Genomic DNA, 144,179 nt, shown 5'->3' on the forward strand with positions numbered 1-144,179 from the left:
GAGGGAGGGTGGTTCAGGGTACCAACTATTCTTCTTGGTCTCCTCTCTCAACCTTGGAAACTCCTAATATTCGTGTTTTTCATACGGGAAATCTTGTATTAGGCTAAAGAAAGTCAATTTTCTAGCGTTTATGATTAGGCTGGCCTACCCGCATTTTTGTCGTTGAAAATTGCAGGCGTAAGGGTAGGATTGTCTATGGACTCTATGTCTCCGACAACATAACCAACCTGTATAGCATTCAGTACATTGTCGCCAACTCAAATTGACTTACTTATTTGGAAATAATATGGTTCCTTAGTTTGAAAGATGACAAAATGAAAATTCACCGAAAACTGCCAAAACATTAGCGCTGACAGTTTTAAGCACCCAAAGCCCTATTGTTGTACAATATAACTTGCTGTCTGTCACTGCCCTTTCAGGTAGCGTAAGACAATGTCAAAAGTGATTGTTCGCATTGCATATGAACAGGCACGTACATCAATATCGATATCGTTGATTCGGAGAGCCAAACATTGGGCTTAGAATCACGAAAGGGATTTTACACATGACTCCAGGGGGCGCCCTGATTGATATATCAACTACTGGTGCGCGATTTATCTTTACTTGAACTGCATGAACTAAATAAATGAAATAAAAAAAGATACAGAATGATCTTGACAGATGAATATTCTCCATTGACAATATCCTTTTGAACCCGGCTCGGAAAAAATGTCCGTATAATGTCATAGGTCACCAGGAGTTCAGAGTGCAAAGGGATATATTATTATTACTTGAATACTGACTGCTACTTTACACGCTTTGCAGAAAAGCATTTCATGATTCATTTATTTTTGGACTCAAGATACGGACGCCAACGAAAGATATGGCTACAGGTTCACCTGACTACGGTCCACCCATGTACATCAAGTGTGCAGACCGATTGAATGTACAAAAATAATCGCGTTTTCCTCGAATCTTAGTTTTCAACGTTTATTATTATTTCGTTGGGAGTCCATTACTTTGAGTTTTTGATCAGAAGAAAGTCACTCACCCTAGAGTACTTGTTTGTCTGAGCTAGACATACGTGTATTCGATCGATTCACATTGATAATATTATAATGTACAATTTGATAAGGAGCATTTGCATTTGGCTGTGGACTAATTTTAATCACAAAAAAGCCTGCTGTCAAGGGTTATGTTTGTTTGTTGAAGGGAGTGAGTAAATTGACATGATGACCAAGATATATACATTCGGCAAATAGAGGAATTCAATGTAATAGAGTGCATTTCGTAATTAAGACGATTGGAACTAATTTGGGATAATTGGATTTTCATATTTTTCAAATTTCTCAAAAGTGTTAGGCGCCATGTAGTTGAATGTTGCAATATCGCAAATTACTCATAAAAACAGGTGTGTAATATATAAAGAGTAGATGAGATAAACATTTTGTAGATTAAATCGACATTACTTCACCATCCAATTATCCCAAATTAGTTCCAATCGTGTTAATTCCTAAACCGAAAGCTAAGGGGGAGGGGGGGGGGGGGGGAGGAATCCGTGGCATTATTAGGCCAACCATATTTCGATGTGGAAATCAGAGAAAGACATGATAAATTATGTCTAAATTGCATTTTGTCACAGATTTCAGACCCAAGGAAATGACGTTTACAAGCTAATTTTACATTAACCGCTGCGATTTTGTGAACGAATTCGAAAATTTAAATTGCGCGAGGTGCGCGATACATTTGGCGGCCAGGCATCTTTCTAGTTTTGAAAGAGAAAAACATTTGTGTGGAATCGGCTTTAAATTGATATTTACGAGTGTTGACTAGCAATATGAAGTAGTTGCTCTTGTGCGACGTGTTCTGTCTTATGCGTGAAACAAAATCGAATATTGCAATTTGATACACTGCTCCTTATTTCGGATATGCGATTTTCGATATTGGTTTGGACCCGACAATGTTACATTTTTAGTGATAATCCCGTCTCACTCAGACTGATACATTTTAGACAAAACATCCATCCGCGCCTATACTGTCGACGGTTTCCTAAATAGCTGGTGTCTACATGTTAAAAGCGTGCTCCTTCCTGCCCTTGTGATACTTTCTGATAAAACTGCAAAGTTAGTGTCTATGCTGAGCCGCTGTTTACTCAGCCTGAGGCTAATTTGAAGTCTGGCACAAGGACAGCTATGGATCTAGAACGGCTGTCAGTCGATGATAGTTACACAAAGGCACTTCTTCAAGTTGATTTACGGGAAAAATGAAAAAAGAAAGTAAGAAAAGATATCGAGCTGTAGAGAACTGCAAATTAATTACGTGTTTACAAACCCCCCTCAATTATTTTATTCTGAATAAGGAACGCATCTAGCCGAAAAGTAGGTACCCTGAAACTTTGTCCACTCTGGCAAACGCAACTCAATAACAGCTCTATTGGGATGGGGGAGGGGAGAGAGCATGGTGACCATGTGCCGTCTGTTTCGGAAACAAAGCAGAGTAACTCGTTTGTAATTATATATGCCTGACTGAAACTTTCATTTACTTTAAAACTTATGATGTTGGGCATAGCCGTCCGACTTGTGACGCCAGGTCAAGGTCAACATCAAAGCCGCAATTTTCAATTCCAGGTTCTTGCATTAGTGGAGTTCTCCTCCCAGTCAAATACTTGGCCAGTATGATGTTCGATTTCTATACCATTAATTACACAAATTGATCTCAACCTTTTGGCTTCTTTTGCTAATCCTTCAAACAGAGTGTACAAGGTTAACGTTTGATTGACAGTCCGTTCAAATCGCTAATGGTCATTGATTCCCCAACACCAATGTTCGAATTTCCTAAAAATCATCTTCCAGTCGCGTTAGAATTTGAATGTAAACACAAGAGTTCGATCGTCAGCAGCTTCGCGCTGACTGCTTGGCAGTTTTCTGCCCTGTAGCGGCCGGAAAAAACTAAAAAGTGGCAGTTTCTGGAGGTGTGCCCGCGTGTTGCCTATTTGGTGTCACTTACACAGTGAACGCAACCACGGCTTCCCGCCCTTTTAAAAGGAGGCTCCGCCTTTACAAAAGAAACAATGACAAACGAATTAACTTCCTGTTCTACACCAAATTTCGATATTCGATTTATTCCTAGCATATTGCAAAGCGATGGTCTTCACATCTTCTCACTTGTTTCGTGCGAACATTGCATATGTGCTGGATTTCGAGCTAATACGCGTTTCGTTCTCTAATATCATCATCATATATAAGCTGGCCGCGTAATGCACGGCGTTACATGTAAATCCGATGTTGGAAATGCCAACTCTATAACGACAATCACAGAAACAAATATAATCCGTGGCATTATTAGGCCAACCGAATTTGAATGTCGAAATCGAAGAAAGAATTCTGAAATATCGTCATATTTCTTTCTGTGATTGTTTTTAATAAAATAACAACGAAAAGCTGTTTTGTTAATATTTGTCAATAAAGAGCAGTTTATTTATTTATTTATTTGTTTGTTTGTTTGTTTGTTTGTTTGTTTGTTTATATGTATTTCCGATGGTTAGGGTGAGGGTTAGGCTTAAGTTAGGATTAGAGTTAGGGTATGGTTAGGCTTAAGTTAGGGTTACGATTAGAGTTTGAATATATAGAGGGAGTAAATAAGTCTAACCTTAACCCTAACTTAAGCCTAACCCTAACCCTAACCCTGACTTAAGCTTAAAGCCCCAGTGCTGCTAACTTTTGATGATAATTTCACCATTTTTATTTTGAATGTGAACCATAATTCCTTGTTCTTCTCCCAAAAGAATGTTGATATACACAGTATCCAGCTTGTCAACTCAGCCCCTATGGTTGTAAACTGCATTGTTATTGTTGAAAACTGACTTCTGGTCCGGACTAGAATTCAAATGTAAACAATAACCATGCATTTTACACATATAGACGCTAAGTTGACAAGCTAAATAGTGGGTGTTTCAACATTCTTTGGGGAGTAGAATAAGAAGTTGCAATGATTTGTAAAATAAAAATAATGAAAAAAACCATCGAAATTTAGCAGCACTGGGGCTTAACCCTAACCCTAACCATCGGAAATACATATCAACAAACAAACAAACAAACAAATTAATAAACTTCTCTTTGTTGACAAATATTAAGAAAACAGGTTTTCGCTGTTATTTTATTAAAAACAACAAATAAACAAACACAAACACATATACACAAACAAACACAGACACAAATAAACAAGGAGTAAGAGCCCCCCCTGTGGTGCAGCAAGCGACGTTGATACGCAGGTTCATCATGAATGTAAGCAAGCCCGTTAAAGTTGATATGGGATGGGGGAGGGGGTGCATAGTTAGGTCTGACAGTTCGTAAGAAAGTAGGCTCGTAAGTAGGGAGGTGCATAGACTTCAAGTATGCAAGTTTAGCCCGTAAGTTGATAGTGTATAGTTAATTCTGTAAGTGTGCAGAATGTAATTATGAACGCTTTTCGTTTTGACTGAAAGCTTGTGAAACTTTTGCATTCTGCATATCATTGTAGGCAACATAGACTGTCTGCCACTGTGTAGGTTTGCACTGATGTATACCACACAGCAACCGTCGTGTGTCTAACCTCAAGCGACTGTGGTTTTATTTAAAAGAAGAAAACTGAATTGTCCATCATTGCGTCAGGAAACAGCAATTACTATCCGAATATTCATGATTTCAACTTCACTAATCGCGTTCCAAAAGCGTTCAGCCTTTTTGTTGTTATCGCAAGTTAGATCAGGTCAACTCAGGACAAGAATCTGAAGTAGTGTACATTATGCTTTTACGCTATCTTGACAAAAAGAAAATGTTTTGAACAAAAAGAAAATAGGCTTTACGAAAAGAAAATGCTTTTTATACAAAACAAACACCTATTTTCGTTTTGTGAATATGCATTTTCTTTGTGTTATAACCTATTTTCTTTGCATGAAAACCTATTTTCTTTGTGTAAAATCCATTTTCTTTGTGTAAAAACCCACCTATTTTCTACATGCAAAAAAAAAATTTTCTTTTAAAAAAAAACATTTTCTTTTCGTACAAAACATTTTCTTTTTGTAAAAAGCATTTTCTTTTCGTAAAGCCTATTTTCTTTTTGTTCAAAACATTTTCTTTTTGTACAGACCTATTTTCTTTTTGTACAAACCTATTTCTTGTTGCACAGCCTTCATTCATGTTGCAAAACGTATTTTTTTGCTGCACAACCTTCATTCATGTTGCAGAGCCCATCCTAGTATTCCAAAGCGACCATTCGTATTGGTCTCGTGTCACATCTGTTTGTGCTTGTCCAACTCACGTTTCTCTCTAAAAATGTGTTATTTTTATTTGAAATATCTTCTTCTATATTAATAAAATAACATACGCAAGTTCGTAAAACTTTCATTCTTGTAAGTATAACCTATGCTTGTATTCCAAAACGGTCATTCGTATAGGGTCATGTAACCTTCGAACTATGGCGTTTTGGTCAAAGGTTATTTGCAGACGCCACCAGTTATGTGCTATCTGTGTTACCGCAGTGCTGGTCGGCTCTTCTATGCGCATCTTCGCTTGCCAAGGTCTCGTGTCAGGGCAACATGGTCCCTCCTCCTATGAACCGTGGCAGTGGACCGTGGCTTAAACGACACTGTCATTTAATGCTCTGACCTCGCGTAGCAGAGCCGCTAGACTTACCAAAAGTCAGTGGGCTTGATAATGGCGTAATAATATAAAATACATTCCAGCAAAATTTGTCTTGATTTAATTTTACGTGAGAAGTGCCATTGCGTAAAGCTGCGTTCACAAATAATGGGGGGGGGGGGGGGGGGGGGAGGAACCGCGATTGAAATCTTTTTCAGTCTCCTCAATATCCTCATAAAAAAATTTCAAGTCCCCTCATCTGCATGCATATGTCAGAATTTTTCAAGTCACCCTCAAATTATCATCTAGCCGTATATTTATTAGGGATGTACGCCCAGACAAAATAAACATTTGCGCAGTTCCGCTCGCTGATGCTCGACACCACCTGATATCAGCAGTTTGTAGAGCCATATTCCTATGGCAAGTGTAAATTGATTCATTTTGTGGACTTTTGGATTTATCAATCTAGGCTGACCTGAGTTACTCTAACACTGGCCAGGTCAATGACACCTGAAGAGCACACAAGAGAGAGTAGGCAAACTGTGAATTCCTGGCTACATTTTGCCAAATTATGAAAATACTGAGCACAGGGACCTACCCAGTGACCGATTTTTTTCAAAAGTACCAGACATGTATGACTGAGATGCTACTTAAAAAATTTGTATGAAATCGACAATACTGGAAGGTTAAAATAGTACATCAAATTAACGATTTCATCTCAGAAATTTTGGATGTGATAATGGCAAATTTGGTAAAAATTCCATTTAGTCACACATATTTTCATTTAAATTAAAGTCTTTACTTTTCAAAGTTTTACTTTTGTCATTGTACGATGAGAATGTGAAACTTTCATTCACAGCATGAACTTGCAATGAATGGTTTTATATATTGCTTTACGCGAATTCATGAAAAACAATTACTTTTCATCGTACATTTGTAAAAAGTCAAGCATGGTGACCCATCTTTTTCTTTGGTATTTTATTATTCTAGTATACCAGAATTCAAAAATCCTTGATAAATAAGGACCCAGTCAAAGTCGTCATAAAGTATCGTCCAGTTGGAATACTTAGACGATACTAGATGATAGTATCGGATAGTATCGATATTAATCATAAATCGTATTATGTAACGAGTTCTAAGCGGTCATATTAAACTATACTAGACTCTAAGATCGATATTTTCTAGCATCGATACTAGACGATACATATCAAATATCGCCATTAGATGTGCAATGTCGCACTGCCCTCGCGCTAGGTAGGCTGGCGCTTAGATCGTGGGGTGAAGCAAGTCTACTGTAGGTGGGAGTGACCGTACGCGTCATTCTCCAAAGCGGTGTCGCTCGATTATGTGACCTGGTAAAAACTATATCCGCAACGTAGATTAAAACACTTAATACGAATAGGGGACAATTAATTACTCAATAAGTTGAAAAATATTCATTTAAAAGTCAAAAACAAAGATTCTAAGCGACTGGTGGGCTAATCTACTCGTGGCATCTGCAAATAACCTTTGACCAGAGCACATTTCACTAGAGCGCCATCTTTATTCGAAGGTTATGTGAACAATACAACATGAATGAAGGTTGTGCAACAAGAATGGAGGTTTTGCAATAAGAAAATACGTTTTGCAACATGAATGAAGGTTGTGCAAAAAGAAAATAGGTTTGTACAAAAAGAAAATATGTTTGTACAAAAAGAAAATGTTTTGAACAAAAAGAAAATAGGTTTTACAAAAAGAAATGTTTTTTTACGAAAAGAAAATGTTTTTTTTTAGCAAAAAATGTTTTTTTACACAAAGAAAAATAAGTTTTTACACAATGAAAATGGATTTTTCAAAACGAAAATAGGTTTTTATGCAAGGAAAATAGATTTTTACACAAAGAAAATGGAACCATTACAAAAAGAAAATGGTCTTCTACACAAAGAAAATGTTTTATGCAAAAAGAAATAGGTTTTCAAGAATATTGCAACGTTTGGCTTGCCATAAATAGGTTACATAGTTTCTTCTGCTGCGGTGAATAACTTTTCACTTGCCAGAACACAGTCCCTCCACACACTGTGGCCAGAAGAACGCTGGGTTGGGTCACATATTGAAAAGGCGCTAAAATCTGCAATTGTATCATGCACCTGTAATATATTAGTCTCGGTTTACCCAGATTGCAGTGGGGCTCTACTTCCGCCCGCCCGCCCGCCCATCAGTCCTGCATCAGTCTATCTTCAGTGTGGGCGGGCGGAAGTAGAGCCCCACTGCAGTCTGGGTAAACCGAGACTAGTAATAGATATGCTTAAGTACTGACGGGGTACTCAATTGTCGATTTGTGAATAAAGCTGCTAAATTTATATGTGAACTGGGAAGACAAGCGTACGGCAACAAGCTAGCTTCTCCAGGCTAGGGTTGCTCTTTGTATAACAACCGGGAAGTCTTTTGGTTTGGTAGCTCCATGGTAACAACTAACATGGTGGGTGTGTTTGGAGTTCAAAGTACAAAGTAAATAATTGGAAATTTTATACTATATATTAGACTTGGTCAAAGTCTGTGAATAAAAACCAATTTGGTGAATGATTAAGCAATAAAGCACACCCAGCGATGGTATACCACGAGATTTTGCCCAGTTCATGAAATATATGCACGAGCGATAGCGAGTGCATATATGAAGTGAACTGGCTCAAAATCGAGTGGTATACCTTTGCTGGGTGTGATTTATTGCTATTGTATCATAACAGTATATTGAAATTCTGGCGTGAAATGTCATAAAAGGAAGTTTGCTCAAGCTGAGAGCTCGCGCGTATGCTAGCCGTGATATGTCGCCATATACCACGGTTCTTTTTGCGTCTAGACCAATCAGATCGCTGTATTTGCACCATCAATATACTGGTATGATATAATATTACATACAGCACGATAAATTGTTGAGTGAGCGTGACTAGAGAGTCACGAGCGTGACATAGTGGAGTTACATCGCGGCAGGATTTTATGATTGTCAGTGAAGCTTTGCCAATCTAGTGCAGATCCTGCCCCTTTTTACCGCTGGCTGCGCTATACTGGCCAGGGTGGTTGACAGTTTGTTTATAGGTATATATACCTTGCACAAACCCTAGGCAAATGTAATCATTTTCTGGGGATATGTACAATTTTCTATTTTGTCATGTTTTGTCAAAAGTCATCTCCTGCAGAATTGTTTATCCAACAGCCTTGAAGTTTGGTTTAGATGTTGGATGACGTGGTGTCGATTTGTAACAAAGATGGAATCTATAATTGTTTCAAAACTGCTCGTCCGACAGCTTTGAATTTTGTGCACTGCTTTTTAGGGATGACGTAGTTCAAATGTGAGCATATTGTCTTAAAATCTGTAGACTATTTTTGGAGACAATTTTTGTCGAATTTGGTCAAAAATTATCTTCATAGTTACTCATCGGATAGCTTTGAAATTTGATGTACTGGTTCTTCTAGGGATGACTAAGTTGTGATTTATGAAATTTAACATTTATTGATTTGATATCTTTGAAATATGGTGTAGGTTACCTGTGCCTGGGGATGGCGTAGTTGAAGTTTTTGCAAATTATAATGAGATCTGCAGTGTGGTATTTTCTTTGCAATTATTGTTATTTTCTCTAGGTGTCCAGAGAAAGGGATGATAAAGATACAGGCATGATTTTCATTTAAAATTTTAGACTTTCTTCGTTCGTCGCCTTTTATGTCAAATGTGGGGATATTTGCTTTGCTTTTGAAAACAAAAACTCTCGAAAAAGACAATGTATCTCATCTTCAAGTGCGTCTTTACAGAAATCGCATACTCTTTCGACCCCATCATAATTTGAAAATCTACCTGTTTCAATTTTTAAAGTAAGAATACCTAGTCTAAACTGAGCTAAAAGTGATCTTTTTCAATGTGACAAATTACATTTTAAGTAATTTGCAAGACCATAATTTTTTTAATGTAGTGTATGTTTTTTAACTTCGGTTTATCTTTCACCTTAATTTCCCAATACTATAGAAGTTTCTTAGTTTTTCTTTGACGAGTGCAACATTACATGTATCGATGTTATGAAAAACTCATGAGAAAGCCTTCTAGTTATCCTATCATGTGGCATTGATAATAGACGCTTCCATAGTCTGACCATATTCAACTGATGCCTTAAAAGACAACTGTACAAGCCAATGTCACCATTAATGGCAAGTATGGGAGCAAATTTATAAACACCGAGAAAATATCTGATAGCCCGATTTTGAATAGCGTCACATTTCGGATTTGACCTAAAGCCCCACATGGCAGAACAATAATCCAATATTGGGGCAACACATGGGTGAAAAAGAGTAGTTAAAGTATTCTAGCGGAAATCTTTAAACCTGTGTATTTTAGAAATTACAGAACCAAGAGCTCTCCCTGTAGCATTGAGAGCGTTTCGGCAGTAACATCAAAATCTAACAATCCGTCCAATGCTACACCTAAATACTTATGCTTAGATACAATATCTGGGTCTGCATTACCATATTTGAAAGAAATTTACAATTGTTTTCATAAAAGCTATTAAGCGCTTGAGTGAAAGATTTTTACGTTTAAAAGCTTATACTGAGATATGCAAAACATTAAATATAGAGCACTTTGAAGTAACGTACATTGAACATAGCGTTTATAAATTTTTCTTCTGACATAACTGATCGGTATAAATCTTGTTAACTTTCCTCGCATACAATATAATGAACTTTATGGATCATTTTTGTATCTCCCGCATTCTGACACATTATCCATACAGTTTCAGACAACATTGGACTAAATTTTCGAACTTTTCAACAGGGTATTCTGTGCAAGTGTACCACCCCCGTCCATGGAACGATGTGACACCAAGCTACTACACTAGTGCAAACTTGAAGATATCACCAGATGTTAATGACTAATCATGGCAGAGGCTGCAGAACCCGCAGTTCGGATTCGTCCATTGAATCAGCTCTTCTACAAGTTAGGACAGCAATTGAATGCTCGCGATCTCGAGACTTTGAAAAATTTGCTAATTGGAAAACAACTAACAAGAGAAGAGGCAGAACGTGTGAAAACTGCAGGGGATTTATTTAATCTCTTGACGGAAAAAGGTTTCATTTCTGAGAACGATTTAAATCTACTTGAAGAATTGTTTAAAACCATTAGGAAGTCGACTTTGAGAAAAAAAGTGAAGAAGTTCCAAAAGAACAAAGTTGCAAGAAAACGAAAATCTTGTAAGTTCTTGAAATTGTATATGTATTGGTGAATAATCTTGGTCCATAATGATGGTCTGGTACCTCGTTTTTCCATACTTGGCCCTGGGTGAATAATGGGGAAATGCAGTCTTCAACAGGTAGAAATCTAAGGACAAATAGTGACCCACTGCAATAATCGGCACAATGTGGAGCAGCACAATTTGGTGCTTCACACGACACGCTAAATTTGTGTTATTTTATACATGCTTTATTTATCATCAATCCTCTTCTAAAGGTCTTTTCTGAAAAAAAAAAAAAACATTTAAAAAATGCAAGGTGTCTAATGTACCACCAAAAGATTTAAATATGACACTAGAAATCTCAGAAACAGAGGTTACACAAGCCAAGGGTCCTTGAAAGCCTTTTAATGTATAAAGCCTTCTCCAAAATCCTAGAAAACTACTTGAAAATAAAACTTAATCCATTGATAGTCCTGGAAAATACACAAAATCCCATAATAATTGATTTCTACCCCTCTCGAGAAATAAAAGTCTGTCAATCCAAGCTCTTCATGCTTTCAAACACATACACACACCACACACACACACACACACACACACACACACACACACACACATATGCACACAAACATACACAAGTATACAACTACCTTTATAGTGACTTCTCAGAACAATTAGAAAAAAATATATATGTTTTAAAAATTAAAAGAGAGAAAAAACATGACTTGGTTTAGTTTTGCAAATATTGCAAAAAATCGCGCAATTGTCAGAGTTCACAGGGTATCTCAAGTGTCAATCACACATTACTTTTGGCTTTGGTATACAGCCAATTTGCGTTAGTTAATGCAATAGATGTGCCAATGAACTTGCACAGGACTGTCATCCCCTGTAGTTATTTTCCTCCTACAAAGATGCAATTTTGAACTCTTCAACTGTCTGTAACACCAATTTGGGAGCAACTATACATCTTTTATGCATTATACATTTGTTTTTTGCACCCAATTGAAATATAATATGTATACCGATTAGATGTGAATGTTTCTATAAAAATGCAATGTGGATGTCATTGAGAAAATATCAGGTGATGTTTTGCATGGCCCTTTAATAGAAAAACCCTGTATTTGTAAATATCGCTAAATAATGAAGAAAATGCTGAGTGATGAAAAAAGGCATCTATAGTTCATCACACTGATTGTAACATGGGGTCATGATCAGTCTCAAGATCATTCCCTGTTTTTCTCTCCTGAAAAAATATGATTACAATAGTTCCACACCAAACCTTCAGATGCCCCAGTCTGCGCTCGAATCGCCTGTAATGGCTTGAATATTTAATGTCAAAACTAAAACTCCAGCGAACGAAAATATCGAAAATTGGCGAATAAATTCCAACAAATTGTGCACTCAAAGAAGTCACTCCGATAGATTTGTCCGAAATAAAGAATTAATTAATAATAATATGTACCGGTAAAATATTATGGTTCCAAAACTTATCAAATGCTGCAATTTATCCTCTAACACGATTGGAACTAATTTTGGATAATTGGATGGTGAAGTAAGGTCTTATTAACATACAAATATAAGCTCATCTGCCTTTCTTTTTAAGTTACACACTTGTTTTTATGAGTAATTTGTAATATTGTAACATTCAGCTGTAAGGCACCTATGAGAAATTTGAAAAATATGAAGATCCAATTATCCCAAATTAGTTCCAATCGTATTCTCTGTTTACAGGTCAATTATCAATGAAGGCCACTGTGAAGAGATTCAAACTACTACCAAGAGATAAAATATCACCGATCGATGACGTTACATTCACATTAAATCATATTGCAAGAAGAGTCTATGATAGTGTAGATCTTAGCAAAGAAGGCGCTCTTAACATAGTTGAAGATCATTTACAAAAGATCGAGGGACTTCTCGTCAAGAGATTCTTAAAAAAAGTGTATAGAATGTGTGGTTGAGTGTAACACCATTGCTGCCCTTGAAATACTTTGGTCTCAGTACAAGAGTGTGTGCTACAAAAAAGTTTTCCAGAAAGCCATCATCACTGATGAACTGTTGAAGAGTCTTCATGCTGAATATATCACCATGGAAGTGACAATCTCAGAAGAGGAGTACAGGGACTGTACAGAAGAAGTGGAAGCCTTACAAATAGAGGGTAAGTTATTGGTCTTAAGCCAGTACAATGGTACAATGTCACATGGGTGTACTTTACATGATTTGATGAGTGTTTGTGAAATGCATATTTCATAAAATTTCTGTCAGCAACATTGTGAACCAGTGTATCATGTCCCTGTTCAATTACTAGGCGATACAAACCCATTGTAGGAAGATAAAAGGGTGGTGCTAGAACATTTATCATGCTGACAAGTTAAGATTAAATGGTCTGAAAGTTCAGGAATTTTTAGTGTTAGATAGTTGTCCCATATTATCCTTGTTTTGGAGATCTAATGTATACCATTCCATGTACCGGTATGTTTTTAACCAGTGGTCATCTCAACACAACAAATTAGCTAGTGCAGCCATACAAATTACCTGTGAAAAAATGTTCAAATGTGAATGTCCTATAAATTTGAACATTTCTCATTGGTGAGTTATGTGAGTCTATTGGTTACGTGCTTGCATCATTACTGTTTAATCCTAATATTCTATTTCAAAAATGCACACTATTATAGAAATAACGGGCGACGACCATTAACGTTTATTGTGGGCAAGGGTGAGAGGAAAACCAAAAATTAACGGGCGATGCTTACCGAGCCCGTTAATTTTCGCTTTCTTCTCGCCCGCGCCATTTAATGTACGTATATAGTCAAGGAGGAGCCTGTTATTTCCATTATGTTATCAACAAAGCCAAGAAAACCGTCAAAATTTACGAAAATTTCTCACGCGAACAACAACGGGGCCCTAGAACTTGTAAAATACGCGACACACTGTCACGCTATGAACAATTATGCAAATCTGGAGATTTTTTTGAAAAAAGTGTCTAAACTTGGACGACAAGTGCTTCTTTTTATTTTGTGATTGATAATGATCTTTGTAAACAAATCACAATTCACGTTTTAGCTGTAAAGTTATGATGTTAATAGTCGCGCCAGCGGCTTACTGACTACGCATGCGCTTATTCATAATATACTATGCGAGTAACCGGAAGTGTACCCTTCTTTCATGGGCGCCGCCATGTTTTTTTTTTGAGTACTCGTAAATAAACAAAAACGAAACAAATTACCATTATATAACATGCCTTTTATAAAATATACCTCTTTTATTAGCCAGTAAATGTTATTATGCACCTTGTCGCTGATACAAAATATCGTTAATATAGATAAAGGGAGAAAACTGTCGTGCATATGAACGGGGGCATACGCAAAGAATGCTGGGATTGAATTATAGAAGAGCGCCCCCTGTGTCAATAATTAGATTCAAAAATTGCCAGTTTTTAGACGGAACGCTATAGTTTTCAGCTTGCAAGTGGAAGGTGGGCAGTGCGGTTACCATTGCAATGATAACGATTGCATAATACGTCCCTTGTTTATCGCAATAGGCTGTTATCATTGTAAAAATTGCCAATTTTTGTCCAAAATTTTTACACGCTACAGAAAATCTATACCTGCCCTGCTGCAGGGTTTGACGTCGTGTACGTACGTGAACTGCTTTCATCAGAGGGAAACTGGGCATAGTTGTCATATAAACGTTTATGAAGTAACAATTACAGTTTATCATGAATCAATACAAATAACATTGCCAATCTTTAATAACCCCTGGCGCGACACCAAGGGCTGAGCCCTATATAATATTAGTCGCGCCAGCGGCTTACTGACTACGCATGCGCGTATTCATAATATACTATGCGAGTAACCGGAAGTGTACCCTTCTTTCGTGGGCGCCGCCATGTTTTTTTGAGTGCTCGTAAATAAACAAATCCAAAACGTGCTCTCTATTATTTTATAACATGCCATTGATAAAATATATCTTTTTATTAGCGAGTAATTATTATTATCCACCCTGTCGCTGATACAAAATTTCTTATCACGCCTAAAAATTAATAGAAGAGGGAAAACTGTCGTGCATATGAACGAGAACATTCGCAAAGAGTGCTGGGATTGAATCTTAGAACGGCGCCCTCTGTGTCAATAACTATGTGCAAAATTTACCCGTTTTTAGAAGTAACGCTGGTTTTCAGCTTACAATATCGGAAGTTTGGCGGTACAGTTACTATTGCAAAGTTAATGATGGCACAATACGTCCCTTGTTAAACAAAATAGATAGTAATCATGGTAAAAATTGCAAATTTATGTCAAACTTTTTTACACATAACAAAAAATCTATACCTACAGGGTCTGACATCGTGTACGTGAACTGTCATCATCATCAGGGGGTAAACCGGTCATACTTGTACAAACGTATATAGAAAGTAACAATTAATTCTATTTTATTCTTTATGATTACTAATCATGAATCGATACAAATAACATTTTTAATCTCAACACCTGGCGCGACACCAAGGGCTGAGCCCTATATAATATTATATATATTATTCATATTCAGGGCATATAAATAAATCATTACTTGGTTTTTGTGGTCAGTCACGTGGTTCAGCTTGACCAATTAAAATCTGATGGACAGGGCATGGTAATATAATTTCCATTTTAGTTCTGCTTACAGACCTGAACAACCATTTAGAAATTTTTTCAAAGCCAAAGTTTCTGCTCTATTATCATCTAAAATGTCTCAACTTGTTTATGAATATACCCCATTATAGGTACATTCCAGCAGCTTCTATTGCAATACTGTTTTAATGGATTGTTGCTCATAAGTAGCAATGCTTAAACATAATAATCAACTTTAGAGAAATTCAGATTATGTTGTATCTGCAGACACTTTCTTGATGAATTTACAGCTTGAATTGTAGGTCACATGTGTATGAAAGTTCATCTCAAAGACATGTTTCTGATATCAATATGTAGTTTCTTTCATAGTTTTAGCAACAAGCAGAAATGGTGATAGCAAAATTTCATATTATTGTCATTGAAAGCCTATTCAGGGTCTATAACCAAGCATTGTAAATATTTTAGCAAAATTTCACATTATTGTCATTGAAAGCCAATTCAGGGCCCGGAACCAAGCATTGTAAATATTTTGGATACTTTGCATTGTGCACCTACAACATAGAAAGTGAATCAGATGACATGGCAAAGCATATGTGCAACTGTTTCAGTAGCAAATATCAAAAAACATTTTCACAAGTTTACTGCAATGCGCTTTGAAGTCAGTCTATCAGAATTGATAGGATTGGCATCTTTGACAATCCCGATGCACTGTCACTGATGAAATTGTGTGCAGCAATCATTACAGAGCTCTAAATTAACTTTTACATGGTGGTCCATGTAGATCACTAAAAATATATTGTGGTCCAAAGAGAAAATATAGGGTTCACTTCAATAATACAATGTTTATGTTATTTTAATATCATATAAGGCTCAGTGTCACGCAAGAGGTTAAGACTAGAAATCCGAATGGAGAAGCACTGTCGACGCCTTAATGATGAAAATAGTAAAGATCCTTTAATTATAAGTAGTAAGACAGAACTGTTTTCATTCAAGCTCAACTTTCAAACTTCAGCTAATTCATAAATCTAGAACGCTATTTCAAGTAAAAGGCGATAATTATCGTTTTTATCCGATATATCCTTGGAAAACTTTTTCACTTGAGGCCCGGCTTTCTAAACTTTAGCTTATTTAAGAATTTAAAAGGTTATTATCCGGTATGACTGAAATTTTTTTCACTTCAGGCCCAAATTTCTAAACGTCAGCTAATTTATCATGAATTTAGAACGCTATTTAGAAAGCGATAACTGTCGTTTTTATCCGATATATCCTTGGAAATTTTCTTCATTTCAAGCCCGGCTTTCTCAATTTCAGCCAATTTATCATGAATTTAGAACGCTATTAAGAGGCGATAATTATCGTTTTTATCCGATATATCGTTGGAAAACTTGTTTTCACTTGAGGCCCGATTTTCTAAACTTAAGCTAATTCATAAATTTAGAATGCTATTTACAAAGCGATAATTATCGTTTTTAAACGATAACGCGTTGAAAATCCTTTTTCACCCGAGGCCCGGCTTTCTAAATGGTTCCATAGTTTACTTTTAGCACGCAGCTAGGAGATGGCAGCCTGGCTGGCGTCACGTATAATAATACTTTAAGCATTAATTGGCACCTCTACTTAAAAATCGGACAAGACAGTCGAAGAACGAGAATAATCTCAACACAGTTTGTTCATTTGAACTGTGGCAGTATGGTTACATTTATTTACATTTGTCTTCACGTCATTTACCAGTTTATTTGTCATAAACAGTAATAGAGGCTATTTGGTGGTCTTTGTTTCTGACGAACGGAAAACATTCAAAATTTTTGTTCATTACAAATTTGTAATGCTTATTCACTGCCACGTCGTAACATTCAACTTCTTGCCCGTTGCAATGGTCAAATATATACGAGGTACTATTCTTTTGGGTCTATATGACAAGTCACATTTGAGCTGTGGATTTAAAACTTTCCTCTAGGGGAACTGAAACTGGTATTATTTTCCTTGTTCTACAAGACTGCTCCTATACAAGCTAAAACTTTTTACTTTGAACTGGTTGGGTAAACACAGACGACAACAGAAATTTTGTACCATGGCATGGGTGAGAATTGTTTCTCGCTCGAGATACTGTCTCATGTCGAGGTTATATGATCAGTGTGCACATATACAGGTTGTATAAAATTTTCCCTTTGGACACCGATAACTTTTCGAAAACTTTCACTTTGATGCCATGGGAAACACAAGATGACGATGACAACAGTAGCACGTCTTTTCTAACCTCAATGATGGACGGCACGGTCACGTGTCCAAGGTGATGATGGTTATGAAAATGCTTACCCTAGCAAAGCGTTATTAATTTCCTGGTTCTACCACAATATTTCGTTTTTATCCACCGTATCGTCCGAACCCTTTTCTTCATTTAAGGCCCGACTCTAGACGTGGTTCAAGTCGGTGAATTTTCAAACAATAAAATCATTTATAATAGTTTCTCTTGAGTCTCTCCTATTCGTACAAAGCTATTCGGAATTTGGTAGCCCAGGCCAGGTTTCCCAGCGATTGAATGCGTTACCTTTGAGTCTGGGCATTATAGTGAGTTAGTTTCTGCCGGATTCACGGTGAAACTCCCCTGTACAGCGTTCACCCCACTCATCGCGTCCACTCACACTGCGCGTTTCACATGAAAGCAAAATACAAATCATTGCGTTCACTCTATTCAAACATTCACAAATCACAGACTTGAACCAAGTCTAGCCCGACTCTCTAAACTTCAACTAAATTTAGAAAGTAAGCCCTGAAGTGGAATTTTTTTTCCTTCGATATATCGGATTAAAACGATAATTGACGATTTCTATTTTTTTCTAAATTTATAAATAAGCCGAAGTTTAGAAAGTCGGAACAGAAGTGAAAAAAGTTTCCCAATAATATATGACATAAAAAACCGATAACTATCGCTTTCTACAAAGCGTTCTAATTAGCGGAAGTTTCGAAAGTCGCGCTTGAAGTGAAAAGGTTTTCCAAGGAGATATATATATATATATATATATATATTATATATATATATATATATATATATATATATATATAAGATAAATATCGTTTTCTAAAAATGTCTTTCTTAAACTGTCATTTTACAGCTTCAAGCAGTAAAGTTGACCATCGACATTCAGTTTAAACGATTGCTACATCATCTGAGAGCAAGAGTACGGTGAAATTGCACAAGGTAAGGTATGATTCGCTAAAAATGCGGCCCCGTGTGTGCCTTGAGCGTGTACTTCACATTTGTAGTGCTGTGTAACGTGGGCAAGGTATAGGGTGGAGTTGTAGCCTTGTTTGGGCATCGCACAAGCCGCACAACAGCAAGCCGCACGACCAAGTCCACCACGGCTATTAGCATTGCAGCTATGGCAGTAAGGTTACATTTATTTACATTTGTTATCACGTCACAAGGCCGATTTATTTGTCATAAACATTAGCAGAGCCTATTTGACAGTCTTTGTTTTTGACGATCACTAAATGCCTTCAAAATTTTTCTTCGTCACATATTTCTCTGCTTCGTGAAACTTAACTTATTGCCCGTTTGCAATGGTTAAATATACACGAGTAACGAGGTATATTCTTTGGGGTCAATAGGACATTTCACATTTAAGCTGGGATTTTAAAACTTTCCTGTCGAGAAAACTGGTATTATTTTCCTGGTTCTACAAGACTACTCCTGTACAAGCTAACACTTTTACTTGGAAACGGTTGGGTAAACACAGATGACAACAAAAATTTTGTACCATTGGTGAGAATTATGAATCGTTTCTCGCTCGAGATACGGTCACATGTCAAGGTTATATGATCAGTGTGCACGGGTTGTGTGAATTTTCCCTTTGGAGAGCGATATAATTCTGCTCTACCACAGCAGTCCTACAGACAAAAAACTTTCAATTTGTAATGCCACTGGAAACATAAAATGACGATGACAACAGTAGCGCGTCTTTTCTAACCTCAATGATGGACGGCACGGTCACGCGTCCTGTGTGATTTTGTTTATGAAAACTTTTCCCTCGCAAAGCTTATTAATTTCCTGGTTCTACCACTATATTTCTACATACTAGCAAAGTGATTGCAAAAACAATAGATATTAAGAAAGCGATAATTATCGTGTTATCCGATATATCCTTGGAAAACCTATTTTCAACTTCTTGGCCAGCTTTGTACAATACATCTCTATAGGGGGCGCTCTGACCTGTTATACCAACTATAGGTGCGCGATTATGTTTTAACTAAATGAAATAGATAAATGAAATAAAAAGATACAGAATTTTAGTCGATGAATATCCTTAATTGACAATATGCTATTAGTTATTTGTATACTGAATGCTACTTAACACGTTTTGCAGAAAGGCATTCATTTATTTTAGTAATCGAGAATCGAACGCCAACAAAGGATATGGCGACAGGATAAGCCCACCTAAGACAGTCTTCTGTCGAGATGTCTTTTCTCGACAGCTGAGACACTGGCTGGCCCAGGTATTCACCTTACGATTTACGCAACAGCCATTGGCGCGACAGTCTGCTAATGTTCAGTCCTTCGCTTTATAATGTTTTAATACCACACAGACTTGAAGCAGGTCTAGCCCACCTGACAACGGCCCACATCTGTCCATGTAATGTGCAAACTGATTGAATGTACCGTACACAAATAATCTCATTTTCCTTCTTATTTTCCAATGTTTATTATCATTGGGGACGGGGGATTTGAGTTTTTTAATCAGGAGAGAGTCACACGCCCTCGTAGCACTTGTTTGTCTAAGCTGTACATACGTTTATTCTATTGACTCAAAATGACAATATTATGGTTGCAAGAAATTTACACCGAAACTTACTCATTTGCCTGGGGGTTCATTTCGAATCACCCAAATAGCCCTTCGGTCAAAGGTTATGTTCGTTTTGCACAGGGAGTGAATACAATTGATATGATTTCCAAGATGCTTTCGGAAAATAAATGCCTTACGTAATGCCTCAAACGAGTGCACTGCCCTGTGATGGAGGGATTGTGTCCCGAGGTGACAACCACGACACACCGAATGATTAGAATAAGAAAGATGTGTGGGGGCGGTGTTCCTTTGACACATGTCATGGTAGAGTTTGGTCAGCGAGCAAACATCGTGCTGCAAGCCACAGTTGACCCGGAACATTGACAGCTGGATCAGTCACTAGAGAGACCGTGTGACATGACAGTCACAGAACCGTAATCAACGAAAAGTTGACTCTGATTAGGTAGCGCGAACAGTAATCGGAATACACTTTACAAAATGGCAACTGCAGGTAGGTCGATATTCTAATATGCGAGTCGTCTATGCACGAGAGAGAGAGAGAGAGAGAGAGAGACAGAGAGAGAGAGAGAGAGAGAGAGAGAGAGAGAGAGAGAGAGGAGAGAGAGAGAGAGAGAGAGAGTGTGTGTGTACATATGCAACTCGGCTGTAATCTCGCTAACTGTTTTGTACCTTCTCAATTATGAACGAAATATCTCTCGATCACTGGAGTAATTTTTTTTAATACTAAGAGCGTGTCAGCAGTGCATCGCTTGGTAAAACGGAAGATATGGGTCACGGTGAACGATCAGAGGCAAATCTGAGTTACCCGTAAGCCTCCCATCCATCAAAACACGATATGATTTACAATCATATTATAATCATACTGTAATCATTTATCAAATTATAATACAATTTATTATCTGTCCTTATCTCATGCCCGTAAGAACATCGACGACGAATATTGATGTAATGGTGTAATTCAAATATTATCGAGACCAAATCAAAATAAAATTGTAAAATAAATTCGTAATGAATGGTATACTGTAGCGCCAGTGCAATGCTTCATAATAATTAAGAAGATGTATGCTGTTGCTATTTTCAGTTGACTTGTTACGGACAAATGTCTTACGTAATAGTGCTGGTACTCGCCACGACCGCAGATCCTGTGTGTTAACGTAGCAAGCTGGTGCAACCGCGGTTTGTCAAATTCTATTCTCAGCAACTGAGATTGTGGTGGTCAAATTCTGGCTGTTTCCTTCAACAAAAGGTGCTCAGCTAACTAATGTATACCGTGACGAGCATTTTCTCGGGTTCTTTCAGTATTGCACGCAAGGAATCGATCGGTGGAGGAAAGCTCTTTGTTTGGAGTGTCAACAATACGAACAGAAATGTCAGTGTACAAGTACATTTAGCTCGACCCTACGTGTTGTTCCGACATGTATGCCGGTGATTGTCATGGCAACAAACAATGGCTGCGCACGCACGCAATCCAGGCGGTATCGTTTCAATAACTCTTGCTCATTAATCGGAGACATTTGGACTCTACAGCGAGAGATGGTTTAGAAATTCGTGTACACTCCCTTTACGGCAAAGGCCAAGTAAAGGTCTTGCCTTTAGCTTCAGAGTCTATCATGCATCGATGTGACGACGGGCGCTCTGACTGTCCCAGCATAGCCTACCTTTCTCTCAGACTCTGGGCAGCAAATGTGAACACGGTTCCTTGTGGAGGGGCTGTGATGGGAACAGGTTAAAAGGTCACCCGTCGATTATTACAAGATTTAGGTGTACAGCAACCATAACTGTCAATTTGAAGGAAATTAGAACAAGGATCGTCTAGCGACCACCTGTTGATTAACTGAACCTCGAGCGAGAGCCCGTTTAATGAATGGCGGCTGCAGCGTAAGCGAAATCTGCTGGGGTGACGTCCTATTCAAACTCCCTGAGCGGGATTTTGCATTAGTGGATGTGTGAAGGGTTGGTTAACATTTTGCCAATGCTGTTCTCGATTGAAATTTTGATCAAAAAATTCAAAATCATGTCGGGTGAACCTGATAATAAAGTTGGACTTTGAATAGCGACCAAATGCTATGCAAAAGTGTGGAGGTAAAAAAAAAACGGCTGGGCTTTTTTTGCGTTTCTTTTGTCTTTTTTTTGATAGATATCGCACTGATCATTTTTACAATATATGTTTCTTCAGTTGCTTTGGTGTGCGTCACGGTGAATGTTCTCGAGTGTGTCCATATACTTGTTAAACCATAGACCCTCGAGAAAAAGGTCTATGGTTAAACTTCACTGAGAAATAACGCGGTTTAGTCTTTTGTTTTGTATCGAAATTTTTATCATGTTGGTCAATTTGCTTTGTTTTATCAAGCTGAGAAATAACCCGAGTATCCCTTTAAATCACGTGACAATGACGTCGTAACTTCACTCATCTGGTAGAGCTAATCTCGTTTGGCTAAGACTGACACGTACTTACATGGAATCGTGCCCACGTCCGAATCGATCGACGCGAACTCTCGAAATTTATGGTGTAAGGCCTAACAAAAAAAATTGTGCTGTTCCGATAACCCAACCTAATCTATTTATTACCTGCCGGCCCTAATTTTTTTAGAGCTACGTAAACACGGAAGTAAAAAAAAGAAGGAAAAAAACCGTAAAATCACGCGTTCGTTACTTGGCATTCGATTTTTGCTTGAACGAGGATGTCTTTTATGTTTTGTTTTTTTTCTTTCACATGTATGATACGTTTTTCTGGAAATGTTGTGGCCAGTGTTTGACCGCCCTAAACTCCTGAAAAATGCATATTTAAAAGTAAAAATATTTTGGGAAAAAAGTTTCCTGTCGACCTACCTACCTACCCTATTTTTGAAAATCATGTTATCGGAACAGCACATTTTTTTTGGCCTAAACTGAAAACGAGAAAATTTAATGAAATAAGCCTGCTCGAGCACTTAAATTTTAACTATGCTAGCTAATGATAAGATGGAAATGACCTAAATTGTGCGGGAAAAGCTGGAATCAAAATGTCTAAGACGTGGAGGAGGGGAGTCCCGAGGAGTTGCCTGGTCTAGCGTGGTCTTCAGGTCATTTCTTCCAACGTCGATTCACCTTGAACTCTCTCTGCTTCTCTCAACCCCATATCCTTCTTTCACCAATTGTTTATAACATCATTTCAGTACGCTTGCACGATCAAGAGGATTTGTTACACTGCTCTATATTAATCACAGACAAAGATTAATTGGATATTTCTTCAGGCAATACCACGTAGCCTACTACCTTGAGGGCGGCCTTTGATCTAGGCCGTAATAACCCTACGAAAGCTCTCTCACAGCGCCCAGCTTATAAGGCGACAATGCTCACTTTAAAAACAAATGCAACCCATTCAGGCTGCAGCTATCGCGTAAGCCAACACTGTAGTGGTCAATAGACATGATGAATGACTCTCAAATAATTGTAGTATGTGCATGACCGACGCCTGTGAGCGACTTAACATAGTTCAGATCAAAGTCAGCGATTCAATGTGCGCCGAGTCAGAATTCAACAAAACACGTGTACAGTGTACGTTTTTTTCAAAGACCAAAGCTAGGCCACTCAACAATTGAACAGAGTGTCACCCCACGCACGATAGACCTTGACATACTAGGTCCGCCATTGTCAGGTGACTCGCTATACCATTGCAATTGAATTAACAGACTAGCAATTGACTAGCTCTCAAATATTGTTACCGACGATAACGCTCAGCATATTTCCTGGCGTCTGTCACATGTCACCTGTCAGAACGGTTCACTACAGCCATTGTTCCCCTTTCGCAATGCGCAGTCGCATGAGTATGTTGCCAGGCGTTTTTAAACAACAAACACTCCCTTAGACACAGCAAAGAGATGTTTTTTTTCGAAAGATCACCAGTTGCTAAACAGCAGTTAGATCTTAATAGATTGTCTTGATTAATTATAAGCGGCATATTCTGCAATTTTCACTTTCTGAATTCGAAACGGATGCCTTTGAGGAATATTTCAATTTTCCTCTCACTAGATTTGATCTTATGGTAGTTCACACCTCCAAAATTGAAAACTTCAACTTTTGCTCCAACTTTTAACTAGTAAATTGTTAACCGTTTTCTTTCAAAATCAAGACAGAAAGTCGGGGATCACCGTGAAAGCGTTGGTCCTAGAGAAACTACTTACCAAATATTTGAAATTAGAAATGGTCGCCATCCTTATGTTATTTCTACAGGGAAAATTCCTGATTTTCACAAAACTAAGCCGGTGAAAACTTAAATTTCTCCATAAGCTTCAAAATGAACGCAAACAAGTTGTAGACTAAAAGAGTATTGTAAAAGTTTGAGAGTTCCAATATCTGTCCCCATGGTGCATTCTATAATCAGGTACCGTCAACCGGTAAATTTCGTGAAATTTACAAAATCATCACAAAACATATTTCGAATGCTGATACCTTGATTTTACATGTATTTGACCTTGACATAAAATTTTGAGGGGAAGTAGAGCTGTTCGTAACTGCCCTCCCACTGGCATATGCGGAAGATATGCCCTCCTACTGAATTATGGTGCCCACTGCCCTCCAGTATCTATGGTCTGAACGCGTTAACGCTCCCCACTCCCCACGACTATCAGCTTCCCACTGCCGTCTTTCTGCCACTGAAATTCCCAATCGCAAAACTGTGCAAGCAAAAATCAACCTTTGGATATTTGCTCTCCTGTAAGTTAGGCGTTAAATATTCCACGAAATTCTATAGACCACGGCATTACTCTCCTTCCGTACCTATTTTCAATCCGGTATTCACCAGAAATTTTCTCCCCGCCCACTGAGAACTATAAAAACTTAAATTTCTTCCCCGTTCGCTATAAGTACCAATGTTTCTCCCCGCCCGCTAAATAACTACGTACGAACACATTTTTGCACGAACAGATTCGTTGGCGGCACTTTGTTAATGTCAACCAAGATGCTTTGATTGAAATATAGTACTTTTATAATATTTGTTAAGTAAATCAAGTTTTATGTAAGAACATTTTTATCACGTTGATTTAGTTTATAGTCGCTAAATCCCCACTTTTCTAGCGGTTCGACATTGCACTATTGATTTTCTCATGTTTTTTTATATTGTATTATTTATTGGACCTGATGATTTATTTGTCTTGAATGATAACGATTGCTGTAATCGATCTCATACCATATTTCAACACCAGTACAAGACAACGAAAGCTCGACTGGCCTATAGGTCGTTGATACCCAACCTTAGACTTTTTGGAATGTTTGGAAGCGCATTCGAGGTACGATCTTGCGTGCACAAGACAGCGATCCATATGTTTATTGCGATCAATCTTACCTAAAACCGGTGACAGTGTCCTTGGTCAAACCGTGCACTATATCATTTGTAATTTTGTCCCCTATTTGTAAAAATATTCAAATATGCATTAGTCTTTTCAGTATAAGGTGTATTTAGGGTAATATGCGACTTGAAAGTGAAAGGCTTGAACTTTTGCTCAAACTTTCCTAAACTTTAACCATAGTTCTCTCACCAAATCAACAATAAAAATCGGGGGTCACAGTGCAAACTTTGGAACTAGCGAAACAGCTTACCGAACATTTTGCGATATTTGAAATGCAAAATGGCCGCCATCATATGTTGACTCTATGGGTAAACATAAATTAGCGAAAAACTAAGATTGTGAAAGTTTCTCTTTCACCAAGAGCTTTAAAATGAGCCCCCACAAGTGGTGGATCAGAGGAGAATTTTAGAAAATTTGAATGTCCGACTATCTGTTCCCGAGGCACGTTCTACCTTAACAAGAATTAGCTCAGTGTTTCAGGTCCAGACATAAAGTTCCGTTGTCAAAAGCTTAACCTTTAACATCTACGTGGGGACACAGTGCAATTCTTGCCAATGGGTGGCGACATATCATTTCTGTGAGGATACTTAAATGGAGATTCATAAATCATGGCTCGCCTTGCACATTTTGGTAATTACCAAAGATTCTTTGTAGATATTTGAAATTCAAAATGGCCGCCATCCCGGTGCTATCGCCATGGGGAAAAATACATTTTCGCTTTTCGCAAAATTAAGATGTTTCTTACTCCAAGATCTTTAAAATGATCCCACAAGTGATGCATCAGAAAAGAATTGCAAAAGTTTGAGAGTCAAAATATCTGCCCCTAGCCAGAGGCGCATTCTACCTTAAGAACAAATGACGAAATATAAAACAGTTTCTGGTAATGGAACTTCTTAAGGTAGTATGCGCCTCCAAAGTGGAAGACTTAAACTTTTGCTCAAATTTTCCTCATTCAAGTAATCTTTCAACCATTCTCTTTCAAAATCAAGAATAAAAATCTGAGGTCACCCTGTAAATTATGGTACTAGAAAGACAGATTACCTCAGTAAGATTTACTAATTAATATTTGAAATTCAAAATGGCCGCCATCCCTGTGTTAACTCTACGTGGGAAAATAAAATTTTCAGTTTTCGAAAAACTGAGATGGTGAAAATTTTCTTCACCAAAAGCTTTAAAATGAACTCCCGCGAGTGGTAGGTTATAAAAGAATTAATAAAATTTGAAACCCCGAAGTTCTGTCCCCGAGGCGCGTTTTACCTTAACGAGTAGCGTTTAGAGTGTCCCTGGATATGGGCGAAGATGGGATTTTTTATTGCAACCATTCTAAGCACCATTGTAATATTTTATTTTCAGCCAATGATTATCAAGTTGGACAGCAAGTTCTTGTTTCTGTCAGTGGCACGTGGATTCTAGGATCTGTTACAGAGATTGGCGAGAATGCTTCATTCAAGGTAACGCTACATGCTGACTCCTTGTGATGCTTGGGAACAAAAAGAGAAATATTACGCATGTGCGTTTATCAAACACTTCAAAAAGCAAAATATATATCAACCATAATATATATATATATATATATATATATATATATATATATATAATATATATATATATATATATATATACACACACACACACACAACCATATAAACAGTTGAGCGGCAAATGACAGAACTTTCAAATTGATGATCCAATTTCGATGACAAATTTTAAATAGTCGACCTCAAAGTCATCAAATTTTCATTGATTATTTTTAATTAGGTACACTACGATGGCTGGAGTGACGGATACGATGAGGTTAAACCCTTGTCGGATTGCAAATACCCTAACAACAGTGCCATTACTGACCACCAGGAGGTAATTTAAAAGTTTATCACAAAATTGTTTGAAGAGAGAGAGAGAGAGAGAGAGAGAGAGAGAGAGAGAGAGAGAGAGAGAGAGAGAGAGAGAGAGAGAGAGAGAGAGAGTGTGTGTCTGTGTTCATGGTTATTTAATTTTCTATAAATTGGTGGAGGCGTTGAACCAGGTGAGGCTGTAATTTGTTTATGTTGAAATACAAAATTTTTGCAGGGGGCTCCCCTCTAAAATCAGTATTTTCTTTAAAACTGCTGTTATTTTCATTTCCTTTTTGTATAAGTTCATAGGGAATCATAGACTCTTAAACAGCTGTAAACTTTATATTTATTTATTTATTTATTTTTGATTTTGAATTTGTTTTATCAGGTCTGTGTTGGGACAAAACTGAAAGTGAACTGGCTCGGTTTCTGGTACAATGCCACCGTCTTGGAGGTCAGGTTATCACACGTCAAGGTCAAGTTCAGCGGGATGTCCCAGAAGGATGTGTGGATCCCAGACGACCAAATCAAACCCGCTGATAACGGTATGGACATTGTTGTCATCACAGAGCTACACTACCTCAGCATTATGTAGGCCTCATGTTTTTAGTCCCCACGGACACCGTCCGGGGGGACTTATAGGTTTGGTCATGTCCGTGCGTGTGTGCGTGCGTCCGTGCGTGTGTGCGTCCGTCCGTTCACGCAGATATCTCAGAGATGCCTGGAGCGATTTCATTCAAACTTGGTACAAGGATTACTTCATATGTCATACAGATGCACGTCGATTTGTTTTGTGATACGATCCAATATGGCTGCCAGGCGGCCATTTTATTACGATTTTTTCATCTACAGAGCCATAACTCAGGCATGTTTCAACTGATTTTATTCGAAGTTGGTACAAGGACATTGATCAATGTCATAGATATGCACATCAATTTGTTTTGTGATACGATCCAATATGGCCGCCAGGCGGCCATTTTATTACGATTTTTTCATGTACAGAGCCACAACTCAGACATAACTCAACCGATTTTATTCAAACTTGGTACAAGGACATTGACCTATGTCATGCACATGCACATCGATTTGTTTTGTGATACGATCCAATATGGCCGCCGTGTGGCCACTTTATTACATTTTTTCATGTCCAGAACCATAACTCAGACATGTTTCAAGCGAATTTATTCAAAGTTGGTACAAGGAGATTGACCAATGTCATACATATGCACATTAATTTGTTTTGTGATACAATCCAATATGGTTGCTGTGCGGCCATTTTTTATTATTTTTTCATGTACAAGCCATAATTCAGGCATATCTCAACCAATTTTAATCAAATTTGCTACAAGGACATTGACCTATGTCATACATATGCACATTTATTTGTTTTGTGATACGATCCAATATGGCCACCATGTGGCCATTTTATTACGATTTTTTCATGTCCTGAACTACAACTCAGGCATGTATCAAGCGAATTTATTCATAAGTATTTTTATCACAGACCTAATGAAGAGGACTCTATCCTCTCTGAGGACCTGTAATCAAAGTACCCATTAACAAGTGGGGACTGTGTCATCAACGATGTCTTGTTGTTAATTTTTGTGGTATAACAACTAGATACTGTGACAATCTTTGAAGTTCAAGTTTGAAATGTCTTAATGATAAGTAAGATGTGAGTCAACATTAAACTAATAAGTTGTGATGGCTATTTTGCTGGCCTAAAATGCTTTACAGTGAAGGCTTTATATCAGATATGTGTTATGAAAAATTAAAAATTAAAAATTAATGGTGAAATTTAAGATCTGATAATCGATCTTTGCAGTTCCAACAGCTAATGATGGTCCCCTGATGATCGGACAGAGAATCACCACCATACGCTACAAGCGAAAAATGGCCGGCACTGTACTGGAAAGTAGACGTCAATCGCTGTATCAGGTGAGAAGCGTTGATCGCGATTGCAGCTTTGTTTGCACGCAGTACCTCCGCTCTGGTAACGCACTTAGCGCGCTCGACATTGTAACATCTGCCGAAGAAAATTCTGACAAATTCTGCTTTGTGCCCCTGTCTTTTTTCCCCTGGTGTTTGATGTCAGATCCTATGACATTTGATTTTCATTGTTTCATTCAGAACATCGGTGTTATCAAAATACCAATATTGACGCCAGTCTCGCCACATTTTTTCAATCTAATATTTATTTATGCATATTAATGACGGAAATCTGACGTCATCACGATTAGGCGATAGTGGAACAAGTAGGGTCTAATTATGGTATCAATATAAAAATAAAGGTATAGTCTCTGCGTCTGGTATCGACAAATTATGGCCAATTGGAAGAGTTGCTTTAGTTAAAGCTTGTGATCTTCACAGTAAATATGAAATTCGCGTAATTTTGGTTCTATTTAAAAGTATGATAGGGAAAAACGTATTGCAAAAGCGTGATCTAACGTGCTCCTGAATTAAGATGTAGCTGCCGTCAACCTACTGCGCAAACTCAACAGTGAAATTTGTGCATCTTTGCTATAACTGTCTTGTTATAACTGTCTCATAAAATAATATTATTTACTGAAAAACCAGTTGAAATAACTTTACATTATGTTGATTCTTGAATTTTCTTTAATGCTGCGATGTAAGTGAATGCACACACGGAAACATAAGTAATTTCCGTATCACGCTCTACGCACCACAGTCATATCTGTTGGGTTCTGTTCTACCTCTCCGCTTTCAGTTTTTCTTAACTATTTAGCTCTCCCATCTGTCTCTTTCAATCCATCTCTCTCTCTCTCTCTCTCTCTCTGTCTCTCTCTCTCTCTCTCTCCTCTCTCTCTCTCTCTCTCTCTCTCTCTCTCACTCTCACACACTCACTCTCTCTCTCTCACACACACACACACACACGCATTTTGAAAACAATCACAACATATTTTGCAGGTGACCTACGACGGATGGGGAAATGTGTACGACGAAGGCGTACTACCTGACGTATGCAAGTACAGAGACGGCAGCAAAATCTCGGACCCCGATGAAGTAAGTCAGACGACACTCGTCTGCCATTCGTCCATCGTGAAGTAGACAGCAATTCCTTTGGTTTTCTCTTTCAGATCTGTACATAGGAATTTACTCGCGAAGCAAAGATACGCAAAAGTTGGGCAAGACGATTTAGTATGTTGAGATTGCTTTTAATTGAGACAAACAGTTTCATCGTGTGGTTCAAATAATCGCTTATCTGATGTTTGGTAGGTGTTTTTGAAGCTGTAATACATGACAGACTGCCAGACATTTGCGACTCGCCACAGATGAGTGCTGCGTAGCTGCAAACATTTTGGCTTCAAGTCTGCCCAAACGAGTATAATTAGCTCAGCAAAATTTCATTCAGGCTTTTTTGCTCAGCCAATTTACGCTCGTGTACTGGAGGCATTTATGTTTAGTTGTAGCTGTGTGTGTTACAGGCATACGTTTAAAGGAACAAAGTCGCCCATTTTTCATGAATTTTGTTTGACAAGAGATACTATTAATATTGTTTGACATGTTGAAAGTTACTGAATGAATGGTTGACCATGCATATATTCGAGCCCGGTTACAGACACGATACATGAAACCAACGGGCGAAAAACGGGCGACTTTGTCCCTTTAAGTTTCATTTACAGATTAGTGTTTAATAGTTTTCACGGAACTGTGTGCCACAACATCGTTTTTGCTTTGAATTTTATACGTTTGTGTCTGATGAACTGATATAGTTACACGGAAAATATTGAACAACGCCCCCTTCATAGCCGACCCGTGAACAGGCTCTGTTGCTTCCGCAAGAGCAAGCAAACTTTATGCAATATGTGGTTGTCTTTCATCAGTTTTCAACAGTTTACAATGTAGTTGTAAAGCTTGAGTTGTCCAAAAAACTCAAAGTGACCTCCCCCCCCTCTCTCTCTCTCTCTCTCTCTCTCTCTCTCTCTCTCTCTCTCTCTCCACACATAAAGGTAAAGGCGGGCAGCAAACTCAATGTGCAATGGGCTGACGGAAACTGGTACGCGGCAACGGTTCTCAGTGCCGCCGTGGCGATCGCCAAGGTGCACTGGGACGCCCTTCCGAAGGAGTTGGACGCGTGGATCACGGAGGACGAACTCGTCGGCGGACTTGCCGCGTACTCATCGAATGCAGCACCCGCTGGTGGCGGGAGTCAGAACAAGCCTGTAAAAACCCAGGCAAATCATGGTCAAAACAATGAACTTGAAGAGTATGCAAATCTGAAACCGGGTTACCAGGGAGAGGCGCCCAAACCCACAGTAACAGCCATCGAAAAATTTGACGAGGATGGTGAGTGTTACAACGATCTTCTATATTCAGGAACAAACAATCTTTAAAATCTTCGATTTTTATTATTGATTTTCATATTCTCATTCGATCAGCGCTATCAAAATATAAAGTAAAGTGAAATAACACCAAATATAACATACAGTTATAGTTTTTAGATACTAAAAGGGCCAAGTTGGCTCTCTTCCACCACGTTTCTCGGCGGACGAACATTTTAGTAGACAATTCAGAGTTTCTCTCCGTATAACTTTTTCATCGTTACCGGTTAACCATGGGCTATAATGTAACAGTTACCAATCTTTGATTAGGTTTTCGTCATTTTAATTCTGGAAAAATACGTTTTCGTTTGCGCCTTCCAAAGTGATTTAGCATACAAACTGTCCTGCAACCACAGCAATACATGAATCTTTTATAATATGCAATCATGTTATTACTGAACCATTGTTGATGAATTAATTCCAGTCTGGGGGAAAAACAGATACCTCAGTTGTCGACGATTACAATGTACTTGTACACGTAACGATGGACTTCACAGAACCAATTGACAAACATAACGAAATTAATGAAACTTGAATCAAAGTTACATCTGATGTAATTTTAAAAATCAAAGTGGTTATAGACTTAGCGCATACGGTACCTTCGATATTGATTATGATAGATGGTGGCTACTACACAAGGGCCTCATGAACTTGAAACCAGCAAATTTATCATATTTTGTCTCTTCCTGCCTTTCAGATCCTGAAGACATGTGGCAGGACATGCTGACGTCGGAGTTACTACCCCAGGGAAAGCGGTTCGACATGGAACAGAAAGCCAAGTCGTTGAAAAAACCGGTGTGGTCAGGTCAGCCGCTCAAAGGTGACGAGTACGAGGCTAGCATCGTGGCGACCAGCGAGGACATGCCGTTCGCGGAGAAACTGGCGGAGGTGCTAACAAAGCGTGGTTTTAAAGTCACCTCGGATGTCGATAAAGCGCACGACGCCAGGATTTTCCTGTTGATTTTCAGCGAGAGCACTTCGAGAGACGAGAACGTGGTGCGCCACCTAACTAGGGCGGCTGAAAGATTCAACATGAACGAAACCGTCATTGTTCCCGTCGTGAAACCCGGATGTACCGCTCGATTTCTGGACAGGATACCGGACAATATTGCATATTCACTGTCAAATACGTCATTTATCAACCTTTCATCCTTTGGCGACCCTTTACCAAAAGCGCTCTGCGCTGCTGTCAACGAATTAGCAGGTAAAATGAAATTTTAGCATTCAAGTTTACACGATTGTCTCTAGCGACAGTGGTCGCTTAATATTTTGTCATCTGGGCAGGTGATTGCGTCAATAATTAGTGAAATTATCATACAAGTACATTGATGGCTCAGATACAACACTCTGATTGGTCGATACGTGAAAATGACTTTGCTATTTTCGAGCGATGCACACGGTCGGAATACGAGCTCTCAGCTAGAGAAAAACTAGACTTTTTGACGTTTCACGCCAGAATTTGAAGATGCTATAATGATATAATAGACCTAAGCAACTGGTATACGAGATGATGTTAAGGCGGTGATGGTCTTCATTAGGATACTGTGATGGCGATGATGTCGACGATGCTGCTGCTGCTGATGATGATAATGACGACTGCCAGGACCAAAGTTTTAAGCCGATGATCAAGGCAAAAGGAATGATTCAACAACTATCCTAAATCTTTGGGTATTTTCCATTTCAGATTTGATTCGTCGATACACCAGAGGTGAAAACGATTGGTGTGTCAGCGGTACATGGTGTTGTCAAGCTATCGTCAAAGACCAACGATCAGGACAGAGTAAAGTCAAAGATTTTATACTGCTTCTTCATCAAGATGGGACTAAGGTGACAGTCTACCTCGTTTTTGATCTGTAGGAGAACATAGCGCCCCCAGCGACGGGTATATTATACACCGAGATTAAACCGCTTCACACGTGCATGGGCGATAGCGCGTAGCGAGTACAAAGTGAACTTAATATAGCCTTGTTATTTTACTTCTCGACTTTTTCAATTGACTGGCATAAAACGTACTTTTTATCACCTCACACCTTATCATCTGACTAAAATAGCAGGCACAAAACCTCACTGTACTACAGTCCATCAAAACACCATTAATTGTTTGTTTGTGTATTTAAACTGTTAGTTTTCAATAGATCTAAAGACTGTTGGTCTCAGAGGGGTTAGTTATCATATAAGACAATATGACCACAATTGGCGTGATATAAGGTGTGAAGAAACACAATTGTTTTTCGATTCACAACTTTGCTAGGAGCATGACGTCGAATGTTGCCGTTTTCGCGAACGACAGTGAAACTGTAGTTTGACAGAGCATTGACGTAGCGTTGAATACAGAGCAACGGTCAGGTAGACAAAATGTATACATAACACTGACTGGGCTATCGGTAATAGCCATAGTTTAACATTGAAACGGAATTCAAATTGTAAATGGTTATTGACTTTTGATAATCTCTCACTCAAACCCGACAGATTACAGGTCGTTGCGCGGCTGAATGGGATGTAAGCGGTGATATCAGCGGAGATGTCGTGCATTTGAAATTTAAGTACCGCGGAGAGTGGACTCAAAACAACGAAGGAAATTGGCACGAGAATGACTACATGATGGTCGGTGAGATCGCAGCTGTCGTTGTCAACCAAGGATATCGACTTGAGGGCGACTATGTCGACAGGACGGATGCTGGGAAAAGTGATGTACCGGGAAGAGGTGGGACACATCCTCAAATTGCCTTTTTATTCTCTTATTCTCTTTCTCTTATATCTATGCATTGTATTGAAAGTCAGCAAATCTTCCTCTCCCGTACATACACCTATGTATGTATGTATGTATGTATGTATGTATGTATGTATGTATGTATGTATGTATGTATGTATGTATGTATGTATGTATGTATGTATGTATGTATGTATGTATGTATGTATGTATGTATGTACGTACGTACGTACGTACGTATGTATGTATCTCTGTATACACGTATCTGTAAGTATATCCACGTATTTATATCTATGTATGTACCTTTTTATTATGTATGTATAATCTTTGTATAACACGGTTGGAACTGATTTGGGATAATTGGATGGAGAAGTAAGGTCATTTTAACCTGCAAATGTAAACTCATCTGCTTTCCTTTCTAAGTTACACACTTGTTTTTATGAGTAATTTGTTATTTTGCAACATTCAGCTGTAGGGCACCAAACACTTTCACTGCATGAGATATTTAAAACATATGAAGATCCAATTATCTCAAATTAGTTCCACTCGTGTTGTATATATCTATGTTTGTATCGATGTATGTATTGCAGATAGGTAGGCAGGCAGGGAGGTGGGTAGGTAGGTTCTTGTTGGTAAGTGAACATGTATGAATGTATCTCTGTCTTTACTACTGGTACCAAAACACAGTTGCCCTGTAATCAATGGCGGATTGACGTTTGACGACTTAATTTTCCCACCAGGAGCTCAAGAAAGCAAGTCCGTTGGTTTATTCAACGCAACACTGGAGAGAGTTGGACTTTCAGGGGTCTACCGCGTCAGTTACACCGACTCTGACGTGGTTCACTATATCGGCATGGTTCATCGTGGTGGTAACACCGTCATCTTGGAAAACAGCTGGGCTTGCGGAGTCCGCCAAATTGCTTTCTACGACGACATATCCAGACAAATTACGATCACGTCCAATCACCAGTATTATTCGTGGACCATTTTCGGTAAGTATTTGTTCTATTTCAATCAATCAATCATAAATCAATAGGCAATAGCTCTCTCTCTCTCTCTCTCTCTCTCTCCTCTCTCTCTCTCTCTCTGTATATATATATATATATATATATATATATATATATATATATGCTCTACTTCAGTCAATCAATCAACCAATCAATCAATAGCTATATATATATATATATATATATATATATATATATATATATATATATATATATATATATAATATATAATATAATATAATATATATATATATATACATACAGATGTCCTCGTGAGAAATTACAGCGATAGATGCCAAAAGCAGAGCGTTATAAATAATAACACAAAATTACTTCAAGTACAAAGTAATGATATATGTTATTTACTTAGGTTTCATGTATCCAGAAGTGAAATGATTATTAGCCCCACACTGTCGTTTATATGTTTGAGACGTACTATATTCTATTAGTAGGTGGTGTTAAAATTTGATAGATAATATTTGTTTTGGTGGCGACATTTTGAAACCAACTCAGGGCGTTTGTTTAATAACGTAGATTTGTCAGCATTGATATCAGAAAAGCTGCACATTATCAAAGTTGATCAATCAACGTTGTTAAACAAACGCTCTGAGTTGGTTTCAAAATGTTGCCACAAAAACAAATATTTATTTATGATATGTGTTATTTATTATATATTACTTTGTATGAAAACAGGAAAAGCTTCAGATGACGAGGTCAAGGGTACGATGATAGAAGGACTGTTCGTGTTTGTGGATACTACCGGTGTGACAGAGCAGAATATGCACGCCAAACTTGAACGTGATCAGCTCCAGCAGGATTACATCAACAGCGCCAAGTCACACGGTGATGAAAGTGAACTGATGGCGCTGTACAATCTGAAAGCCGATAGGTCAGTCACAGTTTCCTCTGGAATTTAACATATCCAAGCAGTTTGAGGAGGAGAGGTTAACGGGCCAGTAATGCTAACATTTACTTTTGTCATAATTTTCATTTTTGTATGCAAATTGCAAGGACTTATTCAAGTCCAAAAGAATTTTGAAACATTCACTTTTAAGGTTGTCAACATAGCGTCTTGTATGTGTGCAAAATGTATAGAATTTACTCGTCAATAGTAACAATGCAGTCTACACATGTACAGGCTGAGTTGACAAGCTGAATACTGTGTATCTCAACATGCTTTGGGAAGTAGAATAAGAAATCATGGTTGACATGAAGAACAAAAAGTGAAAAAATCAGCAAAGTTTGCATTACTGGCACTTTAACCAGTCTTCAACTTGCAGTTCAATTTTTATAATTTACCTCAAACCAATTTTCTCACCCTATACTCTCTTTGACTCTGTACTCCACAGGCAACTGCCTATTCCGTTCAAGCCACACGTCTACGTACCACTGGAGTCGGACGAGTATGGCGCCCTCATCTGCTGCACCAAACACGAGAAAGGAAAGGCAGAGAAACTGATGCGGAATCTGGACGAAATGGGCATAAAGTCGGTTACCATGGATATCTCCAAGGCAGACAAAGCCAGAACGATCATAGTTCTGCTGTCAGCGCGCACACAGGAAAGACCAGGCAGGGCCTAATGTTCAAACATGAATGCACCCGCATTTCGAAATTTTTCCCCTGTAACTTTGTCGTTGTGACTTTGTATTGATGTGCGGCCGCCTTGTCACATAGTCATGGATGTTTCTGAAATACAAACGAAGCCGTTGATGTTATATACCTTTGATTGAAAAGTATTAAGCAGTCTAGCTGTGGAATGATCCTTTAAACCACTGGAGGAAAGCGCTCACTGGAAAAAAAAACATAATTTCGGTAATGTAGTTTGATTCCGAGGTATGCAAGAAAAATTATGAAAAATCATTTATGAGATATGAGATACAGCCTATTACTCTAAAAGTGACGTCATTACAGTGATAAAACACTCGTTTAATAAGACTTATAGGTTGGGTCCCGTCCGTCCGTTCTCTGTCACCCCTGACCCGATTTTCTTGTGCAAAGATAAAGTACTGTGCCATACATATGCACGCCAATTTATTTTGCGATACGATTCAATATGGTGGTTGTGCGGCCATTTCGTTGCGAATTTTTCATGTTTTTGAACCATAACTCAACTATCCCTGAACCGATTTCGTCCAAACTTGGCACACAGACATTGTATTGTAGTGTGCATGTGCATGTCAATTAATGGTGCGAGCGGGGACTGTGTCATCAGCGATGACTTGTTATCCCTATTTTCTTCAATCTGACATCGTTTTGGTTAGTTTCGTTCCCAGTAAGCATCTATCGGGTTTTTCTACTGTCTGAAACATGCTAAATTGTCAGTCGTCAGATTTCTACTCCCACCCTGCTTGCAAATAGATAGGGCAGTAAATGCTTTGATGACATAATTTATGGCACCTACCAGAAATTATGTCTTAGTATATAAAGTGAGTGGTGTGTGTGCACGCGCAAAGCTCTGATGATTGTCAAGTCAGCATGTTTCAGTCGGCTGAACAATTAGTAATTTCTGACATGAAACAAAAGTAACCTAAAGGTTTTAAAAGATAGTGACTTTGTCCCTGTACCATAAAAGTGCAATCTGCTTGTAGGGATATTGTCTCCTGTGCTTCAGGAGTTTGTTGACCTTTCTATGGGACTCATACTTAGAATGAGTGCAGGCAATTAAACTGTTGTCTTTTCAGTACATGAGCATCGTAGCATGGGCCTCGAACGTGAAGGACTTAAACTTTTGCCCAAACTTTCCTAATTGAATCTTTCAAACCTTCATCTTTCAAAATCAAGAACACCACCGTGTGAATTTAAGTACTAGAGAAATACATTTCATGATATTTACCGATATTTGAAATTGAAAATGGCCGCCAGCCCTGTGTTAACTCTATAGAGAAAAAAAGAAAGTTTGATTTTTGAAAAACTAAGACGGTTACAATTTTCCTTACTCAAAGAGCTTTAAAATGAACCCTCACAAGTGGTAGATCAGAAAAGAATTGAAAAAAAATATATCCCTAAGGTGCATTCTACCTTGAAGAGAATGAACCGACATGTCTTCCATAAGTGATGGTTTGAGTGTGAAAGAAATCAGCTGATGTTGTCTCTCGCTGTTAACACCTATATTGCAGATCTCATTGACGTCATCAGCAAAGCGGCAGAGCAGGAGAAGCCCATCTTCAACATCGGTCTGGACAGCTGGTTCGCCATCTTCGGCGAGGCAGGCTGGAAGGACCAGAACCTAAGAATCAAACTGATGAACGCTCTTGCCAGGCTCAACCAGACGCCGGACACCACTCTGGAGCGCCACCACTCCAATTTCCATGGGCTGGTCAGAGGGATCAAAAAGTACACCGAGCCACCTATTTATTACCTCACAGGACTGTGGGAACTAGAATACATCGGTGAGGGCGAGAGCAACAAAACAAAGTTCACCGACATTTACAACTACGAACCAGGCAAGGTAAGCTACTTTACAGGAATAACGGCACAACAGTAGCACTGGAGGGCGGCTTCGTGGCTGCTTCAAATGAGTAAATATTTCGCGATTGATTTTCGTCAAATTTGAATATCAGTGATATTACAAGAGATTGGGCAAAGTCAAGGACTGGACACAAATTACAGGGGGTGGGGTGGGCCGGTGTTTTTTGGGGGTGGGTCGCCATTTTTCGCGCAAGCATTTTTGAAGGGTCATAAAATTTTGTGCAAGCCTATGGGGGAGGGTCACCTTTTTTTATGCATCAAAGCTGAAATTGCATGTGCACGTATTAAAGAATATGGAATACTGAAAAAAGAAAACATCTCCTGGCAATTTCATTTTCTGTCATTTCCATTTCGGCGCGAATCGGATGCGCCTTCGGGCGCAAGTTTAAGGGTATAATAAGCAATGTATTGATGAGCCAAGCAGCCACATTGATTTAAGTTGTCATGATTTCTACTTATCCAACTCCTCTATTGTACATATAAACTGTCCCCTATAATGACGCTTTCAATAACAATTTGGGAGATCACTTATTTGATATCATTCTCCCATTGACAATACATTGGGTATAGGTCGGTGTCAAATGTTCATGAAGCTGTAAAACTATGTACATTTTTCATTTTTTGAGGACATCGACAGAATACAAACTATTCAGAATAGTGCAAAATGTCATCAATAACAACTGGAAGCTTCAGGTTGAACAACTTTTGAATAACAATTTAGGATCAGATAACCTATGAGTTATTTGTAGTTTCCTCTTAGCCTACAATGTATAGTGAATCAACATTTCGGTGAAATTCCAAAATCAAATTTCTTGCACAACCATTGACTTGAAACCACTGTAGTCTAGTCATGAACATTAATACTAATAATTAGGTGTACATAAATGCACAGATTTACCTAGTTTTGTATTGGGAAAAAAATATTCATAGTTTCATCATAGGCTGCCATGCATAGTGAATCGACATTATCGATGAAATCTAAAAATTACATTTTTTGTACATGCATGCACTTTTTATCTGCCACTTCAAGCAAAGTACATTTACATGAATTATCACACACATATGATTTGATATTTTTTGGACAAAGCGTTATATCGGCGGCATTTTGCCTTCCTTTTGGGAGGGGACTTCAAAAGTATAGCAAGTCAGAAGATGGTCTTGAATGCATTGGGGGTTTCTTTGGGGGGTATTGAGTAACAGGGGAGAGTCACTTATTTCATGCACGGATAAGGGGGAGGGTCACTAATTTTTGTGCATGAACTTTTGAAGGGTCATTATTTTTGACGCAGCGGTGTTTCGAAAAACACCGGCCCACCCCCCTGTAATTTATGTCCAGTCCCTTAAGATGAATGTTTGGTACATTATGAACAGTTTTACTCAATGAATATTGAACGCGGCCCTACTGTGTGAACAGAACCTGAAATACCATCCGTGCACACTTTACATTCATTAGCACGGTCAGATTTTATCGAGGTGAAATATTTAAGCAATAAAGCACACCCACCGACGGTATACCACGAGTTTGACCAGTCCACGACATAATGCACGAGCGATAGCGAGCGCATATATGGAGCGAACTGGTCAAAATCTCGTGGTATACCGTTGCTGGGTGTGATTTATTGCTATTATATCATAACAGTATATTGAAATTCTGGCGAGGAATAACAAAAACAGATTTTTGCTCAAGCTGAGAGCTCGCGCATATGACAGCCGTGGTATATCGCCAATATACCACGGTCCTTTCTCGTCTCAACCAAAACACGATTGGAACTAATTTGGGATAATCGGATGGTGAAGTAATGTCTTTTTGATCTGCAAATATAACCTCGTCTGCTGTTCTTTTAAGTTACACACTTGTTTTTATAAGTAATTTGTAATATCGCAACATTAAGCTATAGGGCAACGAACATTTGAAAAATATGAAAATCCAATTGTCCCAAATTAGTTCCAATCGTGTTCCAATTAGATCGCTGTATTTGCGCCATCAATATACTGGTATGATATAATTGAAGTTATTCCATCAGAGATATGTATATTAATCAGTTAACCCCTAGAGTGACTTTCCAGTTTGTATAATTTTCTGAGATTTTTATCACATGGCTCGCTTTCATGTCTTACGCAATTATAGGTAGAATGCGCCTCTGGGGCGGTTTTTTTCGAAACGTCAAATGTTTAGGATACTTTTCTTGACTGTTGTTTGTAGTGGTTCAACTTGAAGGCCGTGGAGTAAAATAATGTTGTTTGTTTGTTGTTGTTGTTGTTTGAAATGTAAAATACGTAGATATAACGCAGTGCATGGCGACCGCTTTGAATTTCAACTAGGGTATAAATTTTAGACATTTTTTTTCGGAATTATACCTTGCATCACACATCACTCGGATAGTCACGTTTTTGAATCTTATGCAACCCTTTCATAATAGGGAAAATTACTTGAAAACTGAAATATGTATCCATGATTGTGTATGGTTCAAACTTTCCTGGGGGAAAGTTTCGTGGAAAGGTTCAAACTTTCAGTCTTGAGGTGCGCGCTTTCCTCCCGTTAGAATATTTTAACAGGGATGCCTGAGAACGAAGAAAAAAAATCAAAATGAACATGGTTTTTTAGACATTCTTTCATCCGGTAGCCTTTGAAAATATCACTTGAGAATGACATCGCGAGAACGTTGTCACATTTATGACTTCGGCTCTCTTGCAGGCAGACGACGGCGGTGAAGCCTATGATGGTGATTACAGCGAAGGTGAAATAGAAAACATATCTGGTCACGACTTGATGGTAAGGAATCGTTATCGATCCTGAGAATAGTGAACACAATAATGATTGTGTCAATTTCAAAATTTCATATATTTTAGTCTTGAATTAGAAACAAGCTTGCCTTTTAAAGAAGCTCATAGTTTTTGAATTTTAAGTCACGTGAGTGTGTCAATGCATGACGGTGGTGTCAACAATATTTTGACCGTTGGTTCACCCTTCCAAGATCTAAATACGATATTATGGTACTTGTTCCCAAACATTAAACTTTGAAGTATAAAATCATTGACAAAGCGCGCCCTGTCTAAGCAGAAAGTTAACGTTCATTCTGCATTCATTCAGTCAGTCATTTATTCGTTCGTTCATTCATTCATTCACATATAAGTCAGGAGTTTTCTACTCAAGTATAGTGCGAGAGGTACCTTCCAATGCCTGTCATGGCGTTAGAAGTCGAACCTTTTAACACATTAACGGGCCAAATCGTCCCGACTGCGAGTATTTTGGTTCTCTTAGGTGCCCTCCCTTAATTAGCTTATAAAATAGGTCCCCGTAGGATTTTGCTGATTTGTAAACTTGACCATTGCTGCAGGTCCAGCAATCTTCAGTCATGCTCTTAGTACTGCCGTCAAAACGATCCAGTGGCTCGAATGCACAAAAAGTACACACCTCCGTAAAGTCAATTTGTTGATATCAGTCGCTTTTGAATTCAAACAAAGTCCTCGCCACATCTCAAAATCAACTTTCCAAAATTAAAATGCTTTCGAGATTTTAAAATTTTGTCAGTGCCCTCACCCTTTTGTACAGATTTAGGCGATATGCGGCGTACTTACAAAGCATTATTGTCTTTACAATGTGTAATTATTTATTTAAAAAGTTGCGTTGCACTTTGTTCGTTAAAGGCCAACCGTCCAGCCATGATATTCATATATTTCAACCAAGCTACAAACGAAGTTATCATGGCCAATGATTTCGCCAACATCGGCCTCAAAGGCAAGATGGACACGCAGACCTATCAGCTCAAACTATGGAGTGCTTCGGCCAGATTCACCTTCCACGTCAACGATACCAATGACGTCATGTTCGGTACATACATAAACAAGGTCACAAGACGAAAGGTAATATTTATGTTGTGAACTCATGTTACAATATCGACTGGAATTCTAAATTGTAAAAAACTATGGAATTAAACATGTTCGTAAACATGATACAATTAGATAATGTGTCGGTATAGACAGAACCTAAGAGCAGTATGTATGTATGTATGTATGTATGTATGTATGTATGTATGTATGTACGTATGTATGTATGTATGTATGTATGTATGTATGTATGCATGTATGTATGTATGTATGTATGTATGTATGTACGTACGTACGCATGTACGTATGTATGTATGTGTGTGTGCGTACATGCAGAGAGACAACTAGATCGAAAGAGAAAATGTTTCACAGAGACTGAGAAAAAATCAAATTATTTGCCCATAAGAAACAAGATGTACGTGTGAAAATGTTCATACTTTTATCATTCTTTCAGTACAAACTGATTGCAACCTACAGTAACGAAGGCATCAGCGGCATATACCAGTTTGCAAACTCCATCATCGGTATTTCGCAGAGTGGTGGCGCTGTTGCAACTGTGATTTCAGGCGACGGAGTTGTGCCGGCAGTTATCAGCAATGGGCGGCTGGTGTATCACCCAGGCCTGGCAAAGGAGACCAAACAGTTTTGTACCATTGCAGGTATGTTTAGAAGACCTAAAATGTGTGTTTATATATGACATTAAACGGGTCAAATAGTCATTTGGTCCATGGGAAGTTTATGATTTAAGTAGGACCATCCTGAACCACTGATAGTTAGTGGTGGTACCAGGTGTCCGTAATGGGTAAGCGTACCCTGCTAGCATGCTACACCCGTCAGGATTGGTCCCAAAATTGTCTAAATATTGTATGAAGTGATACAGTATATGAATCACTGTAATAAGTCAAAGCCGGGAATGCTGTCGCTAATCATTTGAGTGACCGAGGAGTTAACAGTTCGTTTAATGGGAATCTAATAGAAGGAGAAATCAATTTGATCACTTGAAACTGAGAAAAAACTCCCGACAAGGCTTACGAAAGTGCATCCTTCGAAAAGTCCCTACCTTCTGAACTTTCACCCCCAGTGACCAATCTGATCGATCGGACTTTTTCAGTTTGTTCACTCCATTTATGAAATTTTCTGCCATTAAATATTCAAGCGGTTCAAACATTGGATGGTTGCAAAATTAAACTCAACACTTATCTTTTTATTCGTAATTGTCGTTGTTTCTGTGATGGGCATGTAAATGTAGCTTTTTCTGACCTTGACTTTGAATCTTGCTTTTATCCTTTTATTTGATCATTTTGTTGTAAATCGCACTGAGAATGTTTTAAATGCAACGCGCCATAAAAGAAATCAAGATTAAGATACTCGCTTTATATATGTTTAAAAAGCTCTGGCTAGAAAACGTGTATGTAATTGATTAATATACACAAAATATAATGACTCAAAAAACCTCGTGTCACAACCATCGCTCTCACCTAGGCCACATTGTTTCAGGAAAATAAAATTCATGCACGATTTTGACACGTTTTTGCAGCTCGCATCAACAGACACGAAGATGGCGTACGCCTGCTAGGATTTCTGTACGTGTCAAAAGGCTTATCCCCTCGGAAGAAAGTCGAAGCTACGCAGTACGCCACCAGTCTTAACAGAACAATCAAGAAGAGCAATCAGCAGTTAACAGCGCCCCCTGAAGCTGTTAAAATGGTCCAGGCGTACTATGAAGTGTTGGAGAAGAAAGATTATGATGGTGTTCTAAAGTGTAGGTTAACCCTTTGAGCGCCAAAGTCTATTTTGTCACCTTTATAAAATATACCACAGTCAATTTTTATGATTTCTGACAAAATTTGATAAAAAACTGTACCCGATGAAAGGTGATATCCATTTGGTCCAAAATTGTGAAAAAAACTTACAGAAAAATTCACAAAAATTGGTAAAATGTTGCATTAAAATTTTTGTGGGAAAAATTACAGCAGTCAAAGGATTAAAGGGGCATGTTGAATTATCAGCTTTATCTAAAAGCAAATTGACCGACTTGATATAAATTTCAATAACAAAAGACTAACGCCATGTAAATACCCAATGTCAACAAGTACTATGCGAGAACCAGGGATTGGGAACTGCCCCTTTAAGGGACTGGCTCTTGGCAATCTCCATCAGTTCGTTTTCCCATATTCGTTTGTCTCCAAAAAACAACACGTTAGATAATATAAATGAGCTAGTTTAGCTAACAAAATTGTTTATTTTCCTGTTCAAATAGGCATGCATAGCTGTAAGTCTATGGACATGCAAGCCAATTGTCGTCTCCCATGCTAATAGAAATAGCTTTCTGGCCAATTTTTAAATTATTTTCAAAATGGTAGTAACAGCTTAATCTTGCAAAATATCCCTGGATACATATTTCAATGCAATGATCCACAATGCTATACACATTGCCAGCAGACAACTCAGTGATCAACTGACAACTCGGAATTTTATCAGGCAATACGATTCTTGCTACACCCTCCGTTTATGCATTCTATAGTAAATGATTAACTGCACGAAAGACGAAGTCAGTTCATGTCTGTGACACAATTGCTTTGACTTAAATTTATCTTCTATGACCAAGAACTTTAAAAATCTTTATACCTATTGTATCTTACTTTACCAGTGCTAACGCCTACTGCGCAAGGCAACTACCCCAAGACAGTGTTCCTTACCGAGGCTGCTGATCACGCCCGCAACGAGGGAAAGTACATCAAAAACTCGGCCAAATTGGTCGGCAAGCGAGCAATGTCCACTGGAGGGCGGAAAATAGGCCAGACTCGGTTTGAATTTGACCTTGACTTCGAGAGAAGGAAAGAATGGCGTGTTATGTTTCTATTGAACGATATGAGTGGGCTGATTGATGGTGAGTAAAGTTGAACTCGGAGGTAGAATGCGCCTCGGGGAACAGATTTTCAAAGTCTCAAATTGTTACAATGCTTTTCCTGGGCTCATTTTGAATCTTTTGAAGAAGATTAAATTTTCGCGATCGTCTTTCTGTGAAGATCTAAAATAATTTACCCCAGTGAGATAACATGGGAATGGTGGCCAGTTAGAATTATTATCAGTAAATGTTAGGTCATTTGTTTCTCTGGTACCAAAATTTGCACCTGTAATTTTTGTTCTAGATTTTGAAAGAGAATTGGTTTGAAATTTCCTTGAGGCAAAGTTAAAGTCTTTCAGCTATCTTAATCGAACCTTGAAAAAGTTGGTCAAGCACCGGATCACGTGATCTTTGAGGTGGTTTTTTCCTATAAAGATCTACCAGTTCAGCCCTAAATTGTCGTTGTCCAAATCATTTGCAAATATATCTATAATGCCTTCCTGTCCAGATCACATGATATGATTGCTGGGTGATTAAAATGTTCGTCTCAGAAGTTTGTAAGGGCCATTTTCTCGCTAACATGATAACCAAAAGAACTTGCTTCTTCTGAGTTTACACATAAAAGGTAGTTCATATTTACAGCCAAGACGATAAATGTGACAAAAACTTATCAATGTATTCGAGGTCTCGATACTTTATAAGAAATCCAGAGTTGATTTTTAGAAATTAAGAACAGTTAATATCCCATCCCCACAAGACGATAAATGTTACGAAATTGAGCAATTCTCTTTGTTTGGTAGGTCTTGAGAGTCTGGAAGAAGAAGCTCGAAGCCAACACTTGAGTGAGTATGACGTCATGATCAGCTATCGTAGCTGGGATGCTCGGTGGGTGGACTTGCTGCAGGAGTACCTGGAGAAACATCACATCGTGGTTTGGAGAGACCGTAGAATGGAAGTCGGCGTCAACTGGAGTGAAGACATCACACGAGCTGTCAGAAAATCAGGTAAAATCAGAAAAAAATTGACAGGTGTAAGTTCTTCTTCACATTTGACGCAAAACAGGTGGTAGGTAACATGATAAGCGCCTAAATATATTGACATCACCAGCCATGATAAATTAAGTTTTGTAATGTGTGATTTGGTTCGCAAAACATATTCCAACTTGATGTAAACTATTTAAGCAGAAGTACTGTGTTTCTAGTCAATACGAAAATCGACTAGTCACCAATCATGTTAATTGTTATTCGTTTAGACAAATTATGTAAATTTTATAATTTCTGTCGGTTACGTCTCGCTCATTTATGAAATTACTGTATTTTCAAGTTTGATAGAAAAGAAAATGTTTACAAGCAATGGCAGTTGTAGCATTAAAGGTATACTGCCACAGTTAAGCTTACCATGGAAAGAGAAAATCTAACCAATCTAAGATTTTAAGCGGGTGGCCGCTTTTTGAAAACAGCGCCCTCACATGGGCATTTTGAATACCAAGGAACGCCCCTTTGACCATATATGGGCGTATTTAGATTACAGGTGACTGTATACCTTTATAAAATGTTTAAAATTCAACTCAATATGTACCCTGTTACGTGCAAGTGATATTATATTTTAGAAGAACATTACCGTAGTTTTTCAACGAAACTTTCATAGCAATACTTTGTGAAATCAGATCAAGGGGTTCAACAAGAAACGACAGAACATATTGATGTTGTGTTTGTGTTTTTAGGATGTGTGGTGTCTGCAATATCGGAGAACTATCTGGCATCATCACTGTGTACTAAGAAGTCCGGATGGCGCGTGATATTGGCCGCACGGTCATTCCGGTCATCCTGCCCGAAACACATGACACATCCGATCCGCGCAAAAAGCTGGTGTCAAGCCACTACAAGGGCAGTCTCTTACCCCACACAGTGGCCAGAGAGCTGTCGGATGTGTCCTGGGTGGACTTTAGGGATAGCTCCAACCTGAAATCCGCCGACCCGACCGACTTGAAGAGCTTCGAGAAGAAATACCAGGCCAAGCTGACGACACTGATTGACATGATATGTGAAGTGAATGGCTACGGCAGAGTGTCAGATCTAACAGGTGACGTCATCGTTTGAATTTCAATGACACTGAAGTAGAGAATCAAGAAATACCAATCTTCCTCACAATTGCCGATCCTGGCAGTGCCATGTCATTTCAGAGTTGGTCTTTAGACCAGACAACAAAAGTACAGAAGGCATGGCAATGCCAATAATCTCTACTGAGTTTTCTTATCCAGAAAGTTGTGATTTTCCACGGAATTACTTGTTGTGTAGAGTTGAATGCATTGTTAGGAGCCTGGCATAAAGACAAATTGCACAAATTGATCAGAGAGACATTTTGACAAGTAAACAGGTTCTCTTTTCGATTCGTTTGCACTAACATTAAGTATTTTGTATATCGTGGCAATAAATGTCCAAAGCAAAAACACACCATAAAGATCTGTACCACGACTGTAAATATAACACTGTTTGCTACCCCGAATTGTATTTTGTATACAGTATCTTGTACATATGGCCGGAGAGAGTGGTAGCACCCACCTAAGCAAGTACCAAAGACCATTGGAGCAGACGAACGTGACACCAAAACATTTTGCTTTCATTTTTTGTAGGCGAATGGTTACTTACTGTTGGAGATGGCGATGATGTAGAAGAGGTTGCCATTAACATCACGTCCATGGATGGCAACAAACTCAACGGCACCCTCATCCTGGCCAAGTTCTGTGCCATTGAGTTCCCGCTGGATGAGCACTCCTTCTTCCAGGGATCCACGTTGCATGTCAGCGGCAGTGTGAAAATCGGAATACTACCGCAGACGTTTATCATCACTGCAACGCTGTCCGCAGACGGACAGACCTTGGCGGGAAGTTACCAAATGCTTGAAACGCCAGTGGAAGTCGCCGTTGATCATGCGGTAGGAACATGTTTCACTGCTTTTCTGATGGAGTATGTTCGGTAATTTTAGCATTGAATATGTTAAAGGGAAACCATCGTCGGGACTGCGCCTGCACGAGTTCCTTGTTTACAAACAATGTATTTCATGCACGATATCTAGATGCACCTTATCATCATAGCTGCAACATTTAAATTATACGATGTAGATTATGGCAGACATGCTTTAAAGCCCCTGTAGCTGTAGCTCTTGAAATTGTCGACCTGAAAAAGGCGTTCTTTTTTCTTTGGTTTTCTTTAAATTCTACAAATTTAAAGGATATAGTCTTTTACCATTGAAAATTGGACAGGTAAATTTAAATTTTAACTGATTATTTTGATTTCCCACAATTTTTAAAATTGGTAATATTACAAAGAAAACATAGCATATGGTGTCCCAGTGGAAAACATTCAGCACTATGCATTATATTTGACTACTCTGTTGTTTCTGTGAAGATTCCAATGCATATATGCACTACATACTGTGTTTTTGCTTTATTTGCATGAAGCGCCATTTTATGTTTGGGCAAACATTTATTATTGATCTTGCTCAAATTGCACAACTAATCTCATTGGACAGTTTATTATACCGGTACGTGTATAAACACCCCTCAATGAGTACATTCCCATGAACTTGTTTTAGTTTGGAAGTCAAATTACAAAAAAATGCGAAAAAGATACAGCTATCGAGCCTTTAACTTTCATCAACCACCATCTTACCTTGGCTACAGTGTTTACATTGGTCGTTTGGGTCCCATGCAACCTTTGAAGCGCAGTTCCGACGACTGTATCCCTTTAAATACCATTTCAAAAGTAGCAACTCTCATTCGTTACCGTATTTCGCCTACTTGATTTTTTGGTACAGACCATAAATTGTTTGAGGGAATATTTAATCCTGTCTGGCTGCAAGCAGACTTGAGGTTGAGGACAATTGACCAGTATTTCAACAGGTTACGCTTGAAGAAGTCAAACAACAAATTCATGAGCGATTTGTTCCTTTAAGAAGGGCCTCTAACCCTGTCACCCCCATTATCCTTTATATGGGTCCAACCAGGCCATTGAGAGCGAGGGGTTTGTACCAAAGTTTGGTGGTGAAAGGGCTAAGAAGTACTGTCATCACATTTTACTGCGCTGTGCAAAATTTACAGACGATCAATGTAACATCGCCGACGGAGAACCATTACTTTAATGAATACTCAGAGATAACACGGACAGCCGTCTCTCTGAATATTCATTAAATTAATGGATCTCCGTCATGTCAGTGATTTTACATTGATCTTCTGCAAATTTTGCACAGCCCAGTAAAATATGATGACACTTTCATTTTTTGTTGTCTGTGATCACTGTTTCCCAGCTACGGACAGATGAATGAAGATACTCACGGAGGTTTGGTCTTGCTTTCAGGTCAATATGGGGTTTTTGATGAGTCACCGTCAGGTCAAGAATGGCTGCTATAGACAACCGGTCAAAGGTCAGAGGAAGGGCGTTGGGGCTAATCTGAAAAGTTCATTTCAGGCCAAGCAAGTCAGATGGGTGCCAGATATCGACAAAGCCGTGAGGATGACAGGAAAAAGTGCCAGTGATGTCAATAAACTTTTACAGGTCAGTAACATTCACATAACATCAGGGTTTATATCAAAGTACATCGTACAGCATAGACTGTTGACAGTCTCTTGTGTCTTTTCTTTTCTATTATTGGTATAGTCTCTCCCTAGGAGTCTCTTGCACATATGGGAGTGGGGGGTCGCGAGCATAGCACCAAAGGCACTAGTCGGAAATGGCGAAGGCATGACTGCGAGTGCACAAAGTAAAAGGGTCGCTTGAGCCACACATCGGCCCTTTACTCAGCCATGCCCAGTGTTACTGCAGAGAGGAAAATGGTACAAGCGATTGTCGACAGTCTGCATACAGCACTTTTGTCCTTGATATACAGCTTCAAGGATAATACTAGTCTAGGTGACCCAGACTCTCTGCTGGGGCGCTGTCGCTTCCGCCCGGACGGCGGAGGCGGACGCTGTCGCTTCCGCCCGGACGGCGGAGGCGGAAACGACAGTGCCCCAGCAGAGAGTCTGGGTCACCGAGACAAGGATAATACCAAAGTGTACGATCGTAGACAATAATATCAGTATTTGTGAATGACCTTATTGTTATACACATTTTAAAGTAAATTTTACATTGAGTTGAAAAAACAGCATTTTCAGAATACCCTTGGCCTGTATGTACACTGTGTAGCAAGATTATGTGCGCACTAGGTATATGTTAAGTGTATGCATCAGCTAAGCACACTGAACAAAAACTCAACCCACGTGACAAAATAAAGAAATATTCACCCAGCAGAATTATTTTTAGTGGTCTTGTTTCAATGCGCGTCTGAGTGATTGTAAAACCATACATATTTTTAAAAAATAGTGGCATTTTGTCTGAGGTGACGTCAAAGGTCATATAGCATCCAATAGTGCCAAAAATGACTCAATCGCACATCACTGCTATTGAAGTCCACATCCACTGATACCAAAATGTATTGTCACATGAAACCCAATGGTTATAGATTCAGGTGTACACTGAAGGAACAAATGGCTATATTCTGACCGTCTACTATTTTGGCAATAGCAGGAGCAAAACAAATATTTAACAAGTGAGGCATAGCTAAGCATGTTGCATTATATATTTCTTCTTGGCTGAGGTAATTTTTAAACATTCATGGTCAGCGTATCACCCAATATTCCACTCTGAGTTCAGGACAGTTAATTTACATATATTTGCATAAAATAATTTCCAATGAACAGCGCCCCCATACATGTATTCCTATGGTCTCAAATAGAAGCTGCTTTCACAATTTATTTTGTAGACATTCAAGCTGTATGACAGAGATGGCAGTGCTGAATTGGATCTTGACGAACTTGACCTCGCCATTCGCCACTCTGGGGGACGGGCCACCAAGGAACAGCTGCTTGAAATGATGAATGAAGTGGACACCAACAATTCTGGAACGGTGGATTTCTACGAATTCTTGACAATCTTGACGAAGAGTGCACCAAACAGCAAGGCTTCGAGTATGTTGGTGAAATCAGTGAAATCTAAAATGTGTGCAATACAATGAGTGAAGCAAAAGACGACATTGTTCTTGATTGAGTCTATGTGAACATACAATTAACCTGTATCAGCCTTGTGTATGAATGCGCCTGTCAGCAAAGCATATCTGATTTCTCCACTAATTATACATTGTGTGGCTGTATGACATACGCCAAGCCATTGCAAAAACGAAAGGAGTATGACTACAATAAAACAACTCCTTTTTAGCTAGCATTCTTGTTTAGCTAATTTAGCTGAGTGTTTAAATTTGCTAATTTAAGATGCTGCTAAATTAAACATTTCCCCCATATTTGCTATGGTCAAGATGTCTTTTCAGCTAAATGAAAAACCCACCGATTGCAACGAAAATACCAAATCGCTAAAAAAACATGCAGCTAATTCAAATCGTGTTAGAGTATAAACACGAGCATGTTATCATTTGTTTGTTTGTATTTTGTACATAGACTATTAAAAACAACTGGGCACTATGACTGAAGTGACAGTGAATAGTAACATCACATATATTACTGTTATCAACTTTTTCCTCTTCACGACATTCACATTTTCGCAACTAAGGGACAAATTTGTATTCTTTGGGCAATTTATATGAGACACTTTGCATTGTAATCTGAAAACATGCTGAGCGACCGATAAAAATATTCCTTCAATCGCCTGTAAAGAATGAAAAACCTATATATGCAGTAAGACAATCTTTCCACAGGCGCTCCTTAGCTGGGTAGTCTGCTAAGTAGATCGATTTTTGAGGAGATGGTTAAATTTGTGATCCAACTAGGTATATGGGAGTGTAGTTCTGAATGATTTGTGCGAGCACATGGCTACTTGACAAATCGGATGGTGTGTTTTTTGAGTGATTGTGTTGCACACCTTGTGAGTATTTAGGTTGCAGTGGCGGGCATATCGACTACGGGATCAATAGATTGATCTGAAAATCGATCTTCTTAGCAGACTACCTAGCTAAGGAGCGCCTGTGAATCTTTCATATTAGAGTGCAAACATTGACATTTCATACTGCTCCAAATAACTTGTAATTTTTATGTCTTTCATTATTTTTTGACTGAAATCAGCAAGTTGGGAAGTCTAAAAGTGCAACATTGTGACTGATAAATTCATAACAGTCAGGGAGACAAACCAGGTATTTGCTTTACTTGGAGTCTGAAAGCAATATCATGACATAAGTATTAATATTTGACATAGTACATGAACTGGAGATTTTCAAACAATTTCTACTCTGGGGTTATTATAGAAATTGCTAGAATATCAACTTCAGCTTTAGTCATTTTCATGGATTGCACTCCTTCATAGATGGAAAGCACACTATCTAGGTCTACACAGAAATTGATAATGACCCATTATTGGTTGATATACCGTACATACTAAAACACAATGCTCATAAATACCCTTTGCATGAGACTTAAAGCATTAAATGATCAGAATAACTAAATTCCAGATCATATATCATTTTTTGTCACAATACAGGGGTGAAGGTCATCTGATTTTATTGCAGTCAATCAGGTGTTGCCATGCCATTTCATACGGCTGACACATATGTATTATCATATATGAATATTCTGGTATATTAATTTGCCAGAGGTCAAGGGTCAGCCATAATTCTGTGGTGGTATGGAAATTTTAGTCTACCAGTATCATGTGGAATTTGACTATTTCTTATTGCTAAGATATGTATCATACGGCTTCCCCCTGAATGGACTGTCCACAGTCCCTTGTGACCATTTTGTTTGGTTGCACACCGTTTATCATTGGTGAGGGGTCCAGCCACTGCTAGCTCCATCATCAGGCAAAAGAAACTGCAAAAGCTACTGTCAACTGTCCACAAATTGACTATGATCTACAGGCTAACATGCTTTTTATCAATTTTACCTAAAAAATTCCAAGATCATTAATGTTCAAACAGTATTACATCTGATTTCCTGTACATAATAACACAAGACATTTACTATAATTAAAGATTTTTATTTCTGAATATTTAATGGTAACATGAATATCTTCTTGTTTTTTTTAATCTCAAAGACAATCAAAATTGTTCAATTTCGCTTTGTAAAAAGATACACATTCTTTGAATGTTTTTAAGTCTGTGCTGTTTTTGAAACTTGTTTTGCAATCTTCAAATTATGATGTAGAGAAAATGTACAGTCTGAACAGTTGCAATAAAGAAAACTTTTGACAGAAAACAATGGAACATTTGTTTCTTAACCCCGTGACAGAAATGGTATTGCCCAAAAAAGTCACTGTGAACCATATGAACATGACATTGTGAAGGCATTCACAGGGGAGATTTAGCCACTTGAGCTGTTGGGCACCACCATTAAAGGCTCTGTATGTCTCACCCATCGATATGATAGAGGGCGCTAGACCTGAAACTTAATTGTCGATGAGGCGTGCACAACACAATAAAACTCTAAACTTTAAAATGCAGTACCATAGGTGATAGCTTCTACACTATTTGACAAATATAAAATTTTGATTTGTATTTTTAACCCTGCGGGCACTAGCTGTAACTTTTGTGGGTTTTCAAAGCACTTGTTTCCTTTCACTTTCCTGTCTGTCTGTACTTTTACTGGCATGTTACTATGTGCAGTATTTTGCTTTATCAGTGTTCCAAGGACGATTTCGGTAACTTTTGATGGTATTTTCATAATTCTTTTTGGAAAAAGAGTGCATTTCCTGCTCCCAAAATTATCTTGTAATACACAAAACGCTATTGTTGCAGAAACAGTGCATTGTTTACAAATGCAATAATTTTGTTGACAAACAGCCCAAATCGAACATGGGCATTTTGACATGATTTCGGAAGTGTTACAGAAACAGTCCTGACAGAAAATAAAGGAAACTATATCACAAATCACAGCTGTAGCAGCTTTAACCTGTTCAGCCCCTATTCCCTATTGACAGGTCCATACTCACCAGAGATAACAAAAGGTTTGGACCAAACCATGGTGGTGATAGGGTTAAACAATACTTGTTTATGCGTATAGCAATTGGAATTGTTTATGCGTACAGCAAATGGAAATAAAATTACAGAACCAGCTACTTGTATACGGTATCATTGCTTAAAAATCAACAACAGTTACAGCTACTGATGTCTGCAAATGTTATACAGACTTCCATTTTTTCAAAGAAATTCTTATACAGCACATACATACAGAAGTTGACTTTCCTAGCAAAATAAACATGAAAACTGTACTTCTCTTGGAAAATGGTGTCACTCTCGATGTATTAAGACAAATACTCCAAGGCAGGCTAAAATAAGGTACTGCAAATATGAAAGGATACAAACAGGAATGATCAGCATAATTGAATAGTTTAAAACAACTTGTAGAAAATATTATTTTAACAGTAAGCAAGTTTCCTGTAGACTTTTCATATCTTACAGATACATGCAATAAAGAACAACACAACTTAATGAAAAAGTCTAAGCATTAGCATGCTGAACACCGACTTGGTCTGTAAAAATGACTATTGAGTGTGCCATGCATCTTTCTCTATTGCTTATAGAGGGTGCAATCTCTTAAAACCATCTATATATATATATATTCTATGCAGTTAGTTCCTTTTTCAATATGGCTGTCAAATATGCCATGCATCTGATAGAGGGCGCTGTACTACATAATCATTGTTTACTAGGTTAAGTCTTTAAAGATGTATACAAATGAATCTTATCTTTGATCAGGTAGAGGGCACTTCCCATCCTAATCACTGAAATGTTCAATAATGCTTGAATATTTTATAAAATAAATTAATAACTAGACAAACAACCAACCAACTAAAACAGACTTCATTTTCATGCTTACCTTAAACTTCGGATAGTCATTCATTAATATAGTCACCATGCCAACATACGGCACAAACCCCCTGGCTCTGCCCACGACATCCTTTCTGTGTAGCCATAGCTGTCCAGGGGCATAAAGACCGCGGTCGTCAACCTGGTTGTTATCACCTTTGGTCAAAAATTTGATCTCACCATCTTCTCTGTGGTAAACAAAATAATTATTTGATCATAAAATCACTGCAAGACATTTTGCATTTCTAAATTACCTTTTTCTGTCTCCATATCTGTCTTTGATTCTAAGAGTTCTAAAAAAGTGATTTACTTATATAGAGACTCTGGGTCAATCATATCTCTTTTCTTTCTCCTGTTGACATGAAGAGAGGTCAGAGTTCATGGTTCAACTTACTATTCATGATAGAGTAAACTATGAATATTTCTCTGCCTTCTATCCTAAAGACAAAAACTTTAGTCAACTCTGATTGGCTCTCCCTATTGACGACATTTGAAGAGGTCAGAGTTCATGGTTCAACTTACTTTTCATGCAGTCTGATTACTCTGTGCACTATAGGTATCTCCCTGCCTTCTATCTTAAAGACGACAATTTCTCCAACTCTGATGGGCTCTTCTTGATAATTGGTGAGAAACAAAAGGTCACCACGAAAGAATGCTGGCTCCATACTGCCACTGGAAAGAAAGAAAGACAGATGTTTGTTGAAGTGACATTATACGTAATATACAGATTTCTAATTTCCATTTGTCAAACTTTCAGTAAAGTTCTGCCTATGACACTATTTTGAAAGTTACATTTAAATGACAATGACCTTGAAACTCTGTTGCCTGCCTTTTTGTTTGCAGGTTTTTCATGTATTTATTGTCTTCCTTTATGTGAGAGATCATTTAACATGACACAGACAGATGTTTTATGTTTTCTTCTGTCACAGCCTAAGTTCCTTGCTTTTCACAGATCTCTATTTACATCAAGTGCAAAATATTTCAAGTATCTACCCTGAGAGCACCAAAGTTAATTTTTGTCGACTGTATGAAATATGACCCTAAATGTTTTTCAAATTCAGACATTTTTTTTTCATTTTTTCCCCCAAATTTTGTTCAAAAACTGTAGCAAATGAAGAGTAATATGAATTTGGTCCAAAATTATCAAAAAAACCCAGAAAATTCATAAAAATTGGTAAAATGTATTTTGGTGGGAAAAATCACAGCATTGAAAGGGTCAAGTGAGAGTATGCCTAATGCAGCCTTACCTGAGAACAACAACTATTGGGCTTTCACTGCCGGTAACTACCATTAATCCTTTCCATATCATCAGTGCGGACGACACTATCATGCCAAAATTCAGCACTTGATAGTACATCTACAACAAAACAGAATGACAAGGCTTTGTTATCTGTTACTTTCATATCTTTTCCAGCATCCCTGCCAGACAGTATCACCCCCATCAGCCAACTAAGTGAAAAGTGGTATTGAGCCAAAACCATACGTATTTCCATCCATTTGGCTTGGTCTGTTCCAACAGCTTTAGTCCATAAAAATCATATTTACAGTATCTGTGATTTCAGGGACCTTCAAATGTGCAGTTTTTTGTAATTGGACATATTGTGTTTCACTTTGTCTTAACGAACTTGACCTGATGGTGAAATATGAACTTGGCAGAATAAGGGGTATTTTTGTTCTGCCCATTTCTAGTTCTGCTTCTGAAATCACATTAACATGCCTTGCCTCCTACGAAAAAAAAGTTACGAGAAAGGGATGCGGATTTCCATCTAAAATAATATCTACCAGCTCCCTGCAGGTAAGGTTGCATTGTTAAGCTGTTGATATGATTGTGATCTGAGAGTACCAGTACATCTTGAAGGGCCAGGAGCTGATAGTTTTGCCGATTTTGTCTCCATTTTTGTTATTCATTCATCAACATAACGATGCAGTTTACACATATACAGGCTGAGTTTACAAACTGAATACTGTGTATCTCAACATGTTTTGGGGAGTAGAACAAGAAATTATGGTTGACATTAGAAACAAAAATAGTGACAAACTCATGCAAACTTACAGCCATTGGCCCTTTAATTTAAACAGTTGCTCTGCAAGATCTCATGGACTTATTATACTTGCTTTGAATTCAGCCTTGAAACATTGTGAAGGCATATCATGCTACCATCATGGAATCCACAAACAAGACCCTCCACAGTTTACAGGAATGTCATTAGCTTTCAAGCGGCAAATACTGACTGTAAACACTGACACCAGGGAACTGAAATCTGAGCAGCCTTTTCTAATCACTCTCCATCTTGTCTTTTTGACAAGGCCACCGTCCATCACTGTTTAGACAAACCACAGCCACAGCAGTGATATGCCTGGAGGCATCGCTTCTCTTGTGGATGATTTTTGCAAACTTGTGAGACCTTCTGAGCCAGCGCTTTCATTCCACAAAACTTTGCAAGGAGAGTAACTTATATCTGTAGCTGTTGCCCAAGAGGAGCCTGTGGTTTACCATAATTTAGTTTTGGAGATGTTTTAAATCTGCCCTCTATATTTCAAACCCGGCCCTCTGATCTCAATTCCTGAATTTCTTGAAATTTCCTTGAGTCAACCCTATACGGTCTGTTAGACTGTCAAAAGTCCCTTGCGTCTTTTCTGTCTCTTATTGGTGCAGTCTGTTGCACATATGATGGTTGGGGATCGCAAGCGAAGCGCCGAAGGTGCGAGCCACGATTGCAATAAGGCACAAGGGACTGTTGTCTTCCGCTGCGCCCTCAACGACAACAACAGGGAAAACCAGTTGTAACCTAACGCAGAGGAAATGATTGAAAGGTCACGGCATGGCCAGCTGGAAACAGTAGAAACCCAACATGGCAACAGTAATTTTCTTCCTTTGCCTCCGTCCTGTTCTTGACGTTGTATCTCATGAATAATTAATAGCAACAAAAGTCCTGCAACAGACAACAGTTCCTTGTGTCAACGTATGCTGACAGAATGCCCAGCTCCCACCTTTGGCGTTACGCTTGCGATTCCCCCACCTTCGTATGTGCGAGAGACTACACTGAGAAGAGACAAAAAAGGCACAAGGGACTGTCGACAGTCTACCAATGTGTGTGTACTTATAATATGTAAACTTTCCCTCAATTTGCAGGGAGAATTCCTTGGACAGTGGTTCATCAAATTGGCTTAAAGGAAAAGGCAGTCCGTATGTAATTGGTCTACTGTACTCAAGAATGTTGCACTCTGCAGCAAGCATTGTTCTGTGAAAAATGCACACAGAGGGTTTAAAAAACTATATGTGCAGAAGCCTGTGCAAAGGAATATATATTTTTTCACTGTACACTATGAGATGTGTTTTTTTTGTCATGGTACGTCCCAACAATGATAATACAAATTACCTCAAGTACAAAGTAACTATCAATTACTTAAGTGTAGACAATTTTTGTCACCTATGATTACAGCAACTATGCTTGAAACAAAGTCAAGTGTAATACGTCTTTTGGTCAACTGTATACACCTGACTGAGCATTGGCTTTATAAGCTGTGGTTCAAACATATGCTCTACACTGGTAAGTATGGACACCCTCTTTGATTTTCTTCTTCAAGGATCTGATACTGTGTATTGATCAGGTACTGAGGAACCTCGGATTCCAGGGAGTGATTACGATTTGGTTGCACCTGTTCTTGGAAGTGCAGTGCCTCCCGAGCCATGATCATGAAGCGAGCGCTCAGGTGCGTACGCGTGCTTCCTGCATGGTGAGTGTATGTAATGTTATGAGGCTAAATGAGGCCTTCGCTGGGCCTTGTATGATTTCAAAACTGCAAAGCAAGGATGGTTGTCTTGAGGAGACCACAATAGACAAGTGTCGATCATAATTCATTTTAAACAACAAATACACGTACATGCCTCGCGTTTTTATATACAACATATGGTTACTATATTACACGGACTCGGGAGTTCACAAGTCCAGCACTAGTGCACCAGCACTGTGTGCAGTGTGACTCACATGTTTTGAAGCCATAGTATACAGCTAGCGGTTGCCCGGTTTCGGCGACATCATTGGACAGCAGATGGGTTTTGTGCACTAGATCGCAGCAACGAAAGCCGCAAAGAAATAGAAAATCAGTTGGGCCTCGCATCACAATAAATACAACAATAGCATATCAAGCAAACAAAACTGAGAAGTCCAAGTCATTCATTTCGGGAAGAACACGTCAGCTTTCCGAGTCAGTTATCGCAGACGAATACAAAACATTAAATTTGACATTTTTTGCCTGTAAAATGATAAATGCGTGCTGAAATTACTCAAGTAGCTAGCTATGTCATTGGACATTACCTGACGCTTGTTCATCCGCCGAACATCGTTCAGGAAATCGAAGTCTAACAGCCCCATATTGGACTTGCTTTTCTTCGCCGCTTCCGTATTCATAGCTCTTCTCATGCTTTTCTTTTCTCGTTCTCGACAAAAACGTGAAAATGCGAGATATTGTCACCGAAGGGTAGCACAGGCGGCCCAGACGTATTGAGTTTTTCTCACTATTTTCGCTATCAGTTTCTCTCCTTTTCTCCATGCTCTGACTGATCGGAGTAAATAAAATAAATGATTATATAACCTAACCTAGCCTCTTGACTCTTTCTTTGTTTTACACCCCATTACAAGGACGTTTATCTCTCATATACACATCTTGTAATTAATTAGTCAACACAAATAATAATGCTAATCCATGGACTTATTAGGGATTTTATCGGTCGGTCAACATTGCAAAAGATAGAGATTAAAATGAAAATGGGAAACGTGTCCGGAGGATGTCCGTAAACCTAGCGGACGCTATATATTCCATTATATGCGTAACTTTTCCTATCTTTCGCAGACTGTGTATAGGACCGTACAAAAAGACCGTAGTACAATAACGTAAAAGGGCGAACCACAGGCATTCGACTCAATGCACTCAAACCGTCACTGATGCAACCAGTGAGAATATTCTTGCTGGTTGCGATAAGTGACGGTCCGCTTGCATTTTTGTCAAATCACAGTCACGTGTCAAGTGCCTGAGAAGAACCAGGCATATATGTGACACACATCTGAGAGTCTGGGCACGTAGGCGCAGAGCGGTCTGTCAGAAAACATGTGACTGTGGTGGCGTTGAATGCCTGTGGACCGAACCATTTCTCCATTGCATTTTAATCAGATTGAGGTAATTCCACCCTTTCGTCCCCGCTGGAATAATGGTTCGCTCCAGTCCAAGATGGCGGAACTGCAGGATTTGTTTGGGTCCGACATCGAAGAGAGTGAAGAAGAAAGAAACGGTTCGTATCTTCACTTGTATAATATCATGACAATTCTACTCTTTCAACGAATGTTCTTGGTTAATCTGGAGAGACATTACATTAACTTTAGCAATCAGGCGCCAGACGTAACCGTCTTTACGAGGTTCTGCTTCCTCAACACACGTGTAATGTTACATACTGTATTACTGGTGGTCGACACTGAGCGGAGTTCGTAATGCTTTGTGCCTGTCTCAACTGTCTACGTTCATTTGAGTTTGATCCCAGTATCCTTGATCAAAAAGAGCCATATATATATTATTTCCTATATGTCCATTGGCCAGGAGGTGCTACGGGCGCCCAAACAACAGCGCTCGTTCAGTCGTCATTACTGACAGAATAGAATTTGGGCCCTCTCAAGATAAATGGACGCAAACATACGAGCTGGAACAGATATGGGACCATCGGGGAGGAGGGCTTCGATCGATTCTATGCCCCTACTCCTGGCAGTATTACATGTAACTTCTCCCTCGGTCGCTAACGATTAATGTGTAATAAAATGAACAAAGAAAACAGCCTGAATTTGGCAGTGCAACTGTCATATGCACTACAGTCGCTTGTGAATCGAAACCCGACGGCTGCTGTGTGGTATACATTATATACCTACGTTTCTAATGCACACCACACAGTCAGGAACATCGTGTATCGATTCACAAGCGACTGTGATTTGCACATCATCAAGGACATTTTAGATCATATGTGATTATGTCAAAAGACATTCTAGTACAGATTCATGATACAATACAATTATATTTTTAAGTCATCGGTTTTAATCGTTCATTTTGACAGATAATTCTGATGCTGGCTCAGAGGAAGGGGAAGGTTCAGAACAGGGCAGTCCTGGGGAAGAGAATGAAAGCGGGGAGGAGGAGGAGGATGCGGCAGAGTCCGGGAATGAAGCAATGGAATCTGGGAATGAAGAAGCAGAATCTGGGAATGAAGAAATGGAGTCTGGAAATGAAGAGGAATCTGGGAATGAAGGGTCCGGCGTTGAAGGATCTGAAGAGGAGGTAGCAGCTTCTGGAGGAGAGTCGGAAAATGAGGGTTCAGAAGGGGAGGGGGAGCAGGAGGGATCAGGACAAGAGGAGGGAGGAGAATGGGAGGGTAATGCATCAGACAATGAAGCATCGGGAGATGAACAATTCCAAAAGGAGGAGGAAGAGTCAGACAGGGAGGAGGGGTCCTACCAAGGGGAGGAAGAGGGTTCGAACCAAGGGGAGGGATCAGACAGAGAGGTAGGATCTGACAGGGAACAGGACTCCGAGGCAGAAGGGGGATCAGACCACGGAGAGGGTTCGGACAGGGGGCAAGACTCTGACAGGGAGGAAATGGAGGGAGAGGGCTCAGAACGAGGGGAGGGTGGGTCTGAACAGGAAGAGGATTCGGACAAGGAGATGATGGAGAGAATGGAAGATGGTGAAGAAGGTGATGATGGAAGTGAGAAAGCAGATTCAGGAAAGATGGCAGAGTCTGATGCTGAGAGAGAGCAGGATAGTGGCTCAGAAGGTGATAAAGAAGAGAATGAAAATAAAGCTGGTAAGTGAATTGTCCTTGATTATTCCACATCTACCATGATTCAATGACAGTACCCCTTCTGTGTAACTTTACTGTTCCAAGCGAGTACCATAATTGTGGTGCATCATGCGAATGCCTCGTTGCTTTCACTTTTGCAAGGTCATGGGAACCGATAGTGGAGTATAAAGATTTGATCTTCATTCTGCATGTGTAGTTACACACTAACACATGCTGTCAGAGTTTTTGCAGAGATCCTGCTCTGTGCTACTGGTGTACTTTGAAAGAAAACCTGTCATTACATTGCATCTCGATTGTAACAACTAGTCCATTCAATGCCCCAGTCATGAATATAAATATACAATTGCAATAGTAAGAACGATATAAAAATATTGTAAAACACATTTATGCACCTTGACGTAAGTGTCTTGCATTGCCCTACACCTCACGTTAAGCAATGCGCTGCAGTAACAGGCTCATACGTTCTTTTTTACAGTATTTTTGTAACAAGCTCGTATTATGACATATGCATGCCCACATTGCACCATCCCTGGTGATGTTTACTATAGTTGTTATATTTTTCACTAAATCCCACACAATGCGTATCATTTGGCTAATTTTAATAAAGCGTATGATAATAAGGTATATCATTCACAAAATACCTAGATTTATGTCCTTTTGCATGGTACGCTTCAGTATTTTCCCAATGCTACACGTCTCATACATTACCTCTGCTGTGCAATATACTCGCACATGAGTCCTTGTATTTTGTAAAGAACCTTATATTGTTCAACAGAAATCAAGCCTTATCATTCAATGATGAATTCTGAATATAATAGATTGTGCAATTGATGGTGTATGTACGATGTGTTTCACAGTGTGTCATTATAGTCATATAGTCATATGGTCTTAGGCCAAGACTAAACATTGTATTATATAATTGCAGTCAAATTTTGCAATCTATGCCTGTGATATTGCAAAAGTTGTGCTACTGAAATTGCTTAAGGTAATATGCACCTCGAAAGTGAAAGACTTAAACTTTTGCTCAAACTTTCCTCAAGGAATCTTTCAATCATTCTCTTTCAAAATCAAGAATAAAAATAGGGGGTCACCGTGCAAAGTTTGGTACTAGAGAAACAAATTACCCGAGATTTACCGACATCTAAAATTCAAAATGGCCGCCATCCCTGTGTTAACTCTATGGTGAAAAATAAAAATTTTCGAATTTCAAAAAACTAAGCCGGTGAAAAGTTTTCTTTCACCAAGAGCTTTAAAATGAACCCCCACATGTAGTATGTCAGAAGAGAATTGTAAAAGTTTGAGAGTCCGAATGTCTGTCCCCGAGGTGCGTTCTACCTTAAGACAGGGTGTGCTTGCTCTATAGTCAGTCAGTAAGTGCCCCTTTCACCACCTTGGTTTGAACCAATCCCATTGTTCCTACAGTTAGGTTGGATCACTAGAGAGGGAAATCGAAGTGAAAGGGTTAAATTTATTTCACATACTTCACTTTTACTCCTCCTGTAGGGAGTGGTTTGAGTGACAGCGATGATGAAGATGTGATAGGAAGGAAGCATAAGAAGAAAACAGCTACAAGGGACTCGGATAGTGATAATGAACAAGCAGGTGTGCAGGTTTTTCCACAAGGCGATTTAATCGGGTGGGCCATATGTATACACATACACATATTATCCTACATACATACATACATACATACATACATACATACTGGTATATACATACATACTGGAACATATATCATACATATGTATATACATTCATACATACAAAATTATGCATACATACACACATTCCTACATTCACACATTTGTGCATTTTCATTGGGCACACACATGTGCCGTAAGGGGGCTATTCTTGTATGGCTGTATTGTTCATAGATCACAAAACTCAAAAACTGCTGTGTATATCACGTAAATATTTCTATGAAGATGCATCGTGGGTTGGAGATTGAACTTCATTGAAATGAGAGTGCTACTTTCAAAAACGTGTAAAGAAGCTAAAAAATGTGTACCGTAAATGATTAAAAATAAAAAATCAGAAATAACTGGCCACATTTCTTTGATAATTAGTTTATCTACATACTCCTGATGATGCCCTTATTGAGATTTGTTGTATTAGCATATGCATAAGGCCAATGTCCCTATTTTGGTCCAAACATGCGTTTCTCTGAAATCACCTACATTGTACTTGTCCAATCTCTTTCAAATTAGAATCAAAACTTTGTAGAGATTACTGTACGATGACTGTCGTTTGTTTTGTGCAATCTTTCAATAGAAGTAACAGCTACTCAGGAAGATCTCTTTGGTGATGCCGGGGACATCAGCTCAGAGGGAAGTGATGAGGAATCGGAAGAAAAAAAGAAACAAGAAGCCGAAGAAGATGAGAGGGTAGGTCCAGTCATTCACCCCTGTCTTCAAATGTAGCAGTCCATTCGCATGGTTTAAAACAAAAGAGTTATATCAAAGGAAAGGATGTGAGAGATAGGTGTGTATAGATGGCAAGATACGGGTTGCCCCCCAACAACAGTGTATCCAGTATTGCTGTTAATATGATACCCTGACCTCCCCATTTTCACATATGTAGTTCCAACTATACTGTAAGAATTGCAGGGACAAATCAAGTTGTTACCAGTGAAAGGTGAATGAACTTAGACATAATGGTAGTCTATGGCAACTAGTATCAATGTGTGTCACGGATATTGTAGCATAGCACATGTTTTTGGTGCAATCCTTATGGTAGGACATGCAATTTGTTGCTGTAGGTTTTCTCATTCTGAACACTGGTGGCGCTTTGCACAGCTGCGACAGGTGACTTTGTATAATCAAGGAACATAAAACATCTCTGCCTCGTTTCATGTTTAGATGCTTACATATGAGGACGAAACCAATATATCTGCTTTCTGAAGCATCAGCATTCATGTACATATTACTGTGAAAATTATTGGTTTTATGAAAAATTGGGGGTATTTTGCACAAATTTAATCATGTGTTCACAAACTACTTGTTGGTTTTATCCACCTGTGCTTTTTTTTTTTGCCACCACAACCAGAATTTGTACGTCCTGACCTGGTGTTAAAGTGGGACCACTGTAACCGTCATGTCAACAAACTAGAGAGCCGTACCTATTAAAAAGGCTGGTCCTTGTGCGTATTTCAAAGAAAATTTATAGGGACTTATTTTGCAAGCTTGCTTTTCCTTGAGAGATTTGATAAATTAAATAAGTAAATAATTAACTTTATTTATAACTTTATTGATTATTTCTTTATTTCGAATTTATTTATTTGATAGAGGGAAGAGCTGGCTGAACATCAACGTCTGGTAAGTTTTCAAACTCTCCTTCATCACATTACTCTTGTCAATGGAAAACAATGATACCAAGCCAAGATTGCAAGTGTTAAAACCCCTTGCTAACTTAATCCAAAAATCTAGCAACATATTTATATAATGATTGCAATTTCAAAAAAGACAAAAGACAGAAATGCCTCTTAATCCTCTTAACACCTCAGTTAATCCCAATCCTGAGCCTTTTGAGCCAGGGTTTAAGGGCCGTATATTGTTGCATTGTTAGTGAGTTCCTCAGTTTTTGTTAGAGTTGGATGAAAGATCAATGGCGATGTGGCCCAATAAAGAGTTATTTCTCTCACCTTTATGTTCATCAATCTGGACAAAATGTGCCAGCTTATCTATCCCACTCACATTAAAAAAGTTTAACCCTTTCTCTGCTGTAATTTTTCCCATCAACATTTTATGCTGCAATATTTTACCAATTTTTGTGAACTTTTCTGTAAGTTTTTCCACAATTTTGTACCAAATGGATATCACATTTCATCGGCTACAGTTTTTTAGCTACTATAGACTATAGTCTATAGAAGCTATTGGGATGGGTATCCGTCCGGCGTCCGTCGTCAGTCTGTATGTATGTATGTATGTATGTATGTCCGTTTGTGAGGCGTCCGTCCACTCAAATATCTTGAGAACTGCAGTACTTACTGATTTGATATTTGTTGTGTAGATGAAAAGTATGATTTTGAGAAACTGTTTTTTTTAATTTTTTGATATTGTTGAAAATAGGCAAATTAATGCCAAAAAAGGTGTTTTTGGTAAAAAATCTTCTCTTCATAACCACTGGTTAGACAGCTTTGTTATTTGATGTACAGGTCCCTAGGGGTAACCCAACTTAGATTTGTTCAAATTGTGATGAAATATGCAAATGTGTATTTTTAAGGAATTTTTTGTCATTTTTGGTCAAAATTTGACTTACATTGTATGTAATTCTTGTACTGTATAAACCCTATCAATTCACCCAGAAAAAAATAATTAATATGATTTTAAATAATTGAATTAGGAAATCATCAAAGCCAAAATAATTTTAGTGTAGAATTATCAGAAAGTTCAACTTTTTTTGACAGTTCATAGTGAAATGCTTACCATCCTGGAGGATTAAAACATGTAAAGGCAACTTTCCTGAATCCCAACTTTGACATATTTTGAACCGTCATTTATTGTGCCCTGTATGTTATCCAAAAGAAATTGCTCAAAATAGTCAATAGAGATAGAGATAGAGATAGAGAAAGTTCTAATTTCCATTTATGGTTGACTTGGTAAGGATAAAATAAAATTACTTTTTGAGGAAAAAAATAGAGTGGTCAATTATAAGAGTGGTCAAAGTGATAGGGTTTCTGTAAGATATTCTCATGTGCTATTTATAGCAATTATGCAATCTGTGTAAACAGTGCAATGAAAGTTACATGATTCCTTATAATGCTTTTGATGACCTTGAACTTCTTAACGTTTCAAACATTTGTCTCTTCAGTGTGCTTTCTCTGAGTATGTACAGTCTCAACTTATTCAACAGAACTCACTTTCAATGTTATAAATCACAGATATCCACCTTCTTCATCAATACATGTGTCACAAAAGGTTATTCTCTACATAACACAGCAGAGCTCTGTCAACTGTTGAGTCGCTTTTTTCAAAACCGCTGGTCAGACAGCTTTAATATTTGGTTTACATGTCCCTAGGATGACCTTAGTGAGATAATTTCATAGAGTCAGGAAATACTTAATTTTGTATCCATGTCTATAGTAGCTTCAGGGACTTTGGCCCTATGTTTATCAAAATTTTTGCAAAAATCTGACAAAGATTGACTGTGGTATATTTTATAAAGGTGACAAAAATGGACTTTGGCGCTCAAAGGCTTAATATAAAGTAATGACTGTATGCTACACATGCCAGAGTATTTCTGAACACTAAAGTTAGATTCAACATTTTGCTACATGTCAGAATTACTGCCACAACAAACGTTCTAATTTTGTCACATTCATGTCGGCAGTTGGATCGTTTTAAGTTAAAAAATGAATACGTCAGGTTATGCAGGGGTCATAGTAAAGGTCATGAGGGGTCATGAAAAGGTCATAAGTCAGAAAATGTCATACAGGATAAGCCTGTTCCTGTCTTTCTTATGTCTTTTGTGTTATAGAAAATAGACCTTGAAAATAAGTCACATATAAGTTACGGAGTGACCAGTGTTTTTGAGGGGGTTTCCTAAAGTGCAAAAAAATTAATCAGATCAGAAACATTTCTGAAAGCCCATTCCTTTAACCCTTTTCCTGCCATACAGTAATAACTGTATCACTTCACCATCAGCCAAGTCAGAAAAAAGCGGTATTGAGCCAAAACATGACGTATTTTCACCAACTTGGCTTGGTATGTTGTAGCATCTTTTGTTCAAAAAAAATCAACTTTACAGTATTATGTTTCAACAGCCTTCAAATGTACAGTATTATGTTAAAATACATCATATGGAATACGTTGTGTTTCATTAAGTTTAACCATCTTGACCTGGTGGTGAAATATGGACTTGGCAGGAAAAGGGTTAAAAACAATATCTAGATGACCAATGACTGAAAAAAAATGTGTGTGCATGTATTTTGGAAAAAAAGATTACTTGTTTACTATACCGTAAAAACCCTTATAATGCTGCCAGAAAAAAATTAGTTACACTTTGCAATTATCGATTAGAGTGGTCGAATTAATAGGGTTTTGATGGTACTTTCATGTCAGTGTCCTTACCAACCCCTCTCAAGATGTGCGCTCCATCTCCTAGTATGAATTCTTGAATCCACCCTCCCTGTACATTAGTCCTACATTGGCACAAAAAGTATTTGGATTAACCATTGATCGGTTGTGGAAGGATAAGCAAAATAGCTGTTTTCCACATTTTTTTCACAGCTTCAAGATCTAGAACAGGCTGAAGAGGGCGAACCAGAAGAAGTCCCATTGACAAAAATTGAAGTTGAGATTCCCAAAATTACAGCAGATCTTGGCAGTGAGTTGCACTTTGCCAAGCTGCCCAACTTCCTCAGTGTGGAGACGCGTCCCTTTGACCCAGCAACGTATGAAGACGAAGTTGAAGAAGACGAGGTCTTGGATGAAGAAGGTAGAACTAGACTGAAATTAAAGGTAGAATAAAACATATTGTATGTTTGCAATTTCATTCATTTTGGTATTCATGGCACTACTTACTATTCTCGACCGCGGAGTGACGTCAGTAGGTGAAACGCTACGAGCGCGGTGAATGAGAGATCAGACGATACAGAAGAGCGAATGACACAGAAATTGTGTAGAAAAAAGCAGAACTAAAAGTTATGTCATTTAGGTATATTGAAACTTTGAATATTGTTTTGGTGGTTGAAAAATCCGAACCCCTTCACGGTGCTGTGACGCAAAAATGACGTAAAAAACCGCAAGTACCCGGATGACCCGCGGTCGAGAATATGGTAAGTTCAGAATGTGATGTACTAGAGTATGTGACAAAGTTGTGATTCCATCAATGCTACTGAAGAATAGGCAAGGCTGCAAAATGACTGTATAATCCAGGACTAGCTTAGGGAGTATGTTTGTACATGTATCTGTTCATCATGAAAGGCACCCCCAGACAAGCATTGATTTACTCTATAATTAATATGGCCCCCAGTGTTTTACTTTTGTGCTGGAGATTGCAGGAAAGATGCAAACGTCCATACATTCCTGCATCCAAACTTGATATGATATTGCAGTGTGCAAGGTACGGTGGAATGGGCCTCAGCAACAGATATTCAGACTCTCAAATTTGTCCAAATATTATTCTTATCTACCACTTGTTGGGGCTCATGTCAAAGCTCTTGAAGTAAGAAAACATTTTATTCCTGATTTTTTGAAACTCAAAACTTACATTTTTCCCATTTAGTTAACACAGGGATGGTGGCTATTTTGATTTGCAAATATGCAGTAGTTAGCTTTGCATGGTGACACTTGATTTTTATTCTTGATTTATTAGAGAATGGTTGAAAGTTTCATTGATTAAAGTTTCAGCAAAAGTTTCAGTCTTTCATTTTTGAGGTGCATGCTACCTTAATGCATGAATGCACTGTATTTGGCCATTTTGTTGTGAAATCACAGGCTTTTTCTCACAAATTTATCCAGCGATGTGATGATTCCTTGACAGGTGGAGAACACGATCCGATGGAGGAAAACTGTGGATGAGGATGGAAATGAACAAAAGGAAAGCAATGCCAGGATTGTCAAATGGTCGGACGGCAGGTAAAACTGGATTTCATTACACCCCCCACTCCCATCTGCTCCCACCCACCCTGATTGTGTGTGTGTGTATGTGATGCTTCTTATGAGAAATGACACACCCTGCTGGATAATATACATGTAGCTTAGTGTAAAAGTTAAGCTTCAGTTGTGGATTTCTTGAAGAAAGCTGTAGAAGTAAGGGGTCAAACCCCTCCATTTCTCTGCACATAAATCCACCAACGTCTTCAAGAATAATGGGTGTGGAGTGAAATCTGCTAGTGAAAGTGTCAAAGCAGTCGGTGCTTCTTTACTTATTAGTAGCTAGCCAATCATCCTGTTTCACTGTCAACATGTAGCCAAACTGTGAATCAGTGCTGGTGCCCATATGAGTATTTACCACTATGACTGCCAAAATGTTTTGAAGCATTAAACTTCTGCAAAAACAAATAGTTCAAACAAACAGTCACACCAGATTCAACCATGTTAACATTAGATACTTCTTTTACACATGCTTATAACTAAATATGTAAATTGTACCTGCAGAAGCTTCAGTTCATAATCATCGATCTAATTTTTTAGAATATTGTATTTTCTGAAAGAACAAAGCAGTTCAGTTGCTGCTGCACATTTGCGCTTTTAATTATACTATAATTTATAGATTTATTAATTATGTATTCATGTGTTTATAGTTTATTTATCTATTTATATTCATTTGATTGATTATTTACATTGCAGCTTCTTAATTTTGTAATTATTAATCAATTGATTTATCTATTTTATTTGTTTATTCGATATTTTATTTATTTTTTTCACAGCATGTCATTGCATCTTGGCAATGAAGTCTTTGATGTGTACAGGACAGTTTTGCAGAACGACTTCAACCATTTGTTCATCAGACAAGGAACTGGTCTGCAAGGCCAAGCTGTGTTCAAAACAAAGTTGTCCTTCAGGTGAGTGAATTCATCAGCTTGAGCTGAGTTCAGATCATTTGTTGTTGTTGGTGTGCGGTCAGTCTGGAGAGGCACGAAAACGAGCCCTTTGCGTATGCACCTTGATTTTGACATGATTCAAAAGTTTTGTCTGTCTTTATCCCTTTATGCCTTGAAATTGAAGGTCTGAAAATTTTGCTCAAACTTTCCGTACAGAAACTTTAAATCATTCCCTTTGGAAATCAAGAATGAAAACTGATGGTCACCGTGCAAAGTGGTTCTAGGGCAACAAATTACTGAACATTTACCGATATTAGAAATTCAACATGGCCATTATCCCTTTGTTACCTCTGTGGAGAAATATAAACTAACGATTTTCAGCGTCAGTTTTACATGTATTTCTCCATGCTTAAACAATAACAAGTGTGTGTTTAACCCTTTGAACCCGGCTCGGACATAAATGTACGATGACGTCATAGAGTACCAGGGGGTCAGGGTGCAAAGGGTTAATACCACTGTATGACATTCAGGCCTCACGTAATTAAGTCTGTGTGATCTCTTTAATGCATTATTACCAATGGTGATTGCAGACATGTTTACACGGAATGGGGGTGGGGGTTGGGGGTGGGGAGTGAACTGGTAAAACCCACGCGTGAGAGACACACTGACAACAACTGCCCGTTTCCTGTTGCAGACCTCACTCCACAGACAGTGCTACACATCGGAAGATGACACTCTCCTTAGCCGACAGATACTCCAAGACACAGAAAGTCAGGGTACTGCCCATCGCCACCAAAGACCCAGAGCAACACAGGGCTGAAATGATTAAGGTAAGTCAGAGTCATTCTTGTAACCATGACAATTGCCATCAAAGCTCTAGAACAGCACAGGGCCAGTCTAGTGATCCTGACTGAAATATTGATGACACCTGCAGCTCAGGCATCATCAATACTTTGGTCAAGATCACCATCCCTTGGGCAGGCCACAAATAGTGATATTGCCCTCACTGTCATGTGTTATTATTTAATACTGGCATGTCTCAGTGACATTAAACATGTACTGCACACTGAAACATGCTAAATTTTCAGTTGTCAGATCCCTAAATCCATCCTGCTTGTAAATATAACAATAATTGTTTTGATGACATAATTTAAATATGATACATCCAGAAATCATGTCATTAGCATATTTACATGTTATGTACCGGTATATATGCAGGGTGTGAGTAGAGATCTGGTGATAAATAATCTAACATGTTTTGGATAGCAGAACAACATGAATAATTTTTCACACGAAATAGAAATAAACAAAACAATTTGAAAAAATAATGACATCTGTTTGAAGGAAGAGGGTTGTTGGAACTGTGCCTGCGTGATTTTGTTTTTAACAAATTATAGATTCCATGCATGGTATCTAGATACATCACATCAACATAGCTACAACATTTAAACCTCACGATGTAGATTATGACAAGCATGTTTTAATTTTTATCAATCACCAACATACCTTAGATACAGTGTTTACATTGGTCATATGGGTCCCGTATGACCTTTGGGCGCAGTCCCAACGACCCCTTCACTTGATAGAATGTAAAGACTGATCAAAGAAATGATACATTTCAAAGACGGTTCTTTAATTAAAGTTATGTAATTTCAACAGAGAGAGGAAGAGAAACTGCGAGCGGCAACCAGACGTGAAAGCCAGCAGAGGAGAATACGAGAGAAGAGTCACCATCGCGGTCTCAGTGCCTCTTACATCGAACCTGACAGATACGAAGAGGATGAAGAAGATGAAGACACGGCCATCAGCTTAGCGGCAATCAAGAGTAAATACAAGAAAGGAAATACACGAGGTCAGCGTCTGTGTTACTGTCATAGCTTTCTCAGTATATTTTGAATGAATGTCGGATAAATTGAACAAAGTTGCATGAGTGTTACTGAAAAGGTGTCCACAATTCATGCTTTGAATGCAAAAGAGCATCAGAATTAAGTAGCGAGCACATAAACGTTCATGAAAATTATACATTGCTTTGCGTCTCATGGCCTCAAAAGTAGGAATTGTATTTGAAACAAACATAACACTTGCGCTACCGTCATGAGTGTACCCCATCAGAATTCTAAAGGAATTGTTATACATGTATGCCACTCTAAGATTGTTTAAACTCTTTTTTGTGTGAGAAGTCCACAGCTGAGAACAATACATGTTAGTGCAAAAACTTCTAAAGAGTGAAATCTTCACATGAGCAGAACAGTGTGAAAATTTACGGAGCAGAGCATTTGCACGAATATAGAAACATTTAGTTTGCTGCCTGATAGCACAATCATCCAGTGAATTATTTGTCATGATATAACCTATGTGCCATAGAAAAACTATGCCAAAGAAAACATCACTCTCTTATTTGTTAAATCCTGAATTCACATGGACCACAGTAGAAGTAAAACTATGTGCAGAAAGATACATAGAAATGTGTAGTACTGTGCCTGTGTTTATCCCCTGCATTTATTTGTGGAATGCACCTCGGGGACAGATATTCAGACTCTCAAATTTTTACAGTACTTGTCTACTTCTAGGGTCTCATTTTGAAGCTCTCTGAGAAAGAAAAGTTTTCTCTGTCTAACTTTTAATGAAATTGAAAATTTTATTTTTCTCTATAAAGTTAACATAGGGATTGCGGCCATTTTGAATTTCTTTCTCCATTACAAAACTTTGCAGATCGACCCCTTGTATTTATTCTTGAGTTGGTAAGAGAATTGTTGAAAGTGTCATTGAGGAAAATTTGAATGAAATTTTATTTTATCTCTATTGAGGTGCACAATCCCGTAAGATTTGTTTTGCAACAAACATGGCAATTGTCAGGTTGCAACATTTTATTACAGAGTAGAGTTATCGGGTCACAAAGTTGTCGCTGACAGATCTTGCAGGCGTAGGTTACAAACTGACTAAACTCTGTACCAAAGCTCTATACAGTTTGTGTGTGCAACATTGCTGTTTTTGCCGCCTTTTTGTCCTCCAACTGTACCTCTGTCTTTTTGAAACGCCTACAGATGTGAGGCCGCCAATCTATTCTTCGGACAGTGATGAGGGCGCCGACTCAGACGTAGAACAGCAAAAACTGATGAAGGCCAAGACACTGGACAGTGATGACGACGATGAGGTATGGATTGCTTTGACCCTTTGTGTGCCAAAGTCAATATTTATCCCCTTTAACCCTTTCACCCCCAGTTCCCTGTATACAGGTCCAACTTTACCATAGAAACAATGGATTTGGGACAAACCATGGTGGTGAAAGGGTTTAAAATAAACCCCAGTCACTTATTTTCCAGAATTTTGCCAAAGTTTTGATGCAAACTTGTAGCCAATGAAATGTGATGTCCATTTGGGGCAAAATTATCAAATCAATTACGGAAAAATTCATAAAAATTGGTAAAATGTTGCACTGAAATTTTGGTAGGAACAATTACAGCACTCAAAGGGTTAATACCAGGATTTGTTCTTGAACATTTCAGAGTTTGAGTTTGGCAAAAACAACTGGCATATATGATCATTGTGTGTGTCACTCTGACACTTACCAACAAGTGTCTCGTCTGTTTTATTTTTCATCAACAAAATCCTCTTCCCATTACTTCCAAACAAATAGCCAATAGACAAAGTAGATGAACTTAACCTTTCACCCCCAGTTCCCTGTGTAGAGGTCCAACTTTACCATAGAAACAATGGATTTGGGACAAACCATGGTGGTGAAAGGGTTATATAAGTTGAATTAATGGGTTTTATAAAAGGAAGTGCTGGCCCTCCATACCCAAAAATTAAAAATACCAAGAGAAAATATATTCCTGTATGTGAAAAAAGCCTCAATTAAAAGTATTTTGCAACAAAATATTGGAAAAGGAATTGAGAACACTATCGTATCATCTCATCATGTTCAACAAATATCAAAAACATCAATAAAATCATCCCCGTTTTTGACCCTGGGTGACTGCACAAAAATGTAAAAGAATTCTTCCCAAGATCATGGTTTCTATTTATGCTGAGTTAGAATTTGTTTTGAAAATGTTATAAATGCAGTTATTTCCAGAATGCAGTATTTTGTAGTGTTTAATCAATAACTGTATTTTTGTGTCATCAAAAAGACAATACATTGTTTGGAACAATATGTTGTCTATTTTGATTGGATTGTATACATGCATTGACCAGGCTTTCTGTGTCTTAACATATTGTATTCAAAATTCAATATTGTGTTGCCTGAGAAGTGTATATTTTCTGCAGGAAAATCAGTTCCAGCGGCATTTCGTTACAAAATTCAGTAAATATGACCGAATTTTGCAAAGTTAACACGCCACTAGTTACTGTATTCTTAAGAAAATGCCAAGATGTAAAGTTGCACAGGTGTCAAAGGTCAAATTTGCCAAAGTCACAGGCAATCTGAAATGTTGCTTTTATATTATTTTTTACGGTCTGTGAAAATTCCAAATATTGACATTTAGAATTTAATACCTTTTTTAATGGTATCAAATTCATGTGATTTCTTTCCTCCCAGGATGAGGACAGACCGAAGCGGAAAGCAGAAGACACTGAGGGCGCTGTTCGGAAGAAGAAGCGTGCAGTCATCATGGAGGATGACGAAGACAGCGATTGAAACAGATTTGTTCCACCAGCGTCAATTTTAATGGAAACTAAAAATAGGAAATTTGATTTTCTCATTCTTACATTTGTCAAACTCAACCACACGTGTCATACTTTGTGTGACATTTTACTCAAAAAAGATGACGATGTGACAGGGACGATTACGCTATGCATGGCAGACAATATTATCAGTAGGATTACATATGCGCACATGGTGTAGAACTTCTTGTCATCATCTAGCTGCATACCAGCATTACCACTGCATGTAAACAATACTGTCTTTGTTATGTTCATGTCAGTACTTGTATCTGCTCAGCTGAAAAAAACAGTAAATAAACATGGGCGTCACAACATAGTCTTTGTAAGACTGATATTTTTTGGCGGAGTATGTTGACCTCCGCCATTTCTTGAAGGAGGATTTATCATGATGTGTAACAAATTCAGAAATTTCACTTTTTTTGTCAGAATAAAGATGCAAGTTGTTTTGTAAAATCTGAAAAAAGTGTGAAAATAATTTTTGACCAGAGTTGCCACAAAATGGCGCGAGCTGAATTTTATTTTTTAGACCATTATCTCCTCAAAGTTTAGTTATATGTTGAATTTTTAAGACTTGCCTCAGTCATTTTGCTTTTCTTGGCAGTAGTAACTGGCTGGCTAAGCGCGTTCCCCCAGATCTATGCAGTAGCATAGCAACAACACGACAGTCTGCTTAACCCTTTGAGCACCAACGTCAATTATTGTCACCTTTGTAAAATGAAACTCAAACAATTTCTTTCACATTTTCTCAGATATTTATATGCCACAGACTTGCAGCAAGTCTACAGCCAATACCAAAAGCTGTAACGTTTTATATATTTTCTTTCAGCCGTTTTAACTTTGTAAAATATATTTCTTTTTCTTCCAAAATTTTGTCAAAAAAGCATGGTGTTCAACTAGTCGACTCCACTTGTACATCTATCAAGTGAGTGTCACTCCTGATGACACTAGAAAAAAAGTTTATTTTCTAGTGTCTGCGCAGACTGAAATAGTCAATCTTGTGTACCGGTAGTCTTTCCAAACTATAACTCCATCCGTTCACCAACAAAATTTTGTTGGAACCAACCACATTGTGGTATAATGGAGTTTATACATCAGCACATATGATTTTATGAATAATAATAATTTATTGATAATCATAACAACTGTCGGGTTCCCAGAAGGTATTTACATAAAATAGACGACATTGTTTGTAAAAAAGCAGTATTTTTAGCTCACATGTTCACACACTTGAGCTAATGTCATAGCAATGCTGTGTGTCTGTCTGTGAGTGTGTGCATATGTGTGTGTGTCTGTCTGTCTGTCTGTCTATCTGTCTCTCTGTTGACACGATAACTCGAAAACGTCTGAACAGATTCAAGTCAGATTTGCTAGACAGGTACCATATGCTGATTGTAAGAACTGATTCGATTTTGGTAAGTGTGGCTTGCATATTAATGAAGTTATGACATATCATTTTTTCCATATAATGGTTTCCCTATGGAGACGGTAATGACAGTGTAGACATATATCTAGAAATACTGCACAAAATTTCATGAAACTTTTCACAGATGACAATCTCAGAACATTATGATGATACCGTGAGTGTCATGTCAATTATCTGCTCATTTGCATATATAACTAGCTTTTGTTATTAGTGACATAACTCTGAAATTCCTGCACCAAATTTGATGATACATGCAACAAATATTGATCTGATATATATCTAATATAGAAATAACGGGCGACGCGCTGACCATTAACGTTTATTTGTGGGCAAGGGCGAGAGGAAAGCCAAAAATTAACGGGCGAGGCTTGCCGAGCCCGTTAATTTGGCTTTCCTCGAGCCCGCACCCACAAATAAACGTTAATGGTCAGAGCGGAGTCTGTTATTTCCATTATATTATCAGCGAACCCAAGAAAACCGTCAAAATTTCCGAAAATTTCAGGAGCGAACGACAACTGGGCCCCAGAAACTGAGCAATACGCGACGCAATGTCACGCGCGTTGTAAAAAATTGGCAAATCCGGAGATGCTTTCAGAAAAAAAGTATCTCAACTTGACCTACAAGTGCTCCATTTTATTTTGTGATTGATTATGATTTACGTTTGAGGTGTAATGTTACGATACTTTGAGTTGTCAATCTTATTATTCATATTCACGGGCATGTAAACAAACCATTACTGTGTATTTGTGGTCAGTCACGTGGTTCAGCTCGACCAATCAAAATGCGACGGGCAGGGCATGGTAATATAATTGTACTTAGAAGCATTGGGCATTGTCAAGTTAATAAATAGCTTATTTGCATATTTTATTAAGTTTTGTAATTAGTCATATAACTCCAAAATAAATGCACCAGATTTGATGAAATCTGCTGCAGAGACTGATCTGACAGATATCTGACTGTGCTGTAAAGCATATAGTAGTATGAAGTTAATTAAAGGTTCATTTACATATTTCATGAACTTCGTAATTAGGTATATAACTCTCAAATTATGTCACCCAATTTAGTGAAACCTGCTACAGATATTGATCTGATAAATATATAATTGTGCTATGAAACATTGAGCACTGTCAAGTTAATTAAGGGTTCATTTACATATTTAATGAACTTTGTAATTAGTGATGTTACTCTACAATTACAGCATTAAATTTGATGAAACATGCTACATATGTTGATCTAATAGATATCTAATTGCCCCATGAAGCATTGAGCAGTATAAAGTTAAAAGACAGCTCATTTGCATATTAAATAAAGTTTTGTAATTAGTGATTTAACTCTGAGAGTACTGTGCGAAAATTGAAGAAATCTGCTTCATATAATGATATAACAGATATCTGATTGTTCTGTGAAGCTATTACTGTAAAGAACCTGTTGTAAAACACGTGAGCACATTCACTTCACGTCTGGTTTTGCAATAGTCGTAGCTGTATGAATCCTTTATATTGCAATATCTGCTGTGTATCTTGGTTGTGTCGTGTGACTGACTGGTCGAAGGTGTCAAATGGATTCGTGTAGTGAGTCTGTTGAGGGCGCTATTTGACAAGAAAACAAAATTCAAGGGCCGACTCGCAGCGATTTCGAAGCTGTTATCCAATTGGGTGGCTGAATCTTACCAATATAATGAAAACAATACAAATAGACTCCCTAAGTGGCTGTGAATAGTGACAATCGACCAATCAGATATAACCTTGCAAACACGCTGCGAGTCAGCCGAAATTCAAAGGGATGCATGCACTAAAGCGTAAGTAAGATTTTTAAGCTGACATTTTCTACTTGTGTTTATTACAGTAGAAACTTTTCGGACTTTTCACGCTCTGATTGATCTACTCTGTGTCTATCTGTCTGTCTGTCTGTCTATCTGTCTATCTGTCTGTCTGTCTCTATGTATGTAGGTATGTATGTAGTACGAACGTGTGTCACGTTTGTTTGTTGGTATACACTACGTATGTCGAGGCAGGAGCTTGGAAGGCATTGTCCGTATCACCGAAATATTTTAAAAACAAAAGTCGTGAAAAATATAGTAAAAAGTTACATCTATAGGCGGACATGACGAACCGACCAGTCATTGTGGTCAGAGAAACGCACGTTACGCTCTGACTCTACGGTGGCCACTTTATGGTAACATTGTGTGCAATTCCAATGTACTTGCTATGGACCGAGGGATATCCACTTAAAGCGTATTTTCACTGTGAAAGGGACAACCATGCATATTTCTTTTACAAAGTCTGCTACGCCATATGTGGACTTGTCTACCGGCATGTCTGTACTTCGGCATCTTGAGTCTCCACTGATATCGTATGTTTAAAGAACAAAGCTCATGCAGACTGCCTTGAGGTTCATGCCCTTCTCATAGAGTCAGCTGTAAAAACCGAGGTGTTTTTTTTTCACCGTCGCTGTTTTGCTCCCTTTTCAACTTCAGACATAAAAAAGACGGCTGGCTGTCGCAAGGACAGACTTAACTGTTGGCAATGCTTGACTTCAATTTGATTCTACTGGACTTAGTATAGACAACAGTTTCTCATCGCACAACACTGTTGATCTGCATGTAATACTGTTGAATGCATGGACATTTCCGCTCTTCCAAATTGGTATAAAAAAGACGAACGGTGCTGAATCGTTTGAATGCTTTGATGTGCTGTTTGTTGTCATGGAATGACATTTCAACGACACTTTAACGACAACAACTGTCAGGATTGTGCACTTTGTGAAGTGCACAACTACTAAAAGGTGTAGTATGCCACAGCCAGGTGATAGACAAACTGAACCGCTTTTTCTCTGTTTGTATGCTTCAAAGAAGATTATGAGACAAGTTGAAAAAACCTCTTTTCATTTGTGAACTATTCGTGTCTTTCGTCATGTAGGCAGCTCTTTCATATGCCTTGCTCGGACCAGCGGCCATGATCTTTCGCAGTTCAGGCCAAGTAAAACAAAATCCTGTTTCCAGTAGGCCTAACCTGACCGACTCCAGAAAAAACTTCGACCCAGACATTTTTTGTAAATTGTCAATAGATTTCAAGTCGATACTCTAAATTCTACCCTATTTTATGGCTCTCAGCCGACAAAAAAAAAAGTAAAAAATATTTCTTCGACCTACCTACCCTAATTTTCGGAGGCATGTTACCGGAAATTTTATTTGGCTTAATATTCCACTATTTTGCAATAACACTTAAAGTACCTTCTCTCAACGCATATTAAAAGAAAAAGTGAAAGATTTAAGACGTTAAACTCCTGTACTCGATTCAAACAGATATTTATAGAGTTTAACCCAGAGATTTCAGCAAAACACAGACAGATTTTTATTCTTGATTTGGTGAGAGAATGGTTGACATTTCGATTCAGGAAAGTTTGAGCAAAAGTTGAAATCTTTCACTTTCGAGGCGCATACTGCTTTGAGGTAGTTCGCCTCAAACTGAAAGTCTTAAATTTTTGCTCAAACTTTCCGAAAGGAAACTTTAAGACGTTGCTTTTCGAAATAACAAAGTAAATAAATAAAAATCAGGGGTCACAGCGCATTGGCCAATTTTACTTTTAAATGAGAGATTTACAGGTAAAATGTAGGCAATATCTGTAGCTCAAACACACTGACAAACTGAGCCTAACTCTTAAACTGGCATGGCCCCAATGTCTTGGCTTTTCACGGCAGAAGTTACTGGATGGCCATCGCGTTCACTCCACGATCTATAGGAGAGATCCGAGGAGAGACAAGCCTGCTATTTTCAGTCAGATTTTTACTGACCTCGAAAATGGGGACTTGACCTCAACTAGAGAGTTCAAGATCAACTGTCAGCTGGTCAAGCGGGAAGAGGTATACAACGACAGTGCATACCTCTGCCTTTTTCAGAGGAAACAAAGTACATTTTACAGGGGGCACAAGGCCCTCCGCCCTTCATCACCTAATCCGAATCCGAAATAATTCCGGACGTGAGCGTATGTATTTGGCTAGGATGGTGGAGAGTCAAGCCAATCAACCATGGTCTGTCTTATACACCAAAGAAACTGTCGTGCAAAAGCTTGACGGAAAGCTTTGCCACTATCGTTACGCACTCTAAGAGAACAGATCATTAGCAGACATATGCACGGACAGAGATAGAACAAACTGTATTTCAAAGGCCTCAGTTCTATTGCCGACATCGGGGTTTTGGACCCGCCAAGTTAGAATGATCCTCGGGTCAGGTATTTTTACCAATTGTTTGTACTCACTTTCTGTGTACCATTTGTAAGGGCCTATTTTAAAGCTCTTGGAGTGAGAACAATTTCACCGCCTTAATTTTCCAAAAAATCGAAAATTTTATTTTCCTCAGTGAATTTATCACGAAGGGATGAGGAAATTTTGAGTTTAAAATATTGGTTATGTTCCTTCCTAAGTAGCAAACGTTTGGCGGTAACCCTGATTTTATTCTTGATTTTGTAAGAGTATGATTGAAAATTTCTTTGAGGAAATGAAAGTCTTTCACTTTTGAGGTGCACACTGCCCCAGGTACTTGGTAGCGTTCTGAAGGAACACAAACCTCATTTAAATGAAAATTGTAAAGTTGTATTCAATGCATACAAACACATAGAGCAATTCCTTTCACTGTTAAACACGGAAGAGACAGTTAACGGGGTCTGAACAGCGTTGGCCAACAACATGCTCCACTGGCCTGTAAATCTGTAAATGTTGAAAGTGCCTGGTGTTAGAGTAGGTTTTGTTTTGAATCGCACAATTATGAGCAGTACAGATTTTAACAGTATTAGAAGAGATTTCATACTTCAAGCCAAGGGATGTGTTTGTTTTTGTAAGATTTCGAAATGCCAAAGTTTGGAATTTTCCTAAGAATAACCATTTGGCAGGAAATACTTTACAATGTTCTACATTACGTGCAAAGGACTGCTGCTCACAATTTAGGCAACGTCTGTGCAGACTGACAAAAAGACTACAAAATACGAAGGAAGAATAAAATGATACTCTTCACTCTATAGTTATAATTATAAAAATGTTTGGAGTTGTCCGCCCTGAAAGCAAATCGGCAATTCTCGGAAGGCCGACTTTCAATATATCGCTGCGAAGACACTTTACTCCGGTCTTTTGCGAGTAGAGCTCATCAGGGAGTACAGGTACTCATCATTTCAGCATCCACTCAAAATTTTGAAAAGCAAGTGAGTAAGCTGTTCCAAAACTCAGAAACTTTTAAACACATTAGCTTTATATTTACTCATTTCCATGTATGTATGTATGTCTGTCTGTGTGTATAGATATATAGATAGATACATAGATAGATGTATAGATTTGTAGATGTATGTGTAAATGTAGTACGTGATCCATGTTAGTCCACTCCCTTAGAGACGCTAAGATATATTACATATGAGAGTGATGTAACTATTACTATCTGCATAAAGTGAGCATATCCTGTCACGATTGTACTCTATAAGGCTTCTAAAGTTGTTTTCCTAGTTGGTACATTCGTCTTAAAGCAGGATGTGGTATCAAAAGCTATGAATTAGGCGGTAAGCGTTCCTTTGTACTGCTGGCGCGCTGTCAACAAAAACGCAAGGTTGTGTAATACAGTGTATTTTTGTTGACAGGGCGCTCCGTAGTGTAATAGAATGGAACTAATACTCAATCAATGTAGTATAACACAGCCTTTGGTTCGACTCTACCTATTTCCGCGTGCACAGTTCATGACATCACTCATTTGATTTGGCAGTTCTTTCAACCGCTTGCCGGATTGACGTATTCTTTTGGAATGAAAGCCCTCTCGGTGTAAATGGCCGTACTTTCTCAATGCTTCATCGTGACGTTATTCTAGACTGTAGTAGTTGTCAATACATTCAAAGTTGTAAATTTATACCTATGCGTGTGTTTCATTGTGAAATAAAGCTTCTGATTTGGATCTCAAGAAAGTAGTGAAAAGAGGCTACAGGTATGAGTTTTTTTAAAAGTTGAACAATTTTGAGCTACCAGTATATAGTCATTATACGCATGGCTATGTTACGATTTTTCACTTCATATGTCAATGTACCAAGTTTTGCTTCCCGCATGTCTATAGGTAACCAGCCGTCTGTATCGTCTTGTCTTAAGGGAGCATTCATGTTTTACGGGGGTGGGGGTGTCAGTGGAAATCCGGATCTCGACATTAACGAAGCTGTTTTTTAAAAGGGGTCAAATTTTACAATTAATGATTGGACGGGGTCAAATTTTATGAAGGTTTGTATGGAGTTGTGGGAAAATAATTAATATTGGAATTTCACAGAAGTGTTGCTTACTAATCCACTATGTACATTGTAGTCTACGAGGAAACTATGGATAAGTTCTCTTAAATACAAAACTAGCTAAATCTGTGTATTTATAGACTCTTTGAGCGCCAACGTCAATTTTTGTCACCTTTGTAAAATGAAACTCAAACAATTTCTTTCACATTTTCTCAGAAATTATGATAAAAAACAGAAACCAATAGGATATCATGTCAATTCAGTCCAAATTCATCACAAAAATTACAGAAAAATATACAAAAATTACAAAATGTTGCACTGAAATTTGTAGGGAAAAATATGGCACACAAAGGGTAAAGTTATACCTTCAATGTATTATATTTTGATATTTATATGCCCACAGACTTGAAGCAAGTCTACAGCCAATACCAAAAGTTGTAACATTTGATATATTTTCTTTCAGCCGTTTTAAGTTTGTAAAAATAATTTTTTTCCTTCCAAAATTTTGTCAAAAAAGCATGGTGTTCAACTTTTCAACTCCACTGTACATCTGTCAATGAAAAGTGAGTGTCACTCCTGATGACACTAGAAAAAAAGTTTATTTTCTAGTGTCTGCGCAGACTGAAATGGTCAATCTTGTATACCGGTAGTCTCTCCAAACTTTAATTCCATTCGTTCACCGAGAAAATCTTGTTGGAACCAGCCATATTGTTGTATAATGATGTTTATACATCAGCACATATGATTTTATGAATCATAATAATTTATTAATAATCATAATTATAACAACTATATGGTTTCCAGAAGGTATTTACATAAATTGACGACATTATTTATAAAAAAAACAGGATTTTAGCTCATATGTTCCCACACGTGACTTATGTCATGTGACTTATGTGGAATGACATGCACGACAAAGAACAAAAATTCCTGTCTGATCGTTCAGATAATCGAGCCACTCGTGGCCGTGTGTTACCAGAAACACATCGCTATACCCCTCGGCCTACGGCCTCGGGGAATAGCGATGTGTTTCTGGTAACACACGGCCCCTCGGGGTAATAGACGGGCGCTATAACCCTCATGACCAGGCAATAGGTGTTTAATATTGCCCTCTCCCATGTGTTATTATTAAATGATATAACAGATATCTGATTGTTCTGTGAAGCTATTACTGTAAAGAACCTGTTGTAAAACACGTGAGCACATTCACTTCATCACATCTGGTTTTGCAATAGTCGTAGCTGTATGAATCCTTTATATTGCAATATTTGCTGTGTATCTTGGTTGTATCGTGTGACTGACTGGTCGAAGGTGTCAACTGCATTCGTGTAGTGAGTCTGTTGAGGGCGCTATTTGACAAGAAAACAAAATTCAAAGGGATGCATGCACTGAAGCGTAAGCATTATTTTTAGCTGACATTTTCTACTTGTGTTTATTGCAGTAGAAACTTTTCGGACTTTTTACTCTCTGATTGATCTACTCTGTGTCTATCTGTCTGTCTGTCTATCTGTCTATCTGTCTGTCTGTCTATATGTATGTAGGTATGTATGTACGAACGTGTGTCACGTTTATTTGTTGGTATACACTACGTATATCGAGGCAGGAGCTTGGAAGGCATTGTCCGTATCACCGAAATATTTTAAAAACAAAAGTCGTGAAAAATATAGTAAAAAGTTACATCTATAGGCGGACATGACGAACCGACCAGTCATTGTGGTCAGAGAAACGCGCGTTAGTTCTGACTCTACGGTGCCCACTTTATGGTAACATTGTCTGCAATTCCAATGTACTTGCTATGGACCGAGGGATATCCACTTAAAGCGTATTTTCACTGTGAAAGGGACAACCATGCATATTTCTTTACAAAGTCTGCTACGCCATATGTGGACTTGTCTACCGGCATGTCTGTACTTCGGCATCTTGAGTCTCCACTGATATCGTATGTTTAAAGAACAAAGCTCATGCAGACTGCCTTGAGGTTCATGCCCTTCTCATCGAGTCAGCTGTAAAAACCGAGGTGTTTTTTAACCGTCACTGTTTTGCTCCCTTTCAACTTATTCAGACATAAAAAAGACGGCTGGCTGTCGCAAGGAAAGACTAAACGGTTGGCAATGCTTGACTTCAATTTGATTCTTCTGGACTTAGTATAGACAACTACAGTTTCTAATCGCACAGCACTATTGATCTGCATGTAATACTGTTGAATGCATGGACATTTCTGCTCTTCCAAATTGGTATAAAAAGACGAACGGTGCTGAATCGTTTGAATGCTTTGATGTGCTGTTTGTTGTCATGGAATGACATTTCAACGACACTTTAACGACAGCAACTGTCAGTATTGTGCACTTTGTGAAGTGCACAACTACCAAAAGGTGTAGTATGCGACAGCCAGGTGATAGACAAATTGAACCGCTTTTTCTCTGTTTGTATGCTTCAAATGAAGATTATGAGACAAGTCGACAAAACCTCTATTCATTTGTGAACTATTCATGTCTTTCGTCATGTAGGCTGCTCTTTCATATGCCTTGCTCGGACCAGCGGCCATGATCTTTCGCAGTTCAAGCCAAGTAAAACAAAATCCTGTTTCCAGTAGGCCTAACCTGACCGACCCAAGAAAAAACTTCGACCCAGATATTTTTTGTAAATTGTCAATAGATTTCAAGTCGACACTCTAAATTCTACCCTCTCAGCCGACAAAAGGAAAAGTAAAAAAATTTCTTCGACCTACCTACCCTAATTTTCGGAGGCATGTTACGGGAAATTTTTTTGGCTTAATATTCCACTATTTTGCAATAACACTTGAAGTACCTTCTCTCAACGCATATTAAAAGAAAAAGTGAAAGATTTAAGACGTTAAACTCCTGTACTCGATTCAAACAGATATTTATAGAGTTTAACCCAGAGATTTCAGCAAAACACAGACAGATTTTTATTCTTGATTTGGTGAGAGAATGGTTGACATTTCCATTCAGGAAAGTTTGAGCAAAAGTTGAAATCTTTCACTTTCGAGGCGCATACTGCTTTAAGGTAGTTCGCCTCAAACTGAAAATCTTAAATTTTTGCTCAAACTTTCCGAAAGGAAACTTTAAGGCGTTGCTTTTCGAAACTAAGAAAATAAATAAAAATCAGGGTCACAGCGCAAAATTTTGTATCACTTGGCCAATTTTACTTGTAAATGAGAGTTACAGGATAAATGTAGGTAATCTCTGTATCTCCAACACTGACAAACTGAGCATAACTCTTAAACTGGCCCCAATCTCTTGGCATTTCACTGCAGAAGTTACTGGATGGGCCATCGCGTTCACTCCACGATCTATAGGAGGGATCCGAGGAGAGACAAGCCTGCTATTTTCAGTCAGATTTTACTGACCTCGAAAATGGGGACTTGACCTCAACTAGAGAGTTCAAGATCAACTGTCAGCTGGTCAAGCGGGAAGAGGTATACAACGACAGTGCATACCTCTGCCTTTTTCAGAGGAAACAAAGTACATTTTACAGGGGGCACAAGGCCCTCCGCCCTTCATCACCAAATCCGAATCCGAAATAATTCCGGACGTGAGCGTATGTATTTGGCTAGGATGGTGGAGAGTCAAGCCAATCAACCATGGTCTGTCTTATACACCAAAGAAACTGTCGTGCAAAAGCTTGACGGAAAACTTTGCCACTATCGTTACGCACTCTAAGAGAACAGATCATTACCAGATATATGCACGGACAGAGATAGAACAAACTGTATTTCAAAGGCCTCAGTTCTATTGCCGACATCGGGGTTTTGGACCCGCCAAGTTAGAATGATCCTCGGGTCAGGTATTTTTACTCAATTGTTTGTACCATTTATGAGGGTTCGTTTAAAAGCCCTTGGAGTGAGAAAGTTTCACCGCCTTAGTTTCAGTTTTTCCAAAAAATTCGAAAATGTTTTTTTCCTCAGTGAATTATCACGAAGGGATGAGGAAATTTTGAGTTTAAAATATTCGTTATGTTCCTTCCTAAGTAGCAAACGTTTGGCGGTAACCCTGATTTTATTCTTGATTTTGTAAGAGTATGATTGAAAATTTCTTTGAGGAAATTTAAGTCTTTCACTTTTGAGGTGCACACTTCCCAGGTACTTGGTAGCGTTCTGAAGGAACACAAACCTCATTTAAATGAAAATTGTAAAGTTGTATTCAATGCATACAAACACATAGAGCAATTCCTTTCACTGTTAAACACGGAAGAGACAGTTAACGGGGTCTGAACAGCGTTGGCCAACAACATGCTCCACTGGCCTGTAAATCTGTAAATGTTGAAAGTGCCTGGTGTTAGAGAAGGTTTTTGTTTTGAATCGCACAATTATGAGCAGTACAGATTCTTACAGTATTACAAGAGATTTCATACTTCAAGCCAAGGGATGTGTTTGTTTTTGTAAGATTTCGAAATGCCAAAGTTTGGAATTTTCCTAAGAATAACCATTTGGCAGGAAATACTTTACAATGTTCTACATTACGTGCAAAGGACTGCTGCTCACAATTTAGGCAACGTCTGAGCAGACTGACAAAAAAAATACTACAAAACACAAAATACGAAGGAAGATAAAATGATACTCTTAACTCTATAGTTATAATTATAAAAATGTTTGGAGTTGTCCGCCCTGTAAGCAAATCGGCAATTCTCGGAAGGCCGATTTTCAATATATCGCTGCGAAGACACTTTACTCCGGTCATTTGCGAGTAGAGCTCATCAGGGAGTACAGTTACTCATCATTTCAGCATCCACTCAAATATTTTGAAAAGCAAGTGAGTAAGCTGTTCCAAAACTCAGAAACTTTTAAACACATTAGCTTTATATTTACTCATTTCCATGTATGTATGTCTGTATGTATAGAATATAGATAGATGCATAGATAGATGTATAGATTTGTAGATGTATGTGTAAATGTAGTACGTGATCCATGTTAGTCCACTCCTTAGAGACGCTAAGATATATTACATGTGAGAGTGATGTAACTTATACTATCTGCATAAAGTGAGCATATCCTGTCACGATTGTACACTATAAGGTTTCTAAGTTGTTTTCCTTTTTGGTACATTCATCTTAAAGCAGGATCTGGTATCAAAAGCTATGAATTAGGCGGTAAGCGTTCCATTGTACTGCTGGCGCGCTGTCAACAAAAACGCAAGGTTTGTGTAATACAGTGTATTTTTGTTGACAGGGCGCTCCGTAGTGTAATAGAATGGAACTACTGCTCAATCAATATAGTATTCCACAACATTTCGCGTGCACAGTTCATGACATCACTTGCCATATTTGGCAGTTCTTTCAACCGCTTGCCGGATTGACGTATTCATTTGGAATGAAAGCCCTCTCGGTGTAAATGGCCGTACTTTCTCAATGCTTCATCGTGACGTTATTGTAGACTTTAGTAGTTGTCAATACATTCAAAGTTGTAAATTTATACCTATGCGTGTGTTTCATTGTGAAATAAAGCTTCTGATTTGGATCTCAAGAAAGTAGTGAAAAAAGGCTACAGGTATGAGTTTTTTTAAAAGTTGAACAATTTTGAGCTACCAGTAGTCATTATACGTATGGCTATGTTACGATTATTACTTCATATGTTAATGTATCAAGTTTTGCTTCCCGCATGTCTATAGGTAACCAGCCGTCTCTATCGTCTTGTCTTAAGGGAGCATTCGTGTTTTACGGGGGGGTGGGGGATGGGGGTGGGATGCCAGTGGAAATCAGGAGATCGACATTAACGAAGCTGTTTTTTAAAAGGGGTCAAAATTTACAATTAATGATTGGACGGGGTCAAATTTTATGAAGGTTTGTATGGAGTTGTGGGAAAATAATTTATGTTGGAATTTCACAGAAGTGTTGCTTAATCCACCATGTACATTGTAGTCTATGAGGAAACTATGAATATTTTCTTTTAAATACAAAACTAGCTAAATCTGTGTATTTATAGACTCTTTGAGCGCCAACGTCAAATTTTGTCACCTTTGTAAAATGAAACTCAAACAATTTCTTTCACATTTTCTCAGAAATTATGATAAAAAACAGAAACCAATAGGATATCATGTCAATTCAGTCCAAATTCATCACAAAAATTACAGAAAAATATACAAAAATTTACAAAATGTTGTAATAAAATTTTGGAGGGAAAAATATGGCACTCAAAGGTTAAGTTATTCCTTCAATGTATTATATTTTGATATTTATATGCCCACAGACTTGAAGCAAGTCTACAGCCAATACCAAAAGCTGTAACATTTGATATATTTTCTTTCAGCCGTTTTACGTTTGTAAAATAATTTTTTTCCTTCCAAAATTTTGTCAAAAAAGCATGGTGTTCAACTTGTCAACTCCACTTGTACATCTGTCAATGAAAAGTGAGTGTCACTCCAGAAGACACTACAAAAAAGTTTATTTTCTAGTGTCTGCGCAGACTGAAATGGTCAATCTTGTATACTGGTAGTCTCTCCAAACTTTAACTCCATTCGTTCACCAAGAAAATCTTGTTCGAACCAACCATATTGTTGTATAATGGAGGTTATACATCAGCACATATGATTTTATGAATCATAATAATTTATTAATAATCATAATTATAACAACTATATGGTTTCCAGAAGGTATTTACATAAAATAGACGACATTATTTATAAAAAACAGGATTTTAGCTCATATGTTTACACACGTGACTAATGTCATAGCAATGTCTGTAGTCTTTCTGTCTGTTTACACGATAACTCAAAAACGTCCGAACAGATTCAAATCAGATTTGCTAGACAGGTACCATTATGCTAATTGTAAGAACTGATTAGATTTTGGTAAGTGTGGCTTGCATATTAATGAAGTTATGACATGTCATTTTTCCATATAATGGTTTCCCTATGGAGACAGTAATGGCAGTGTTGATATATCAAGAAATAGTGCACAAAATTTCATGAAACGTTTCACAGATGACAATCACAGAACATTGTGATGACACCGAGAGTGTCATGTCAATTATCTGCTCAATTGCATTTTTAATTAACTTTTGTTATTGGTGACATAACTCTGAAATTCCTGCACCAAATTTGATGACACATGCAACAAATATTGATGTACTTAGAAGCATTGGGCAGTGTCAAGTTAATAAATAGCTTATTTGCATATTGTATGAAGTTTTGTAATTAGTCATATAACTCTGAAATAAATGCACCAAATGTGATGAAATCTGCTGCAGATACTGATCTGACGGATATCTGACTGTGTTGTAAAGCATTTAGTAGTATGAAGTTAATTAAAGGTTCATTTACATATTTCATGAACTTTGTACTTAGGTATATAACTCTAAAATTGTTGCACCCAATTTAGTCAAACCTGCTACAGATATGATCTGATAAATATCTCATTGTGCTATGAAAAATTGAGTAGTGTGAAGTTAATTAAGGGTTCATTTTCATATTTAATGAACTTTGTAATTATTGCTATTACTCCAAAATTACATCCTTAAATTTAATGAAACGTGCTACAGATGTTGATCTGATAGATGACTAATTGTACTGAGAGGTATTGGGCAGAGTCGAGTTAATAGATAGCTCATTTGCATATTTTATGAAGTTTTGTAATTGGTCATATAACTCCGAAAAAACTGCACTAAAGTTAATGGAATCTGCTGCAGATACTGGTCAGGCAGATATCTGACTGTGTTTTAAAGCATTTAGTAGTGTGAAGTACTCAGGATTCATTTACATATTTAATGAATTTTGTAATTAGGTATATAACTCTAAAGTTACGGCACCAAATTTAGTGAACCTGGTATAGATATTGTTCTGATAAATATCTAATTGTAGTATGAAACATCGAGCAGTGTAAATTAATTAAGGGTTCATTTGCATATTTAATAAACTTTGTAATTAATGATGTTACTCTAAAATTACAGCATTAAATTTGATGAAACGTGCTACATATGTTGATCTGATAGATATGTAATTGTCACATGAAGCATTGCGCATTGAGCAGTGTCTGGTTAAAAAGCAACTCATTTGCATATTAAATAAAGTTTTGTAATTAGTGATTTAACTCTGAGAGTACTGTGCAAAAATTGAAGAAATCTGCTACATATAATGATATAACAGATATCTGATTGTTCTGTGAAGCTATTACTATTAAAGAACCTGTTGTAAAACACGTGAGCACATTCAGTTCACGTCTGGTTTTGCAATAGTCGTACCTGTATGAGCCTTATTGCAATATTTGCTGTGTATCTTGGTTGTATCGTATGACTGGTCGAAGGTGTCAACTGCAATCGTGTAGTGACTCTGTTGAGTGTGCTATTTGACAAGGGAAACAAAATTTTAAGGGATGCATGCACTAAAGGGTAAGTACGATTTTTAGCTGGCATTTTCTACGTGTGTTTATTGGAATAGAAAGTTTTTGTACTTGTCGCTGTCTGATTGATGTACTCTGTGTCTATCTGTCTGCCTATATGTATGTAGGAAGGATTCGAAATTAATTTTTTCCCTGGTAGTCCACTTGGGCTACCATTTTCTGAAGTTGGTAGCCCAGTGACAATGGCTGGTAGCCCATGAATATTTTAGTTTAGGGTTAAGATTATTGTTTTTCATTAACCAGACAAGAAAAAGCAATTTTTCAAGATTCTGCCCATGAAGTGAATTTTCTAGTTATTTGATGTGAATATTCGAACACCTAATACTCAAAGGAAATAGGTGGTGGCGGGGTTAAAAACGTAAAAGTCAAAGTCAACCCGTAAAAGGCAGAAATCTCGTCTTAAAACACCACAGCTATGGACCCACAGCTAGCTTTAGTCATGTTACTGTGTCCAACTGGATTTGACTGCAATTTAACTCGTTCCAAAGTGACGGACCCAACATGTCACGCCAAGTACTGACTGAATTTTATGTCTCGGTATTTTGTAGTCCGTGTGGGCTACCATTTCATTGATGGTGGTAGCCCAGGCAAAATTTGGTAGTCTGTGGACGCGGGACTACCGCTAATTTCGAGCCTGCCTAGTAGGTATGTATGTATGTATGCACGTGTGTCACGTTAGTTTGTTGGTATACACTACGAACCGGGCATGTCCTACGCAGGAGCTTGAAAGCCACTGTCTGTATCACCAAGATATTTTAAAACAAAAGTCGTGAAAAAAATACTAAAAAGTTACAGCTACTGGCCCTTTAAATAGGCCGACATGACGAACCGACAAGTCATTGTGATCAGAGAAACGCGCGTCACGTTCTGACTCTACGGTGGCCACTTTATGGTAACAATGTAATTCCAACGTAATGGCATTTGCTATGGACCGAGGGATGTCCACGTAAAGCGTTTTTTTTTCACTGTGAAACGGGCAAACCATGCATATTTCTTTTATAAACTCTGCTACGCCATACAGTGCATGTGGACTTGTCTACCGGCTTGTCTATACTTCGGCATCTTGAGTCTTAACGCTACCTCCACTGATACCGTACGTTCTAAAAGAACAAAGCGCGTCCAGGCTGCCGTGAGGTTCATGCCCTCAGAGTCAGCTTGAAAACCGAGGGGTTTTTTTCACCGTCGATGGTTTGCTTCCTTTTCAACTTATTCAGACATAAAAAAGACGGCTGGCTGTCGCTAGGAAAGACTAAACGGTTGGCAATGCTTGACTTCAAGTTGATTCTACTGGACTTAGTAAGACAACAGTTTCTCATCGCATAACACTGTTGATCTTTAATCCCGTGAATGCAAGGACGTTTCGCTCACCAGTCTGTGACATATTTATTTTCTGCAATTTGTTTCCCTTTGAAATTGGTAAAAAAAGATGAACGGTGCTGAATCGTGCGTATGCTTTGGTGTGTATTTTGTTGCCATGGAATAACATTTCAACGACACTTTCCTGACAACTGTTGCCATGATTGTGCACTTTTTGAAGTGCACTACTAATAAAAGGTGTAGTATGCCACAGCCGGGTGATAGACAAACTGAACTGCTTTTGCCTCAAAGAAGATTATGAGACAAGTCGACAAAATCTCTTTTCATTTGTGAACTATTCATGTCTTTCGTCATGTAGGCTCCTCTTGCCCGGACCAGTGACTATGATCTTTCGCAGTTAAGGCCAAGTAAAAACAAAATCCTGTTTCCAGTAGGCCTAACCTCACCGACCCCAGAAAAACCTTCGACCCAGACAATTTTTGTAAATTTTCAATAGGTTTCGAGTCGATACTCTAAATTCTACCCTATTTTATGGCTCTCGCCGACAAAAGAAAAGTAAAACAATATTTCTTCGACCTACCTATCCTAATTTTCGGAGGCATGTTACCGGAAATTGTATTTGGCTTACTACCCCACTACTTTGCGATAACATGTACAGCATGTTCTCTCCATCAACGCAAATTAAAAGAAAAGGTGAAAGATTTAAGACGTTAAACTCCTGTACTCGATTCAAACAGATATTTCTAGAGTTTAACCCAGAGATTTCGGCAAAACACAGACAGATTTTTATTCTTGATTTGGTGAGAGAATGGTTGACATTTCCATTCAGTAAATTTGAGCAAAAGTTCAAATCTTTCACTTTCGAGGCGCATACTGCTTTAAGGTAGTTCGCCTCAAACTGAAAGTCTTAAATTTTTGCTCAAACTTTCCGAAAGGAAAACTTTAAGACGTTGCTTTTCGAAATAACAAAGTAAATAAATAGAAATCAGGGGTCACAGCGCATTGGCCAATTTTACTTTTAAATGAGAGATTTACAGGTAAAATGTAGGCAATATCTGTAGCTCAAACACACTGACAAACTGAGCCTAACTCTTAAACTGGCATGGCCCCAATGTCTTGGCTTTTCACGGCAGAAGTTACTGGATGGGCCATCGCGTTCACTCCACGATCTATAGGAGAGATCCGAGGAGAGACAAGCCTGCTATTTTCAGTCAGATTTTTACTGACCTCGAAAATGGGGACTTGACCTCAACTAGAGAGTTCAAGATCAACTGTCAGCTGGTCAAGCGGGAAGAGGTATACAACGACAGTGCATACCTCTGCCTTTTTCAGAGGAAACAAAGTACATTTTACAGGGGGCACAAGGCCCTCCGCCCTTCATCACCTAATCCGAATCCGAAATAATTCCGGACGTGAGCGTATGTATTTGGCTAGGATGGTGGAGAGTCAAGCCAATCAACCATGGTCTGTCTTATACACCAAAGAAACTGTCGTGCAAAAGCTTGACGGAAAGCTTTGCCACTATCGTTACGCACTCTAAGAGAACAGATCATTAGCAGATATATGCACGGACAGAGATAGAACAAACTGTATTTCAAAGGCCTCAGTTCTATTGCCGACATCGGGGTTTTGGACCCGCCAAGTTAGAATGATCCTCGGGTCAGGTATTTGGACTCAATTGTTTGTACCATTTATGAGGGTTCGTTTAAAAGCTCTTGGAGTCAGAAAAATTTCACCGCCTTAGTTTTTCCAAAAAATTCGAAAAGTTTTTTTTCCTCAGTGAATTTATCACGAAGGGATGAGGAAATTTTGAGTTTAAAATATTGGTTATGTTCCTTCCTAAGTAGCAAACGTTTGGCGGTAACCCTGATTTTATTCTTGATTTTGTATGAGTATGATTGAAAATTTCTTTGAGGAAATGAAAGTCTTTCACTTTTGAGGTGCACACAGCCCCAGGTACTTGGTAGCGTTCTGAAGGAACACAACCTCATTTAAATTAAAATTGTAAAGTTGTATTCAATGCATACAAACACATAGAGCAATTCCTTTCACTGTTAAACACGGAAGAGACAGTTAACGGGGTCTGAACAGCGTTGGCGAACAACTTACTCCCCTGCCCTGTAAATCTGTTAATGTTGAAAGTGCCTGGTGTTAGAGTAGGTTTTGTTTTGAATCGCACAATTATGAGCAGTACAGATTTTAACAGTATTACAAGAGATTTCATACTTCAAGCCAAGGGATGTGTTTGTTTTTGTAAGATTTCGAAATGCCAAAGTTTGGAATTTTCCTAAGAATAACCATTTGGCAGGAAATACTTTACAATGTTCTACATTACGTGCAAAGGACTGCTGCTCACAATTTAGGCAACGTCTGTGCAGACTGACAAAAAAGACTACAAAACACAAAATACGAAGGAAGAATAAAATTATACTCTTAACTCTATAGTTATAATTATAAAAATATTTGGAGTTGTCCACCCTGTAAGCAAATCGGCAATTCTCGGAAGGCCGACTTTCAATATATCGCTGCGAAGACACTTTACTCCGGTCTTTTCCGAGTAGAGCTCATCAGGGAGTACAGGTACTCATCATTTCAGCATCCACTCAAAATTTTGAGAGGCAGGTGAGTAAGCTGTTCCAAAACTCAGAAACTTTTAAACACATTAGCTTTATATTTACTCATTTCCATGTATGTATGTCTGTATGTATGTATAGATATATAGATAGATGCATAGATAGATGTATAGATTTGTAGATGTATATAATGTAGTACGTGATCCATGTTAGTCCACTCCCTTAGAGACGCTAAGATATATTACATATGAGAGTGATGTAACTTATACTATCTGCATAAAGTGAGCATATCCTGTCACGATTGTACACTATAAGGCTTCTAAAGTTGTTTTCCTAGTTGGTACATTCATCTTAAGCAGGATCTGGTATCAAAAGCTATGAATTAGGCGGTAAGCGTTCCTTTGTACTACTGGCGCGCTGTCAACAAAAACGCAAGGTTGTGTAATACAGTGTATTTTTGTTGACAGGGCGCTCCGTAGTGTAATAGAATTGAACTAATACTCAATCAATATAGTATAACACAACCTTTGGTTCGACTCTACCTATTTCCGCGTGCACAGTTCATGACATCACTCGCCATATTTGGCAGTTCTTTCAACCGCTTGCCGGATTGACGTATTCTTTTGGAATGAAAGCCCTCTCGGTGTAAATGGCCGTACTTTCTCAATGCTTCATCGTGACGTTATTCTAGACTGTAGTAGTTGTCAATACATTCAAAGTTGTAAATTTATACCTATGCGTGTGTTTCATTGTGAAATAAAGCTTCTGATTTGGATCTCAAGAAAGTAGTGAAAAAAGGCTACAGGTATGAGTTTTTTTAAAAGTTGAACAATTTTGAGCTACCAGTATATAGTCATTATACGCATGGCTATGTTACGATTTTTCACTTCATATGTCAATGTACCAAGTTTTGCTTCCCGCATGTCTATAGGTAACCAGCCGTCTGTATCGTCTTGTCTTAAGGGAGCATTCATGTTTTACGGGGGGTGGGGGTGTCAGTGGAAATCCGGATCTCGACATTAACGAAGCTGTTTTTTAAAAGGGGTCAAATTTTACAATTAATGATTGGACGGGGTCAAATTTTATGAAGGTTTGTATGGAGTTGTGGGAAATAATTAATATTGGAATTTCACAGAAGTGTTGCTTACTAATCACTATGTACATTGTAGTTTACGAGGAAACTATGGATAAGTTCTTTTAAAGACAAAACTAGCTAAATCTGTGTATTTATAGACTCTTTGAGCGCCAACGTCAATTTTGTCCCCTTTGTAAAATGAAACTCAAACAATTTCTTTCACATTTTCTCAGAAATTATGATAAAAAACAGAAACCAATAGGATATCATGTCAATTCAGTCCAAATCATCACAAAAATTACAGAAAAATATACAAAAATTTACAAAATGTTGCACTGAAATTTGTAGGGAAAAATATGGCACACAAAGGGTAAAGTTATACCTTCAATGTATTATATTTTGATATTTATATGCCCACAGACTTGAAGCAAGTCTACAGCCAATACCAAAAGTTGTAACATTTGATATATTTTCTTTCAGCCGTTTTAAGTTTGTAAAATAATTTTTTTCCTTCCAAAATTTTGTCAAAAAAGCATGTTGTTCAACTTGTCAACTCCACTTGTACATCTGTCAATGAAAAGTGAGTGTCACTCCTGATGACACTAGAAAAAAAGTTTATTTTCTAGTGTCTGCGCAGACTGAAATGGTCAATCTTGTATACCGGTAGTCTCTCCAAACTTTAATTCCATTCGTTCACCGAGAAAATCTTGTTGGAACCAGCCATATTGTTGTATAATGATGTTTATACATCAGCACATATGATTTTATGAATCATAATAATTATTAATAATCATAATTATAACAACTATATGGTTTCCAGAAGGTATTTACATAAATTGACGACATTATTTATAAAAAAAAACCAGGATTTTAGCTCATATGTTCACACACGTGACTTATATCATGTGACTTATGTGGAATGACATGCACGACAAAGAACAAAAATTCCTGTCTGATCGTTCAGATAATCGAGCCACTCGTGGCCGTGTGTTACCAGAAACACATCGCTATACCCCTCGGCCTACGGCCTCGGGGAATAGCGATGTGTTTCTGGTAACACACTGCCCCTCGGGGTAATAGACGGGCGCTATAACCCTCATGACCAGACAATAGGTGTTTAATATTGCCCTCGCTCCCATGTGTTATTATTAAATGATATAACAGATATCTGATTGTTCTGTGAAGCTATTACTGTAAAGAACCTGTTGTAAAACACGTGAGCCATTCACTTCACATCTGGTTTTGCAATAGTCGTAGCTGTATGAATCCTTTATATTGCAATATTTGCTGTGTATCTTGGTTGTATCGTGTGACTGACTGGTCGAAGGTGTCAACTGCATTCGTGTAGTGAGTCTGTTGAGGGCGCTATTTGACAAGAAAACAAAATTCAAAGGGATGCATGCACTGAAGCGTAAGCATTATTTTTAGTGACATTTTCTACTTGTGTTTATTGCAGTAGAAACTTTTCGGACTTTTCACGCTCTGATTGATCTACTCTGTGTCTATCTGTCTGTCTGTCTATCTGTCTATCTGTCAGTCTGTCTGTCTCTATGTATGTAGGTATGTATGTACGAACGTGTGTCACGTTTGTTTGTTGGTATACACTACGTATGTCGAGGCAGGAGCTTGGAAGGCATTGTCCGTATCACCGAAATATTTTAAAAACAAAAGTCGTGAAAAATATAGTAAAAAGTTACATCTATAGGCGGACATGACGAACCGACCAGTCATTGTGGTCAGAGAAACGCGCGTTACGCTCTGACTCTACGGTGGCCACTTTATGGTAACATTGTGTGCAATTCCAATGTACTTGCTATGGACCGAGGGATATCCACTTAAAGCGTATTTTCACTGTGAAAGGGACAACCATGCATATTTCTTTTACAAAGTCTGCTACGCCATATGTGGACTTGTCTACCGGCATGTCTGTACTTCGGCATCTTGAGTCTTAACGCTACCTCCACTGATATCGTATGTTTAAAGAACAAACCACATGCAGACTGCCTTGAGGTTCATGCCCTTCTCATAGAGTCAGCTGTAAAAACCGAGGTGTTTTTTTTCACCGTCGCTGTTTTGCTCCCTTTTCAACTTATTCAGACATAAAAAAGACGGCTGGCTGTCGCAAGGAAAGACTTAACGGTTGGCAATGCTTGACTTCAATTTGATTCTTCTGGACTTAGTATAGACAACTACAGTTTCTAATCGCACAGCACTATTGATCTGCATGTAATACTGTTGAATGCATGGACATTTCTGCTCTTCCAAATTGGTATAAAAAGACGAACGGTGCTGAATCGTTTGAATGCTTTGATGTGCTGTTTGTTGTCATGGAATGACATTTCAACGACACTTTAACGACAGCAACTGTCAGTATTGTGCACTTTGTGAAGTGCACAACTACCAAAAGGTGTAGTATGCGACAGCCAGGTGATAGACAAATTGAACCGCTTTTTCTCTGTTTGTATGCTTCAAATGAAGATTATGAGACAAGTCGACAAAACCTCTTTTCATTTGTGAACTATTCGTGTCTTTCGTCATGTAGGCAGCTCTTTCATATGCCTTGCTCGGACCAGCGGCCATGATCTTTCGCAGTTCAGGCCAAGTAAAACAAAATCCTGTTTCCAGTAGGCCTAACCTGACCGACCCCAGAAAAAACTTCGACCCAGACATTTTTTGTAAATTGTCAATAGATTTCAAGTCGATACTCTAAATTCTACCCTCTCAGCCGACAAAAGGAAAAGTAAAAAATATTTCTTCGACCTACCTACCCTAATTTTCGGAGGCATGTTACCGGAAATTTTATTTGGCTTAATATTCCACTATTTTGCAATAACACTTAAAGTACCTTCTCTCAACGCATATTAAAAGAAAAAGTGAAAGATTTAAGACGTTAAACTCCTGTACTCGATTCAAACAGATATTTATAGAGTTTAACCCAGAGATTTCAGCAAAACACAGACAGATTTTTATTCTTGATTTGGTGAGAGAATGGTTGACATTTCCATTCAGGAAAGTTTGAGCAAAAGTTGAAATCTTTCACTTTCGAGGCGCATACTGCTTTAAGGTAGTTCGCCTCAACTGAACTGAAAATCTTAATTTTTTCTCAAACTTTCCGAAAGGAAACTTTAAGGCGTTGCTTTTCGAAATCAAGAAAATAAATAAAAATCAGGGTCACAGCGCAAAATTTTGTATCACTTGGCCAATTTTACTTGTAAATGAGAGTTACAGGATAAATGTAGGCAATCTCTGTATCTCCAACACTGACAAAATGAGCATAACTCTTAAACTGGCCCCAATCTCTTGGCTTTTCACTGCAGAAGTTACTGGATGGGCCATCGCGTTCACTCCGCGATCTATAGGAGAGATCCGAGGAGAGACAAGCCTGCTATTTTCAGTCAGATTTTTACTGACCTCGAAAATGGGGACTTGACCTCAACTAGAGAGTTCAAGATCAACTGTCAGCTGGTCAAGCAGGAAGAGGTATACAACGACAGTGCATACCTCTGCCTTTTTCAGAGGAAACAAAGTACATTTTACAGGGGGCACAAGGCCCTCCGCCCTTCATCACCAAATCCGAATCCGAAATAATTCCGGACGTGAGCGTATGTATTTGGCTAGGATGGTGGAGAGTCAAGCCAATCAACCATGGTCTGTCTTATACACCAAAGAAACTGTCGTGCAAAAGCTTGACGGAAAGCTTTGCCACTATCGTTACGCACTCTAAGAGAACAGATCATTAGCAGATATATGCACGGACAGAGATGGAACAAACTTTATTTCAAAGGCCTCAGTTCTATTGCCGACATCGGGGTTTTGGACCCGCCAAGTTAGAATGATCCTCGGGTCAGGTATTTGGACTCAATTATTTTTAATCACTTTCTGTGTACCATTTGTAAGGGCCCATTTTAAAGCTCTTGGAGTGAGAACAATTTCACCGCCTTAGTTTTAGATTTTCCAAAAAATCGAAAATTTTATTTTCCTCAGTGAATTTATCACGAAGGGATGAGGAAATTTTGAGTTTAAAATATTGGTTATGTTCCTTCCTAAGTAGCAAACGTTTGGCGGTAACCCTGATTTTATTCTTGATTTTGTAAGAGTATGATTGAAAATTTCTTTGAGGAAATGAAAGTCTTTCACTTTTGAGGTGCACACTGCCCCAGGTACTTGGTAGCGTTCTGAAGGAACACAAACCTCATTTAAATTAAAATTGTAAAGTTGTATTCAATGCAACAAACACATAGAGCAATTCCTTTCACTGTTAAACACGGAAGAGACAGTTAACGGGGTCTGAACAGCGTTGGCCAACAACATGCTCCACTGGCCTGTAAATCTGTAAATGTTGAAAGTGCCTGGTGTTAGAGTAGGTTTTGTTTTGAATCGCACAATTATGAGCAGTACAGATTCTTACAGTATTACAAGAGATTTCATACTTCAAGCCAAGGGATGTGTTTGTTTTTGTAAGATTTCGAAATGCCAAAGTTTGGAATTTTCCTAAGAATAACCATTTGGCAGGAAATACTTTACAATGTTCTACATTACGTGCAAAGGACTGCTGCTCACAATTTAGGCAACGTCTGTGCAGACTGACAAAAAAGACTACAAAATACGAAGGAAGAATAAAATGATACTCTTCACTCATAGTAATAATTATAAAAATGTTTGGAGTTGTCCACCCTGTAAGCAAATCGGCAATTCTCGGAAGGCCGACTTTCAATATATCGCTGCGAAGACACTTTACTGCGGTCTTTTCGAGTAGAGCTCATCAGGGAGTACAGGTACTCATCATTTCAGCATCCACTCAAAATTTGAGAGGCAGGTGAGTAAGCTGTTCCAAAACTCAGAAACTTTTAAACACATTAGCTTTATATTTACTCATTTCCATGTATGTATGTCTGTATGTATGTATAGATATATAGATAGATGCATAGATAGATGTATAGATTTGTAGATGTATGTGTAAATGTAGTACGTGATCCGTGTTAGTCCACTCCCTAGAGACGCTAAGATATATTACATATGAGAGTGATGTAACTTATACTATCTGCATAAAGTGAGCATATCCTGTCACGATTGTACACTATAAGGCTTCTAAAGTTGTTTTCCTAGTTGGTACATTCATCTTAAGCAGGATCTGGTATCAAAAGCTATGAATTAGGCGGTAAGCGTTCCTTTGTACTGCTGGGGCGCTGTCAACAAAACGCAAGGTTGTGTAATACAGTGTATTTTTGTTGACAGGGCGCTCCGTTAGTGTAATAGAATGGAACTAATACTCAATCAATGTAGTATAACACAGCCTTTGGTTCGACTCTACCTATTTCCGCGTGCACAGTTCATGACATCACTCATTGATTTGGCAGTTCTTTCAACCGCTTGCCGGATTGACGTATTCTTTTGGAATGAAAGCCCTCTCGGTGTAAATGGCCGTACTTTCTCAATGCTTCATCGTGACGTTATTCTAGACTGTAGTAGTTGTCAATACATTCAAAGTTGTAAATTTATACCTATGCGTGTGTTTCATTGTGAAATAAAGCTTCTGATTTGGATCTCAGAAAGTAGTGAAAAAAGGCTACAGGTATGAGTTTTTTTAAAAGTTGAACAATTTTGAGCTACCAGTATATAGTCATTATACGCATGGCTATGTTACGATTTTCACTTCATATGTCAATGTACCAAGTTTTGCTTCCCGCATGTCTATAGGTAACCAGCCGTCTGTATCGTCTTGTCTTAAGGGAGCATTCATGTTTTACGGGGGGTGGGGGTGTCAGTGGAAATCCGGATCTCGACATTAACGAAGCTGTTTTTTAAAAGGGGTCAATTTTACAATTAATGATTGGACGGGGTCAAATTTTATGAAGGTTTGTATGGAGTTGTGGGAAAATAATTAATATTGGAATTTCACAGAAGTGTGCTTACTAATCCACTATGTACATTGTAGTTTACGAGGAAACTATGGATAAGTTCTTTTAAATACAAAACTAGCTAAATCTGTGTATTATAGACTCTTTGAGCGCCAACGTCAATTTTTGTCACCTTTGTAAAATGAAACTCAAACAATTTCTTTCACATTTTCTCAGAAATTATGATAAAAAACAGAAACCAATAGGATATCATGTCAATTCAGTCCAAATTCATCACAAAAATTACAGAAAAATATACAAAAATTTACAAAATGTTGCACTGAAATTTTGTAGGGAAAAATATGGCACACAAAGGGTAAAGTTATACCTTCAATGTATTATATTTTGATATTTATATGCCCACAGACTTGAAGCAAGTCTACAGCCAATACCAAAAGTTGTAACATTTGATATATTTTCTTTCAGCCGTTTTAAGTTTGTAAAATAATTTTTTTCCTTCCAAAATTTTGTCAAAAAAGCATGTTGTTCAACTTGTCAACTCCACTTGTACATCTGTCAATGAAAAGTGAGTGTCACTCCTGATGACACTAGTAAAAAAGTTTATTTTCTAGTGTCTGCGCAGACTGAAATGGTCAATCTTGTATACCGGTAGTCTCTCCAAACTTTAATTCCATTCGTTCACCGACAAAATCTTGTTGGAACCAACCATATTGTTGTATAATGAGTTTATACATCAGCACATATGATTTTATGAATCATAATAATTTATTAATAATCATAATTATAACAACATATGGTTTCCAGAAGGTATTTACATAAATTGACGACATTATTTATAAAAAAAACCCAGGATTTTAGCTCATATGTTCACACACGTGACTTATATCATGTGACTTATGTGGAATGACATGCACGACAAAGAACGAAAATTCCTGTCTGATCGTTCAGATAATCGAGCCACTCGTGGCCGTGTGTTACCAGAAACACATCGCTATACCCCTCGGCCTACGGCCTCGGGGAATAGCGATGTGTTTCTGGTAACACACTGCCCCTCGGGGTAATAGACGGGCGCTATAACCCTCATGACCAGACAATAGGTGTTTAATATTGCCCTCGCTCCCATGTGTTATTATTAAATGATATAACAGATATCTGATTGTTCTGTGAAGCTATTACTGTAAAGAACCTGTTGTAAAAACGTGAGCACATTCACTTCACATCTGGTTTTGCAATAGTCGTAGCTGTATGAATCCTTTATATTGCAATATTGCTGTGTATCTTGTTGTATCGTGTGACTGACTGGTCGAAGGTGTCAACTGCATTCGTGTAGTGAGTCTGTTGAGGGCGCTATTTGACAAGAAAACAAAATTCAAAGGGATGCATGCACTGAAGCGTAAGCATTATTTTTAGCTGACATTTTCTACTTGTGTTTATTGCAGTAGAAACTTTTCGGACTTTTTACTCTCTGATTGATCTACTCTGTGTCTATCTGTCTGTCTGTCTGTCTATATGTCTATCTGTCTGTCTGTCTGTCTATATGTATGTAGGTATGTATGTACGAACGTGTGTCACGTTTGTTTGTTGGTATACACTACGTATGTCGAGGCAGGAGCTTGGAAGGCATTGTCAGTATCACCGACATATAAAAACAAAAATCGAGAAAAAATTATAAAAAGTTACATCTATTGGCCTTTTAAATAGGCCGACATGACGAACCGACCAGTCATTGTGGTCAGAGAAACGCGCGTTACGCTCTGACTCTACGGTGGCCACTTTATGGTAACATTGTCTGCAATTCCAATGTACTTGCTATGGACTGAGGGATATCCACTTAAAGCGTATTTTCACTGTGAAAGGGACAATCATGCATATTTCTTTGACAAAGTCTGCTACGCCATATGTGGACTTGTCTACCGGTTTGTCTGTACTTCGGCATCTTGAGTCTTAACGCTACCTCCACTGATATCGTATGTTTAAAGAACAAAGCGCGTGCAGGCTGTCTTGAGGTTCTTGCCCTTAGAGTCAGCTGTAAAAACCGAGGTGTTTTTTTTCACCGTCGCTGTTTTGCTCCCTTTTCAACTTATTCAGACATAAAAAAGACGGCTGGCTGTCGCAAGGAAAGACTAAACGGTTGGCAATGCTTGACTTCAATTTGATTCTTCTGGACTAGTATAGACAACTACAGTTTCTAATCGCACAGCACTATTGATCTGCATGTAATACTGTTGAATGCATGGACATTTCTGCTCTTCCAAATTGGTATAAAAAGACGAACGGTGCTGAATCGTTTGAATGCTTTGATGTGCTGTTTGTTGTCATGGAATGACATTTCAACGACACTTTAACGACAACAACTGTCAGGATTGTGCACTTTGTGAAGTGCACAACTACTAAAAGGTGTAGTATGCCACAGCCAGGTGATAGACAAACTGAACCGCTTTTTCTCTGTTTGTATGCTTCAAATAAGATTATGAGACAAGTCGACAAAACCTCTATTCATTTGTGAACTATTCATGTACATGTCTTTCGTCATGTAGGCTGCTCTTTCATATGCCTTGCTCGGACCAGCGGCCATGATCTTTCGCAGTTCAGGCCAAGTAAAACAAAATCCTGTTTCCAGTAGGCCTAACCTGACCGACCCCAGAAAAAACTTCGACCCAGACATTTTTTGTAAATTGTCAATAGATTTCAAGTCGATACTCTAAATTCTACCCTCTCAGCCGACAAAAGGAAAAGTAAAAAATATTTCTTCGACCTACCTACCCTAATTTCGGAGGCATGTTACGGGAAATTTTATTTGGCTTAATATTCCACTATTTTGCAATAACACTTAAAGTACCTTCTCTCAACGCATATTAAAAGAAAAAGTGAAAGATTTAAGACGTTAAACTCCTGTACTCGATTCAAACAGATATTTATAGAGTTTAACCCAGAGATTTCAGCAAAACACAGACAGATTTTTATTCTTGATTTGGTGAGAGAATGGTTGACATTTCCATTCAGGAAAGTTTGAGCAAAAGTTGAAATCTTTCACTTTCGAGGCGCATACTGCTTTAAGGTAGTTCGCCTCAAACTGAAAATCTTAAATTTTTTCTCAAACTTTCCGAAAGGAAACTTTAAGGCGTTGCTTTTCGAAATCAAGAAAATAAATAAAAATCAGGGTCACAGCGCAAAATTTTGTATCACTTGGCCAATTTACTCGTAAATGAGAGTTACAGGATAAATGTAGGTAATCTCTGTATCTCCAACACTGACAAACTGAGCATAACTCTTAAACTGGCCCCAATCTCTTGGCTTTTCACTGCAGAAGTTACTGGGTGGGCCATCGCGTTCACTCCGCGATCTATAGGAGAGATCCGAGGAGAGACAAATCTGCTATTTTCAGTCAGATTTTACTGACCTCGAAAATTGGGACTTGACCTCAACTAGAGAGTTCAAGATCAACTGTCAGCTGGTCAAGCAGGAAGAGGTATACAACGACAGTGCATACCTCTGCCTTTTTCAGAGGAAACCAAAGTACATTTTACAGGGGGCACAAGGCCCTTCGCCCTTCATCACCAAATCCGAATCCGAAATAATTCCGGACGTGAGCGTATGTATTTGGCTAGGATGGTGGAGAGTCAAGCCAATCAACCATGGTCTGTCTTATACACCAAAGAAACTGTCGTGCAAAAGCTTGACGGAAAGCTTTGCCGCTATCGTTACGCACTCTAAGAGAACAGATCATTACCAGACATATGCACGGACAGAGGTGGAACAAACTCAAAGGCCTCAGTTCTATTGCCGACATCGGGGTTTTGGACCCGCCAAGTTAGAATGATCCTCGGGTCAGGTATTTGGACTCAATTATTTTTAATCACTTTCTGTGTACCATTTGTAAGGGCCCATTTTAAAGCTCTCGGAGTGAGAACAATTTCACCGCCTTAGTTTTTCCAAAAAAATCGAAAATTTATTTTCCTCAGTGAATTTATCACGAAGGGATGAGGAAATTTTGAGTTTAAAATATTGGTTATGTTCCTTCCTAAGTAGCAAATGTTCGGCGGTAACCCTGATTTTATTCTTGATTTTGTAAGAGTATGATTGAAAATTTCTTTGAGGAAATTTAAGTCTTTCACTTTTGAGGTACACTTCCCCAGGTACTTGGTAGCGTTCTGAAGGAACACAAACCTCATTTAAATGAAAATTGTAAAGTTGTATTCAATGCATACAAACACATAGAGCAATTCCTTTCACTGTTAAACACGGAAGAGACAGTTAACGGGGTCTGAACAGCGTTGGCCAACAACATGCTCCACTGGCCTGTAAATCTGTAAATGTTGAAAGTGCCTGGTGTTAGAGTAGGTTTTGTTTTGAATCGCACAATTATGAGCAGTACAGATTCTTACAGTATTACAAGAGATTTCATACTTCAAGCCAAGGGATGTGTTTGTTTTTGTAAGATTTCGAAATGCCAAAGTTTGGAATTTTCCTAAGAATAACCATTTGGCAGGAAATACTTTACAATGTTCTACATTACGTGCAAAGGACTGCTGCTCACAATTTAGGCAACGTCTGAGCAGACTGACAAAAAAAATACTACAAAACACAAAATACGAAGGAAGATAAAATGATACTCTTAACTATATAGTTATAATTATAAAATGTTTGGAGTTGTCCGCCCTGTAAGCAAATCGGCAATTCTCGGAAGGCCGACTTTCAATATATCGCTGCGAAGACACTTTACTCCGGTCATTTGCGAGTAGAGCTCATCAGGGAGTACAGTTACTCATCATTTCAGCATCCACTCAAAATTTTGAAAAGCAAGTGAGTAAGCTGTTCCAAAACGCAGAAACTTTTAAACACATTTAGCTTTATATTTACTCATTTCCATGTATGTATGTCTGTATGTATAGAATATAGATAGATGCATAGATAGATGTATAGATTTGTAGATGTATGTGTAAATGTAGTACGTGATCCATGTTAGTCCACTCCCTTAGAGACGCTAAGATATATTACATGTGAGAGTGATGTAACTTATACTATCTGCATAAAGTGAGCATATCCTGTCACGATTGTACACTATAAGGTTTCTAAAGTTGTTTTCCTAGTTGGTACATTCATCTTAAAGCAGGATCTGGTATCAAAAGCTATGAATTAGGCGGTAGGGGTTCCATTGTACTACTGGCGCCCTGTCAAAAAAACGCAAGGTTTGTGTAATACAGTGTATTTTTGTGACAGGGCGCTCCGTAGTGTAATAGAATGGAACTACTGCTCAATCAATATAGTATTCCACAACATTTCCGCGTGCACAGTTCATGACATCGCTTGCCATATTTGGCAGTTCTTTCAACCGCTTGCCGGATTGACGTATTCATTTGGAATGAAAGCCCTCTCGGTGTAAATGGCCGTACTTTCTCAATGCTTCATCGTGACGTTATTCTAGACTTTAGTAGTTGTCAATACATTCAAAGTTGTAAATTTATACCTATGCGTGTGTTTCATTGTGAAATAAAGCTTCTGATTTGGATCTCAAGAAAGTAGTGAAAAAAGGCTACAGGTATGAGTTTTTTTAAAAGTTGAACAATTTTGAGCTACCAGTAGTCATTATACGTATGGCTATGTTACGATTATTTACTTCATATGTCAATGTACCAAGTTTTGCTTCCCGCATGTCTATAGGTAACCAGCCGTCTCTATCGTCTTGTCTTAAGGGAGCATTCGTGTTTTACGGGGGTGGGGGATGTCAGTGGAAATCAGGAGATCGACATTGACGAAGCTGTTTTTTAAAAGGGGTCAAAATTTACAATTAATGATTGGACGGGGTCAAATTTTATGAAGGTTTGTATGGAGTTGTGGGAAAATAATTTATATTGGAATTTCACAGAAGTGTTGCTTAATCCACCATGTACATTGTAGTCTATGAGGAAACTATGAATAATTTCTTTTAAATACAAAACTAGCTAAATCTGTGTATTTATAGACTCTTTGAGCGCCAACGTCAAATTTGTCACCTTTGTAAAATGAAACTCAAACAATTTCTTTCACATTTTCTCAGAAATTATGATAAAAAAACTGAAGCCAATAGGATATCATGTCAATTCAGTCCAAATTCTTCACAAAAATTACAGAAAAATATACAAAAATTTACAAAATGTTGTAATAAAATTTTGGAGGGAAAAATATGGCACTCAAAGGGTTAAGTTATTCCTTCAATGTATTATATTTTGATATTTATATGCCACAGACTTGAAGCAAGTCTACAGCCAATACCAAAAGCTGTAACATTTGATATATTTTCTTTCAGCCGTTTTACGTTTGTAAAATATATTTCTTTTCCTTCCAAAATTTTGTCAAAAAAGCATGGTGTTCAACTTGTCAACTCCACTTGTACATCAGTCAATGAAAAGTGAGTGTCACTCCAGAAGACACTAAAAAAAAAGTTTATTTTCTAGTGTCTGCGCAGACTGAAATGGTCAATCTTGTATACTGGTAGTCTCTCCAAACTTTAACTCCATTCGTTCACCAAGAAAATCTTGTTGGAACCAACCATATTGTTGTATAATGGAGGTTATACATCAGCACATATGATTTTATGAATCATAATAATTTATTAATAATCATAATTATAACAACTATATGGTTTCCAGAAGGTATTTACATAAAATAGACGATATTGTTTATAAAAAAACAGGATTTTAGCTCATATGTTTACACACGTGACTAATGTCATAGCAATGTCTGTCCGTCTTTCTGTCTGTTTACACGATAACTCAAAAACGTCCGAACAGATTCAAATCAGATTTGCTAGACAGGTACCATTATGCTAATTGTAAGAACTGATTAGATTTTGGTAAGTGTGGCTTGCATATTAATGAAGTTATGACATGTCATTTTCCATATAATGGTTTCCCTATGGAGACAGTAATGACAGTGTCGACATATATCAAGAAATAATGCACAAAATTTCATGAAACTTTTCACAGATGACAATCACAGAACATTGTGATGACACCGAGAGTGTCATGTCAATTATCTGCTCAATTGCATTTTTAATTAACTTTTGTTATTAGTGACATAACTCTGAAATTCCTGCACCAAATTTGATGATACATGCAACAAATATTGATCTGATATGTATCTAATTGTACTTAGAAGCATTGGGCAGTGTCAAGTTAATAAATAGCTTATTTGCATATTGTATGAAGTTTTGTAATTAGTCATATAACTCTGAAATAAATGCACCAAATGTGATGAAATCTGCTGCAGATACTGATCTGACGGATATCTGACTGTGTTGTAAAGCATTTAGTAGTATGAAGTTAATTAAAGGTTCATTTACATATTTCATGAACTTTATACTTAGGTATATAACTCTAAAATTGTGGCACCCAATTTAGTCAAACCTGCTACAGATATTGATCTGATAAATATCTAATTGTGTCATGAAACATTGAGCAGTGTGAAGTTAATTAAGGGTTCATTTTCATATTTAATGAACTTTGTAATTATTGCTATTACTCCAAAATTACATCCTTAAATTTAATGAAACGTGCTACAGATGTTGATCTGATAGATGACTAATTGTACTGAGAGGTATTGGGCAGAGTCGAGTTAATAGATAGCTCATTTGCATATTTTATGAAGTTTTGTAATTGGTCATATAACTCCGAAAAAACTGCACTAAAGTTAATGGAATCTGCTGCAGATACTGGTCAGGCAGATATCTGACTGTGTTTTAAAGCATTTAGTAGTGTGAAGTTACTCAGGGTTCATTTACATATTTAATGAATTTTGTAATTAGGTATATAACTCTAAAGTTACGGCACCAAATTTAGTGAACCCTGGTATAGATATTGTTCTGATAAATATCTAATTGTAGTATGAAACATTGAGCAGTGTAAATTAATTAAGGGTTCATTTGCATATTTAATAAACTTTGTAATTAATGATGTTACTCTAAAATTACAGCATTAAATTTGATGAAACGTGCTACATATGTTGATCTGATAGATATGTAATTGTCCCATGAAGCATTGCGCATTGAGCAGTGTCAAGTTAAAAAGCAGCTCATTTGCATATTAAATAAAGTTTTGTAATTAGTGATTTAACTCTGAGAGTACTGTGCAAAAATTGAAGAAATCTGCTACATATAATGATATAACAGATATCTGATTGTTCTGTGAAGCTATTACTATTAAAGAACCTGTTGTAAAACACGTGAGCACATTCAGTTCACGTCTGGTTTTGCAATAGTCGTACCTGTATGAGCCTTATTGCAATATTTGCTGTGTCTCTTGGTCGTATCGTGTGACTGGTCGAAGGTGTTACTGCATTCGTGTGGTGACTCTGTTGATGGCGATATTTGACAAGAGAAACAAAATTTTAAGGGATGCATGCACTAAAGGGTAAGTACGATTTTTAGCTGGCATTTTCTACGTGTGTTTATTGGAATAGAAAGTTTTTGGACTTGTCGCTGTCTGATTGATGTACTCTGTGTCTATCTGTCTGCCTATATGTATGTAGGAAGGATTCGAAATTAATTTTTTTCCCTGGTAGTCCACTTGGGCTACCATTTTCTAAAGTTGGTAGCCCAGTGACAATGGCTGGTAGCCCATTAATATTTTTGTTTAGGGTTAAGCTTATTGTTTTTATGTAACCAGACAAGAAAAGCAATTTTTCAAGATTCTGCCCATGAAGTGAATTTTCTAGTTATTTGATGTGAATATTCGAACACCTAATACTCAAAGGAAATAGGTGGTGGCGGGGTTAAAAACGTAAAAGTCAAAGTCAACCCGTAAAAGGCAGAAATCTCGTCTTAAAACACCACAGCTATGGACCCACAGCTAGCTTTAGTCATGTTACTGTGTCCAACTGGATTTGACTGCAATTTAACTCGTTCCAAAGTGACGGACCCAACATGTCACGCCAAGTACTGACTTCACGCCAAGTAATGACTGAATTTTAAGTCTCGGTCTTTGGTAGTCCGTGTGGGCTACTATTTCATTGATTTTGGTAGCCCCAGGCAAAATTTGGTAGTCTGTGGACGCGGGACTACCGCTAATTTCAAGCCCTGCCTATTAGGTATGTATGTGTGCACGTGTGTCACGTTAGTTTGTTGGTATACACTACGAACCGGGCATGTCCTACGCAGGAGCTTGAAAGCCACTGTCTGTATCACCAAGATATTTTAAAACAAAAGTCGTGAAAAAAATACTAAAAAGTTACAGCTACTGGCCCTTTAAATAGGCCGACATGACGAACCGACAAGTCATTGTGATCAGAGAAACGCGCGTCACGTTCTGACTCTACGGTGGCCACTTTATGGTAACAATGTAATTCCAACGTAATGGCATTTGCTATGGACCGAGGGATGTCCACGTAAAGCGTTTTTTTTTCACTGTGAAACGGGCAAACCATGCATATTTCTTTTATAAACTCTGCTACGCCATACAGTGCATGTGGACTTGTCTACCGGCTTGTCTATACTTCGGCATCTTGAGTCTTAACGCTACCTCCACTGATACCGTACGTTCTAAAAGAACAAAGCGCGTCCAGGCTGCCGTGAGGTTCATGCCCTCAGAGTCAGCTTGAAAACCGAGGGGTTTTTTTCACCGTCGATGGTTTGCTTCCTTTTCAACTTATTCAGACATAAAAAAGACGGCTGGCTGTCGCTAGGAAAGACTAAACGGTTGGCAATGCTTGACTTCAAGTTGATTCTACTGGACTTAGTAAGACAACAGTTTCTCATCGCATAACACTGTTGATCTTTAATCCCGTGAATGCAAGGACGTTTTCGCTCACCAGTCTGTGACATATTTATTTTCTACAATTTGTTTTCCCTTTGAAATTGGTAAAAAAAGATGAACGGTGCTGAATCGTGCGTATGCTTTGGTGTGTATTTTGTTGCCATGGAATAACATTTCAACGACACTTTCCTGACAACTGTTGCCATGATTGTGCACTTTTTGAAGTGCACTACTAATAAAAGGTGTAGTATGCCACAGCCGGGTGATAGACAAACTGAACTGCTTTTGCCTCAAAGAAGATTATGAGACAAGTCGACAAAATCTCTTTTCATTTGTGAACTATTCATGTCTTTCGTCATGTAGGCTCCTCTTGCCCGGACCAGTGACTATGATCTTTCGCAGTTAAGGCCAAGTAAAAACAAAATCCTGTTTCCAGTAGGCCTAACCTCACCGACCCCAGAAAAACCTTCGACCCAGACATTGTTTTGTAAATTTTCAATAGATTTCGAGTCGATACTCTAAATTTTACCCTATTTTATGGCTCTCAGCCGACAAAAAGAAAAGTAAAACAATATTTCTTCGACCTACCTATCCTAATTTTCGGAGGCATGTTACCGGAAATTGTATTTGGCTTACTACCCCACTACTTTGCGATAACATGTACAGCATGTTCTCTCCATCAACGCAAATTAAAAGAAAAGGTGAAAGATTTAAGACGTTAAACTCCTGTACTCGATTCAAACAGATATTTATAGAGTTTAACCCAGAGATTTCGGCAAAACACAGACAGATTTTTATTCTTGATTTGGTGAGAGAATGGTTGACATTTCCATTCAGGAAAGTTTGAGCAAAAGTTGAAATCTTTCACTTTCGAGGCGCATACTGCTTTAAGGTAGTTCGCCTCAAACTGAAAGTCTTAAATTTTTGCTCAAACTTTCCGAAAGGAAACTTTAAGACGTTGCTTTTCGAAATAACAAAGTAAATAAATAAAAATCAGGGGTCACAGCGCATTGGCCAATTTTACTTTTAAATGAGAGATTTACAGGTAAAATGTAGGCAATATCTGTAGCTCAAACACACTGACAAACTGAGCCTAACTCTTAAACTGGCATGGCCCCAATGTCTTGGCTTTTCACGGCAGAAGTTACTGGATGGGCCATCGCGTTCACTCCACGATCTATAGGAGAGATCCGAGGAGAGACAAGCCTGCTATTTTCAGTCAGATTTTTACTGACCTCGAAAATGGGGACTTGACCTCAACTAGAGAGTTCAAGATCAACTGTCAGCTGGTCAAGCGGGAAGAGGTATACAACGACAGTGCATACCTCTGCCTTTTTCAGAGGAAACAAAGTACATTTTACAGGGGGCACAAGGCCCTCCGCCCTTCATCACCTAATCCGAATCCGAAATAATTCCGGACGTGAGCGTATGTATTTGGCTAGGATGGTGGAGAGTCAAGCCAATCAACCATGGTCTGTCTTATACACCAAAGAAACTGTCGTGCAAAAGCTTGACGGAAAGCTTTGCCACTATCGTTACGCACTCTAAGAGAACAGATCATTAGCAGATATATGCACGGACGAGATAGAACAAACTGTATTTCAAAGGCCTCAGTTCTATTGCCGACATCGGGGTTTTGGACCCGCCAAGTTAGAATGATCCTCGGGTCAGGTATTTTTACTCAATTGTTTGTACCATTTATGAGGGTTCGTTTAAAAGCTCTTGGAGTCAGAAAAATTTCACCGCCTTAGTTTTTCCAAAAAATTCGAAAAGTTTTTTTTCCTCAGTGAATTTATTACGAAGGGATGAGGAAATTTTGAGTTTAAAATATTGGTTATGTTCCTTCCTAAGTAGCAAACGTTGGCGGTAACCCTGATTTTATTCTTGATTTTGTAAGAGTATGATTGAAAATTTCTTTGAGGAAATGAAAGTCTTTCACTTTTGAGGTGCACACTGCCCCAGGTACTTGGTAGCGTTCTGGAGGAACACAAACCTCATTTAAATGAAAATTGTAAAGTTGTATTCAATGCATACAAACACATAGAGCAATTGCTTTCACTGTTAAACATGGAAGAGACAGTTAACGGGTCTGAACAACGTTGGCCAACAACATACTCCACTGGCCTGTAAATCTGTAAATGTTGAAAGTGTCTGGTGTTAGTAGGTTTTGCTTTGAATCGCACAATTATGAGCAGTGCATATTCTTACAGTATTAAAGAAGATTACATACTTCAAGCCACGGGATGTCTTTGTTTTTGTAAGATTTTGAAATGCCAAAGTTTGGAATTTTCCTAAGAATAACCATTTGGCAGGAAATACTTTACAATGTTCTACATTACGTGCAAAGGGCTGCTGCTCACAATTTAGGCAACGTCTGAGCAGACTGACAAAAAAAAAGACTACAAAACACAAAATACGAAGGAAGAATAAAATGATAATGGTAATTAAAAATGTTTGAAGTTGTCCGGCCTGTAAGCAAATCGGCAATTCTCGGAAGGCCGACTTTTCAATATATCGCTGCGAAGACACTTTACAGCGGTCATTTGCGAGTAGAGCTCATCAGGGAGTACAGTTACTCATCATTTCAGCATCCACTCAAAATTTTGAGAGGCAGGTGAGTAAGCTGTTCCAAAACGCAGAAACTTTTAAACACATCAGCTTTATATTTACTCATTTCCATGTATGTATGTCTGTATGTATAGATATATAGATAGATGCATAGATAGATGTATAGATTTGTAGATGTATGTGTAAATGTAGTACGTGATCCATGTTAGTCCACTCCCTTAGAGACGCTAAGATATATTACATATGAGAGTGATGTAACTTATACTATCTGCATAAAGTGAGCATATCCTGTCACGATTGTACTCTATAAGGCTTCTAAAGTTGTTTTCCTAGTTGGTACATTCGTCTTAAAGCAGGATGTGGTATCAAAAGCTATGAATTAGGCCGTAAGCGTTCCATTGTACTGCTGGCGCGCTGTCAACAAAAACGCAAGGTTGTGTAATACAGTGTATTTTTGTTGACAGGGCGCTCCGTAGTGTAATAGAATGGAACTACTGCTCAATCAATATAGTATTACACAACCTTTGGTTCGACTCTACCTATTTCCGCGTGCACAGTTCATGACATCACTTGCCATATTTGGCAGTTCTTTCAACCGCTTGCCGGATTGACGTATTCTTTTGGAATGAAAGCCCTCTCGGTGTAAATGGCCGTACTTTCTCAATGCTTCATCGTGACGTTATTCTAGACTGTAGTAGTTGTCAATACATTCAAAGTTGTAAATTTATACCTATGCGTGTGTTTCATTGTGAAATAAAGCTTCTGATTTGGATCTCAAGAAAGTAGTGATAAAAGGCTACAGGTATGAGTTTTTTTTAAAAGTTGAACAATTTTGAGCTACCAGTAGTCATTATACGCATGGCTATGTTACGATTTTTCACTTCATATGTCAATGTACCAAGTTTTGCTTCCCGCATGTCTATAGGTAACCAGCCGTCTGTATCGTCTTGTCTTAAGGGAGCATTCATGTTTTACGGGGGGGGGGGGGGGTGTGGTGTCAGTGGAAATCCGGAGCTCGACATTAACGAAGCTATTTTTTAAAAGGGTCAAATTTTACAATTAATGATTGGACGGGGTCAAATTTTATGAAGGTTTGTATGGAGTTGTGGGAAATAATTAATATTGGAATTTCACAGAAGTGTTGCTTACTAATCCACTATGTACATTGTAGTCTACGAGGAAACTATGGATAAGTTCTTTTAAATACAAAACTAGCTAAATCTGTGTATTTATAGACTCTTTGAGCGCCAACGTCAATTTTTGTCACCTTTGTAAAATGAAACTCAAACAATTTCTTTCACATTTTCTCAGAAATTATGATAAAAAACAGAAACCAATAGGATATCATGTCAATTCAGTCCAAATTCATCACAAAAATTACAGAAAAATATACAAAAATTTACAAAATGTTGCACTGAAATTTTGGAGGGAAAAATATGGCACTCAAAGGGTTAAGTTATACCTTCAATGTATTATATTTTGATATTTATATGCCCACAGACTTGAAGCAAGTCTACAGCCAATACCAAAAGCTGTAACATTTGATATATTTTCTTTCAGCCGTTTTACGTTTGTAAAATAATTTTTTTCCTTCCAAAATTTTGTCAAAAAAGCATGGTGTTCAACTTGTCAACTCCACTTGTACATCTGTCAATGAAAAGTGAGTGTCACTCCTGATGACACTAGAAAAAAGTGGTCAATCTTGTATACCGGTAGTCTCTCCAAACTTTAACTCCATTCGTTCACCAAGAAAATCTTGTTGGAACCAACCATATTGTTGTATAATGGAGTTTATACATCAGCACATATGATTCTATGAATCATAATAATTTATTAATAATCATAATTATAACAACTATATGGTTTCCAGAAGGTATTTACATAACATTGACGACATTATTTATAAAAAAAACAGGATTTTAGCTCATATGTTCCCACACGTGACTTATGTCATGTGACTTATGTGGAATGACATGCACGACAAAGAACAAAAATTCCTGTCTGATCGTTCAGATAATCGAGCCACTCGTGGCCGTGTGTTACCAGAAACACATCGCTATACCCCTCGGCCTACGGCCTCGGGGAATAGCGATGTGTTTCTGGTAACACACTGCCCCTCGGGGTAATAGACGGGCGCTATAACCCTCATGACCAGACAATAGGTGTTTAATATTGCCCTCGCTCCCATGTGTTATTATTAAATGATATAACAGATATCTGATTGTTCTGTGAAGCTAATACTGTAAAGAACCTGTTGTAAAACACGTGAGCACATTCACTTCACGTCTGGTTTTGCAATAGTCGTAGCTGTATGAATCCTTTATATTGCAATATTTGCTGTGTATCTTGGTTGTATCGTGTGACTGACTGGTCGAAGGTGTCAACTGCATTCGTGTAGTGAGTCTGTTGAGGGCGCTATTTGACAAGAAAACAATATTCAAAGGGATACATGCACTGAAGCGTAAGTACGATTTTTAGCTGACATTTTCTACTTGTGTTTATTGCAGTAGAAACTTTTCAGACATTTCACTCTCTGATTGATCTACTCTGTGTCTATCTGTCTGTCTGTCTGTCTATATGTCTATCTGTCTGTCTGTCTGTCTATATGTATGTAGGTATGTATGTACGAACGTGTGTCACGTTTGTTTGTTGGTATACACTACGTATGTCGAGGCAGGAGCTTGGAAGGCATTGTCAGTATCACCGAAATATTTTAAAAACAAAAGTCGTGAAAAATATAGTAAAAAGTTACATCTATAGGCCGACATGACGAACCGACCAGTCATTGTGGTCAGAGAAACGCGCGTTACGTTCTGACTCTACGGTGCCCACTTTATGGTAACATTGTCTGCAATTCCGATGTACTTGCTATGGACCGAGGGATATCCACTTAAAGCGTATTTCACTGTGAAAGGGACAACCATGCATATTTCTTTTACAAAGTCTGCTACGCCATATGTGGACTTGTCTACCGGCATGTCTGTACTTCGGCATCTTGAGTCTCCACTGATATTGTATGTTTAAAGAACAAACCACATGCAGACTGCCTTGAGGTTCATGCCCTTCTCATAGAGTCAGCTGTAAAAACCGAGGTGTTTTTTTTCACCGTCGCTGTTTTGCTCCCTTTTCAACTTATTCAGACATAAAAAAGACGGCTGGCTGTCGCAAGGAAAGACTTAACGGTTGGCAATGCTTGACTTCAATTTGATTCTACTGGACTTAGTATAGACAACAGTTTCTCATCGCACAACACTGTTGATCTGCATGTAATACTGTTGAATGCATGGACATTTCCGCTCTTCCAAATTGGTATAAAAAGACGAACGGTGCTGAATCGTTTGAATGCTTTGATGTGCTGTTTGTTGTCATGGAATGACATTTCAACGACACTTTAACGACAACAACTGTCAGGATTGTGCACTTTGTGAAGTGCACAACTACTAAAAGGTGTAGTATGCCACAGCCAGGTGATAGACAAACTGAACCGCTTTTTCTCTGTTTGTATGCTTCAAAGAAGATTATGAGACAAGTTGAAAAAACCTCTTTTCATTTGTGAACTATTCGTGTCTTTCGTCATGTAGGCAGCTCTTTCATATGCCTTGCTCGGACCAGCGGCCATGATCTTTCGCAGTTCAGGCCAAGTAAAACAAAATCCTGTTTCCAGTAGGCCTAACCTGACCGACTCCAGAAAAAACTTCGACCCAGACATTTTTTGTAAATTGTCAATAGATTTAAGTCGATACTCTAAATTCTACCCTATTTTATGGCTCACAGCCGACAAAAAAAAAGTAAAAAATATTTCTTCGACCTACCTACCATAATTTTCGGAGGCATGTTTCGGAAATTTTATTTGGCTTAATATTCCACTATTTTGCAATAACACTTAAAGTACCTTCTCTCAACGCATATTAAAAGAAAAAGTGAAAGATTTGAGACGTTAAACGCCTGTACTCGATTCAAACAGATTTTATAGAGTTTAACCCAGAGATTTCGGTAAAACACAGACAGATTATTATTCTTGATTTGGTGAGAGAATGGTTGACATTTCCATTCAGTAAAGTTTGAGCAAAAGTTGAAATCTTTCACTTTCGAGGCGCATACTGCTTTAAGGTAGTTCGTCTCAAACTGAAAATCTTAAATTTTTTCTCAAACTTTCCGAAAGGAAACTTTAAGGCGTTGCTTTTCGAAATCAAGAAAATAAATAAAAATTAGGGTCACAGCGCAAAATTTTGTATCACTTGGCCAATTTTACTCGTAAATGAGAGTTACAGGATAAATGTAGGCAATCTCTGTATCTCCAACACTGACAAAATGAGCATAACTGGCCCCAATCTCTTGGCTTTTCACGGCAGAAGTTACTGGATGGGCCATCGCGTTCACTCCACGATCTGTAGCAGAGATCTGTAGGAGAGACAAGACTGCTTTTTGGGTCAGATTTTTACTGACCTCGAAAATGGGAACATGACCTCAACTAGAGTAGTTCAAGATCAACTGTCAGCTGGTCAAGCGAAAAGAGGTATACAACGACAGTGCATACCTCTGCCTTTTTCTGAAGAAACAAAGTACATTTTACAGGGGGCGAAAGGCCCTTCGCCCTTCATCACCAAATCCGAATCCGAAATAATTCCGGTCGTGAGCGTATGTATTTGGCTAGGATGGTGGAGAGTCCAGCCCATCAACCATGGTATGTCTTTTAGACCAAAGAAACTGTCGCGCAATGCTTGACAGAAGCCTTGCCGCTATCGTTACGCTCTCTAAGAGAACAGATTATTAGCAGATATATGCACGGACAGAGGTGGAACAAACTTTAACTTCAAAGACCTCAGTTCTATTGCCGACATCGGGGTTTTGGACCCGCCAAGTTAGAAAGATCCTCGGGTCAGGTATTTGGACTCAATTGTTTGTACCATTTATGAGGGTTCGTTTTAAAGCTCTTGGAGTCAGAAAAATTTCACCGCCTTAGTTTTTCCAAAAAATTCGAAAAGTTTTTTTTCCTCAGTGAATTTATTACGAAGGGATGAGGAAATTTTGAGTTTAAAATATTGGTTATGTTCCTTTCTAAGTAGCAAATGTTTGGCGGTAACCCTGATTTTATTCTTGATTTTGTATGATTGAAAATTTCTTTGAGGAAATGAAAGTCTTTCACTTTTGAGGTGCACACTGCCCCAGGTACTTGGTAGCGTTCTGAAGGAACACAAACCTCATTTAAATGAAAATTGTAAAGTTGTATTCAATGCATACAAACACATAGAGTAATTCCTTTCACTGTTAAACACGGAAGAGACAGTTAACGGGGTCTGAACAGCGTTGGCCAACAACTTACTCCCCTGGCCTGTAAATCTGTTAATGTTGAAAGTGCCTGGTGTTAGAGTAGGTTTTGTTTTGAATCGCACAATTATGAGCAGTACAGATTCTTACAGTATTACAAGAGATTTCATACTTCAAGCCAAGGGATGTGTTTGTTTTTGTAAGATTTCGAAATGCCAAAGTTTGGAATTTTCCTAAGAATAACCATTTGGCAGGAAATACTTTACAATGTTCTACATTACGTGCAAAGGACTGCTGCTCACAATTTAGGCAACGTCTGAGCAGACTGACAAAAAAAAAAGACTACAAAACACAAAATACGAAGGAAGAATAAAATGATAATGGTAATTATAAAAATGTTTGGAGTTGTCCGCCCTGTAAGCAAATCGGCAATTCTCGGAAGGCCGATTTTCAATATATCGCTGCGAAGACACTTTACTCCGGTCATTTGCGAGTAGAGCTCATCAGGGAGTACAGTTACTCATCATTTCAGCATCCACTCAAATATTTTGAAAAGCAAGTGAGTAAGCTGTTCCAAAACTCAGAAACTTTTAAACACATTAGCTTTATATTTACTTATTTCCATGTATGTATGTATAGATGTATAGATAGATGCATAGATAGATGTTTAGATTTGTAATGTATGTGTAAATGTAGTACGTGATCCATGTTAGTCCACTCCCTTAGAGACGCTAAGATTACATACGAGAGTGATGCAACTTATAGTATCTGCATAAAGTGAGCATATCCTGTCACGATTGTACACTATAAGGTTTCTAAAGTTGTTTTCCTAGTTGGTACATTCATCTTAAAGCAGGATCTGGTATCAAAAGCTATGAATTAGGCGGTAGGGGTTCAATTGTACTACTGGCGCCCTGTCAAAAAAACGCAAAGTCGTGTAATACTATGTATTTTTGTTGACAGGGCGCTCCGCAGTGTAATAGAATGGAACTACTGCTCAATCAATATAGTATTACACAACCTTTGGTTCGACTCTACCTATTTCCGCGTGCACAGTTCATGACATCGCTTGCCATATTTGGCAGTTCTTTCAACCGCTTGCCGGATTGACGTATTCATTTGGAATGAAAGCTCTCTCGGTGTAAATGGCCGTACTTTCTCAATGCTTCATCGAGACGTTATTCTAGACTTTAGTAGTTGTCAATACATTCAAAGTTGTAAATTTATACCTATGCGCGTGTTTCATTGTGAAATAGAGCTACTGATTTGGATTTCAAGCGAGAAGTGAAAAAAGGCTACAGGTATGAGTTTTTTTAAAACTTGAACAATTTTGAGCTAGTAGTAGTCATTATACGCATGGCTATGTTACGATTATTTACTTCATACATTAATGTACCAAGTTTTGCCTCCCGGATGTCTTGTCTAGGTAACCAGCCGTCTCTATAGTCTTGTCTTAAGGGAGCATTCGTTTTTTACAGGGGGTGGTCAGTGGAAATCAGGAAGTTGACATTAACGAAACTGTTTTTAGGGGGTCAAATTTTACAATTAATGATTGAAGGGGTCAAATTTTACGAAGGTTCGTATGGAGTTGAGGAAAAAGTTGATATTGGAATTTCACAGAAGTGTTGCTTAATCCACCATGTACATTGTAGTCTATGAGGAAACTATGAATAATTTCTTTTAAATACAAAACTAGCTAAATCTGTGTATTTATAGACTCTTGATTATTGACATTAGTGTACTTGATCAGACTATAGTGTTGTTACAGGTCCATGTGTGTGCAAGAAATGTGATATAGGAATTTCACTTAAATGTTGATTAACTATATATTGTAGTCCATGAGAAAACTATGAATGTAGTCGGTGAGAAAACTATGAATGCATTTTTTAAAATACAAAACTGGCTAAACCTGTGTATTTATAGATGCTTGATTATTGATATTAATGTACTTGATCAGAATAGGGCTATTGCAAGTCCATGTGTATGCAAGGAATTTGATTTTGGAATTTCACCGAAATGTTGATTCACTATGCATTGAAGAAACTATGAATAATGTGTATGCAAGGAATTTGATTTTAGAATTTCACTGAAATGATTCACTTTACATCGCAATCTATGAGGAAACTATGAATATTTTTTTTCTAAATACAACAATGCCTAAATCTGTGTATTTATAGATGTTTGATTATTGATATTAGTTTACCTGATTACACTTGGGTGACTAAAAGTCCATGTATGTGCAAGAAACTTCATTTTGGAATTTCATCGAAATGTTGATTCACTAAACACTGCAATATGAGGAAACTTTGAATAATTTTTCTTAAATACAAAACTAGCTAAGTAAATTACAAAATATTTGTAGTATTTAAAACTCTAAATGGCCGCAATCTCTCTGTCAGCTTAGTGAGGAAAACAAAAATATATGCTTGATTATAATTGATATTAGTGTACATGATTAGACTAGGGTGTTTACAAGTCAGTGTGTGCAAGAAATTTGATTTTGGAACTTCACCAAAAATGTTGATTCCCACATTGTTGTCTGTGAGGAAACATTGACTATTTTTGTACAATACAAAACTAGCTAAATCTTTGCTTTTTGTAAAAGTTAAAGAATAGATATAAATTTACATGATTAGAAAATTATGTTTGAAAACAGAAATGAAAAACGAATATGATATTGGAATTTCACCCAGTGATTATTTGTGAAGATCAAAAAGGATTCTTTGAAAGTTCAAGGGTCAAATGAGAAATCATAATCCAATTAAGATATTATTAATACGGACTGTGACATCTTGAGGGTCGCTTTTTTGTGCATGAAAATTGGGGAGGGTCACTCATTTTCTTGCAAACACTTTTGAAGGGGCCCGATTTTTCACCCCTACCATAGGATGCAAGGGGTAATTAAATCAAATCTGATGATTTTTTTCGGGGGAGGAGTCACATTTTAGAATTGATGAATGGGGTGGGTCAAATTTTAGAGATAAAATTTGAAGGGGATCGCTTTTTATATTTCATTTGTCCCTTAAGTTCCAGCGACACCCCACCCCCGTAAAACAACGAATGCTCCCTTAGGACGAATATGCGTCATGAACAGACATTCAACCTCACAAAATTTTTACATATTTATTTCTAATCTACCAATTGTTGAGGCTTATTTGAAAGCCCTGGAAATTATCGAAAAATCGAAAATTTTGTTTTCCTAAGTTGGCACAGGGATGGCGGCCAATTCGAGTTTAAAATGGCACATATATGTAAGTTACTTCTCTTGTACCCATCTTTGCACTTTAACCCCTGATTTTTATTTTTCATTTAGTTAGAGAATGGTTGAAACTCTCCTTGAGGAAATTTCGAGCAAAAGTTTAAATCTTTCATTTTCAAGGCGCATACTACCTTAAGGTAGTTCGCGCCTCGGCACTAAAACTCTAAAACTTTTGCTCAACTTTCCGAACGAAAACTTATGGGCGTTGTCTTTCTAAAAAAATAAAATCAGGGGTCACAGCTCAAATAAAAAATCAAAAAGAGAAACAGAGAAACAAAATTGCTGTCACCCTAATGGCCGTCATGCCTGTCTCAATTTGGAAAAAAAAACATTCTTAATTTTGATTTACATACAAATAAGCTTAGCTCGTGAAAACCATTCACTCATAAGCTTCAAAATGGAGACAGACAGACAGACAGACAAACCAAAACATTCTTAATTTTGATTTACATACAAATAAGCTTAGCTCGTGAAAACATTCACTCATAAGCTTCAAATGGAGACAGACAAAACAGACAGACAGACAGATAAGAGAGAGAGAGAGAGAGAGAGAGAGAGAGAGAGAGAGAGACAGAGACAGAGAGAGGTAGAGCAGATTCATAACCAAGCTCCATGTCACTCTTGGTCGTGTCATTTCTTATAACAGTCTTATCTACACGATTTGTGTGTATTAACCACACACAGTGTTTGAAATAGCCATGCAATTTTTGAATCGAATAAAACGTGAATAGGGCTTAGAGATAATAATAATAATAATAATGTTTATTCCCAAAAACAAGTGAAGATCAAAATGTAAATTTACAATAAATCGATTACACAGAAGGAGGGAAAAGGAGTACGGAAAATAGTTGTCCAGCAACTAATCGAGTCCGCCTCCAGCCTCATAACATATTTTGGCAAAAGAATGTGGGCAAGCTGTTCCTCTGAAACACACGTAATTACTTTACAGAAAACTACTCAGAAAAGAAAAAAATATAAAGAAATCAGAAATATATTACAGTGATACATTTCTTTAGACAAGAGATTGGAGATGTTTTCTATATTCACGTTTAAAACTATTTCTATTTGTTATGTTCCGTATGATATCAGGTATGCTGTTCCAAGTTTTTATTGCTGTATATTTTACTGTAAACTGACCTACTCTGTGTTTAGTTTTGGGTATTTCCAGATCATTTCGTTCCTTTTGTCTGTACAATATGAATGTGAAATTGGAGTAAAAAAGTCATGAAAAGTACATGGAAGTCTAGCATGAAGAGCATCATGAACAAAGACTGCAAGCTGTAATTTATGCTGTTTGTAATATCAAGTATATCTAGTTTTTTAAAAAGTGTGTTGTCAATTGTCAAGCTGCAAAGTGTATTTCACCATACAAAAAGGTTATCTAAATGTAGAAAACGCAGGTCTGCTTTTTCCGGTTAGACTTTTACTAACCTCAACTAGAGTAGTTCCAGTTCTAGTTTTACAGATATTTGATATTGTATTAACATCAGTTGATCACGCGGAAAGAGGTATACAATAACAGTGCATACTTCTGCCGTTTTTCAGAAGAAACAAAGTACATTTTACAAGGGGCACAAGGCCCTCCGCCCTTTATCATCAAATTCGAATACACCGCTCTGAAGAATTCTTGACGTGAGCGTATGTATTTGGCTAGGATGGTGGAGAGTCCAGCCCATCAGCCACGGCCCGTCTTATACACCGAATGAACCGAGCTATTTATTAACTTCACACTGCCAAATGCTTCTATAAGTATAATTAGATATACATCAGATCAATATTTGTTGCATGTATCATCAAATTTGGTGCAGGAATTTCAGAGTTATGTCACCAATTACAAAAAGTTCATTAAATATGCAAATGAGTAGATTATTGACCTGGCACTCACAATATCATCATTAATTATATTGATCTGATAGATGTCTAATTGTACTGAAAAGCATTGGGCAGTGTCAAGTTAATAAATAGCTCATTTGCATATTTTATGAAGTTTTGTTATTGGTCACATAACTTCGAATTGATTGCACCAAATTTGATGAAATCTGCTGCAGATACTTATCTAACAGATATCTAACTGTGATGTAAAGCATTTAGAAGTGTACATATTTAAGGAACTTTGTAATTAGGTATATAACTCTAAAATTCCGGCACAAAAGCTGGTGAAACCTGCTACGGATATTGATCTGATAAATACCTAATTGTGCTGCGAAAGATTGAGCAGTGTCAAGTCAATTAAGGATCCATTTGCATATTTGATGAACTAATTTAATGAATGAATGTTACTCCAAAATTACACCATTAAATTTGATGAAACGTGCTACACATGTTGATCTGATAGATATCTAATTGTCCCATGAAGCATTTAGCAGTGTCAAGTGAATTAACAGCTCATTTGCATATCAAATAAAGTTTTGTAATTAGTGATTTAACTCTGAGAGTACTGTGCGAAAGTTGATGAAACCTGCTACATATAATCATATAACAGATATCTACTTGTTCTGTGAAGCGTACTACTATTAGTGAACCTGTTGTAAAAACAAGTAAGCACATTCAATTCACATCTGGTGTTGGTTTTAGTTTGGGAAGACCCATCCGTGATTAACTCAGTCCTAGTGTTTACACCCTGACTAGAATTCATACGTCAACAAGGATATAGTTTGTGTTATATAAGCAAACCTATTGCATTATATTACCAAACGCTTTTGGAAGAAGAAAAAGAAATTTGCCTGTCTAACAGAACATAGAAAGTAAAGATAATTTTATCAAAAGTTACAGCTATTGTATCTCTCATGATTAGAGCACAGATATTTATTTATGAGATTTGTTCAACCCAGTCTCCCCAAATATTTGTTAAAATGCAAAAAATGCCTTGAATCGTCAGCTTCTTTGAATATATCAAACAACTCAATGGTTCATTCGAGCAAGTTGCAAAAATTGTGAAGATAAGCTGCAAGATGCAGCTGTCAAATTTCTTTAACTTAGAGACTATGGATTAACGGTTATAATTCTAGTGAGCACCCCTAGGCACAACTGTCCTTATCACCGAAATATTTTAAAAAGAAAAATCGTGAAAAAAAATCATAAAAAGTTACAGCTACTGGCACTTTAAATAGGCTGAGCTTGGGTAGCAACCAGTCATTGTGATCGGAGAAACGTGCGTTACGCTCTGACTCTACGGTGGCCACTTTATGGTAACATTGTCTGCAATTCCAATGTACTGGCATTTGCTATGGACCGAGGGATGTCAACTTAAAAAAGTGTTTTCACTGTGGAAGGGACAACCATGCATATTCCTTTGTATAGTTTGCTACGCCATAGAGTAGAAGTGCATGTGGACTTGTCTACCGACTTGGCTATACTTCAGCATCTTGAGTCTTAACCCTACCTTCACTGATAATGTACGTTCAAAAAGATCAAAGCTTGTACAGGTTGCCTTGAGGTTCATGCCCTTCTCAGTGAGTCAGCTGTAAAAACCGAGGTGTTTTCTTTTTTCACCGTCGCTGTTTTGCTCCCTTTTCAACTTATTCAGACAAAACAAAAAAGACGGCTGGCTGTCGCTAGGGAAGACTATACGGATGGTCACTCTTGACTTCAAGTGGATTCTGCTGGGCGTAGTATTAAAGACAATAGTTTGTCATCGCATCGTTGTCACAACAGAAAAAACACAGTTGATCTGTCATTCCATGAATGCACGGTCTTTTTCGCTCACAAGACTGACATGTTTTTCTCCCAATTTTTTTCATTCCGAATTGGTATAAAAGACGAACGGTGTTGAATCGTACGTTTGCTTTGGTGTGTATTTTGTTGCCATGGAAATAACATTTCAACGACACTTTTACTACAACCATTGTGCATTTCGTGAAGTGCAGAACTAATAAAATGTCCACTTATCCACGCCAAGTTGATAGACCAGTTGAACTGCTTTTCTCTGTATGCTTCAATGAAGATTATGAGACAAGTCGACAAAACCTGTTTTCATTTATGAACTGTTCATATGTTTCGTCATATACGCTCCTGGTTAAGTTCCCCCTTGCAAAATAATTATGCCTTGCTCGTACCAGCGGCTAAGATCTCTTGTAATTCGGGCAAAGTAAAAAAAAAAAACATGTTTCCGGCAGGCCTAATTTGACCGACCCCAGAAAATCGCCAGCCTTATTATTTGTATTAATATTTGCAAAAGATCTCGAGTCAATACTCTAAATTTTAATGACTCTCTACTGACAAAATAAAAGTAAAAAATATATTTCTTCAACCTACGTAACCTAGTTTTCAGAGGTATGTTACCGGAAATTCTATTTGGTTTACTACACCCTACTTTGCGATAACACCTTACAGCACTTCTCTCCATCAACGCAAATGAAAAAAAAAAACGTGAAAGACTCTAGACTATAAACTCATGTACTCGATTCAAACAGATATTCATAAAGTTTAACCTGAGGTTTCGGCAAAATACAGACACATGCTGTTTTCTGTTCACAGCACTCTAATTAGAGGCCACATTTCTGCGTACGTCACATTGGACACTCTGTAGGCAAGTCCATGCATAGATTAAAAAACAACTTCCGGCCTGCTTTCGCGGGCAGGTACATTTTGGCCGACAGGCGAGCTTCACAGTTTACTTTACCGGACTGGGAGATTAAAATAATTTTCAATCTCTTTTTTCTGGGATTAGAGGTGGTATACACAAGGTATATTTACCATACAAGACATAATGTGCTATGCAAGACACATTTTCTATGCGTGTAGACAGTAGACTACTTCTGATCTCACGTTGATAGTTCCATCAGATCGTTGTAAAAACAGAGAAACAATTTTCGTATTGTGTCCATGTACAATGACTTTTTTCCACTCGACCAACTATGACTTGTTTTCTCACATAAAGCACTTTTAAAGATGTTCGTTGCCACAACAGTAATCCAGTTTTATGACGTTCCCTCGGGTGGTGCCTTTTGAAAGCTCAGTAGACTGTGGCAAGTTTCAGAGTGCTTTAAAAGCTTAACATTCTTGATTTTATTGCACGACCCATTGCACTTTTGTCCATAAATAACCACAGCACATTGCCCAATAGTTTTCCCAACTACTTGAAAACTGTCAGTTTTGCTTAGTAAGACGGACATAACGCTGTAGCCCGACCTATAATTTGTTCCGGACATTAATTTTACAGTCGGAACGTGTTTTTCCTCACGTCAACACAACTGAGACCATCTACTCCCGAGGGCTTCAACATAAGGGCGGTGTCTATTCAGTCTTTGTCACTATCATTAGAATTTTTTACACACACATTAGCTTTATCTTTACTTATTTCCTTGTAAAAATTGACCCATTCCTCAAAATCAAAGCAGAAACTCCTTGTTTCACCTCCAGGAATAATTTATACCACGATATGACAATGCAGAACCTTGAAGGGGTTTTAATACATTTTACCACACTTGTAAATAAAAGTCTATTGACAGAAAAGCTATGCGGTAAAGTTTCCATTCAAATACGCTTTGTCTGTTTTATGAACCCCCAACACAAATCAAACAAACAAACAAACAAACAAAAAAACAAACAAAAAAGAAGGCTAGTACGCAAAACAAAGAATTTTATTACTTTGGCCAAACCCACATTAATAAAATTAAATTATGACTCATTAAGATACAGATGAGAGTATCATAGCATATCCAGACTTGTTATTTAAGAGAGTGTGAGTCTTGAGAGTGAATAACTTAAACTTTGCTCAAAATTTCCTAAACTAAATTTTCAACCATACTCTAATATAAAGAATGCATGCATGCATGTATGTATGTGTGCATGTATGTGTGCATGGAAGGATGGATAGATGGATGGATAGATGGATGGATGGATGGATGGATGGATGGATGATGTATAGATGTAGGATGTATAGATAGTTGTATAGATTTATATATGTATCTATAAATGTTGGTACGTGATCTTTGTTAGTCCACTCCCTTCGAGATATGAGAGTGATGTTAGATATAGTGTCTGTCAAAAGTGAGCATATCCTGTCACGATTGTATTTCCTATTTGATGCATTCATCTTCAAGCAGGATCTGGTATCAAAAGCTATGAATTAGGCGGTAGGGGTTCCATTGTACTACGGGCGCCATGTCCACACACACACACACACAAAAAAAACCCAAAGTCGTGTAATACTATGCATTTTTGTTGACTGGGCGCTCCGTAGTGTAATACAATGGAACGACCACCGCTCAATCCTCATAGTAATACACAACCTTTGGTTCAACTATACCTATTTCTTGGTGCACAGTTCATGACATCACTTGCCATATTTAGCAGTTCTTTCATCCACTTGCCGGATTGACTTATTCTTTTTTGAATGAAAGAAATACGGACTTGAATGAAACCCCTTTCGGTGTAAATGGCCGTACTCTCTAAATGCTTCATCGAGATGTTATTCTAGACTGTAGTACTTGTCAACAAATTCAAAGTTTTAAATTTATACCTATGCGTGTGTTTCATTGTGAAGTAAAGCCATGATTTGGAAGAGAGTAGTGAAAAGAGGCCACATGTATGAGTTTTAAAAAAAGTTTAAGCAATTTTTGAACTTCTTTTAGTCATGATACACATGGCTATGTTCTGATTATTTACTTCACACGTCAGTGTACCATTTTTTGCTTCCCGGATGTCTTGTCTAGGAAACCAGCCGTCTCTATCGTCTTGTCTTAAGGAAACATTCGTTTTTACAGGGAGGGGAGGGGTCAGTGGAAATCAAGGGTTGACATTTACGAAACTGTTTTTAGAGGGGTCAAATTTAGGGGTTCAAATTTTACAAAGGTTTGTATGGAGTTATGGAAAAAATGACATTGGAATTTCACCGAAATGTTGCTTGATCGACCATACATTGTAGTCTATGAGGAAACTATGAATAAATTCTTTTAAATACAAAACTAGCTAAATCTGTGTATTTATAGACTCTTGATTATTGACATTAGTGTACTTGATCAGACTAGGGTGGTAACAGTTGCAGCGATATATTCATTGCTTCGCTTCGATAAAGTTTGTGTGCGATGTATGATAATTTGTACGAGCGTGAGTGCTTCACAAACTCAACAGTGTGTGGAGAGGGCGCAGTCAGAATTGTAACATCTTAGCTCGGTTATATTGAACAAATCTTTTTTTGAGATTTGGGATATGGCCGAGCGGTTTTGTCTGTGGCTTCTCCACTAGGTGATTGGGTACCGTACGTTGTGAGTTCGAACCCGATTGAAACCATGCATGTGTGAGAAATAAATTTGATTTTGGACTTTCACAGAAATGTTGATTGACTATATATTGTAGTCTATGAGAAAACTATGAATCCTTTTTCTAATTACAAAACTGGCTAACTCTCTGTATTTATAGATGCCTGTTTATTGATATTAATGTACTTGATTAGAATGGGGCTATTACAAGTCAATGTGTATACGAGAAATTTGAGTTTGGAATTTCACCGAATTATGATTCACTATACATTGAGGGAACTATGAATGATGTTATAAGGTCAAATGAGAAATCATAAGTCAATTAAGGTATTATTGATACGGACTGTGACATCGGTAGGGGGAAGGGTCGCTGTGTTTTGTGCATGAAAATTGGAGAGGGTCACTCTTTTTCTTCAAAATGCTTTTGAAGGGCCAAATTTTCACCCAGGGCAATAGGGTGCAAAGGGTTAATGAATCAAATCTGATGATTTTTCGGGGGGGGGGGTGTCACATTTTAGAATTGATGACAAGGGGGAGTTAAATTTTAGAAAATTTACTTTTGAGGGAGTCGCTTTTTACATTTCATTTGTCCCTTAAGTGCCACCGACCGTCCCGTAAATAACGAGTGCTCCCTCAGGACGAATATGCGTCGGGGACTGTCATTCAGAATCACAAATTTTTTACAATTCTTTTCTGATCTACCACTTGTTAGGGCTCATTTGAAAGCCCTGGGAGTTTTCGAAAAATCAAAAATTTGGTTTCCTTCACTTAGTTGACACAGGGATGGCGGCCTATTGGATTTTTAAATACGATAAATATTGGGTAATTTACTTCTCTTGCGCCCATCTTTGCACTTTAACCCCTGATTTTTATTTTTTATTTAGTGAGAGATTGTTCGAAGCTGCAGACTGAAAGAATCAATTTTGTAGGTGTCTCTTCAAACTCAAACTCCAACTGTTCACCAACAAAATCTTGTTGGAACCAATCATACTTGAGTTTATACATCAGCACACTGGGGAAGAAGACTGCCCTAATGGCTCCTTGAGCTGATGATAACACTTTGTTATGATGTAACTCAACTTGATAACTGTTTAAATTGTACTGAACAGACCCTCAACGATAGAGACCATACATTTCTCTTTCAAATGGCAAAAACTTAACAATGAATTTGATCTGTCACAACAAACAAATACAATGTTTATGAAGTAGATTTTGCTAGGAAGTCACATTGCTGTACAAACACCCCATGTATTTGCTAAAATGTCAGAAATGCACTTGAATTGTCGAATATATCAACTCGTCCGGGCAGTTGCAAAACTTATGAAACGAGCTGCAAGATGCAGTTGTCAAATTTGATTAACTTAGGGAGTATGTAATAACGGTTATAATTCTAATGAGCATCGTAGCAACAACTTCGCTACCCAAGAATGTTTTCTCGGGCAGCGAATATGGGACCCTCCCCATGGGAACAACCCGTCAGGCGGATAACGGGCAATATGGTAGAGTAGATTATGTTATGCCAACTTAACCAAGCTGTGAGGACTAGACGGTGCCCCAGACAAAATATTACTTCCTCTTGGCTCTTTTACCGAGTAACTTACCACAAAGAGTTACAATCACAGCTATCTTCTCTTTCAATTTTAAGTCCATCTGCCTCGATGACAGTGTTTTGGTCAATTAAATGTTTACAATAAACACGATTGGAACTGTTTTGGGATAATTGGATCTTTATATTTTTCAAATTTCTCAAAAATCTTAGGTGCACTATAGCTGAATGTTTCAATATGACAGATTACTCATAAAAATAAGTGTGTAACGTAAAAAGAAAAGCAGATTAGCTTACATTTGAGATTTTAAAGCCATTAATTCACCATCCAATTATCCCCAATTAGTTCCAATCGTGTTAAGGTAAAGGGCGACGAATTCGGACGCGCACACGCTTTAGAACGTTTCTGCGCAGATTTAACTCCAGCCTGCCGCAAATGGGTTATTTTGTAGCGCATTTATTTAACATCACCTGTCATTGTTGAAATTGCGCTTTTACCTAATTTTTTGACCCAGTGTCTTAGAAATACATGTGACCTATAACCTTGTCATATTTTGACCCCCTAGGAAGCTGGTTTTTATTCAATATGAGCGAAAAATTAACATTTCTCTCCCATTTATATGGCGCAAATTACCCATTCACCTGGAGATATTGTAAAAAGTAGCATGGTGACACCCTTTTATTAAAAGTGTAAACTAAATGGTATTATGTCAGGATTTTATTCGCCAAGTTTCGTCAAAGAGACACCATTCAAAGCAACGGAAGAAAGTTCGAAAATTATGTAGTGATATAATTTCCATATCGTTATTTGTAATCGATACTTATGTTAAAATTTCTTTACAAACATCATGAAAACTATACATTCGATTGATGTGGATCTTAATCCTTGGTATTTATTAAAATTAACTCATTTGCTAAGCGTTTTATAATTGCTTTCTTTAGTTTAAGTGAATTATATCATTTTTATTTATTTCTAACGACGCCATTTTAACGTCCGTTTCCATGGAAACGAGCGTGGTGACCCCCATTTTTTTATTTCATTTTTGCACTTGCACAACTTCCAAGAATATTTGTGCAAAGTTTCAAGAAAATGACACCACAACCTAATTTTGACGTAATTCGTAGTACTTCACCTTAATACTATTTTGGTCTACTGCTCGCGTAGATTTCTATTGTTAGGCAACAATAAATCATTAATCATTTTTGTTCCTTGTTCATTTGAAAATGGAGCAGATCGCCGTATTTATTGAAATAGTCGCAGCTGTATGAGCCTTATTGCAATATTTGCTGTGTATGTTGGTCGTATCGTCTGACTGGTCGAAAGTGTCAACCGCATTCGTACAGTGACTCTGTTAAGGGCGCTGTTTGACAAGAAAAACAATATTCTATGGGATGCACTAAAGTGTGTAAGTACGATTTTTAGCTGACATTTTCTACTTGTTATTGCTTTTCGTACCTGTCGCTGTCTGATTGATCTACTCTGTGTCTGTCTGTCTATATGTATGTGGGTATTTATGTACGCACGTGTGTCACGTTAGTTGTATGCACTACGTTTGTCCAATGCAGGAGGTGGCAAGACACTGTCCTTATCACCGAAATATTTTAAAAGAAAAATCGTGAAAAAAATACTAAAATGTTACAGTTACTGGCCCTTTAAATAGGCCGAGCTTGGGAACCGACCAGTCATTGTGATCGGAGAAACGTGCGTTACGCTCTGACTCTACGGTGGCCATTTTATGGTAACATTGCAATTCCAACGTACTGGCATTTGCTATGGACCGAGGGATGTCCACGTAAAGCGTTTTTTTTTTCACTGTGAAAGGGACAAAACCATGCATATTTGTTTTATAAACTCTGCTACGCCATACAGTGAATGTGGACTTGTGTACTTTCTTGGCTATTCTTGAGTCTTAACTCCACCTCCACTGACACCGTACGTTCTAGAAATCAAAGCACATGCAGACTGCCTTGAGGTTCATGCCCATCTCACAGAGTCAGCTGTAAAAACCGAGCTGTTTTTTTTTCACCGTCGCTGTTTTGCTCCTTTTTCAACATATTCAGACAAAAACAAAAAAGACGACTGGCTGTCGCTAGGAAAGACTATACGTTTGGTCGCGCTTGACTTTAAGTGGATTCTGCTGAGCGTAGTAAGACAACAGTTTGTTATCGCATCGTTGTCACAACAGAAAAACACTGTTGATCTTTAATTCCGTGAATGTAAGGACGTTGTCGCTCACCGGACTGTGACATAGTATTTTTTATTCAATTTTTTCCTTCCAAATTGGCGAAAAAAGACGAACTGTGCTGAATCGTTCGAATGCTTTGCTGTACTGTTTGTTGCCATGGAATAACATTTGAACGACACTTTCCTGACAACTGTTGCCATGATTGTGCACTTTGTGAAGAGCACAACTAATAAAAGCTAGGATTTTCAGATTTTGCAAATTTCTCAAAAGTGTTGGGTGCCATATAGGTGAATGTATGATAGTACTCTAAAGCTTGGTTTCCTATTTGATGCATTCAGCTTCAAGCAGGATTCGGTATCAAAAGCTATGAATTAGACAGTAAGCGTTTCATTGTACTACGTTCATTGTACTACGGCCGCCCTGCCAACAAAAACGCAAGGTTCTATTCCTACCTCCATGGTAATACTATGCATTTTTGTTGACAGGACGCCCCATATAGACTTGCTCCAAGTCTGTGGGCATATAAGTTTCAAAGCATATAGTAAATTCTAAACATCAGCAGACCAACACACTAATGGTAGGCTGTTGCATAGATCGTGAGGTGAACGCCTTGCCCAACTAATAACTCAGCTGCCCAGAAAAGCAATGTGACTTTGGCAAGTCTACGACAGTCTACGCCCCATAGTGTAATAAAGTGGAACGACGTTGACTACTGCTCAATCCATAGTATTACAGAACACTGGGTTCGACTCTACCTATTTCCGCGTGCACATGCATGGCATTACTTACCATATTTGGCAGTTCTTTCACCCCTCTTCGTCTTGCCGGATGGACAGATTCTTTTTTAATGAAAGAAATGCCAACTAGACCCTAGAAAATAGTTTTTCTAGAGTCTACGTAGACTGAAAGATTCAATCTTGTGTGGATCTCTGCAACCTCAAACCCCATCCATTCACCAACAAAATCGTGCTTGAACCACTCACATCGTACAGTTTAAAATTTTAACAACATATAGGGGTATGAGGACTGACAGCATGTAACTGAACTTTATAACTTTGAACTAACACCAAACACAGTCCCTCAACGAGAGAGAACATGCATGAAACTTTATTTGCAGTCTGCTGTATCAGTTGTGGGCGGTACCTTATTGCTTTGAGTTCAACGTGGTAATCCATTCTGTGCATTCACTCATTGTTTGGGTTTGAGTTTGCGGAGACCCTTCCGTGATTGACTCTTTCAGTCCAAGTGTCGATGCCTCCGCTAGAACTCGTACGTCAAGAAGGATATAGTTTGTGTTATATTACGAAACGCTTTGGAAAGAAGAAAAAGAAATTTACCTGTCTAAAGAACATAGAAAGTAAAGATAATTTTATCAAAAATTACAGCTATTGTATCTCTGATGATTAGAGCACAGATATTCATTTATTATATTTGTTTTGTCACAACAAATAGATACAATGTTTTATGAAGTAGATGTTGCTAGGAAGTCACATATCTGTACAAACACCAGTCAAAAATGGTGATTTTCATGTCAAAGTCTCCCCAAATATTTGTAAAATGCCGGTAATGTACTTGAATTGTCAACTACTTTGAATATACCAACTCAATGGTTCATCCAAGCAAGTTGCAAAAATTATGAAGATGAGCTGCAAGATTCAGCTGTCAAATTTCTTTAACTTAGAGACTATGGATTAACGGTTATGATTCTAGTTAGCACCCTTAGCCACAACTTCGCAACCCAACAGTGTTTCTCAGGCAGGGAGTCAGGGAGCCTCCCCCCTGGGAACAGTCCGTCAGTCGGAACGGGCAATATGGTAGGGTAGATTATGTTATGCCAACTTAACCGACCTGTGTGGACTAGACGGTGCCCCAGACAAAATAGTACTTCCTCTTGGCTCTTTTACCGAGTATCTTACCACAGAGAGTCACAGCCACAGCTATCTTCTCTTTCCAGTTAAGGCCAACCTGCCTCAGGTACAATGTTGTGGTCAATAAAATTTTACAATACTTTTTTGGTCAACTGCTAGCTTAGACTCCTATTGAAGACTGTAAGTAGCGTTACCTCATTTATCGGTTTTGTTCTTTGCTGATTTGGAAATATAGTAGATCGCCGCATTTTTTGCAATAGTCGCAGCTGTATGAACCTTATTGCAATTCTTGCTCTGTACCTTGGTTGTATCGTCTGACTGGTCGAAGGTGTCAATTAATAGCATAGGTGCAGTGACTCTGCTGAGGGCGCTATTTGACGAAAAAAAACATGATTCTAAGGGATGCACTTAAGTGTGTAAGAACGATTTTTAGCTGACATTTTCTACGTGTTTTTATTTCAGTGGAAGCTTTTCGGACCTGTCGCTATCTGATTGATCTACTCTGTGTCTATCTGTCTGTCTATATGTATGTAGGCATGTATGTAGGCACATGTGTCACGTTAGTTTGTTTGTATGCACTACGTGTGTCCGATACACTGGAGATGCAAAGCCACAGGCCGTATCCCCGAAATATTTTAAAATAAAAAATCGTGAAAAAGTCATAAAAAGTTACAATTACTGGCCCTTTAAATAGGCCGACATGACGAACCGACCAGGCATTGTGATCAGAGAAACGCGCGTCACGCTCTGACTCTACGGTGGCCACTTTATGGTAACATTGTCTGCAATTCAAATGTACTTGCATTTGCTTGGACCGAGGGATGTCCACTTAAAAAAGTGTTTTTCACTGTGAAAGGGACAACCATGAATATTTCTTTGTATAGTCTGCTACACCATAGAATACATGTGGACTTGTCTACTGGTTTGGCTATACTTCGGCATCTTGAGTCTGAACGCCACCTCCACTGATACCATATGTTTATGAACACAAAGCGCGCGCAGGCTGCCTTGAGGTTCATGTCCTTCTCATCGAGTCAGCTGTATAAACCGAGGTGTTATTTGCACCGTCACTGTTTTGCTTCCTTTTCAACTAATTCACACAAAAAAGGACAAAAAGACTGCTGCCTGTTGATAGGAAAGACTATTTTGTTGGTCACGCTTGACTTCAAGTGGACTCTACTGAGCGTAGTAAGACAACAGTTTCTCATCTCATCGTTGTCACAACAGAAAAACTCTGTTGATCTGTAATTCCGTGAATGCACGGACTTTTCCGCTCACCAGACTTGACATATTTTTTTCTTCCAAATTTATTCATTCAAAATTAATATAAAAATACGAACTGCGCTGAATCGTTCGAGAGCTTTGCTGTGCAGTTTGATGACATTGAATAACATTTCAACGACACTTTCACGACAACAACTGTCATGATTGTGCACTCAGTGAAATGTGTAGTATGCCACGCCCAGTTGGTAGACCAGCTGAACCGCTTTTCTGTGTGTGTGTATGCTTCAGTGAAGATTATGAGACAAGTTGACAAAACCTGTTTTTATCTATGAACTCTTCATATCCTTCGACATGTACGCTTCTGGTTAAGTCCCCCGCCGTGCATAATAACTATACCTTGCTCGGACCAGCGGCTAAGATCTCTCGTAATTCAGGCAAAGTTAAAAAACATGTTTCCTGCAGGCCTAATTTGGCCGATCGCAGAAAAACGCCACCCTAGACAATTTTTTCATATTTTCAAAATATTTCAAGTCAACACTCTAAATTTTAACCTATTTAATGACTCTCTTCTGACAAAAAGGAAAGGAAAAAATATTTCTTCAACCTACCTATCCTAATTTTCACAGGCATGTTACCGGCAATTCTATATGGCTTACGACCCCTACTTTGCGATAACACCTTACAGCACGTTCCCTCCATCAACGAAAAATTAAAAAAAAACGTGAAAGAGTTAAGACGTCAAACTCCTGTACTCGATTCAAACAGATATTTGTAAAGTTTAACCCTGAGGTTTCGGCAAAACACAGACACATGCTGTTTTCTGTGCAAAGAACCATCTAACTAGAGGCCACATTTCTGCGTGCGTCACATTGGACACGCTGTAGGCAAGTCCATGCATAGAGTAAAAGCAGCTTCCGACCAGTTTGTCCGGACAGGTATATTTTTACCGACGGGCGAGCTTCACAGTTTACTTTACCGGACAGGCAGATTAAAATGATTTCCAATCTTTGTTTTGCTGGGATAAGAGGTGGTAAAGACGAGGTTTAGTTACCATACTACACATAATTTGCTATACAGAGAGACATTTATACTGCGTAAAAACAGAGAAACAATTTTCGTATTGTGTCCATGTACAATGACTTTCTGCAACTCGGCCAAGTATGACTTGTTTTCTCACATAAAGCACTTTAAAAGATGATCGTTGTCACAACAGTAATCCAGTTTTTATGACGTTCCCTTGAGTGGTGCCTTTTGAAAGCTCAGTAGACTGTGGCAAGTTTCAGAGTGGTTTAAAAGCTTAGTATTCTTGTGTTTCCTCAGGTCAACACAACTGAGACTGTTTATTCCTGAAGGCTTCTACATAAGGGCGGTATCTATTCAGTCATTGTCACTATTATTAGAATTTATTTTACACACACATTACCTTTATCTTTACTCATTTCTTGTAAAATGAGTGATAAATTCCCGAGAATCAAAGCAGAAACTTCTTGTTTAACATCCAGGCATAATTTTTACCACGATAAGACAATGCGGAACCTTGAAGGCGTTTTAAGTACATTTTACAAAATTTGTATATAAAAATCTGTTGACAGAAAAGCTATGCGGTAAAGTTTCCATTACCTTAAAGTAGTTCGCCTCAAACTGAAAATCTTAAATTTTTGCCCAAACTTTTCGAAAGGAAACTTTACGGCGTTGCTTATCAACACACAGGCCTTTCATTCGTCGCTTCGCCAAGCCTCTAAGATACAACTTATTTCTTGTTATATATGAGCGGCTCTGCGAAGCCGCGACGATCGAAGCGCCTGTGTATCCACACACCAAAAGAAAGAACGAATTTTGTAACAAGTCAATTCGATTGCAACCAATCTCGACTCAGACGAGCCTGGAATAGGACACTCTGAACGGAGACCAATCCGGACCACCACCAACTCGGTCTAAACTTTCATCTCGACCCCATCTTCGCTTGCCAAGGTCTCTTGTTTGGGGCAGCTGAGTGTTAATTGGATACTATAATCGAAGTAACGGACCCGTGCGGGCGGGCAATGCTCGACCCAGATTAACTTGGCTTGTTGACTATGGGCCAAGTGGGCATACTTGACCAATTTTACTTATAAATGAGATTTACACGATAAATGTAGGCAATCTCTGTATCTCCAACACTGACAAAATGAGCATAACTGGCCCCAATCTCTTGGCTTTTCACGGCAGAAGTTACTGGATGGGCCATCGCGTTCACTCCACGATCTGTAGCAGAGATCTGTAGGAGAGACAAGACTGCTTTTTGGGTCAGATTTTTACTGACCTCGAAAATGGGAACATGACCTCAACTAGAGTAGTTCAAGATCATTTTTACTGATATTTGATATTGGATTAACATCATCTGGTCAAGCCGAAAGAGGTATAAGATGACAGCGCATACTTCTGCCGTTTTTCAGAGGAAAGCACATTATACAGGGGACACAAGGCCCCCGTCTTCATCACCAAATCTGATTACACCGCTCTGAAATAATTCTGGACGTATGCGTAAGTATTTGGCCAGGGTGATGGCGAGTCCAGCACATCAACCATGGTCTGTCTTGTACACCACATAAACCGCCGTGCCAATGCTTGACAGAAGCCTTGCCGCTATCGTTACGCTCTCTAAGAGAACAGATTATTAGCAGATATATGCACGGACAGAGGTGGAACAAACTTTAACTTCAAAGACCTCAGTTCTATTGCCGACATCGGGGTTTTGGACCCGCCAAGTTAGAAAGATCCTCGGGTCAGGTATTTTGACTCAATTATTTTTAATCACTTTCTGTGTACCATTTGTAAGGGCCCGTTTTAAAGCTCTTGGAGTGAGAACAATTTTCACAGCTTTAGTTTTTCTAAAAATCGAAAATTTTATTTTCCTCGGTGACGCAGGGATCGGGTAATTTTGAGTTTAAAATATTGGTTTTATTACTTGAGTTGTTCTTAAGTAGCAAACTTTTGGCAGTAACCCCGATTTTATTCTTGATTTTGTAAGAGAATCGTTGAAATTTCATTGAGGAAATTTAAGTCTTTCACTTTTGAGGTGCACACTACCGCAGGTACTTGGTAGCGTTCTAAAAGAACACAATTCTCATTTAAATGGAAATTGTAATATTGTATTCAATGCACACAGACACATAGCACTTGCTTTCACTGTTAAGCACGGAAGAGACAGTTAACGGGGTCTGAACAGCGTTGGCGAACAACTTACTCCACTGGCCTGTAAATCTGTTAATGTTGAAAGTGCCTGGTGTTAGTAGGTTTTGCTTTGAATCGCACAATTATGAGCAGTACAGATTCTTACAGTATTAAAGAAGATTACATACTTCAAGCCAAAGGGATGTGTTTGTTTTTGTAAGATTTCGAAATGTCAACCTATAAACATATACTATAAATGTGCGCCAAAATTTGGAATTTTCCTTAAAGTGACCATTTTGCAGGAAATACTTAACAAAGTTTTACATCATGTACAAAGAACTGCTGCACACAATGTAGGCAACGTCTGAGCAGACCGGCAGACAAAATAATATTGATTTGTCACTCTTTGGAAGACAGCACAGCAGGCTTGTTAATCAATCGACAAAGTGCACTCACTTTCTTTTGTTGGGAAATAAACGATACAACTCTCCATGGTGACCGGGAGAATAAACTTGTACAAATAGATGCCAACGTACTGCCCCCTCTACTATTTAACTGCTCTCCTGTGCGTTATTGCTCACCAACTAGGGTCATCTACAGTCATGGGAATGTCTTATGACAGCATGACTCACTATTCATATAAGATATGCAAGTCGAGTTTGTTTACACGTTTGGTATAGAAAGAAGACAGAAGACAAGCATTATGAGAGAAACTGCGTCATTGATCATTTATATCTGCTGACTACTGTGCGTATGATCATTATGAACCCGCCTCGTTAAAACCAGCGAAGCAGCACAGGAGTTTGTTAATTTTAGCGTTTTGGCACCCCACCCACCACTACAATTATGGGATGGGAGCGTTATATTGTCAATATTTGGGCGCTTCACTCGATTGAAATTGGCCTTACATGGTTCATGCACCGCATGCACTGCTGAACACAAAATACGAAGGAAGAATAAAATGATACTGTAAACTCAAAAGTTACATAATCATGAAACGGTTGGAGTTGTCCGCGTTAAAAGCAGATCGGAGAGTCTCGGAAGGCTGACTTTCAATATATCGCAGCGATTCCCACTGCTCTCTGGTTGCTTGCGAGTAAAACTCATCTGAGTGTAGTCTCTCACCGCCAAACCAACCGCCTTGATAGGAGACACTGATTGAAGGTGAAACACTTCGGCTTCCTGTGTAAATTTTACGAAGTCATATTTCAAATTTGTTGATGTCCCACGAAGAAAAAGATGTGTGGACACTCTTCCTGACGGCGACGTCTTGCTTTGAATAACAGGAACACTTCACCGAGTTGAGCAAACCCATGACGCAGCAATTTTAAGGTAGAATACTCCTCGGGGACAAGTATTCGAACTCTCAAACCTTTGAATATTTTTAGTGTTAAGGTATGCTGTCCCCTGTTCCAATTTTGCCACAGTTACCATGAAAAGAGAAAATCTAACCAATCACAGATTTTAAGCGGGTGGCCGCTTATTAAAAACAGCGCCCTCACATGGGCATTTTGAATACCAAGGAACGCCCCTTTGACCATATATGGGCATACTTAGATTACAGGTGATTTATACCTTTAAGTTTTCACAGGCTTATTTTTAAGACAAGCGACCTAGCGGCCGATATAGCTCCGCTGTGTTTATGTCGAGAATAACTATTTTTGTCACATGTTCATGAAGAAGGTGGAAATCTTTGATAGCTCAATGCAGTGGCCAAAAAAATTGGCTAAAATAAGCAGCAAAAATACACAATTGAAGATTTCATCATACTTCGAATATATCACATCGGATCATCCCTAAGAACATGTCAACCAAAGCTATCTGATGAGTAGTTTTGTGAGAATAAAATTTTCTGACCAAAAATGGCAACAATTGCCCCCAAAATAAAAATTGCAGATTTCATCATAATTTCAAAAGATCAAATTTAGTTCATCTGTAGGAACCTGCATATTGAATTTCAAAGCTATCAGACCAGTACTTTCTGAGAAACACATTTTTTGACCAAAAATGGCAAAAATTCCCCCAAAAATTCAAAATTGCAGATTCATCATAATTTCAATAAATATCATTAAGTTCATCTATAGAAACATGTATACCAAATTTCAAAGCTATCAGATGAGTAGTTTTGGAAATACATATTTTTTGACCAAAAATGACAAAAATTGCCCCAAAATTCAAAATTACAGATTTCATCAGAAATTCAATATATATTACTTATATCATCTGTAGAAACCTGTATACCAAATTTCAAAGCTATCAAACCAGTACTTTTTGAGAAACACATTTTTTGACCAAAATTGGCAAAAATTGCCCAAAAATTACAAAATTGCAGATTTCATCATAATTTCAATAAATATCAAAAAGGTGATCTGTGGAAACCTGTACAATAATTTGCAAAGCTATCAGATGAGTAGTTTTGGAAATACACATTTTTTGACCAAAAATGGAAAAAATTGCCCCGAAAATACAAAATTGCAGATTTCATCATAATTTCAATAAATATCGTTTAGTTCATCTGTAGGAACCTATATAAAAAATTTCAAAGCTATCAGATGAGTAGTTTTGGAAATACACATTTTTTGACCAAAAATGGCAAAAATTGCCCCCCAAAAAACAAAATTACAGATATCATCAGAAATTCAATATCTATTACTTTGTTCATTTATAAAAACCTGTATACCAAATTTCAAAAATATCAGACCGGTACTTTTTGAGAAATACGTTTTTTGACCAAAAGTGGCAAAAATTGCCTTAATAATGCAAATTTGCATATTTCTGCACAATTTGAACAAATCTGAAATAGATCATCCTTAGGGACATATGTACTAAATATCAAAGCTATCTGACTGGTAATTTTGAAGAAGAAGATTTTTAAAGATTTTTAAACCAAAAATGACAAAAATTGCCTTAAAAATACAAATATGCAAAATTCACCACGATTTGAACAAATCTGACTGAAGTCACCCTAAGTAAACTGCATATCAAATTTCAAAGCAATCGGACAAGCGGTTTCAGAGAAGTAGATTTTTTACCAAAAACACCAAAAATGCCCCCAAAATACAAATATGCAAATTTCACCACGATTTGGACCAACTTAAGTGAGGTCACCCCAAGTGAACTGCATATAAAATTTCAAAGCAATTGGACTTGCGGTTTCAGAGGAGAAGGCAATTGTTGACGGACGACGACGGACGACGACGACGGAAAATCAACCTATTTGATAAGCTCCGCGTCACTGACAGCGGAGCTAAAAATTGGAAATTTTGCTTTTTCCACATAGCTTTAGCATAGCGATGGCGGCCATTTTCATATGAAGGGTCGCAAAAAAAATTGCGTAATCCATTTCTCCGATAACAAATTTGGCAAAATAACCCCTGATTTTCATTCTTCGAAAGGGAATGGTAAAAGTTTCACTGCACGATGTTTTAGACAAATGTGTAAGTCTTTTAATTTCCAGGCGCCAACTACCTTAATTGACAAATGGTTCACAAGAATTCTACGATAGTTATACTACATTTCTGCGATTAAGCAACGAATATTCGTTAAACCTAAGTAAGAAATTGATTACTAAGATAATAGTGAATCGAAATCCTAACATTAGCAAACAAATACCAACACAAAGGTATCGACAGTTGTGAAATGCGTTCTATACGAAATAGTAGGAATAGTGCACGTCGACACAACATTCAAAACAAAACAGGAAGAAGTATTTCTTTGCCACAAAAGCCAATGTGTGAAGGAAGACTCGGAGTAACTCGGAACAAATCTCAAAATCCATATTAGTTCATTGTTACTATTCCCAGGCGAATGACGACCTTCAAGAAAGCAACGTATGGATTTCCTTTCTGTCAGCAAATAAATTATTTGAAAACATGGTACCCACTTTGCTGGTTAACTTACTATTTTTAGGGTTGAAATCAATGCACCTCGGGAATAGATA

At 38.0% G+C, this 144,179-nt stretch overlaps 4 protein-coding genes across 4 annotated transcripts; 3 read left to right on the forward strand and 1 right to left on the reverse strand.

Annotated features, from left to right (window-relative positions):
- Positions 1-20,519: 20,519 nt before the first annotated feature.
- Positions 20,520-31,727, forward strand: LOC139124988 (uncharacterized). The gene is made up of 7 exons (XM_070691104.1): positions 20,520-20,688; positions 26,879-26,976; positions 27,284-27,379; positions 27,746-27,902; positions 29,183-29,295; positions 30,286-30,381; positions 31,329-31,727. Exons 1-7 carry the CDS (start codon positions 20,676-20,678, stop codon positions 31,710-31,712), a joined length of 957 nt encoding a protein of 318 aa, XP_070547205.1. The 5' UTR covers positions 20,520-20,675; the 3' UTR covers positions 31,713-31,727.
- Positions 31,728-32,330: 603 nt separating this feature from the next.
- Positions 32,331-52,102, forward strand: LOC139124986 (uncharacterized). The gene is made up of 17 exons (XM_070691102.1): positions 32,331-32,904; positions 33,385-33,527; positions 34,170-34,404; positions 35,151-35,402; positions 36,111-36,306; positions 36,767-36,987; positions 38,535-38,866; positions 41,582-41,659; positions 42,535-42,750; positions 43,169-43,373; positions 44,252-44,476; positions 45,365-45,604; positions 46,363-46,566; positions 47,286-47,644; positions 48,195-48,496; positions 49,918-50,115; positions 51,362-52,102. The coding sequence occupies exons 1-14, from the start codon at positions 32,346-32,348 to the stop codon at positions 47,525-47,527; spliced, it is 3,348 nt and encodes a 1,115-aa protein (XP_070547203.1). The 5' UTR covers positions 32,331-32,345; the 3' UTR covers positions 47,528-47,644; positions 48,195-48,496; positions 49,918-50,115; positions 51,362-52,102.
- A 1,454-nt stretch (positions 52,103-53,556) lies between these two features.
- Positions 53,557-59,880, reverse strand: LOC139124989 (signal peptidase complex catalytic subunit SEC11A-like). The gene is made up of 5 exons (XM_070691105.1): positions 59,725-59,880; positions 56,653-56,762; positions 55,928-56,077; positions 55,416-55,593; positions 53,557-54,877 (listed from the first exon to the last, which is right to left on the reverse strand). The coding sequence occupies exons 1-5, from the start codon at positions 59,827-59,829 to the stop codon at positions 54,827-54,829; spliced, it is 594 nt and encodes a 197-aa protein (XP_070547206.1). The 5' UTR covers positions 59,830-59,880; the 3' UTR covers positions 53,557-54,826.
- A 676-nt stretch (positions 59,881-60,556) lies between these two features.
- LOC139124987 (RNA polymerase-associated protein LEO1-like) lies at positions 60,557-75,850 on the forward strand. Its single transcript, XM_070691103.1, has 12 exons — positions 60,557-60,695; positions 61,503-62,249; positions 63,750-63,848; positions 64,518-64,630; positions 65,531-65,560; positions 68,474-68,704; positions 69,729-69,823; positions 70,618-70,752; positions 71,426-71,561; positions 72,391-72,583; positions 73,776-73,885; positions 75,269-75,850. The coding sequence occupies exons 1-12, from the start codon at positions 60,635-60,637 to the stop codon at positions 75,365-75,367; spliced, it is 2,049 nt and encodes a 682-aa protein (XP_070547204.1). The 5' UTR covers positions 60,557-60,634; the 3' UTR covers positions 75,368-75,850.
- Positions 75,851-144,179: the final 68,329 nt, after the last annotated feature.

The sequence above is a fragment of the Ptychodera flava genome (genome assembly GCF_041260155.1).
Source record: "Ptychodera flava strain L36383 chromosome 23 unlocalized genomic scaffold, AS_Pfla_20210202 Scaffold_24__1_contigs__length_23054250_pilon, whole genome shotgun sequence".
In the NCBI taxonomy this organism is placed as follows: domain Eukaryota; kingdom Metazoa; phylum Hemichordata; class Enteropneusta; family Ptychoderidae; genus Ptychodera; species Ptychodera flava.

Excerpts from the sequence above, each read along its gene's own strand:
- LOC139124988 (XM_070691104.1), top strand. Across the intron at positions 27,903-29,182 it reads AATCAAACCCGCTGATAACG|TTCCAACAGCTAATGATGGT; the intron begins GTATGGACATTG and ends CGATCTTTGCAG. Across the intron at positions 29,296-30,285 it reads GACGTCAATCGCTGTATCAG|GTGACCTACGACGGATGGGG; the intron begins GTGAGAAGCGTT and ends CATATTTTGCAG.
- LOC139124989 (XM_070691105.1), bottom strand. The coding sequence starts at position 59,829 with ATGAGAAGAGCTATGAATACGGAAGCGGCGAAGAAAAGCAAGTCCAAT. Across the intron at positions 56,763-59,724 it reads GGCGGATGAACAAGCGTCAG|ATGTACTATCAAGTGCTGAA; the intron begins GTAATGTCCAAT and ends GTTTTGTTGTAG. Across the intron at positions 54,878-55,415 it reads ATGACTATCCGAAGTTTAAG|TACCTTATTTTAGCCTGCCT; the intron begins GTAAGCATGAAA and ends TCATATTTGCAG.
- LOC139124987 (XM_070691103.1), top strand. The coding sequence starts at position 60,635 with ATGGCGGAACTGCAGGATTTGTTTGGGTCCGACATCGAAGAGAGTGAA. Across the intron at positions 63,849-64,517 it reads TAGTGATAATGAACAAGCAG|AAGTAACAGCTACTCAGGAA; the intron begins GTGTGCAGGTTT and ends ATCTTTCAATAG. Across the intron at positions 68,705-69,728 it reads GAACTAGACTGAAATTAAAG|GTGGAGAACACGATCCGATG; the intron begins GTAGAATAAAAC and ends ATTCCTTGACAG.
- LOC139124986 (XM_070691102.1), top strand. The coding sequence starts at position 32,346 with ATGAACTTGAAACCAGCAAATTTATCATATTTTGTCTCTTCCTGCCTT. Across the intron at positions 32,905-33,384 it reads TGCTGTCAACGAATTAGCAG|ATTTGATTCGTCGATACACC; the intron begins GTAAAATGAAAT and ends TTTCCATTTCAG. Across the intron at positions 34,405-35,150 it reads AAGTGATGTACCGGGAAGAG|GAGCTCAAGAAAGCAAGTCC; the intron begins GTGGGACACATC and ends TTTTCCCACCAG.